Source organism: Syzygium oleosum, unplaced genomic scaffold, assembly GCF_021117445.2.
Source record: "Syzygium oleosum isolate NSW1041296 unplaced genomic scaffold, Sole_v2.1 Sole_v2.03, whole genome shotgun sequence".
Taxonomy (NCBI): domain Eukaryota; kingdom Viridiplantae; phylum Streptophyta; class Magnoliopsida; order Myrtales; family Myrtaceae; genus Syzygium; species Syzygium oleosum.
In genome coordinates this window covers 20,714,041-20,851,154 of record NW_026607487.1, presented here as the reverse complement: position 1 = coordinate 20,851,154, position 137,114 = coordinate 20,714,041, and the positions used below count along the sequence as shown (strand labels likewise).

The 137,114-nt window shown below is 41.6% G+C and overlaps 14 protein-coding genes across 28 annotated transcripts; 10 read left to right on the top strand and 4 right to left on the bottom strand.

Annotated features, from left to right (window-relative positions):
- Window positions 1–8,924: 8,924 nt before the first annotated feature.
- On the top strand, window positions 8,925–26,830 carry LOC115683807 (ABC transporter B family member 25, mitochondrial). 3 transcript variants are annotated; one of them, XM_030608421.2, is made up of 21 exons: window positions 8,925–9,062; window positions 9,316–9,573; window positions 9,673–9,891; window positions 9,976–10,162; window positions 10,281–10,342; window positions 10,544–10,587; window positions 12,059–12,161; window positions 12,369–12,476; window positions 12,768–12,851; window positions 12,951–13,011; window positions 14,230–14,375; window positions 14,478–14,594; window positions 15,408–15,493; window positions 16,181–16,269; window positions 21,883–21,938; window positions 22,531–22,611; window positions 22,730–22,795; window positions 22,902–22,994; window positions 25,190–25,254; window positions 25,928–26,063; window positions 26,187–26,830. In XM_030608421.2, exons 1-21 carry the CDS (start codon window positions 9,042–9,044, stop codon window positions 26,328–26,330), a joined length of 2,226 nt encoding a protein of 741 aa, XP_030464281.1. In that variant the 5' UTR covers window positions 8,925–9,041; the 3' UTR covers window positions 26,331–26,830. The 3 variants fall into 3 exon arrangements, with proteins under 3 accessions (XP_030464281.1, XP_056165422.1, XP_056165423.1); XM_056309447.1 differs by having other exon boundaries at window positions 9,027–9,071; XM_056309448.1 differs by lacking the exon at window positions 8,925–9,062 and having other exon boundaries at window positions 9,433–9,573; window positions 9,680–9,891.
- A 1,243-nt stretch (window positions 26,831–28,073) lies between these two features.
- LOC115683898 (uncharacterized) lies at window positions 28,074–32,483 on the top strand. The gene is made up of 6 exons (XM_056310092.1): window positions 28,074–28,454; window positions 28,549–28,716; window positions 28,819–28,935; window positions 30,384–30,572; window positions 31,159–31,323; window positions 32,011–32,483. Exons 1-6 carry the CDS (start codon window positions 28,269–28,271, stop codon window positions 32,365–32,367), a joined length of 1,182 nt encoding a protein of 393 aa, XP_056166067.1. The 5' UTR covers window positions 28,074–28,268; the 3' UTR covers window positions 32,368–32,483.
- A 2,576-nt stretch (window positions 32,484–35,059) lies between these two features.
- LOC115683856 (protein NETWORKED 4A-like) lies at window positions 35,060–39,091 on the bottom strand. Of its 2 annotated transcripts, none has more exons than XM_056309157.1 (3): window positions 38,508–39,091; window positions 37,975–38,088; window positions 35,060–37,299 (listed from the first exon to the last, which is right to left on the bottom strand). In XM_056309157.1, exons 2-3 carry the CDS (start codon window positions 38,069–38,071, stop codon window positions 35,582–35,584), a joined length of 1,815 nt encoding a protein of 604 aa, XP_056165132.1. In that variant the 5' UTR covers window positions 38,072–38,088; window positions 38,508–39,091; the 3' UTR covers window positions 35,060–35,581. The 2 variants fall into 2 exon arrangements, with proteins under 2 accessions (XP_056165132.1, XP_030464351.1); XM_030608491.2 differs by having other exon boundaries at window positions 38,700–39,091.
- Window positions 39,092–40,202: 1,111 nt separating this feature from the next.
- On the bottom strand, window positions 40,203–45,024 carry LOC115683857 (26S proteasome regulatory subunit 6B homolog). The gene is made up of 6 exons (XM_056309158.1): window positions 44,442–45,024; window positions 42,454–42,684; window positions 42,093–42,251; window positions 41,840–41,992; window positions 41,492–41,575; window positions 40,203–40,454 (listed from the first exon to the last, which is right to left on the bottom strand). The coding sequence occupies exons 1-6, from the start codon at window positions 44,916–44,918 to the stop codon at window positions 40,320–40,322; spliced, it is 1,239 nt and encodes a 412-aa protein (XP_056165133.1). The 5' UTR covers window positions 44,919–45,024; the 3' UTR covers window positions 40,203–40,319.
- A 3,685-nt stretch (window positions 45,025–48,709) lies between these two features.
- LOC115683891 (uncharacterized) lies at window positions 48,710–57,228 on the top strand. Of its 4 annotated transcripts, XM_056310233.1 has the most exons (15): window positions 48,710–49,065; window positions 49,163–49,248; window positions 49,838–49,860; window positions 49,998–50,179; window positions 50,857–50,973; window positions 51,089–51,146; window positions 51,516–51,574; window positions 51,720–51,815; window positions 52,154–52,208; window positions 54,322–54,433; window positions 55,131–55,308; window positions 55,954–56,119; window positions 56,196–56,233; window positions 56,895–56,988; window positions 57,071–57,228. In XM_056310233.1, the coding sequence occupies exons 2-15, from the start codon at window positions 49,207–49,209 to the stop codon at window positions 57,120–57,122; spliced, it is 1,272 nt and encodes a 423-aa protein (XP_056166208.1). In that variant the 5' UTR covers window positions 48,710–49,065; window positions 49,163–49,206; the 3' UTR covers window positions 57,123–57,228. The 4 variants fall into 4 exon arrangements, 3 of the variants coding, with proteins under 3 accessions (XP_056166208.1, XP_056166206.1, XP_056166207.1); XM_056310231.1 differs by having other exon boundaries at window positions 49,163–49,258; window positions 49,838–50,179; XR_008816287.1 differs by having other exon boundaries at window positions 48,710–49,258; window positions 49,838–50,179; window positions 56,770–56,988.
- A 3,143-nt stretch (window positions 57,229–60,371) lies between these two features.
- Window positions 60,372–67,568, top strand: LOC115683907 (B3 domain-containing transcription repressor VAL1-like). 3 transcript variants are annotated; one of them, XM_030608556.2, is made up of 12 exons: window positions 60,372–60,865; window positions 61,576–61,657; window positions 61,764–61,862; window positions 62,711–63,282; window positions 63,409–63,505; window positions 63,597–63,771; window positions 64,408–64,484; window positions 64,588–65,013; window positions 65,115–65,164; window positions 65,351–65,464; window positions 65,571–65,638; window positions 66,590–67,568. In XM_030608556.2, the coding sequence occupies exons 1-12, from the start codon at window positions 60,756–60,758 to the stop codon at window positions 67,297–67,299; spliced, it is 2,580 nt and encodes an 859-aa protein (XP_030464416.1). In that variant the 5' UTR covers window positions 60,372–60,755; the 3' UTR covers window positions 67,300–67,568. The 3 variants fall into 3 exon arrangements, with proteins under 3 accessions (XP_030464416.1, XP_056165895.1, XP_056165894.1); XM_056309920.1 differs by having other exon boundaries at window positions 61,764–61,885; XM_056309919.1 differs by lacking the exon at window positions 60,372–60,865 and adding an exon at window positions 61,167–61,348 and having other exon boundaries at window positions 61,764–61,885.
- A 133-nt stretch (window positions 67,569–67,701) lies between these two features.
- On the top strand, window positions 67,702–69,979 carry LOC115683926 (uncharacterized). Its single transcript, XM_030608588.2, has 3 exons — window positions 67,702–69,090; window positions 69,206–69,309; window positions 69,509–69,979. The coding sequence occupies exons 1-3, from the start codon at window positions 68,455–68,457 to the stop codon at window positions 69,789–69,791; spliced, it is 1,023 nt and encodes a 340-aa protein (XP_030464448.2). The 5' UTR covers window positions 67,702–68,454; the 3' UTR covers window positions 69,792–69,979.
- Window positions 69,980–74,996: 5,017 nt separating this feature from the next.
- On the top strand, window positions 74,997–89,226 carry LOC115683795 (nardilysin-like). Of its 3 annotated transcripts, none has more exons than XM_056309728.1 (19): window positions 74,997–75,440; window positions 75,590–75,665; window positions 75,890–75,936; window positions 76,529–76,641; window positions 76,887–76,960; window positions 77,097–77,192; window positions 77,272–77,391; window positions 80,477–80,710; window positions 81,317–81,465; window positions 81,615–81,771; window positions 82,272–82,424; window positions 82,573–82,952; window positions 83,510–83,659; window positions 84,614–84,796; window positions 85,692–85,895; window positions 86,094–86,200; window positions 86,768–86,921; window positions 87,610–87,731; window positions 88,509–89,226. In XM_056309728.1, exons 1-19 carry the CDS (start codon window positions 75,114–75,116, stop codon window positions 88,639–88,641), a joined length of 2,979 nt encoding a protein of 992 aa, XP_056165703.1. In that variant the 5' UTR covers window positions 74,997–75,113; the 3' UTR covers window positions 88,642–89,226. The 3 variants fall into 3 exon arrangements, with proteins under 3 accessions (XP_056165703.1, XP_030464261.1, XP_030464262.1); XM_030608401.2 differs by having other exon boundaries at window positions 75,000–75,440; window positions 88,398–89,226; XM_030608402.2 differs by lacking the exon at window positions 74,997–75,440 and having other exon boundaries at window positions 76,537–76,641; window positions 88,398–89,226.
- A 1,378-nt stretch (window positions 89,227–90,604) lies between these two features.
- On the top strand, window positions 90,605–94,246 carry LOC115683888 (UDP-xylose transporter 3). Of its 3 annotated transcripts, none has more exons than XM_030608530.2 (9): window positions 90,605–90,815; window positions 91,007–91,060; window positions 91,157–91,319; window positions 91,978–92,162; window positions 92,516–92,583; window positions 92,848–92,980; window positions 93,128–93,289; window positions 93,375–93,647; window positions 93,849–94,246. In XM_030608530.2, exons 3-9 carry the CDS (start codon window positions 91,199–91,201, stop codon window positions 93,963–93,965), a joined length of 1,059 nt encoding a protein of 352 aa, XP_030464390.1. In that variant the 5' UTR covers window positions 90,605–90,815; window positions 91,007–91,060; window positions 91,157–91,198; the 3' UTR covers window positions 93,966–94,246. The 3 variants fall into 3 exon arrangements, with proteins under 3 accessions (XP_030464390.1, XP_056165706.1, XP_056165707.1); XM_056309731.1 differs by having other exon boundaries at window positions 90,605–90,855; XM_056309732.1 differs by lacking the exons at window positions 90,605–90,815; window positions 91,007–91,060; window positions 91,157–91,319 and adding an exon at window positions 91,370–91,592.
- Window positions 94,247–95,575: 1,329 nt separating this feature from the next.
- On the bottom strand, window positions 95,576–96,499 carry LOC115683753 (transcription repressor OFP1-like). Its single transcript, XM_030608356.2, has one exon. It carries the CDS (start codon window positions 96,497–96,499, stop codon window positions 95,576–95,578), a length of 924 nt encoding a protein of 307 aa, XP_030464216.1.
- Window positions 96,500–102,455: 5,956 nt separating this feature from the next.
- Window positions 102,456–104,469, top strand: LOC115683917 (protein EPIDERMAL PATTERNING FACTOR 1-like). 2 transcript variants are annotated; one of them, XR_008816111.1, is made up of 4 exons: window positions 102,456–103,532; window positions 103,626–103,675; window positions 103,769–104,054; window positions 104,170–104,469. XR_008816111.1 is itself a non-coding variant. In XM_030608568.2 (3 exons), the coding sequence occupies exons 1-3, from the start codon at window positions 103,394–103,396 to the stop codon at window positions 103,979–103,981; spliced, it is 402 nt and encodes a 133-aa protein (XP_030464428.1). In that variant the 5' UTR covers window positions 102,459–103,393; the 3' UTR covers window positions 103,982–104,161. The 2 variants fall into 2 exon arrangements, 1 of the variants encoding a protein (XP_030464428.1); XM_030608568.2 differs by lacking the exon at window positions 104,170–104,469 and having other exon boundaries at window positions 102,459–103,532; window positions 103,769–104,161.
- A 1,767-nt stretch (window positions 104,470–106,236) lies between these two features.
- Window positions 106,237–108,084, top strand: LOC115683830 (CBL-interacting serine/threonine-protein kinase 11). The gene has a single exon (XM_030608461.2). The coding sequence runs from the start codon at window positions 106,610–106,612 to the stop codon at window positions 107,900–107,902; it is 1,293 nt and encodes a 430-aa protein (XP_030464321.1). The 5' UTR covers window positions 106,237–106,609; the 3' UTR covers window positions 107,903–108,084.
- Window positions 108,085–121,093: 13,009 nt separating this feature from the next.
- On the top strand, window positions 121,094–122,780 carry LOC115683760 (LOB domain-containing protein 15-like). 2 transcript variants are annotated; one of them, XM_030608368.2, is made up of 3 exons: window positions 121,094–121,262; window positions 121,696–121,960; window positions 122,088–122,780. In XM_030608368.2, exons 1-3 carry the CDS (start codon window positions 121,210–121,212, stop codon window positions 122,568–122,570), a joined length of 801 nt encoding a protein of 266 aa, XP_030464228.2. In that variant the 5' UTR covers window positions 121,094–121,209; the 3' UTR covers window positions 122,571–122,780. The 2 variants fall into 2 exon arrangements, with proteins under 2 accessions (XP_030464228.2, XP_030464229.1); XM_030608369.2 differs by lacking the exon at window positions 121,094–121,262 and adding an exon at window positions 121,291–121,572.
- Window positions 122,781–124,626: 1,846 nt separating this feature from the next.
- Window positions 124,627–126,520, bottom strand: LOC115683866 (peroxidase 4-like). The gene is made up of 4 exons (XM_030608501.2): window positions 126,258–126,520; window positions 125,586–125,777; window positions 125,325–125,493; window positions 124,627–125,242 (listed from the first exon to the last, which is right to left on the bottom strand). The coding sequence occupies exons 1-4, from the start codon at window positions 126,471–126,473 to the stop codon at window positions 124,851–124,853; spliced, it is 969 nt and encodes a 322-aa protein (XP_030464361.1). The 5' UTR covers window positions 126,474–126,520; the 3' UTR covers window positions 124,627–124,850.
- Window positions 126,521–137,114: the final 10,594 nt, after the last annotated feature.

Below are 137,114 nucleotides of genomic sequence, written 5' to 3'. Positions count from 1 at the left end.
GAAAAACACTAGATCTAGGGAATACGGCTACCGCCGCCCCCAACAATGGCAGTAATAAAAGCTGGTGACCACCAACGTCGCCATGCATAGATCCGTAGATCTGAAACCTCGACAAAGAGAGGAGGCGAGGGAACATCAAGCAACCACCAGCGTCGTCTCTGTGCCACTCAAAGTGATCGAGATTTGAGTTGTCGACGATGCCAAATATCTCCAACCTCTCCATCAATCTTCACCTCGCCTCTCGAGAGGTCTGTCCTCCACCTAGATTCTCACGTCACATCTCGTCGTCGCTGTGAACTAACATGTCCTCGCATCACTCCATCGATGATTGCTTTTGCTCGTTAGGCCTAGTCATGGCCACGGTTCGGAACCGGCAGTTTCGGTTCGTGGCCATGTGTGAACCGGAACCGGAACCGCCCCTAGCAGTTCCGGTTCCGAACCGGCCGGTTCCGGTTCGTAATTTAAAAATTAAAAAAATAAATTATAAAATAAAAAAATAATGAATTATAAAAATATGAAATAATGAATTATAAAAATATGAAATAATGAATTATTCAATATAAATTATAAAAAAAAAATTGGAACCGGAACCGGGCCCGTAGGCCACGGGCCGGTTCCGGTTCCGAACCGTAGGGCCCTGTCAACGGGCTGGTCCGGGCCCGAGTTTGACCGGGCCGGTTCCAAGCCAAAACCGGCCCGTGGCCATGACTAGTTAGGCCTTTGGCGACCCGTCCTTGAGTATTCTTGATGTCTGATCATTTAGAAAGTTCCCAAGAAATTTGTTGCTCCCAAATCACACATCGCTCCATTGGAAGATAACATGGTTGGCTTCTACGCGTCTGTAAGCTTTGGCTAAAATGGTTGAGCAACCAACAGCTTGTTCTTCTTGTTTTGTTTATTTATTGTTTTAATTTGTTTTATCTAATCTGGGTTTATCCCATCCCTTTTTCAGATTTCTTATCTGACATTTAATCCAAACATATTCGCGTTAAACAGGTCTGGAGGAGGTCCCCAAAGAATGAGTAGAATAGTTTGTCATCCTAACTTCCGCAGCCTAAGGATTTTGAGAGAGAGGAGGCCAAACGTCACTGAGGGGGTCGACGGCGAAGTAGTGACATAAATGTGGCTAGGTTGGAACTTCGTCATGATGTTGGCTGCCTGTACACACAGACACATAGAGATAGAAAAATCCCTAATAATCTTTAATAGTGGCGGTGATTGAAATAGAGCCATAGGTATGGAAACAGCGGTGCCAACATTTACGAAAGTAATGACGATTGGTGGCGGTGACGGTGGTAGGAAGAGGAAGATAAAGTGAAAAAAAAAAAACATTGAAGACATAAAGATAGGATTATCAAGTTTATAGCTAGGATTGAGATGTTATAGTTATGTCTCCCTAAGTTAAGTTAAAGTAAGTGACGAAACCAGGGTGAACCAGGCCTGCGTCTTCATCGCGTACGACGTTTGCGAGCAGACTGGAGTCGTGAAGAAGAGAAAGGGGGTTGAGGCGTTTTCTGAATATGACACTGAGTGGACTTGTATAAAAATGACATGGCACCGCTTGTGTACACAGGAGTCACCTTTCCAAAATACTCCCTATACTAAAAACCTGTCTCCAGTAACTTCATACACTTGATAAATGGCCTCCCAAGTTGGTTGCCGATAGGAAAGCAGCCGGCCGTGAGCATGTGCCTCTCACGTGCATAACTTTGCACTCATCACGGGGACATTTTTGTACTAAAGCAAAAGATCAATACATGAAAGTAATTAACAATTAAAAAAAGAGAAAATTAAAAACGAAAACCACAAAGCCTGGATATAGAGAGTGGAAGAGAGAGGAAGCGGAGAGGGTGCTGCCGCCAGGCACCAGCGACGGTCCGGCATCCCCAACGGGTTTGTGCAAACGAAATGTGGCTGCCGTGGTTCCAACTTGCAATTTGATTTGCACGTGTCATGACCAAAAATCTGGCCAAATGGCTATGGGAGTGCTCAAATACAGACCTCCTCCATTGCAATGGGGAATGCTCTCATCCGTTCACTTCAATCCCAAGTTTATCCCCTTCACTTCTCAATCTTAAAGCCCTCACCAAAAACCTCCTCCTCTCAACTTCATTGTCCTCCATTCAAAAGCCCAACTCCGTCTTTCCCCCGACCAATGTGGAGTTGCGGAAGCCCTCGCAGGATCTCTTCAAGCAACTAGTACGTACTGCTAGTTTGTGCTTTCTGTTTCATCAGCTCATCATCATTGTTATTTGGCTAACATTTTGCCTCGGAGTTGAATTCTTAGAGATGGATTTGTTGGGCGCATAACGATTCCCACGGGCTTGATTTGCGTTGGGGGCAACTGCCGCCCATTTACTCTAAAGCCCGGCAAGGGACGCCAATCCCTCCCCGATGCACGGTGGTGCCACCACCACCACTCGGTCCGCTCTCACTGTCTCTAGGGTTTATCCTTTCCCATTTCAATTTTCTCTCTTTTTGACAAATTAAATTTCACATATGAATCAATGATTTTAGGTCAAAAGTAAGCCTGATATGGATGCAAAATTATGCACGTGAGAGGCACATGCTCCGCACCGGCCGTTTTTCCACTGGCGCTGAGTCTAGGGGCCAATTGATACACTATTATTGAGTACAAGGGGTTGTATGAGACTAGTTTCAAGGTGGAGGGGGTATTTTGTGAAAATTAGCCCATTTCAAGAATTAACCGGAATTTTCCCTAAATCTGAGGGTATCGTTTCCTAACCTTTTATTGGTGGATTTCAGGTAAACGATCTATTATCTACGTGAACTGAAATCATAAACAACGCCATCTAGCTTCCAAACGAGGAGCTCCAAAGTCAAGACCCAAAAAAAAAAAAAATCATAAACTAACATGCGCCTAATGGAGCTAGAGCCATTGGCAGCCCTAGCCATTTTCTCTGAAAGAGACAAAAGACATAAAAATTGCAAAATTTTACATTTCCAACAAATATTTTCTAATAAGTCATTTTTCAGGATAATTACACTATTTTCTAGTGTTTCGCCGAAATCTAAAAAGGAACTGGAAATTATTTTTTGTCATTTGGAAAGAAAAACTTGATTTCATTTTCTAAAATAATATGACAATTCGTGTAGTATAAGGGATACCCAACTGCTAGGTTTTCGGTTGTAAGAGCCGAGGTTTCTCTGGCCGAGCAACTATGAACCCGAGCACAAGCACTAGGGACCCGAGCCCAACCTTGATGGACTCAGGCCCAATGCTGGTGACTTGGGTGCAGGAGTTGGATACTCAGGAACAGCCGCTGAGGACTCGAGCTCGAGTACTGGGGTATTGTGCCTAGCCTCGAGGAACCTGAGCCCGACCTTTGTGGACCTGGGCTTGGCCGCTGAGGAACCAAACTTGAGAATTGGTGACTTGGGATCGAGAATCAGGTATCCTAGCATGGCAGCCAGGAACTAGAGCACAGGCACAGGGGTCCTGAGCATGGCCGCTGAGGACTTTGACACAAGCATTGGGGCCTTGGGCTCGACCACTTTGTACCAAGCCTTGGGTAATTGTGACTTGGGCATGGGAGGTCGATATTTGAGCACAGTTGTCGAGGGACTCTAGCACGGACACCAAGGCCTTGGGCATCACAAAGGAACCAAACCCAGCCTCGCCTCAGTGGACCTAGGCCCGAGCACCAAGAACTTGGGCATGGGAGTTGGTACCTGAGTTGGAGACCCAAGCATGGGGACCGTGATCTCATGCCCAGCCTCTATTGACTCAGGCCTAAGTGCCGGACCGAAGTCTTGAACCCCGTCTTTGTGGACCCGACCCCAAGCTCCAATGACTTGGGTGTGAGAGTATGGTACTCGGGCATCGCCATCGGAAAGCCAGTCATGGGCACTAAGGTCTCGGGTGTATGTTACTTGGGTGCAAAGTCGGACACCCGAACATGGCCATCGGGGACTCGGGCATGGGCAGCAATGTCCCGAGCGCGACCTCTATGGACTTGGGACTGCCCTCGATGGTATCGAGCCCGAGCATCAAACTGGAGTCTCAAGCCTAAATGCTAGAGACTTGGGTGTGGGATTGGTTACCAAAGCATGGCCTCCAAAAACCCAGGCACAGGGATCGAAGCATGACTATCAAGGCTGACCTCAGTGGACCTAGCCCAGGCGCTTATGAATTGGGTGCGGGAATTGAGTACTTGGGCATGGCTATCGAGGACTGGAGTATGAACACTGGGGTTCCTAGCCCGACCTCTGTGGACTTGGGCCAAGCATGATAGATCGAAGGCCCGGGCACCAGTTGTCACGTCCCAGCCAAGACCGTGACCCGCAGCTTACTTTGCGACGTCCCGTTCATTATTATCTTTCTTTACGAGTAAGTGGAAACATGAATTAGGGACAATCACAACCAGAACAAACAACGGGGTTAAGACAAGCATCATAAGCAAACCTTAAATTATATATTTTACAAGCCAAACCTTTTTACATGCCCCTTCATTTTACGGGCCGATTCATACACTTATATCCGCTATAACAAACACAATTGGGTTATGCCCAGCCCTGCTACCGTGATTTTCTCTAAAAAGGGTCATCTAAAAAGTTCCTTCCCAAAACACGCTTGGTCATTCCCAAGTCATGTTCGTCGCCTAGGCTCCGTTCGCGGCGTTCTTAGGTGCCGGTCCATTAGCACCACCAAAGGGGTCATGAAACCCGTGAAGGGATCCGAGCAGTCCGCCATCCTTCGTCCATTCATACCAAGCTTCGTACTGGTGCGGATCTCAAGGCCTTCATCGACCATGACTTGAGAGATGACCTTACGATAGGCTCTCCCCTCGGCTGCGTCTATTACGTCGATTACGTCTACTATCATTTCCATGGGAGTTCCGAAGCAGATGAGAGGAGCCGCCATCCTACAAGTTTGAGGAAAAATAACGGGGAATGAGTCATAGACTCAATAAGTAAATCCTCTAATTTCAAGTTACGAGGAAACGATCGTTGTCGGACACAAGTCCAACCTTACCGCTCCGATGTCGATGGCAAATCAATAGCAAAGATGCATTTACCTTGCCTATGTGCTATACATGGCACACGCATCAAACAAGAGAACATCAAGCATGGTATACAAGCGATACATGTAAGAACAAACACACATGATTCATTTATTCTTAATCAAAATCCATTGGTTCTTTCGAAATTCATCGGGCATCAGGAATTCACCAGGCATCCGAAATCCATCGGGCAACGTCTCGAAATCCATCGTAGATGGCTTTAGTCTCTCGTGTATCCATGCGTCACAAGCACCAAGCAACCGATTTCTTATCTTTCTTTAGTAGCCATGCAAACAATAATGCCCGAAGGCGTGTGTGCAAGTGTGATCCATGGACAATAAACCGTAATCAACTAATATGTCGACCATGGTCTAGGGCCCCTGACTTGATCCGACACGCCAAGCGTTGAATAAAATCGTACTTAGTTCGGATCTGATACGCCTCAATATCGAACCTTTGCCAAGCAAGTCTTGGTCCATACACTATAACGTGCGTACAAGACATACATTCCCTCTTTTCGCGATCAATTCGTGCTTGACTCTTGACTATGTCTTGCAAAACAACAAAGCACACAAGCCACACAAGCAAGTCCCTATCAAGGCTCGGGAAGACTATGTGGGGACAAGGGCTATTTATAGGATGGTCCACTAATACCCTTTATGAAGAAAGAGCCAAAATTCTAAGTTAATAATGAGGATGGTCTTGAAAGTCTTTGGCCATCATTAGTCTTCTTCTTAAAGCTTTCAATGAGGACCTTATGTTGCTAACTTGATTTCCAAGTTGCTAATCTAGGGTCATGATACCCTATTAGGTCATTCAAGACTAAGAAAACAATGATAGCACTTCATTGCCCTTGGCTTCTTCCTCTTAGGCGTAAATCACTCTCTCCTCTTGGCTTGGGCGTGTGTCCTTGGTCTTGGTCTTCAAGACACAAAATTATTAGTGTTTTTCTCAATACACCTCAATTATTGGCCCTAGCCTCTATTATTGATACTTTCCTTGACAAGTTCAATTATTGACAACTTACAAAGGAAGTTATCAAATTATCTTCTAGTCCATAATTCCCTTTTTGGGCGTGAATCACTCTCTAGACCCGTACAATTATTAATTCTTATAAGACAACTCCATTATTGGTTCATGGCTCTATTATTAGTGGCTTGAGGGCTAGGTTTCATTATTGGCCAACTTATCCAAGAAGTTGTCAATAATGCAACTACTAAGTCAAGTCAACTTGTCTTCTTGTTTCAAGAAGCTCTTAGGCGTGAACCATTTGTCCTATTTCAAGAACACTCAATTATTGGGGTCATTGCTTAATTCTAATGGCACATCTTCCTTTGAATACCTAATTTTTACTAAAACTAGACTTAAGAATGAACTAAGGTAATTAGGAGTTTTCAAGTGACATAAACGATCGACCATCTCATTTGGAACCAAGGTTCGGTGTAAAAATATGTCCAAGTATGATTTGACATAACCAAGCCAAAGACTGGACTGAACGGCGCAAGGCCGAATTAGCCGGATTGTCCTAATGCATAGCCTGTTCGATCGGGCCTGACCGGGCGCATGGCCTAGCACACGGCCTGGCCGCACGGGCACAGGGCCAGACACACTATCGGGCCACACGAGCATCGGGCCAACTGCACGGGCACAAGGCCGAATGTGCGGGCACGGTGCCAGGCCGCACAGACAGAGTGCCAGGCGCACGGCTGGGCGGCACAAGTGAGGAGCCGAGTCATGAGCCAAATATAGGCATTGGCTCACGGCCAAGCACAATGCACGACCCGTAGCCAAGTCTAATCGGCACAGGACTAGAGCTGGGCGGGAGCTGATGGGCGCAAGGGTCAGGCACAATGATTGATACACGGCCGGGCGCAAGGCAAGCTCGTGGCCTAACCGACGGGCACAAGACTGGTCCATGGCCGGGCACAAAGCCTGGCTTGCATGGCCAGCACAAAGCCTGGTCCATGATCAAGCCACAAGGCTCTTAGCCTGGCACACGACTCGTCCGTGGCCTACCCAACTCAACGCAACGATCCATGGCAGATTCGCTACCGGTCCATGTTTGAGCATCAACGGTCCATGGTCAACCCTTGGTTGTCATGTAGCCGCGTGAAATCGAGTATCACGAAATTGGTCTATGGACGCCTGTGACCAGTGTGTGGCCGAACGGAATCACCCACAACCGACCCATGCCCACACGGCATCGATCCATGGCCATCCGGGATCGTTCCACTACTGACCCTTATAGTCGAATGATCGATCTATGATCGAATCACTCTAATCGACTTGCGTGACTGGGAAGTCATTTCATTACCGATCCCTTGGCCGATCCATGGACGATCCTTCGATCGAACCATGACCAATCCTTTAAATATCCGTTCCGACCACACCAGCCGATCTATGACCAACCCTCAAATCGATCCGCTCGCTAATTCCATGGCCATTTTCCCTTGGTCGACTCTGTCCAAATTGGGAATGTTACACCTGTGATTTGGGCGTAGGAGCTGAGAACCCTGACATGGCCATCAGGAATCAGGGCACGATGAAAATAATTTTCTTTCATTTAATTTTTGTAAGCGATACAAGCGATCATTTTTAGGAATATATTTTCCAAATAATTCATTTTCTGTGAGACAAACGAAACCTAAAAGACAAAACATGTGAAATGCTTAATTGTGGCAACTAGATCTTAAATCGAATTAGAAAAATAGAAAAAGGAAATAATTTTAAAAAATGTTTGTGAAATCTCATTTTTTTTGGATTGACAAAAATAAATATCATCCATAAAGTGTTTACGAAAAAATATCATGATGCCTTATGGTGCATAATAATTTTAGTGTATTCCTAGATATTTTTATAATGTCTTAAATGCTTTGTGTAAAAGTATCTTGCCAATAGTAAGGAAAAATGATGGATTCTTTAATTTTATTAATAAGGAGACTTGACATAGACTAATGAAATTAGAAAATAATTCACTAAGAAAGTGAGCTTTTGAGATAAGAGGGAGCAAGATTGTATAGATTGTTATAAGAACAATGATGAAGAAGTTTTTTTCTGAAATACTTTTATATGGAGTATGTAAAAAGTTATAGGATTATCTAAGAGTACATTAAAAGAATTCGTTAATATAGCAAAAGACAAAACATGTGAAACGCTTAACTATGACAACTAAATCCTAAATAGAAATAGAAAAAAGAAGGAATGGGTCATCACTTTAAATTACACTTGAGTGATTAAGGGTAATTCTATTTTTTCAATATAAATGGGTGGATTTATTTATATAGGGATGGAAATAGCGCCGCTCTAGGATGCCGGCAAAAGGGTTGTGACTCAAATTTAATGATTACTTCTTAATAACATCGACACCCAACATTAAAAGGAGTAAAAAAAAAAGGTATATTATAATAGGGTTAATACCACAAAAAATTTCAAACTAGTATATCTACAACAAATTTACCCCAAATTAATTCTTTGACCATAAAAAATCCCGAATTGGTACATTTGTGACAAATTTACCTCCAACTAATTTTTTTACTACCAAAAACCTCAAACTGGTACATTTATGACAATTTTACCCCCATTAGTTTCCGTTAAATTGGATTAATACAAAAAAATACAAACCGGTATACCTGTGACAAACGAAGGGTAAAACATAAAATCGGTACACCCGTAAACTGCCACGTATCATTTAACAAAACAATTTGATAGTAAAATTTAACGGAAATAAACTGAAGGTAAATTTGTCACATGTGCACAAGTTTGGGGTTTTTTATGGTTAAAAAATTTGTTTGGAGTAAATTTGTTATAAATGTATCAGTTTGGGATTTTTTGTGATTCCTATAATATGGTATATAAATCTTGTAGATACGGTCCATTTAATTTGTTCTCCATATTGATCTGGCGAAGAACCCATATAATTAATAATTAGCTCATAAGATTTTTATATCATGCAATGACCGGACTATAATTCTACTCCCCTGAAAGGCCCTGCCGTTTTGTCCGCCATCATTAGGTTTTATGGTTTTCGGTTTTGGACGGGTCAGTCAGGTCGCTCCAGTTTCTTCTTCATCGTATTTGCAATTTTGCATCTTTCATTCTTGCACTATCTTCCCGGTCCGGTCACTTTTGTGCTCCCGTTTTCGCGCATATCTTCCATTGAATTTTCTTTCGATTATCCCGTATGTTATGACGCTGCTCTGCTCCATGCGAGATTTGGGTGATTGCTCCACCCGATCATCGTCTCTCGGCGGCATTTTGTCGACTATGTCGTGTTCGGTTTTTGTGTTTTAAGGCTTTGGGCGATCCAAGAAGAATGCTGGGCGTGCGGTGTCTGAAAGCTGGAGAAGCGATGCTTCTCCGCCGCAGCCGGGGATTTCAGTCCCGCCCTTCCCTTCTCTTCCTCCATGGCAATTCGGTCACCGCTGCTGATCGCTTGCTCGCGAGGAGAAGGCGAGACGCCCCCAGTTCCCGGAGCGCCAGAGGAAGTGGCCTCCACATTCACGCCTTCCTTTCTGATCCTCCCCTCCCCAGACCTTCTCCCGATTCACTCGTCAGTCTCCCTTTCTTCTTCATTTGGCCACGAGAGATGAAACGGTTGGTTTGCTCCCATCATATTTGTTTGTTGTTTTGAACCCCCTCTCTGTTACAGTTTCCAGTGCTAAGTGGCCGCGCATTATACTCGACGTCGACTTCCGAGCCCAGGAAAGTGTCGTCGACCCAGAACCAGCCAACGCCGGCCGGTAAAACTGATGACCAAGTCGCTGATATGAAAATTCTTCGCACTCTCGCCAGTTACCTGTGGATGAAAGACAACCTCGAGTTCCGTCTGAGGGTTGTAGCTGCCTTGGGTTTCTTAGTCGGCGCCAAGGTAGCTGTTGCTGTTGCCGCCTCCCTTTGCATTTCAATGTGCTTTGACTTTTCCTGCACTCACCTGCTCTGCTATGGTTTCCAGGTCCTCAACGTGCAGGTGCCCTTTCTCTTTAAGCTGGCTGTTGATTGGTTGACCACCTCCTCCGGAAATGCTGCTGCTTTTGCTTCCTTTGCCGCCAATAACTCCACTGCATTAGCTCTCTTTGCCACCCCTGCTTCCGTTTTAGTGGGTTATGGTATCGCGCGCTCTGGGGCGTCTGCTTTCAACGGTACTACCCCTTTGTTAATTCTTTGGTCCTACTACCGCGCATTTTCACTCCCATTGATGTTCTCATCTCTATGTCGTGGCGCATCTCACTATAATTGAATGTAGTCTTGTTTCTGCAGAGTTAAGAACTGCTGTCTTTTCTAAAGTCGCATTGAGGACAATCCGATCAGTTTCCAGGAAGGTATGAAGCTTCTTATATGGTCAATCTGTTTGGAATGGCTCTTGTATCTGATATTTTTTGCCCCTGCTTTTTCCCTGGTGCTTCTGGTTGATTCATCATGCTACTCCAGTTGTATTCATTTTCAATGCTCACCTGGCTTCACATTGCCTTTTTTTTAAAATTCACTTTTTTGCTTATTGAATGATATATCAATCTTTACAGGTGTTTTCGCATCTTCATGACCTTGACCTCCGATACCACCTCAGGTGTGTGTTCCTGATCTTTAGAAAGTTCGTTTTTCGTTTTTCTTTTGCAAGTTTCGCTGTCTCATAAAAATTGCATATATGCCAAAAAAACGATTTATTGCTTGTTGGATTCACTTTGTTGTTTCTCTGTAAGGTAAGTAAGACCCGGTCATGTAGATTGTGTAGAGCAGCAATTGTGAGAGAAACTATGTTGGTTCTCATATAATAGTTTCAGGCTGAAGAATGGTTTCTATGCCTCAACCTCTGAGAAAGAATATATATATATATATATATATGTGTGTGTGTGTGTGTGTGTGTGTGTGTGTGTGTGTGTGTGTGTGTGTGTGTGTGTGTACGACTGTAACTATATCTTAAGAATGGTTTCTATGCCTCAACTATCATGCATGAACAATGTTGGTTCATTTTGTTTCAGACTAAAAATAGCTTCTGTGCTTCATTACTGTGAGGAAGAATGTAAAGTATGTTAGTGTTACTAGATCTGAAGGTGCTCTTCTTGATTACGTATCCACCTTCATATCTCTCTCAATTTCTGTTCTGAAGTTCGTATCTCACTTCTATTTGTTATGGGCTACCAATTTCCTTCTGAGATTGTGAGACTTCAAGTAAGTGCTCATGATGACTCCAATAAATTTATCACCACGACTATATAGCTCATTTCAATGTCTATCAATGTTTTAAAAACCATACTGGACAATACTAATTGGTCACTAGCACGCAGTTTTACCGGTTCAACTGGTTGAACCGGTTAAACTGGCTGGCTTTGTTTTATTTAAATAAATCAAATAATTTGTTCCGACAATATAAAAAAAAGAACCAGATGATGCATCTCGTGCTCAGCAAATATGCAAGGGCATGCCTATTGTGTAAACGAGATTTCATATTCGAGCCTTGTCTCTTGGATTCTCACCTTTTTTTTTTTTTTCAAAACAGAAAGAAAGATGAGTATAAATAAAGTACATGGCCTAGTTGTCAAGGAGTGTCATCACTTAGCTTGGATAATAGTTCAACAGGGCAAGGGTTCGAATCCCATGGCTCTGGTTGGTGAAATCTATTTTTGTTCAAGATGAGATCAGTTCAAACCAAAACCTTTTCACCAGTTGAACTGGTTTTGACCTTCAGCTATATAGATATGGACTGGACCAGTGGCCTGAACACTATCTTGTTGAACACGGCAAACCACCCAGTCCAGTCCAGTATTTAAAAAAACTGATGTTCATGGCTGTTGCTGATCATTGTTACAATGAAGCATGCACCACATAAGAGCTGCATGGAGGGTTGATCATAGAATTTCAGTTGCTGATCGAATGCATTACTTCTGTTTTATGGTGCTAAAGGGATAAATAAACTTGAAGTAGGGTGGATCATATACTTTGCATTTTGTTGATCATAAGAGGGGTGCCTGTTTATGTCATCTTATGGAATCAAGTAATATAATTTTCCATCTGTTTTAATGCGGTCATTGTGTTTCTAGTCGAGAAACAGGTGCATTGAACAGAATTATTGATCGCGGAAGCCGAGCTATAAACTTTATTCTCTCCTCTATGGTGTTCAATGTAGTGCCCACTATTTTGGAGGTATGACTTAATTCTTGGCTACTTTTGACAAAGCTGAGTTCATAGAGATATTTGATGCAGTGTTTTTGTGCTACCGCTTTTGCAGCACATCATGCACATATATAATGATCCTTCTGTCTTCATTCCATGCTTTTGAAGTTCCATATCTTTTACAGGAATTTCAGTATCATTGAGCAACTTAGTTCTGTTTAACATATACTCGTTCAGATATCTATGGTAGCAGGCATTCTGGCATACAAATTTGGGGCACCATTTGCTTGGATCACGTCACTTTCTGTCGTTGGTTATATTGTCTTCACATTAACTGTGACACAGGTACGAGATTCTTGTAATCTTCAAAACCCCTCCCTCTCTCCCTCCCTCACCACTCACTCTCTTGCGCGCTTGTGCTCTTGCAATCGCACACTGCCTTTTCCTCCTTCAGGGGAGCCATTCTCTTTCTTTTCTCCTTGAAAGTCATTATTAGAGATAAAATTCAAATGATGGTTGTGGAGCTATATTTTCATTATTCTTTTCCTGGTTCTCTATATCTTTTCTACTGAGCTTGGGAATGTGCTGGTTTTACAATGTCTTGAAGTTTTATCCTTACACATTTGTCTTTCTCAGTGGAGGACAAAATTTCGGAAAGCCATGAATAAGGCTGACAACAATGCCAGTACCAGAGCAATTGATTCACTCATTAATTATGAGGTAGATTTTGATTGTAGCCTGCACCTGTATTTCATGATGTCAACACCCCTTTGATATGGCCTCAATTGACAGCATTTACTTTTGTTTTCTTTTCTACAGACTGTCAAATATTTCAATAATGAAGCCTATGAAGTTGAGAAGTATGATGAGTTCTTAAAAAGTAAGTCATTTAATTTTTTTTGTGAATTTTTGTTTGCAATCTGTTCATACCAATGCAGCAGGAGCCATGGATATCCTGCTTGAATGAAAACAGACTTAGCAGTGACCCTTTTTTGGGTTGTCACCCCCCTGAGAGCCTCATAGTGGATTTCTCTGTAATTTTCCACAAGAAGAAAATGTAAAGAAAGATGTCAAATGCCAACTCTTTATTTTTTCCATAAAAAAAATGTTGAAAAATGGTCTGATTGATATGATAATGTCATGATATTCTTATCATAATAAGTGATGTATCGAATCCTAGGGTCTTAAACGTTTTTTAGAAGCAGAGAAATGCATGAATTGTGGCAGATTATGTTGTGCCTTGAGCACAGACAAGGCCATAAGAAGAGCAAGAGGGAGTGTATCTTGGAGTTTTACTTGACTCAGATACTTTCTTCTGATATTTCCCTTTGGCGTGGGTTTTCTTTGGTGGTTGGGAGGAGAGAAAGAGGACCGGCCGGGGACGGGTGGGGGAGGGATCAGAAAGGGGATGGGACAGCTACCATTGAAGTTTTAGTTCACAACGAGGTGTTCTTAAAGTTGTGTTTTGAGTAGATAAATAAAGGTTAAGAAAGGATATTGATAGAATCATCGTGCATCAATATATATTTGCAGTTAGGGGTTTTCTTCTACATTTGTGTAAAGTAGTTTAAGAATACTTGGTTAATTCAACTGAGCCAATCTAAGAATATTTAAGTCTTTAAATCGAACCCTACAACATGGAGATCATTGAATGCCATTGGAGACATCTAAACTTGTATTAATTTGCACTGCCCCATTGATATTGTTGCATATTTAAATTTTCCCAATTCAAATAGATGTGATCTCTAATCTTTTGTGGCTTATGGATGCCTGCCTTTCTTCATTCATTCTTTGATGTCTTGAGGAAAAGCAATTAGCCTGCACTCAGTTTATCATATTATTTTTGTGTCCATGCTCTTTCCACTCATTAATATTTTCTTCATGTTTATTCTCATTCTTGTTATTTAAAGGAAAAAAAAACTCTTCGTCCTAAATGAGCGTGTGTTTTGTGTAGTGCCTCTTCAGTAGCTCTTCCTCTCATGTGGATTAATAGCAGTTACCATCTTAGATGGCAAATTTCTTTCTGTTTAGATGGAAATAGAGTTGCTTTTAGAAAAAATCTTCTGGGATACTTCTCATATGGTGATGCTACTTTTAGGATATGAAGCTGCTGCACTGAAAACACAGCGAAGCCTTGCAGTTTTAAACTTTGGGCAAAATGTAATCTTCAGCACAGCTTTGTCAGCTGCAATGGTTTTGTGTTCGCATGGGATAATGGATGGCAAGATGACAGTTGGTGATCTGGTAGAACATTCTCATTAGATACATTTTGATTATTATATAAATTTTTGTGAAAGGAACAATTACATTATGATGCTCACAAAAACTCATGTTTTGATGATGCAGGTTATGGTTAATGGGCTTCTCTTCCAACTTTCTCTCCCTCTCAATTTTCTGGGTAGTGTGTATCGTGAAACTGTACAGAGTCTTGTTGATATGAAGTCCATGTTTCAGTTGTTGGAGGTAATTTATAATTTTGTCAAGTGAAGTATATCCATTTAGTTTATGATGGTGGGTTTTCTTGGATGGCATCTATTTAGTGTTCTCTTTTATGCATTAGGGGGACTAGAAGTACAGATGTCAGGTGCACGCATGTCTCCCTAGTTTTTACTTTTGTACTCTTTTTAATATGAGACACTTGACTTTGCCAATAAGAATCCAAGATTTGGGCAACCAAACCTGACATGTCAATATGAGAGATGTTTTTTGTGCTTTTATGAACATGAAGTACATGCATTTGGTTGATTATGTGGAGCTTGCTAGACGGTATCAATGTAGACTTCCTTTCAGGGTTAATCTGACTTTATCTGGTGCCTGAAGGGATACTTCCAGTCTTTTGTCTTCGTAGTGGGGTTATGCGGTTTCTATGTCGGGGAAGAGCTGGAGAGGTCAATAAAATATTCACCGATCGCCTTGTTTAACTTTGAGATAGCTATCCTTACTCCTTTCATTCCTTCACTTTTCTTGTTGTAAATGCAAAAGCTCTGATATTTTTCCAAAAAGAGACTTAAGTTGTTAAGGTTAGATTTATATGGAGTGACTCTAATGTTGAAGTGGCATCTATCTTATCAACCAATCTGATATTTTTCCAAAAAAGTGACTTAAGTTGTTCAGGTTAGATTTATATGGAGTGACTCTAATGTTGAAGTGGCATCTATCTTATCAACCAAAGTGCACATGTATATTTTTTTGTTTAGTCAGAAACAAAAGATTGACTGTTCACTGACTTCAACCTTTGTGCTGGATTGCTGATGATGAAGTTTCCTTTGACTACAGGAGAGGGCTGACATTAGAGATAAGGAGGATGCAAAGCCCTTGAAATTAAAGGGAGGTAGCATTAAGTTTGATAACGTTCATTTCGGGTAGGTATAAATTTTGTGCGTCCTCGTAAAGGAATCACAGCATTTAGTTGTGATGGTGATGTTTGTGCACTTTATGCTTTATAATCTAGATGAAATGCCTTGAATGCTCGGATGTTTGCTTAGTATTGAACCAAGCATACAAGCACGCTGGTGGCGGGTGGATGCAAAGAAGCTGTTTGCAGTGAAATTAGAGCTACCAAGTGTTTGTTCTTTTTGGCCAGAGTCCACCCAAATGTTAATGAGGTGGAAGATTTTACATGGAAAAAGTTTAGTTCAGCTGTAACCGAAATATTTGTTTAATGAAGTTAAATCATTTTATTCCTCTGATAGTGTGTTGTATCATTTTTGTTATGAGTACGACCTTTTTTTCCGGAAAAAGAAGGTAAAACACGGCGTATAAGAAGAAGAAAATAGAGGGAATATGGTAAAGTAATGCTTAAAGTAAGATGGACACAGAAGCTGAATAAGGACCATATCGGGATTGTTATGATTGGTCCATTAATGATATTCTTCAGCTAGGAATTAACATCTCTACTTTATTGTGTGTATTTTCTATTTCGAGCCATACATTCGCACTAAAGCATCCAGGTTGAGACTTTGTGTGGACTTGCTTTGTTGTTGGGTCTATTGCTATCACCTTTTATAGTTGCTCATTGAGGCATTTTTCTATGGTTTCACTTGCTGTAGTTACCTGGCAGAGCGAAAGATACTTCAAGGTGTATCATTTGAAGTTCCTGCTGGAAAGAGCATTGCTGTTGTTGGGACAAGTGGTAGTGGTAAGCCTTTGTTTAATCCTTTTGGCCAAGCTAACCTTGCTTGTGTGTAAACTTATTGTCGCAACTTTTTTATGTCGTGTTGTTAAGTGTTCAACAATCTTTCAAGTGAGTCACTCTGACTCTCTTCGCTGAAATTGGAGAGATCGCGTGTGTTTAAGAAAATTACTCGGACACCCTATGCTAGAATCTGTTTGATTCAAGAAATTCTTAAAATATAATGAAATGGTTTTAATGTGCATTTTTTTAACCCACTTAGTTAAGAAAACTGAATTGGAAGGCATCACTCTGTGGTATAGCTTGGTGGGCTATAATTTGAAGAATTTAGAGGAAAGAATTGTGATAATTCTATATCTCTTTTGTACAATGATTACAAGCTATTTATAGGACTATTTTAAGTACAAACTAGGAAAAAACAGATCTGAAAAATACAGCTATAATCCCACAAATTAAGGGATACTAAGAAATCATTTCCTAACTAATTATTTATAGCTATTCCTTAATAATCAGGACCAAAAAATCAGGATCGAATATTCCTAACAATCAGGTCCTAGAAATCAGGATAATTCAACACTCCCCCTCAAGCTGAGGAATAGATGTCTTCCATTCCCAGCTTGGAAATTATTTCATGAAAGATCCCACCATTGATTCCTTTGGTTAGCACATCTGCCAGTTGATTTCCAAAAGGTATGTAGGACATGCAGATCAACCCCTCTTCTAGCTTTTCTTTGATCAAATGTCTATCAATTTCAATATGCTTTGTCCTATCATGCTGTACGGGGTTATGAGTAATGTTAATTGCTGATTTATTGTCACAATACAGCTTCATAGGAACCTCCCACTCGATTTTCAAATCTTCTAGGATGATTTCAAGCCATAATAGCTCACATATTCTTTGGGCCATTGCTCGAAATTCTGATTCAGCACTTGATCTTGCAACTACATTCTGTTTTTTACTCCTCCAAGTCACTAAATTTCCACCAAGAAATGTGCAATAACCGGATGTTGACCTTCTGTCCACCGCGGATCTTGCATAGTCAGCATCGGTATAAGCTTGTAGCACCAGTTTTTGATTTCTTCTGGATAGGACTCCTTTTCCGGGACTTCCTTTTAAGTAATGTAGCACTCGATTGATGGTTTGTAAGTGTGATTCTCTTGGGTCATGCATAAATTGACTAATCACACTCACTGAATAGGCAATATCGGGCCTAGTATGAGCTAGATAGATGAGTTTCCCAACCAATTTTTTATACATTTCTTGATCTACAGCAGGTTCTTCCTTTGCCTCCCCAAGTTTTATATTAGGCTCAATAGGTGTAGCTACTGGCTTACAACCAAGTTTTCTGGTTTCCTTCAAGAGATCGGTCACATACTTCTGTTGTGAGACAAAAATTCCTTGTCTAGAGTAAGAAACTTCAATGCCAAGGAAGTTTTTGAGTCTTCCCAGCTCCTTTATTTCAAACTCTTTAATCAAACACCGTTTTAGCTCCTGTTTTTCCTTATCATCGTCACCCGTGACAATAATATCATCAACGTACACTAGAAGTGCCGTCACTCTCCCTGTTGCCGAATGCTTAATGAAGAGGGTATGATCGCCTTGGCTTTGTTTGTAGCCTGAAGCTTTCATAACTCTGGAAAATCTCCCAAACCAGGCTCTAGGCGATTTCTTGAGCCCATATAGTGCTTTCCGTAATCTACATGCTTTGTTTGTTGTCCTTTCTCCCTCAAAGCCCGGTGGAATACTCATGTAGATCTCCTCTTCTAGGTCTCCATGTAAGAATGCATTCTTCACATCATACTATTGAAGTTGCCAATTAAAATGAGCCGCCAGAGAAAGTAAAATTCTCACAGTGTTCATCTTTGCCATTGGAGAAAATGTCTCCTAATAATCTACCCCATAAGTCTGAGTATAACCCCTTGCCACCAATCTTGCTTTGTATCTCTCAAGAGAACCATCAGCTTTGTATTTCAAGGAAAAAACCCATTTGTAGCCCACAAGATTCTTTCCCTTCGGTTTTTCAACAATCTCCCAAGTCTGGTTTTTTTCTAGTGCATCCATTTCTTCTCTCATTGCATTCCTCCATTCTTCTTTAGACAATGACTCACAATGAAATTTCTATGAGGTGGTGATAGGCGTTCAAGTGACACATAGTGAGATAGTGGATATAAGGGTCGCTTTGTGAACTCTCTAGTACCTTTTCTAACAGCAATGGGAAGGTGCGAGTCATTTTCTGGCATATAAATCGACTGATTATGCAAAGGAGAGTCGGAACTTACCAGCAATTCATTTGCAAAACTCGGATGGGAATCTTGAACCTGTGTTTGGTCTGGAACAGCTACCTTTCTTGAGTACACCTGAGGAAATCTCATAGAGTCATAAATACGGGTAGATACAGGGGTGGACACTTGTTCTGGAATAGACTCGGACGTAGGGAGTGAGTCCGGGATTGAAGTAGCATGAACTGATTCATCATAAACTGATTGGTCAGGAGCTGATTGATCAGGGACTGATTGATCAGAGGTGGGAGCTCGGATTGGAAGATTATTAGGAGGTAAGTCAAGATTAAGATCGTCAAAGTCTTTATCTTTCACTAATGATTTCGCCCCCTGAAGATAAGATTGTGGAAAGTAAGGTTTGTTTTCTACAAATGTAACATCGGCTGATATGTAGGTCTTTCTAGAAGGAGGATGATAACATTTATACCCCTTTTGTGTAGAGGAAAAACCAAGAAAGACACACTTGATTGCACTAGGATCTAGTTTTCCCCTTTGTTGATTATGAACATGTACAAATGAGGTGCAACCGAAGACTCTAGGTGTGAGATTATTTGTTGTCCTGAAATGGGGATAAAAGCTGGAAAGAACTGTAATAGGAGTTTTGAAATCTAATACTCTTGATGGTAGTCTATTAATCATGTATGTAGATGTCAGGACGGCTTCCCCCCAATATGACGTAGGGACATTTCCATGAAACAACAATGCTCGAGTAGTGTTAAGCAAATGACCATTTTTCCTTTTAGCAACCCCATTTTGTTGTGGTGTGTTTACACAAGATGACTCATGAATGATCCCTTCCTTTTGGAAATAGGTTGACAAGATCTGATTAAAGTAGTCTCTGGCATTATCCGACCTAAAGCTCTTAATTTTAACTCCAAATTGATTTTGAACCGTGGAATGGAAATTAGGAACAATAATGCTTTCATCAGATTTGTGTTTGAGTAAGAATATCCATGTGACCCTAGTGCAATCATAGATTAGAGAAACAAACCATCGAGCCCCTGAGATATTTGGAATTGTGGAAGGTCCCCAAATGTCACTGTGAATCAAATCAAAAGGATGAGAAATTCTTTTGTTGTCAATAGGAAAAGATACACGGGTGTGCTTGGCAAATTCACAAGTATCACACTGAAATTCACTCATATCTAATCCTTTAAACAAAGAAGGAAACATGATATTTAAGACACGAAAAGATGGATGACCAAAACAAAAATGATAAAGCCAAATGACATCCTTATTTGAAGTACTAAGAAATGACAAGGATGAATTATTCATGACTTTCTTCGAAATCCTCAGCGTCTCAAGATAGTACAACCCATTCCTTTCCTTAGCAAGTCCAATTTTCCTCTCCAAATCTCATTCCTGAAAAACACAGTAGGAAGGGTAAAAAATTGCATAACATTTGAGGTCTTTGGTGAGCTCTTGTATGGAGACAAGATTGGCGGATAGTTTCGGCACATGGAGGACACCTTTGAGAGTGAGAATGGGCGTAATATGGATATCACCAATTCCTGCAACAGTGACCAGGAAACCGTTTGCCACCACTATTTTTCTATTGCTTGGACATGGGGTATAGGTACTAAAAAAATGTGAAGTGTGAGTCGTGATCAGTAGCACCTGAGTCTATTATCCAAGCTTCATTCGACAGTGTTTCTGAGGCATTTAGACTGAAAGAGAATGGAGGCTTACCTGAGAGTGCCAAGGAACATGCACCAGAGGGTTTTTCAAGACACCCTAAAAGGTCTTTAATTCTTTCTATTTCCTCACTGTTGAAAGATTCTTTCTCCTGTCCTTCACTATAACTGCTGGTCTGCTCAATTAGATGAGCCTGGGGCCTTGGTTGTCCTCTTCTGTTTCCCCACTCTCGGCTTAAGGTTGTTGGTTTGCCATTCAGCTTCCAGCAATGCTCCTTTATATGCCTTGGCTTCTTACAGTAGGTACACCACATACCGTCTCGGTTATCCCTCCATGCAAGCTTTGAAGCATCCATCCTTCCTCTTTCTTGTGTTGACGCATTGTGAGTTATTAATGCTGAGCCTTCCACAACTTGAGGCTCTAGCATTATTCCCCTTCGACTTTCTTTTGCCCGATTTAGAAAGATTGTCTCTTCTAAAGAAGGGATTTCTTCCCTTCCAAGTATTTGAATCCCGACTTGATCAAACTCAGAATTAAGACCTACGAGGAAATCGTATACTCGATCCTTTTCAATGAAGGTTTTTAGAGTTGCAGCATCATCCACACACTTCATCTCAAATACTCGATAATGATCGAGTTCTTGCCATAGATTTTGAAGAGAATTGGCATTTTTTTGTCATAGTTTTGCTCCCTTGTCTTGTTGCACTTGTCTTATCTTGATTTCATACACTTGTGCTGCATCTCGAGCCTTTGAATAAGTCCTGTGAATAGAATCCCAAATCTCCTTTGCAGTCTTGAGAAACATACATGTATCACTTATGGCCGGATTCATTGAATCCCATAGCCATTACATGATCATTGAATCTGCTTCATCCCATGCATTGAACGTGGGATCTCCTGGTTTTGGACCTGTTCCGAGAAGGTGACTGAGTCTTCCTTTACGCTTCAGATAGGTCTTGACGAACTGTGACCATTTGAGATAATTCTTTTCATTCAGCCTATAAGCTGCTCTCACATTTTGTAGATCTCCGGTCATATGGTTGGTGTTGACCTCCTCAGTTTGACCCGAAGTATTTGGGTCTTGAATTTTTGTCTGAGATATGGATATTTCCAGGCACGGGGACAGTACTCGGAAAGGAAGAGCAAAACATAAGCGATAAAGGCTAAAGAGATCACAACAATGAAGGTTGCGATCAGATTGTTAAGCACAAAAAACAAATCCAGCAATGAAGGCTGTGAATGAAAGATTAATCCGAGAAAAACGAGCCTAATGCTCTGAAACCATGAAGAATTTAGAGGAAAGAATTGTGATAATTCTATCTCTTTTGTACAACGATTACAAGCTATTTATAGGACTATTTTAAGTACAAACTAGGAAAAAACAGATCTGAAAAATACAGCTATAATCCCACAATACCAAGAAATCATTTCCTAACTAATTATTTACAGCTATTACCTAATAATCAGGACCAAAATATCAGGATCGAATATTCCTAATAATCAGGTCCTAGAAATCTGGATAATTCAACATAATTGATTTTAACTTTGTGTCAGAGTAATCTTTTACAAGAATGTCTCAGTAATTTTGCCAAAACTTGGAGTTGTGGAGAAATTTACCTTAATTCTTTTTAAGTCCATCGTCCCACTTAATTTTATCTTATGGATAAGTTACTAACGCTGCTTGGGTTGGAAAACATTTTGCAGGTAAATCAACCATTCTTAGAATGCTCTTCAGATTTTTTGATGCTCATTCTGGATGTGTAAGAGTCATTTAAATTTTTTTAATTGCATTTTGTGGAATTTTCCTGTGGTGTTTAGCTTTTCATTCTTGCATGTATGGTTCTCGTCTCACTACCACGAAAGCCATTTTCTATAACAAGAGAAAGAAAGTTAAGTCTGTTAACCCTATTTTCTTATGAGGGCATAGTAGCGGGATGGATGCAGGCTTCAGAATGAAGATAAACTTTGTTAATGATGTTGTGAAATCAATAGTAGTATTGACTATTGAGCATTCAATGCTGGCATGTAGAAGTTGATGTGGACAAGTAAATACCATAATGGAATTTTCGTACATATGCACGAGAAATTTTTGTAGTATGGCCTATAGCTGGTACATCACCAACCTTTCGAATGGATTGTTTATTGATGTAAATGTGTATGCAAACTAAGGCCTGTCTTACTTATTTATAAATGTGTTGGTTCACTTGCTGCTTAGCGGAAAAAGGTAGTACAGAATACACATCGGCATATACTCAAAAATCAAATTCTACTGCATGGTAAAGCAATTTTATTTGTCGAGAATGGATTAGTAGTTGCTTGAGTTCATGGAGATAATTGTTTACCCGTTGACAGATAAGGATTGATGGTCAAGACATCCGGGATGTGACCTTAGAAAGTCTACGAAAGTCTCTTGGTGTAGTGCCACAAGATACAGTAAGTTAAAAGAGCAAGAAATTGCATTTTTACAGCTTCTTCACATGTTATCTTGTGTTTTTATTACAGAGCTTGCAAGGTGCCGCTTTTATGAAGTGTGCTGTTGACCATTTTTCAGGTACTGTTCAATGATACGATATATCACAACATCCATTATGGATGCCTTTCAGCAACAGAAGAGGAGGTATATGATAAGCTTTGTGTTTCTGATCTGTTCTGCATACATAAGAATTTATCAAACATTTTACTCATTTCCAAATTCTCATCTTGACTGCTGATTCTCTAATCAGGTTTATGAAGCTGCACGACATGCGGCTATTCATGACACGATTATGCGATTCCCTGAGAAATATTCAACTGTGGTAGGAGAACGAGGTCTCAAGGTGAGAAGTTCATTCTTTTTGTTGGACCAATCGATTTGATCTGGGCATACTATAGAGTGTTCCTCGGCACTGCCTTTCTGAGTAGGCTTGGATTTGGAGTTATTGGAACTAATGGGTCTTCTTGGGCAATCAAGTACTAGTTAGCAAAATGTAAACTGTCATGAGTCATTTGATTTTTCATTCATCCTAGAAAATATGGTGCAAGAAGATCTTAAATTAGAAAGTGGAAGTCTTGGCTTGAAACTCTTAAGGTTTGGTGTCGAACTACCTTTCTGATCGGGCAATAAGTATGGGAATAGTATGATGCATTTAATATAGAGCTAAAATACAGTTTTGACCCCAAGTTATTCAGAAATTCAACTTTTGTTGCTTATGATTTACTATATATATTGCCATGTGAAATTTTAAAGTGCATGCTTTTCCATACTAGTGAGAGTCCATGCTCATCAAGACAAAAGGTAGTGTGTACTTCCTCTCTTCCCTCTCAGCCTACCTTCCTAACTAAATGATTTCCCAAATTTCATTTTACCATCTCTAGTTTTATCTATCCATAAGTACAATTTAAAATTTCAATGATTGCATTCCGCAGGCTTCACTCTTGACTGTTCCATTATTTCCCAAAAATTGCCACAGGACAGTTGCTTGAAGTAACTCAAAATTTTGAGTTTATTTAATTTTTCACAATTTCATTTTGGCAGCTTGTTTCATACTTAATAAGAAGTAGCCAGAACAAAATTATTATATGACCGACTTTAAGTAGTAACCACTAAAAAGTTTGTGCACAAGGAGAATAGCAGCCTTATCATCAGCAAGTTGCAAGTTGCCACTGTGTAATACTAAGATACCATAATAATTTTGTTAATTGCATATTATCACTATAAATATAACCCTAATTCAGCTTATGTTCGAATAGAAATAGTAATATCAATGAAAAGAATGAAAAAGCATTGGTCAATTTTCTTCTCTTGCAATTCTGCCCTTGCATTGCCTCTTATGTTTCATTTAGGTGAATATTCAGCAGGATCCATTTTTTGCATTGTTATAATGAGTGAAGAACTGTTGCAGAATCATTCAATGACAAAGCTTAGTATTATCAATTTAAGTTATGCGTACTTTTAAGGAAAATATTGCAGTCTTATATTCTTCAAGATATTGCAACTAATCTTTTTTAGTGTGTTGCATTTTCAAGTGCCTTAATTAAGATCTTAAAAATAGATTCAGTGTACATGAAGCATTTTTATTGACATGCTCTTTTGTGAGTTAGTCAAGCCTTACCCATGGAACACATTATGTGACCAGAAGCACAATAACAAGATCAAATGGTAGAATAGTAAAAAAAACGGAGTTTAAATAAGCTATTAGGTCCGACCCAAAAAAAAAAAAAGCTATTAGGAAGTTGGGCCTTGATATATATCAACTATCGAGCATATTTGTTAACAGTTGCACTTAATGAAAAAGTATTCTTCGTGGTTTGAGAAAAGCTGTCTTTGTAAAATTAGTTGTTTCAAGGACTAAATGGTAAATATAGTGATTATGAATGTGGTCTTTGGAAATTTAAAGATTTTGAGTAATCTGTGGAGGGCATTATTTTAGCTAGTCTTTTCATATCTTAGATAGCAATTTCCGATATCAGATTGTCAATTACAACTTAAAAATGAAAATCTACGTGATGAAATGTCAAAGGAACCATAGATAGCAATGTATATTAAGCCTAATAGAAGAAAAAAATTCACATTAACGTCAATTAGGTTATGCATTCATTTCCTCACTTCCATTCTTCGTAATTCCTTATTTTTATGTGATGTCTTTCAACCATTTTATTATCTATGCATATTTGGTAGTGTTTTTTTTTGGGGGTCAAACATATATGGTAGTGTTCACATGTAAGGTTTTGGAACCATTCTACTGTCCTCTCGTGTTTGTCAAGTATGTATCATTAGTGTTTTTAAAGATCTGTATGGGCAGTGGAGTACTCAGATGGAACTTTAAGTTGTCTTGTTCTCCACTCATATCAATTTTAGGTGGGTAGACAATGTTTTCAGGTAAACTAAATTCATCCATGATGGCAACAAAATACCTCAGAATTTAAGTTTTTATCGCTTGTTGCCCTTTTGGGGTGATTTTGAATGAATAAATTATTGACGTTCTGTTGCTCTTCAGTGGATTAAGACCTAAAGGTTGACTTGTCCGTGCAGCTGAGTGGTGGTGAAAAGCAGCGGGTCGCACTTGCTCGTGCTTTCCTGAAGGCCCCGACAATTTTGTGAGAAATCTTCTTTCCGTGTAGTTAATTTTAAGTTTTCTGTCAGTATGGATGATCCTTTTTCTCCCCCTGTTTTAACATTAAGAAGAGGGAGTTGGTTGTTACGTTCCATTTTTGAGGCAGGCAGTTAGGCTTCAGACTATATATGTTTAATCTGACCAGTTAACAGATGTTTTTCAATTCCTTCATCGTCACTGGACATATTATTGCCACCTAAATTCTATATAGTTCCTTGATCCAGCAAACTGTTGGATGGTATGTACAGTTGCTTTTAAGTAATTAAATAATGGCATCCCTAGGTAGTCGTCGTATTGAGTATGTTACAAAATTGGTCCCCATCTTGATTTCCTCCGATATGTTATTCAACGACTCACAAGCTATTTTCAGAATATCTTCCCTACCAAATTTCCCATGAAGCTTCATTTCTATAAAGCGGCAATTAATACTTAATGGCAGCTCTTTATTTGTGGCCAACCATGTTCATTCATTGAGTAAGTACAATCCAAACTTACAGCTTATGAGTAAATAATGGAGCCAGCCTAAAATTCACTCTACCTCTTACCCAAAAACTTAGTATGCTGGTAGAACTTTCCAGTTCTTTTTCTTGTGATGGAAATTCTTGTCTTCCTTGTTGGAGACAATTGATAATTCTTCATCCTGCTTTGTTTTTCAGGCTTTGTGACGAGGCAACTAGTGCACTTGACAGCACGACAGAAGCAGAGATATTAAATGCATTAAAGTCGCTTGCTAACAATAGAACTGCAATATTCATCGCTCACCGGCTTACGACAGCAATGCAATGTGATGAGGTAGCTATTGTCTGTTGTGTGCATAGAGACTTCAGTCTGATAACCCCTTACCGTCTTCTGCTAATTACTTTCATGTCCATGCTAGCTTATAAGTAGAGCTTCACTCTCAATGTTCGTTTCCAGATTGTAGTTCTAGAAAATGGGAAGGTTGTCGAACAGGGAAGACATGAAGATCTTTTGTTGAAGGCTGGAAGATATGCTCAACTATGGGGGCAGCAAAACAACACAACGGATGCAATTGATGCAGCTATCAAATTGAAGGAGTAAGGTACTTTTCAGGAGCCATGCATTTGTCTATCTTATGCTGGAAGTCCCAGGGGGTTGGCAATCGCATCCATTAAACCGAGTTTTCATCAGCAGTGCCTATTAGATTAAATTGGAGTTATATAAATGTTGAGCTGGTGGGTCTTGGTTCGGCCATGGGCATCTAGCTTGTCTGTAATAGCATTACTGCAGTTATATGGGTTTGTTCAATGGCCTCAAATGTGAAAATATTGGGAAACTATAATCATGACAAGTTCTCTCAAGTTTTTAGCAGATGTTTGGCAAAGGATGAAGGGCACCTAATATTTGTCTTTCGATTATACTATAGTTTCGGTGAGATTGCACAGTCCATGCAAGTAGATACTCTTGTTTAGATTTATGGCCGACGTGCGATTTTGCGTCGGTTTGTACTTTCTCGTTCATCAAGATTTTATCCTGTGTGGACGAGATTGTGGTCTTGAAGTTGATGCTTCCTTTACTAGCTGAAGCTTTTTCTAGTTGTACATTGGATCAATCGTGACATGCTACACTTATGCTCTTTCTGAAGGCATTGTTGATTCATAGAAACTTAGATTTGCCTATACAATAAGAAAGTTTGGAAGAATAGCCTTTCATAGTTACATCACGTGTCGAAATCTTGTGATTTTTCATATTTTATATGAGCAAACATGATTGATTCATGTAGCCATACATAGTTATTTAATTATATATTTCATGTCACTCACTCTATAGTGAATGTGCTATAAGTGTATCAAAAAAAAAAATTTCACGAACAATCCTCTGACATTGTGTTATGTAATTTGCTAACTTTTTATGTAACTTGTAATCAATTCATCATACTATAAATATTCTTATTTTTATAATCTACAAAACAACCTTCAGATTCGGGTATGAGCACACTTTTGACAGTATTGAAACATCAATATTAGATCATCGACAATATTAAAAACATTGATTACTTCTTAAACGTTTCTAATCACGGAGAAAACGTGATATTGGACTCAGTTTTGAATATGAGTTCGGGTTTCATGTGGAACTTGTCTCTTTTGAAAACATTATGATTCTTTATGCGTAAATAGAAAGAGTGAAAAAAAAATTAGAATTATATAGCATAAAATAACACAAAGATGTTGATCCATTTTTTCTATATATTATCAGTTGTCGCAAAATGAAAGATTGAGAGAATTATGAATATATACAATTATTATAAAATTCAAGTTTAGAAGACAAGATACACATACAAGAGTTCACCAGAAAACAATTGTATATCTTAGTACTATTTGAAGAAATGATATACAAAAGCGCTGCTCCTTTAGCTATGCTAATGACATTCACCATGTAATGCAAGTTAATGCTAAATTCTGAACTTTCTTTCTATCCTATACTTGTACTTAGGTAGTTGCATAATCACAAAAACAACTTTCATTTCAACCTGCATTATCGTAAAGTGAAAAGCAGAAGACAAGCTTCTGAGAAGTAGCTTCTGTTTTAGTTTTCTTATCTTATGGAATGTGTATACAAAAAGGAATATAATGGGGTTTTAAATGAAGATTTCTATACCGTATTAAGAGCAAGATTCGAACGTGGAACGGGCTCATAGCAATGCAAGGGTGATGTCCATGGCATCGTTTCGGCCAAACCCAAAATGAAGAAAACGAGAGACATCATGGGCTTTGGTTGTTCCCTCCCATCCCATGGCAGAAGAAAGCCCGTCTCATCAAAAGATCCGAAACTCTACTGTCTTGTCTCTCTCTCTCTCTCTCTGGGTTTTTTTGGTAGTCTTGCGTTGCTTGTCTTGTCGGTGCCGTTGAAGACTGAGAGTTTACGACTGGGAGGAGGGAGTGAACCGAATCCTGGACCGGAATATGAGCTGACCCTCACTGACTGTCTTCGTCTTCTACATCCATTCCACGCCCAGATCAATGAAATTCATTCAAAAAGATGGCTTACAGGAGGCAGCGGCAGCAGCAGCAGCAGCAGCAACAATCGGAGAAGCCATTTGCTGAGTTCAATTCCTCATCATCCTCCTCATCATCTTCGCTGGCCGCAAAAGCCATTATAGCATCCTCCGCCCACGCCCAGTCTTCTCTCTCCTCTGCTTACACTTACGCTCCCCCTTCCTACAAGGTCGTCCCCCCCTCCCCTCCTGGTGTTTCCCCTATTCGCCAATTTCTTCTCCTTTGTTTGTTCGCCTTAATTCCTTGACTTGTGGGTGCTGCAGGATGACGACGATGATGATGGTGATGATGCTGATGCTCCGCCTATCCACTCCGCCAAAGCTCCCGATGAGCCCAAGCAGGGATTTTGGGGTGCTCTTGCTAGGAAAGCCAAATCCATTCTTGACGATTCGGCAGATCCACCTTCCCCGCGTCAGCCTATAGCGGACCAGGTTTTTCCCATTCCACAGAGATATCTACTTTTTGCTCAGTTCCAAATCCAATCGTATGCTTAGCTTCTTCCCCTTTTACGCTTTGCTGTTGGGTATCTGCAGCTCCCCACTCCATCTCCTCCGCCCAAGAGCCGACCGAAACAAGAAAGCCCTCCTGCGTTTCAGAAAGGAATCGGTGCCATTGCTTCCTCTCTTAATTATATTGGTAACGCGGTGGAGGTAATCTTCTCCCTCCACTCTTGAGGTTTCTTATGACTCCTACACGAAATTCATGCTTCCAAGTGTATACTGCCCCTATTGGAAACACCAGAGTATCACCTGTACTGGTGAAATCGATTAACCTATGTCCTAGTCAGTTAATGCCAAAGCTCAAGATCCAAAACCATGTCTTTCTTCTTCCGATAATGGATGGACAAGTCTCTAGCTTTTGACTTTCTCTTCCTGCCACACTATTATTCACATGATGTTGGAAATCTCTTCTTCTTCATATTCTTGCTCTTTAGAGGCGAAATGCATACCTGGTTGCAATTTCATTGCATACTGAACTTCTGTAACTTTTTAGTGAGGTAAAGCAGAAAAAGCATTAAGGTTTTGAACTGGTAAATATTCCCCAATTTGCGTATGGCATAAGCGAGATGTGTCGTGATCATATCTCTCTAGGTCGCTCTCTTCCTCTCCATTCAGATTATTATTCAATTCCCATGCTTTAATCTTAGTACGAGTTTCAGCTTATGCGTGACCACACATTCATTTACCAGTTTAAACATGTAGATGAGGTAGTAGCTGTTACCAATTTTCACATATTATATTGTTGAGCATTACAATATCCCATTTCAATCAACTTAAAATGCTGAACTATGCAAAAGGACAATTAAACCTCACCCGGTTAGCGAATTTCTCAAAGCAAAATCTAGATTCTAGCTCTTAGTATGCTCAGTTACACATTGCATGAGCAACTGAGTTTTGCTCCTTCAAAATTCATGAAAATGCCAGGAAGTATGTCTTTCCGACATATGTTTATAGTTTGTTTGCCGGATATCAGGCTTAGACAAGTCCACAACTGAGTTGGTAACGACTAAATCCACCAGTCAATGTAATGTTGGTGTTGCTGTATGGGATGCCATTGAACAGTTTTCTGCAAAGCTTTTGTGCAAAATTAAGTAGTATGTAGTTGCTAATTCTTCTGAGAAATCCGCTGGAAGAGAAGGCTTCAAATGTTCAAAGCTGAATTTGGTTTAGGCTTCCAAATCAAGTAACTATTAATACTTGATTCCGGGGATTCTGTTCCTGTATCTTCGGAGGAGAAAGTTGGTAGCAGTGGTTGAGTAAAAAATTCTTTCTATTAAGATGTTGTACAATAGCAAGAGCCATAACCAGTTCCTCTAACACAAGATTGAGAGAGGATAAGAGTCATTCTCATTGCCTCGAGCACATGTATGGCTGTTGAAATTTAGTTTAAACCTCCAACCAAAGAGTTACTCTTTCCTCCAGCTCTTTTACTCACTTTATTATCGGGGTTCGAAGGACGCTATATATCGAGTGGCTCATAATGTATTGATAAGGTTTTGCTGAATGGCATGAATAAGCAGTTATTTCAACCCCAGTATATGTTTACATTCTAATGTTTTTACTTTTATTTCTACTGAGGCTGCGTTTTCTCTTTTCAGGAAGGTATTAATATCGTGGAAAATCGTGCAGCCAACATCATTCAAGAAACGCGCAAGCATGTAAAGAAAAAACCTAGCAGGTTTGAGGAACGGAACAAGAGACTGAACCAGCATAATCCATTGCAACAACCCCAAACCCTATCACAGATGCAATCAGAGCAGGAAATTCAATTGAAGGCTTCTCGCGACGTAAGGTGGCAACTGTATATCACTGGTTCATATGATGGCTTGTCTTTGTTTCCTGAGTTTTGTGTAGCCTTTAACATTGTAGTCACTGCATGAAGTTCTCTTGAAGGGATATGGATCATCTATACTTACAAGATGGAAGATGCTTCATACATTTGAAGTCTTCTTATCCTAATTTGCATCCTCAGCCAATATGAAATGAACAAGCAAACAATAATCAAGAGCAGCATTTGTAATGTGACGGAGAACGTGAATGCGAAAATCAAGATTGTAGGTTCAGTTTACCTTATCCGCTTGAGCCAGAAGATGTACATAGTCTATCCTAAAGCATCTCAGGATCTTATTGTGCTATGGTGAGAACTAGCAGGAAGTGGTAGAAGTAAATAGAAGAGCCCGAACAATTTCTACCATATAGTTGGACTATATGCTGATCTGATACATATCGAGTGTGATGGCATAAAAGGATTCGTAGGCCACCGCACTTGCGGGAAGAAGCTTAGATTGTTGTTGCTGTTTTTTTATTTTGATATATCATAGTCTGTCATCAATTTTGTGAGATAGAACAATGTCTTTTGTGGACAAATGACAGGTTGCAATGGCCATGGCTGCCAAAGCAAAGCTTCTTCTTCGGGAGCTGAAAACTGTCAAAGCAGATTTTGCTTTTGCAAAGGAGCGATGTGCTCAGCTAGAAGAAGAAAATAAAATGCTTCGGGAAACTCGTGGAAGAGGTGAAAGCCCAGAAGATGATGATTTGGTAAGATTATGGTGATAATCTCTCTTTGAATGTCATTATGTTGATTATTTTTGGGTCAACGACGAGATTTTTCCTACCTTAGTGGGCTCGTACTCTCGATGTCCTTTTTGCCTTCAATTTCTAACACTTGGTGGTGGAAAAATATGTTTCTCCGGATGCCTTTCTATTTTTTACCAATTTACGCAGGGGCAGTTTGTTATATGTTCTCTTGTCACACTTCATTAGCTCATTCGGACGACTCTTCTCTGAGATGGGAACATAAGTATTAAAAAGAGATTGTTGGACCAATTTTTTCTGGAAAAAGTAAATACCAATTGTCATCACATGTCTTTTTTTTTTCTGGCATGAAATATTGAAATGGCCTGTCCGTATCTCATCAAAAGGTGATTAAGATGATGAGCATGATCTTCATCCGACCACCTTTCCATCACCAACCCCGGCCATATTTACCGTGTTTATGGTTGTTTAGTCTGCATATATCTCTTAACTAAAGAGGGTGTGGAGGAACTGTAAAGGATCCATTTATCTAAGAGTAATCAGGGGAAGAAGGCTTTGTCTATTTGTTGTTTACCGATGTCTGGTCCAATTTCACATGTTTGTATTTTTTTTATTCACGGTTTGACCTGGGAGATGTTTATTGCAAGCCCCCCTTATCTGAATTAAAGGTCCATTGTATGTCCATTTCAGGTGCGACTTCAACTTGAGACACTTCTAGCAGAGAAAGCTCGGTTGGCACATGAGAACTCAGTATATGCACGTGAGAATCGTTTCCTGAGGGAAATTGTGGAGTACCACCAGCTCACCATGCAGGATGTGATATACTTGGATGAGAATGCAGAAGAAGTCAATGAAGTTTACCCTTTGAAAGTGCCCCTGGTCTCTAATTTACCCGCCGGTGCTGCTTCTGTGCCTCTTAACTCACTGTCTTCTGCCTCTCCCAAGGGTGCTCATGGCACAAGCCAGGAAGCGACATGGACTTCTCATCCCTCACTATTGCCAGAACCTGTGGAGCCTGTTGGACGTGCCAGACCAGCTGGCTCTTGAGTCAGCTTTCATGGTGATGAAAGATGGAGGTAGATCACAGAACTGCTTTTGAAAGAGCAAATTGTATGGAACGATGGATAATTTTAACAAAGATGTCCCGACTCCTCTTCTCCTCCTCCCTAGTTGAGCTTCTTTGCTTTTGCTCTTAAATCATCTACAGGGACTATATGTTTAATGACAGATACGAATTTTAAGGAAAGAATGTTTAGTTACTCTTAGAAAAAGTTTAAGTGTATCTACTTATCATCACATGTTCAATTACCCTGATGCCTCTTGCATATTTTGTTTAGATTTATGATGGGCAAAATGCTCTGTACGTAGGCCCGATATACATGGTACTTAGGGGTGAGCAAAATGGACCGTTCAAACTGAGACCGGACTGGACCTGACCAGACCGGACCGACCGGTTTGGTTCGGTTCTTGGGAATATCGGTCCGGTTCCCGGTTCCTAAAAGTGGAACCGGTTTCCGTGCGGTCCGGTTCCCGGTTCTAGGGTGGGAACCGGACCGGACCGGACCGACCGGACCGATAAATATATATATTTTTCTAATTTTTTCATATATATACTTATTTACTTTTTAAATATATATATTTAAATAACAAAAGAAGCATTTGATAGTTCATTTTTATTCGGTTCCAATGTGACCAACCCGAAAATGCTTTTATATATTGGTCTCAAAAATGCTTCCCGGTTCCTTCTTGCCTTTACCAATTGGTCTCATTGGAACCGAACCGGACCAGACCGGACCAACGGTCCGGTCTTGTTCACGGTCCCAAGATTAAACGGTCCGGTCCCCGGTCCTAGAAACTGGGAACCGGTCCTCCTGGTCCGGTTCCTGGTTCTTGGGTTGGACCGGACCGGACCGGGAACCGCTCACTCCTAGTGGTACTAGCTAGACATTTCTACGTTTTCCAACTTTTATAAGCAATTAAGCATGTTTTTTACCCCAGATTTAGTGCTATCTCTTTACAATAGATATTGTACATCCTCACTAAAAGGATGAGTCTAATATGAGATTTTGTCATAATAGGCATTCTTACATTATCTCCAAACTATAGTCAAAATACACGCGACCATGAATCATTAAATTTTCCACGCTCTTAAAATGGATGATTTGATAATTAGAAAATAGATATATAAAAATATTGGGGATAGGTAATTATACCAGATGAAGAACTTCATATTTCGGAACTAGATAGTAATCGGATATTTGACCATTTATCTAACTAGGGAAAAGTGCCAAAAAGTCCTAAACCTTTTGTATTAGTGCCAATTCAGTCATAAACATTTTGCATTGGTACCAATTAAGTCCTAAACCTTTTGTTTTTATGCCAATTCAGATCTTCTAACCAATTTTGGCCGGATTTTGCTGACGTGGACGCCGGCCAACTGACGGCCGGTCACCGGCACTGACGTGGATAACTTTAATAATATTTTAATATTTTTATTAAATTTTTATTTCTTTTTTATTTTTTTCCCCTCCCCTCCCTCCTTCCTCCAGCCGGTCGCCGGACCGGCGACGGCGAAGCTCGCCAAAGGCCGACGCCGACGAGGTCGACCTCGCCAGCCACTGGCGAGGGTGGCCTCGCGCTGGATGAGGCCCGACCTCGCCGGATTGGCAACCGGCCAGAGGCCAGAGGCTGGCGCCAGCAAGGCTCGCCCTCGCCGGCCACTGGAGAGGTCGACCTCGCCGGCCACTGGCGAGGGCGGCCTCGCGCTGGGCGAGGCCCGACCTCACCGGCGTTGGCCAGAGGAAGGAGGGAGGGGAGGGGGAAAAAAAAAGAAAAGAAATAAATAAATAAATAAATAAAAATTCAATAAAATATTATTAACAGTTATCCACGTTAACGCCGGTGATCGGCCACCGGCCGATTGACGCCCACGTCAGCAAAATTTGGCTAAAATTGGCCGGAAGGACTGAATTGGAGCAAAAACAAAAGGTTTAGGACTGAATTGATACCAATACAAAAGGTTTAGGACTGAATTGGCACCATAAAAAGGTTTAGGACTGAATTGGCACAAATGCAAAAGGTTTAAGACTAAATTGGTACCAATGCAAAAGGTTTAGGACTTTTTTAGCACTTTTCCCTATTGAATTATATATAGATTCAAGATAGATTTTCTATGAACATAAGCAAAATTGTTCTTTTAACATTTATTACCAAAACATGCATAATTCCATTAGAGATTTATTACTAGAATATGCAACATACGCCTAAAAATTAGATATTTGTTAGGATTATGTGATAAAAGTGCTCTTCGAAAACTGAAAAGCCTAATAAAACTCGCGCATGAACGTGCCACATAACTAAATGTTGCCCGATTGCAACAAAAAAAAATGTTTGCTCGACATTTGCCCATGTTTGAACCGTGGAACTTAAGTCATACTAACTATTGAAATATATCCAAAATAATCCATGAAAATCTATCTCGGTGTCTTTTATTCACATGAAGTCTTTTGGACGTGTTTTTGGATAGACAAAGAAAGTTAGCTTTCAGCTGTTTGACACCGTCTTCAGACTAGGCTGAGTTCAATGAAAGCGTTTGTCTGACGAGCAAATATCATCCAAGAATTGCATTGAGAGAGAAATCGATGTTAAGCCAAGTCAAGAGACATGTGTGCCTGGTTCTTTCATGAGGTGTTCATTCAGACGTAGTCTCGTCTTTGAAGTGTCACATATGAACGCCAAATAGAGAATAGTAAATCCAATAAGCACCCAAATCAGTTTTTGGTTTCTTTATGTCTTGCACAAAGGTACAGGATCCGGTCTCCCTAAAACAACTCATGCCACGGAATAGTGTGGTCCATGTAGGGGTTGCCATACTTAGCTGATAGCAAATTTTGTAAAAGAAAATCAGAACCTCGCCAAGTTCAGGTTGGAATTACCAATACCAAGCTGAAAGTGGCAGAACAAACGGTTGGCACAGGGAAGATTGACGGGACTCTGCTTTTATTCTGTCTCTATGTCCAGTAAGGCCGCGTTCAAATCACAAGCAGTTATGATGTGTTCTTCAGGTGTTCCAGCAAATCCAATATGAAAAAGAAGCACTCCAAACAAATACTCGGGAAGACAGTCGAAAATCAGAATCACCAAGGAGACCGCAGGTCAGCCCCATTGCTCTCTCCTTGAGTCCACTGTGTCCCCTAGCTTCCTAAGATTAATGTACAATCTGCAGACGCAGAAGATTCACATGTAACATCCAGTAAGTATGCTATGCTATGCGTGTAAATTTCTTGTGCTTTACGAAGGCATGTCTAAGCTTATGATAATTGTTTCTATAATGCTCCAACGAGAAGCACAGCTGTCTTATAGCCTCCCGCTTCTGCTCCGCACTTTCCAAGATCATACCATCTCGCCTCTGGATCTCTTCCTCCATCTCCTTGGCTCTTCTTCTCCATTCTTCCACGACCTTCTGAAACCCTTCAGAAGCAGCAATCAGCTCAACGTGCTCCATATTTAACTTCTCCAACTGCCTATTCTTTTGATCCATCTTATCCTCCTTGGACCTAATCTCTTCTTTGAGCCTAAGGACTTCAGCATCTAGCTCGTTTCTCTCTGATAGGAGCATGTCGTAGCTTCTCTTTAAATTTTCCAAGCAATCAGCTCCCACGGCCATCTCTGCTTTCATATGCTCGATGACTTTGTTAAGGCGTTCTTCTGTTCCTATGCTCTCAGCCTTCACCATTCTGATTTCATCTTCCAGACAGCGTCCCCGCGACTCCTCTTCTCTGAGCTGCTGCTCCAGGTGGCTCCGTTCTTCTAGCAGTTTAGATATTTCAGCCTTGATCTGAGACTTTTCTGGAAAAATCTTCTCCTCAGCATCAGAAACCGCAGTTTTCAGTTCCCTAATTTCATGATCCCGGTCTGATAAACTTGTTTTCAGTCTTAACATTCTTTCCTGAAGTTTTGTCACCTCTCTTTTCTCTGCATTATGCTTGGTTTTCCAAGTAGCAGCATCTTTTTTAGCCAATTCGAGCTGATCCTGCAAATATCGATTCTTCTCTGAGGATCTACTGTCCTCAAGCTCTTTTCTCAAGCTAGCTATTTCGGTCATTCCATCCAGAAGCTTTTCTTTTAGGATTTTTATCTCTTCCACCAAAACTTGATTCTTACTGTCCGGAAGCTGTGACTCCAGAGTCTCATGTATGTCCAGCTCAACCTCCTGCATTTTGATATCTTCCTTTGTCAGTTTAAGTGCATCCAACTCCGAAATGTCACTAGCAAATTCCTTAGAACCACATTTCTGGAGCTGAACCTTTAGCTTAGTGATCTCCTCCTTTGAAAGGCGGACCATCTCGTTTGCAGTTTTGAGCTCCTTCTCATACTTCGAGATTATAGATGCAACATCATCAGAAGCATCAAATTTTACTTCTCTCCATAAACCATCTCCATTTTCTTCCTGCTGCATCCGGACCCGCTCTCTCATGTCCCGGAGTTCATTCTCCAGTTCCATCACTTTCAACTGCAGCCCTTGATCAATGCCACCGCCTGAATAAACTGAGTAATTATTAACTGAAGAAGCATCACAATCAGGCTCAGAATCTGTCAGTGAAGACGATTCATCTCCCTCTCTATGAAAACTATCAGAGTTGTTTCCACCAGAACCGAGGAAGAAGTCAAAGCCAGCAGCGTGAAGCCCAGATCTGCGGCGACCTAGCTTTAAATCAGGTGAAGGCAACGAAGAAGGCGGTTCAGAACCGATGTCTGAGATGCCAGAGCCCTGAGATTGGAGATCTGAAGGAATGTTTTTGCGCAATTCTCCAGTCAGGTGATCATAACGCTCTGCCAGAGACCTGTACATGCGATAGAACTCCTCCACATGGGAGACCAAATCTGGCCTCCTTTTATAGTACATTTCCGCCTTTTTTGCAAAAGAATCTCCATCTTCTTCAATAAGTTTCAACATCCTTTTCACGCCCTGGTCCATCTCTGACGTCCAGGACCGTTTGGTCAATATCTTTATTCATAATTTAGATGAGCAAACAAATGAAACGTAGATTCGACATTTAACATTTAGGAAAACGAAAATTACTTCTTTTTCTTTAGAAAGACAACAAACAGGAACACAATGCAGATGGAGAAATCAGCCACACTAGAACCAAAAAGGCCAGCAAACATACTAAAGAGTCATCAATATCATGAGCTATGCACTCAACATACTCCAAAAGTGCAGGAAAATTTGGGTCCTTGCAAAAAGTGGATGTCAAATCTCAATATGCATTGCCAATCCAGAAGCAAATGCCGTTCTCCGTATAAAACCCAGGGTGATAAGAGTATGCTTTCGAGGCTTGTGAAGCTAATGTAGCAAAGCAAAAGCTGAGAGCACGTTAAGAAGAACGAGAGGATACCAAAATTTAACCGAACTGATATGTTATATTTAGAATGCTATATGCTAGAAAGAAGGAGCCTACGGCCCCATCAAATTGTCAGCAAACACCTCAAACTTGTTCTGCCATCTAGCAAAGTGTCAAAGGCACGGTAGCATAATTGGATACGCCTAGAGCAGCAACCATCAACATCACGACCGGGGCTCTCCATTGTAAGACATACATATGCAGTGAAGCACGGTAGACATACAGATAAGTGGGAAAGAGGTGGCATTACCCTCGAGATTGTCGGCAAGCCATTTGGAGTTCTTGGTACCAATATGGCTATCCCACCACCAAGAGTGCGACTTTCTGGGTTCCATTCTCTTCATCATATTCTTGCGGAGAGCACCTGAAGGGTGATTAAAACTCCCTTCAAAAATGAGAAGGCGCTAAAAAAGATGCAAACTTTGAAATAGAAACTGCATTCCCAAGTCCTAACGTTAATGAAGCCCTAGACCCGATCGAGCGTGGGCCACTTTGCATAAAATGAAGCCCACGAAGAAACAATATCATAAAACAGTTGCCGCCGCGGGAGGAAACTCCTGGAAGTAAAAGGCTAGTGCATTTTGACCACTGAACAGACAAACTCCAGCTGCACCAACGTGCCTGTCTCTCTGACTCTCTCCCCTATCCCGTCGGTTTCATTTTCTTTTTTTAAAATATTAAGAAAAGAGGTAATATTGTTATTCATTGACAAGAAGAAAGACGAAATTCGCAGGCGTGTGTCGTGGAACACGACCGCAGATGCAAAAAAAAAAAAAATTGCACCCGGATGGGGATGCGGATCACTGGGATTGGAAGCCAAATCCAATCTTGAAGGGAGAGGTAGGAGATTGATTTACATGAAATGAAACACCATTCATTGCCCCCAAGAGATAGGAAGACAGAGATGGAATGGAAATTCTGGATACATCAAATACACGAAAAGATAAATCGATGGATGCGTTGAGATCTACCAACCTGCCCTGCCTGCCGGCTGCGGCAATTCCCAGCCAAAGAGAGATCGATGGGTTGAATTGGGAGAGAGGGGAGAGGAGAGCTTGCAGAGGTAAAGAGAGGGGAGCAGAGCCAGAGAGAGAGAGAGAGGGAGGATGGATCTGAATCTGATAAGGGGTCTGGACAAAAACCAGTCTTGTGGGGGAAATTATGGCCTTCTCCTTCTCCTGCTCCTCTTCTCTTTCAGTTTCTCCCACTCCCTCTCCCTCTCCCTCTCCCTCCCTCAGGAAAAGAGAGCAAGTTATGGTTTGAACGCGGAACCGACTCTTTCTTGGACCTTCACTGCCTTCCCTTTGCCCCCACCCCCTCCCCCACAATTTGGGGTTCAATCTCAAAAGCGAAGAAAAGGGGACTCGCTACACGCGCTCTCCCTCTCCCTCTCCAGTCTCTACGGGTCAAACCCATTAACCACTATTAATTAACCAATTCAAAAAAAGGAAAAGAAAAAGAGAGAGTGAGGAGCCGGGAGCCGCCCAATGATCGCGACAATTCCAATCCTTTGGGATGTCATCATCCTTCATGGAGGTGTTACGAGTAATTTCCCGCACTCCGACGAATGCCATTTTACCATATATCGTGCAAATACGTGCATCTCCCTCCCCCGCCACGTGCGTGCGGCCAGCATGGTCATTGGATGCGTCACATGGCACCAGGCCATGGATGGATGCTACCATTATATCCACATCGTTGCCATTTGGAAACACTTTGCTCCTCTCTCTCTCACTCTGTAGCTACTCTAAACTTCGCACTCAGATTTGTATCTTGCGGAACCAGCGGCGAGCGAGGTGAACAAGCGACAATTGGTTGCGTTATAGATTGAGAAACAAAGCGACATACGAGTCGTGGTGGGGAGCCATCAATGACCGCAACCTGCTATAAAGCCCATTGCCAAGGCAAGCAAAAGGGACGCCAGAACTGCCCCCAAAAAGGTAAAACGGCCATGGACGAGCTGTGTCTTTCATGATCCGATGTTTTTCTCTTGAAAGACAAATAATTGTAAACGAATCCGACCGACCTACTTTATGAACCATCCACGAGCTCCACTATACATACGAAACCCATCTCATCCAATATGCTCTCTCTGTCTCACTCTCTCGTTTCACTCCCCTATTTTTCGCTTTCCTTGGCAACAATCTTTCAGTTTTCTTCTTTCCTTTCCAACATTTCTTAGGGGGGATATCTCTTTAAAGAATCATCGTAGTAATAGGTAAAAATGACAACTCATGGCCGGGACATGCTCGGGACACCGGAAAACGCTGAGTGGGCCTAAGACATTACATCCTTTTACCCATCCAGATACTTACTCATCTTGTCACGGTCTACTCCACGAAGTTTGTGCCTCAATTCAATCCCCCATTACTTCTTTGAATCTCACGGCTCCCCTATCATTATCGTCTATATAAGTGGCCAGAGTGATAAGTGAAATTGAAATCCAATCATTTTCTTTCAGCAGATTCTGAGATCAAGACATCATATTCGAGATTTCTAAAGGTAAAAAGAACAAATACCCAAAGTACAAATATCCTTAGGAACATAATCATGCACAGAGTTGCTGTTGTCTTCAAGTACTCCGATTCCTCATGATCACTTGTAGAATTCAAAATCAGTGTCGGGCTTCTTCACGTTGGCACGGTAACCTTTCTCGAAGTCCTTAGCTAGTATAACATAGCGGTTCTTCCTAACAGCATGCATCCCAGCTTCTTGACAAATAGCAGCAATCTGTAAAACCAAGAGTTAAACATACATCCAAATCAATAACATACAATTACAGGGTTGAACATACATCCATATCAATAACGCACAATTACAGGGGAAATAAAAATGCTGTTGGTTTGACAACAAAAATCACTGTAGCCACCACACCAAAAGGAAAATCATCCCTCCACAATGCCAAGAGTACCAATTACTACGGCTGCCTAGAGATGAGTATGGCCCACCCAAGTCAAGTCCCCCTCCCTCCTCTTTTTCTTTTATTTTCCTCTTCTTTTTCATCTGTCTGTGTGTGTGCGGTGTGCGTTGTATGCATCAGCGGGGGAGGAGAGTTGTCCAATCATAAAAGGGCAAAAAACACTGGATGTGGTGGATCTAGTAATCAGATAGAGGCGTTAGAGTTATAAGTCATGGCCCACAATCTACTACTTTAGCCTGGTCAGACCACGCCTATACTTTCCACACACTGTTAACTGGACCCAATGAAAGCTAAAACTTTACATGTGAGAACATCTGTTATGCTATAAAGCAGAAACTATCAGGTTTTCTAACCACAAGGCAACAAATTTTAAGATTATGCTGTAAAACATTCCCTAAAATCACAGCAAACATGCAAGCAACACAACATACAATTAGCATGTCCAAGAAGTTCTACAGTGGAGTTGAAACTGCCGAAAGAACACAACAATCAGACACAAATGACAATTTCAAAAAGCTCTACCCACTTTGACAGACCCCTACTCTTGGAAATTCAAGAACAAGTATGACTTGGTGGAAGGATAGAGTTCGGCGAAGAAATAAAAGACATATCAGAAGACAGATAACAAATTTATGAGCTAGCCCCATTTCTTAAAACCCACACCCTGTTCTGCTGGTTCTGACAAGCTTGTAGGTTGCTGGAAAACTAACGAATTGAAATTTTGCTTTCATGGCCAGAAGATAAAGCAGAGGATGATATATCAAACGATACTTACTTTATACAAAACCAAATAAGTAGTGAAAAGAATAGCAATTGAGTCAAGAGCCTGCAAAATGAATAAACTAACCTCAGCAGCACTAATTTTATCTGGTCGAGAAACATAGTCTTCAAGGTCCACCTCATCACTTAGATTCATCTTAGCAGTGCAAACCTGGAGAGAGAGAGAGAGAGAGATTGAGAACATTTGAACATCTTGCAAGACACTGGACATCTATCAGGGTCAAAGAAAAATGAGAAACCAAATCAAGACGCAGTTCAGATGATAAGTTCTTCAGACGCCATGTATTGGATACTGCCTCACCTAAGGGCACCAGGTATAGACATATATACAATAAATATAACTCCTTTTTTTGAAAACGACACACACTAACACCCTTAATCAATGGAGTTATAACAAAAGGTGAATGAGTATAACCTGGAAGACAAGCCTCTTCTGTCGTCTATCGGGTAAAGGGAATTCAATTTTACGGTCAAGCCTTCCTGGTCGGAGAAGTGCAGGGTCCAAAGTGTCCGCACGATTAGTCGCCATTATTACCTTAACGTTAACAGTCTGGTCAAATCCATCCATCTAAAGAATCCAACAAGCAAGAGTTAGAAGGGTTGACTTGACAAGACAAAACAAAGATGCTACCGATTCCCATGTTCTGGGTTCTGTTAGGCATGCTTACCTGGTTCAAAAGCTCCATCAAAATACGTTGGACTTCTCTGTCAGCTCCAGTCTGAGCATCAAATCTTGCTGTAGCAATAGCATCAACCTCATCGATAAAGATAATAGCAGGAGCGTTCTCCTTCGCAAGACGAAAAACATCACGCACCATTCTCGGACCCTGAAAAGTAAAAAAGGCAACCAGTGAACATTGCACTCAACCTGCATGAAACATTGTTCAGACTTTTGTCGTTCTCATTCTCTTCTTATCTTAGGTTGAAAGTACAAGAATGTACAAGCTTCCTATGACACAGAATAAGAAAACACAGAGATAACATTTATCAGAAGTAGAACTTGAATTAAGAAGAGTCCAATAGTCGTACCTCACCCAAATACTTCTGAACAAATTCTGAACCAACAACTCTAATGAAGGCAGCAGTTGTATGATTAGCAACAGCCTTGGCTAGCATAGTTTTGCCTGTCCCTGGTGGACCATAGAGCAAAACACCTCGCGGCGGATCAATACCGATTTGTTTGTATAGTTCATGATGAGTAAGTGGCAACTCCACTGCTTCACGAATCTCTTGCTTCTGAATGTCACATCCTCCAATATCCTGCAAACAAGTTTCTTGTGAGGGGCGAAAAAGCACTCGGTGGTGTATGTATCAATCCACTAGAGATTTGGCAAAATGCGTCTACAGTGCTGCTAAACTCACAGCAAAACCAATAGTGTTATAGCTACTATAATAATGTGATTTGCAACAATTTGGCAAGTAACATACTGGTTTGTCATACCTAAAATTTAGTAACATGATTAATTAAACTTAAAATACACTTACTAGTGAGATAAGACTTAATTCAGAGTTGTCGCACACTAAAATGACTTAATCAAGAGAAAATATATTGGTATCTTGATTTAGTTGGGAAAATAAGACCCTCTAAATTGCCAAGTAAAAAAGTAGCCACTGGTTGCAACTCTGGCAACATGGCAAATTAACTAGAGTTTCAACTAGTGTGGTAAAAAATCCAAAATTCATGTGATCCTATAGTAGCTACTCAAATTCTTAGAACCGTTGAAATTTTATATTAATACTGATTGTACTAATTGCATGCAGGAAGTTGGTCTTCAGTGCAAAGAGAGAATAGCCCAAAGGAAAAGAATCCTACGGCTACATCAGTTAGACAAAACATGTCCACTCGTACTTAGAAAACAATCACCTAAATGTCGGAGCGGATCAACGAGTGGACCAATGAGGACCTTGGCACAATCAAACTTCTTAATATTACTATAGGCCTTGATATCGAGAAAAGTTTGCTATAAGACTCATGTTTGACATTTCTTGTAGATATCAAAGTTTAATAGACTACATCAAGCAATTTAGAATAGAAATGCTTCCAATCAAGAGCTAAATCTGAAAAATGATGGTGGGACCTAGTTGGAAATAGCAGAAAGTGAGTGAATTCTCAATGTTCGTCATTACATAATACAAAACATATCTAATAACGTTATCAGATCCATAGGTTCTTCGACAAGATTGAATAGCACTACCGGCGTGTTTCCTGGCCTACATGAGTAAGATAGGACATTTTACATCATATTCATCACAAGCCAACACTCTCTGGTCCAGACTGATAAACCTGGATAACTTTGGACAAATTATGGACACAGAATCCTGGCTCGAGGGGTGGGATAATTTTTATCCAAACAGATAGAATCTTATTGAAATCAGAAAAATAAGGGCATAGGTGAACCCTGTCATGGCGGTCACAAGACCACGAAAATGGTGGCCAGATCTCTCTCTCTCTCTCTCTCTCTCTCTCTCTCTCTCTCTCTCTCTCTCTCTCTCTCTCTCTCTCTCATCTTTTGCAAAGTTTTACAACCAGGGTCATATAGGGTAAGGGAGGAAACATCCCACTGCCTTGTATAGTCCCTTAACCCCCTCACTCATTAACCAATAATGCAATATATGCAATGCACATGAGAGTCATGGGAACTACCAATATTCAATAGCGCGTCTCAAGATATTTTAGAAGGGCATGCACTAAAGGGGGCAAAAACAGGAGAACCCCATAGACGTCTTGCCAAGAGTTCACTATGCGTCTCATGATATCCTCGCATATTTGGAACAATTGGTAAACAGCACAAAACACCTAACCCTCTCACTCCCAAATTCAATGAGAGCGAATAATACCAAGTCTCTCAGCCTCCTACGGGTATCTCTTAAGATCAGTCACACTGCAACTGTCCAAGAGGCCATGGAAGTGGAAAACCCTAACTTAAGAGAGGTGAAGTAGGCATCGAATTCCAGCAATCCAATGTACGGGGAAATTGAAGAAGGCCACAATAGATAGATATGGAAGGGGAGCGTACGCTGTAGGTGACATCGGGCTTCTCAGACTGGCTGAGGAGGGAGATGCTGGAGTCGGCCTCCGGGGGGAGGACATCGACGAGGGCGTTGGAGTGGCGGTGAAGGGCGACGGAGGCGGAGGGCTTGAGGAGCTCGCGGTTGATGGTGCTGAGGATGCGAACGTAGTAGTTGGACCCGGTGGTGGAGCCGACGATGCCGTTGTTCTGGTCGACCATCTCCATGAACTGGCCGATGACGAGGGGGACGGACTGGATGCGCTTGACCTCCTCCTGGGCGCGGAGGAGCTCGCGCTTGAGGTTCTTCTGCTCGTCCTTGACGTACTCCTCCTGGATGTCGATGAACTCCAGCTGCCTCTCCAGCGACTTGAGGCGGCTGTACAGATCCTCCTCCTCCGCGGCGACCACGGGCGACTCCATCGTCATCCTCGATATCGACGGCGGCGGATCGGATGGAAGCAGAGCTGCTGCAGAACCTGCCATTCCTTCAAAAAGATCAACAATCTGCTTCCGATGGAAGGATGGGATGGGATGGGATCTGTCTCGTCCTCCTCCTCCTCCTCCTCCTCTTCCTCTTTCCCCTCTTCCAAGTTTTCCCCTTCTCTCTTCTGTTCCGACGCTACGAATGCATAAGAAGAGAGATAAAAGTTAAAAAAAGAATGAAAGAGGAAAAACCAGGCCTTTATGACAATTCAGCCCTTCGGCCCACCAAAAAGACATCAGCCCAATCCGCCGGCATAAAATCTAGACCAGACCTATAGAAATCGTCCCCAAGCAAGAGCTATAAAAAACGTATCAATTCGAGTTTCGTATTGACCAAATATCAAAGTGTACCGACCTAAATTTGTGTTGAAAGTCTAACGGTATGCCTAGAATTTAATTTTCTACTTTGAACAATAGAAATGAATCTTTTTTAGCATTCCGTTGTTGTTCAACTAGATAAATGAGAATGCGATTTATTGATAACTAAAATTCTATCCCATGACGAAATGCGGAAATATGCGTTGGCATATGTAAAGTTGAAGTATTATCATCACAAATACAAATATTGACCTGTGGATACACGTGTTCTGCATGCAGTCGCTATATATTTTAGACTGGATTACATCACGAGCTCGATGGGTCCTTGAGCTCATCCATTTACCCGCCTATAATTCTAACATGGACTCGCAAATTTAATCGTGTAAGTGCACTAGATCTTTTGATCTCGTATAGAACATATTCCTATCATGTTCGTACGTCGATCTTCGTTCATCCAAAATTTATAGATCCATGCTTCATGAATCTTTACTGTACTTGCATACTGAGTTTCTAATTTTCATTTTTACTTTTGATTAACGAAAATGATTTGCTATTTGAACCCATCGTATGGCACGGTTATTCATTTCCCGAAACTAACAAAAATTATCCTCCAAATAGTATGGACATATTTCTCAATCCATCCAATCCTCTCTTCTTCTTTTTCTAAATTTGCTCGTATAAAAAATGTCAATTGTATAATATATATATATATAGGGGTGATGCATCCCTATAATTGTCGAATTCTCCCATATTCTCTTTTTATAAAAGAGCATTTTAAAATCATTATTTTCCATTAATATACTCTCTCGCTCTTTTTTATAGGAATCTCACACGAAACTGAGAGATTGTAAATAGCTATGAAGTATAAATAAATGAGTGAGTATCACTATTATATTGACTCCTATGAATTATCCAATATATTATTGGCACATATTATGGGGGCACGTAGTACTTTCTTTTGTCTTGTTAAAATCCGGCATTTGTATCACGTCAAGAATTTGGGAAAAGAACACTAGAAGTGAAAAACTTGTTTACGACGCTTATTTTAGCGTCAAAAGTTTTCGCCAGCTCACTAAAGTACCAAATCGAAGGAAAAACGATTACTTAAGTGCCAAAAGTGAGAAATTCTGGCTAAATTAATACGTAGCTTTTATAATTAAAATTTTAATATGAGTTGGATTTTTTTAAAAAAAAATCAGTCTACGTGGCATTTCCACATGTATATTTCGATTTTTAAAATATTTTTTCTGATTTTTTTTCTTTTTTTCCTTCTTTTCTTTTTTTCTTCTCTTTCTTCTTCTTCTATCTTTGGCCGGTGACCGGACACCGGCTACCGGCCGCTTGGCCTCGTCCGGACAAGGCCGCCGTCGCCCGCCACAAGCGAGACCCGACCGACCCTTGCCTCACCAAGGCCTCGACAAGACCTTGCCTCGCCAGTTTCCATTTACCATCCTTTTTTGGGGGTTCCAAACCTTGACTTCTTTAGGGGCTTGGAGTAGATGAAGCCTTCCTTCTTCTCGGTCCGCTTTGGCTCCTGATCTTGAGCTCACAGGTCTTGAGTCTTTAGGTCTTTCGTTTTGTTTCTCGTGAGGATAGCGATGAGTCTTGAGTAGCCTGAACAGCTTGAGTATCGAGTTCAGTTCGTAGTTGCTCTCGGGCAAGAACAAGTCCAGTCTGGTCATTCATTGAGGGAAGCAAGCCGGTAATCCTCTTTCGGAATTTGCGGAAGATAGTATAGATGCTCCTGTTCTTTCTACAGCAGTTGTGGGTGCGCTTTACTTCTTTATGAGTATCCTGATGTTGATGTCTTGTTCAAGCTATGGATCAACTATAGAGAAGGAGTGTGAAAGCTAGATACTTTTTTTTAATACTCCTTGCCTGCTAGAAGCTATGGTATCCCACCGCTCCTATCCAAAAGGGTGAGTTGATACTAGGGTGGCGCCTTACCCTAATTGCTCAGTTGTTAACCAACTCGCCTTGCCGGGGCTCGCCCTTGCCCAGGCGAGGCGAGGCCGACCCTAGCCAAATCCGGCGAGGCCGGCCCTCGCCTAGGCCACGGCGGCCTCGCCTTCCCCCGGGCACGATTATTCATTTCCCAAAACTAACAAAAATTATCCTCCAAATAGTATGGACATATTTCTCAATCCATCCAATCCTCTCTTCTTCTTTTTCTAAATTTGCTCGTATAAAAAATGTCAATTGTGTATATATATATCGGGGTGATATGTCCTTATAATGTCGAATTCTCCTATATTCTCTTTTTATAAAAGAGCATTTTAAAATCATTATTTTCCATTAATATACTCTCTCGCTCTTTTCTATAGGAATCTCACGCGAAACTGCGAGATTGTAAATAGCTATGAAGTATAAATAAATGAGTGAGTATCACTATTATATTGACTCCTATGAATTATCCAATATATTATTGGCACATATTATGGGGGCACGTGGTACTTTCGTTTGTCCTGTTAAAATTCGGCATTTGTATCACATCAAGAATTCGGGAGAAGAATACTATAAGCACCAAAACTTTTGTACGGCGCTCACTTTAGTGCCAAAAATTTTCGCTAGCTCACTTAAGTGCTAAATCGGAGGAAAAACGATCACTTAAGTGCTAACGGCGTAAAATTCTGGTCAAACTAATATATGACTTTTATAATTAAAATTTTAATCTGAGTTAGATTTTTTTTATAAAAAAAATCAGTCTACGTGGCATTTCCATGTGTATATTTCGATTTTTAAAAAAAAATTCAGATGTTTTTCTTTTTTTTCTTTCTTTTTTCTTTTTCTACCTTTAGCCGGTGACCGGACATCGGCTACCGGCCACCTGGCCTTGCCTAGACAAGGCCGCCATCGCCCGCCACAGACGAGGCTGCCGTGGCTTGGGCAAGGGTCGGCCTCGCCGGATCTAGCAAGGGGAGCCCTCGTCGGGCGTCGCCCGCCCTTGCCTAGGCGAGGAGAGGCCGACCCTTGCCAGATCCAAGGAGGCCGGCCGTCGCCCAAGCCACGGCGGCCTCGCCGGGCGTCATTCGCCCTTGCCCAGGCGAGGAGAGGCCGATCCAAGCCGGGGCTCGCCTGCCCTCGCTAACCCAGGTCTCGCCTGTGGCGGGCGACGGTAGCCTCGTTCGAGCGAGGCCAAGCGGTCGGCCATGGCCGGTGGCTGGTGTCTGGTCACCGGCCAAAGGTAGAAGAAGAAGAAAGAAAAGAAAAGAGGAAAAAAGACAAAAAAAAATCAGAAAAAATATTTAAAAAATTAAAAAATATTAAAATATTATTAATATATTATTCCCATCAGCGCCGATGTGTCACGTAGGACCGAGAAATTCAAATCGGAGTTGATATTTAAGTGATCATTTTTTTTTAAAGTGATATTTAAGTGATTCGAAAAAAAGTTTTGACACTAAAGTGAGCGCCGTACACAAGTTTTGGCCTATTGTGTTCTTTCCCCCCTCAAGAATTATCACGCGCTGCAGCTAGTTTTTTTTAAATTTTTTCGATTATAACCTTAAGACGAGACTCGAGAGAGAGAAAGGAGAAGATGGCGGAATTTCACGCAAAGATGTGGATGCATTCGGGGAGTGTTGCAGAATTAGCTGAATGATTTGAAGATTTCCTCCGTTGGAGGTAGGTTCGCAATCTCCTCCTTGAAGTTGAAGGATTCTGGATTCTTCTCCGGTCAGAGACGAGAGCTCGCTCTCCCTCTCTCCCTCTCTCTCTCTCTCCGTAGATTACCGGATCATCCGCGTTGTTCGTCCGGATTCCGTCGGGATTTCCCACGTCGAACGTGTTACGTGCGCTGTGATCGTCGGAGGAACTGCAGCATGGTCACGTAACACATGCCGATCACGTCTCTGTTCATGGACACGATTTAAGCCGATTTCGGCACGTATAACTAGCTCTGTGTTGCAATTCCTGCGTATTTGCAGGACATTGCTTTAGGATTGCTTGGCTTTTCATCTGCACGCCAAAGATGTTGCAGTGGATGGGAGGATCGAGACGGAAGATAACGACTGTAAGTGTCGGTATGTGCTTTGACCTTTGAGAATTTGCAGAATCTGTCAGCTCGGTGCGATTCTGTCATGATCTTTCTTAGGTTGCAAGTTGAAATGATCATTCATTGCCTTCCACTACTTCCTGTAACCTGAAAGGATCAGTAGAGCTACCATTACTCAGTTTAGATCGAATGATTATTTTCTTATCGGGATCACTCTCCTCGAACACGACTTCTTGTTCCCCACCTTGGTGGGAGCGCCCCATCCCGTTGTTTCCTTTGGACAACTGGACTGCCGGCATGTCAGTTGTCAGGTAGTGGTATGCCGTCAATTTGTTTAATAACGAAAATTGCAGGTAGAAAGTAGTAAGGTCTGGTTCTTGTGGCTCAAAATTTTAGCTCATTGGTTCAGGAGAAAGAATCTGTGATGCTAAACTTAGTGTTTGTGCGTCAACAGTGTGAAAAGACAAGATACACTGTCTCTTTTGTGGAATTTCTTCTCAAATTATCACGAGCCGAACAGGACAACGTCATTATTCTGCTTCTGATACACAACCACTTATTTGTGCCTTGGTGCATCTTAATTATGCTGACATGTGGATTATTACAGTCCAGGAAGTCAACTCAGAAGAGGTAAAGAACATCTATCTACTTGCGCTCTTTTTCCCTCGAACTGATGCAGCCAGAACTTTGCTACCAAAAGCATCTGGCAAGCATTTATCACGCAAGAGCAACGACCCATTCTTTCTAAAATCTTTCTATTCATGGAGGCAAAAGCAATATTTTGAGCAAAAGAAGAGGCAACAGCAGCAAAAAAATTTTGGTTCGGACAGCTATGCTGAGGAAACAAATGTGGACTGCCAGCAGCAGAAAGAAAATCGATCATTAGATATTCTCAGTTTGTTGAATCTTTCGACTGCCCCACAAGTGTACAAAAGTAGCTGCCCTGATGGTGAGCATCTCAAAATTTTGTCCATTGAGGGTTGTGAGGACTTGTCAATGTACATTCCAGTTTGGATATATAGTTAACTCTAACACTTTTCTGTGTGCCTGCACCTCCTAGAGGAACTTGAGCTCATTAACTTTGGCTAAAACTCTACTACCAAAAGAATTCTTTTTTTTTCCCACTTGAAATGTTGCACAATAATAATTGATGACATGCCTATTCAAGTTCCTAACTTGTGGGATGGGCTGTGTGTCCTCCTGTTATTGTGCTTAGATGCCATGACAGGCTAACTTTCCTGTATGTCGATGCATATCTTAATTGGGTCATTAAGGAGCTATGTAGTCAACCTCACTCTGTTGGAAAAGCTTTCATCATGGGGTCATCATTCTAGTGCTATATTATTCAATTTTATCGAGAACTCTGTAGAAAGCTACTAGCTTGTTAAGCATCTAGGTGTATCCTTACCTTACTATATAGATCCCATGGTACAAAGGCTCTTAGATATTTTCTTTGCTCAAAATATGCACAAATGGAGTTTTAACTTTAATGATAGCATTTGTTTTATCGAGTGTTCTTTCTGTCCTACTTCCTTTCAGGTAGGACTCTTTTGGTCTTACTTCTTAGATACAAGAACCAGAGAGCTATACATTTTCTTCACCTTATCCGTTTACTGCTGTCTACAGGAAGCAGTATTCCGTGTATTAATGATCCGAAGGTAAAACACCAATTCAGAAATTTTCCACCCACTGCAATTGCCAATGGAGTAACTCATGTCATGCCTACTGAAGTGCACGAAGCAGGTGTGGTTGCGAATCAATTTTGTGGAATTATTACCTTATTTTTCATAGAGTTGATTTTGTTTCATTCATCGTTGTAGTGAGGTTTTCAATAGAATTGTATTGAACATGGAAACAGGTTCTCAATTTGGCAATCAAGTGACGGCTCTTCTTCCGATGAATGAAGTCGATAATCAGTGAGTTAATAGTCGTGCAACAGCATCCTCATTGCCCCCCACCCACCCCCAAAATGGGAAAAGAGGCAGTTATCCTGTCAAGGCAGACATACAAGGATCAGAGAAAAAAATAAGGGTCTACATCTCTCATGGTTGTGGGAATGATCCGGACGATCTATGGTCCATACCCATCATATTCAATGACGGAGAAATATCTCGGCTGGCCGAGAGACTTGACTGCAACATACATGATACCTATCCATGCAACTAACAGCCCCTGATGCTTGTTTTTAATAATTCATAGTGATTATCGTGCCTTATGCACAATGCATGATCATCAAGTATTTTGTTGCTTGTTGTGCTCAAGTTTTTCTCTCAATATTCATGCAGTGTCTCAAATAATCAAAAGAACGAGCTTGGTCATAAGATGGGAGTAATGTATGAGCCACGTAAGTGGCCATATCAATAGCATATGTTTAAATATTCTGGCTTACACTGTGCCTTGTTACTCATGCTTTCCAATAAACCTTAGTTTGCAGCTTAGTTGCTGCAATGGCATAATCAAAGTGACAAGTTGTTTCCATATCTCTTCAGGTACATCTGTCCTTGATTTGATTGGTGATGATCCTTCTGACAGAAATTTGGAAATCAGTCCAGCAAATGAAGATCACGTCGCCTTTTCCGTAAATGGTATTATCTAGTTCATGTCATTAGCTTGCCATGGAAATTTCTTAGTTATTATAACTGGTGTCGTGCATCATTTCAATTTGGAAGAAAGTAATTCTACACATTAGGCAGGAGTTGAGACACCACTCTAGTCGAGTGTTATTATCACTTCTCTGCATTTATTGTGCCACTCGCTTGGTAGTTACAGTTGATAAATTTTCTTTCTTGACTTGCCAAGAAAATTGCTTGATTCATTCAGAAGGGGATAACCGCAGATCCTGAAGACACAATTGGTTTCTCTTTTCTGTGGTGAAAAACAAGCAATTGTTCCATGGTTTCTCTTAATAACTTGTGTCCATCAGGCTTAGGTAGAGTGGGAACAGAAACACCAGTTCATTCACCACAGCAAGTTGACAGGTAACATAGATAAAGTTGAAATTGCAATTATCCATGCTTTAGGAATTAGAATGCTGATTTAGATATATACAGTAATATATAACTACTTATACATTTTGAGGTTAACTACTGTATGTGGTTTTTCTTTTCCATTTCCACCTCGCAACTACTCATTTATCTGACTTACAGGAATATGCACTATTTACTACTTGTAGGTCTCCGATTGGAATGATAATTAGAACCGTTTGACTATTTTGGCCATTTAGGTCTGGCTTTGTTGGTTATCCAGGGATTATGTAATGGAAATCGACTTGCAAAAGGAGGATTAAGTTAATGAAGAGAAACCTTAAATGAACATGAAGACTTGATGCATTTCTTTAACAAAAAAATTGTGACTTAATTTGGGAATTTAGTATGATCAGTTGAGTTGTAAACTTGTATTGCATGATATTTTGGAAAAACTGCTAAGATAAAGTCAGAGTTTCTAATTCATTAGAGGAAAACATATTCTGGAACACTATGCTGTTTCTCTTCACAGAATTGTCATCCATAACAAAACGTGTACTTTCTCAATAGGGAAGCTATAGGTTGCTTGAAAGAACTTGTGGATTTGCCTACTATTTTTTGTAGTTCCTCACTATTGCAGTGTCAAAGCTACTCAGCAAGATTAAACACTTGCAGTTACAAACTCCTTTAAAACCCTTTTCTAGAGGAGCTTGCAGCATTGTCTCCTGAGAGAAATGTCTTAACTTACAGAGACCAGGAAAAGACTATTAGACAATCACACTGATACCCAGCCAAATTGTGGAAAAGGTTAACCAATAATAAGTAAAGATCTCTGAATTTTTTTTTTCACTGCTAATGGAAGGAAAACACATCGTGTTAGTCTGTTGGACTTCTGAAGGGAAGAGGATTTTGAAGAAATATGCAAGATAAGCACTGTGTGAACCTGACTTATGGCGAGTCTTTCAGTCTAAACAATTGGTTTAACATTTTGAAATTATAAGCTTTGTATTAGAATTATTGGCGATAAATCATAGTCAATCAAATGAATTTTAGATCCCGAACACCAAAAGCTACAACAATATTAAAAATGTACAGCTACCCCAAGTGATCTTGGCAAAGAGCTTTAATTTGAACTGATTTATGTAGTTCACAGGCTTCCCGCACTATCATGCCTCTAAGAGTATGTACATGTTAAATCACACATTCATCTTATAAATTAAGTTTCTAGAATTGTTGTTTGTGGTTCCACAAACCTTCACATGGTATTAGACTAGGAAATCCTAAGTTATAATTTTTTTGGACTCTTATTTGCCTCCCCAATTATATGTTTCCACACTTCAGCCTTAAGGCAAAGTCCAGGTTTATGTGTGAGGGGGAATGTGAGGGTTTTAATATCAAATCACGTCATCATGTAATTGATTAAACTTGTAGAGCAGTTGGTTATGGTTCCACAAACTTTCAAGATACCCAATAACTATGTGCTTAGTGTTGGCAATGCCAAGCTATTGCCCCCTGATTTATCGAGAGAAAACCCATATTCATATCTTATAATCTAAGCTAAGAGGATGTCTCCGCCAATGCTTTACATTAGCGACTTAATTAGGATACAAGAACCATTTGAACACCCATTAAATGCTCTAACCTCGATTAAAACAAGTTTACTTATTCTATAGGAGCTTTAAAATAGACTGGAATTCTCAACTGAACCAAAAAATTATTATGCTTAACCATTGGTACCAAAAAGTTAGTATGCTTAACCATTGGTGATCAGGCATATCATTTTAAAGATATGTAGAAAAATCAAAGGCAGCCTCTTGTCTGGTCCTGAGGAAGATTATTCTTACTGGCATCATTTGATGTGAGAGTACCTTCTGTTCACTTTTCAGCACTATATTCATCTTTGGAATTAAGGAATGAGTAAGAGGAGATCACATTCCTTCGGAAGCATTGTGCAGTTTAATGATAATTGAGTGTGAACAGCTTTAATATTAAGTGATGAACTGGTGGTTGTTTTATGGTTGATGCAACTAGTGTAGTGTCGCTTGGGACAGCATCGATGTGTATTACTTTACTTGGATTGCAAGTTAATACGGCTATATGCAGATTCAAATGTTTTCTTGAATCGCAGAACATTTTCCTATGGTTGCACATCACCCTTAAAACATTCAGGCTGGTCAGACATGTTGGAGAACCGAGATCATGCATTGGATGACCTTGATTTTGAAGCAGTGAGATTCTTGGTGCATTGCCCTCTGCTCATGTTGTTTGATGCCTTTAGCTATTCTTAGCAGTATCATGTGTAGTTAGAGATTAATCTTAGTCTTCTTAGCACCATGGAAAATCAAATCTTGAATGCAGATATATATGCAATCCTTCAGTGACTTCTTCCTCAGAAATGTTGGCTGTGACATGTGTGCATGCTCCTCCTCCGTCATCGCTACCTTATTTTGCGATCCTTCCTACAGTTTATTGGGTGATTGAAGAAATTAATCAAGTGCTGTGGCTGTGATATTTAATTCTTGTACTAGCGAACACCTGGGTTAAGATATGTTTCTTTGGATAGAAAAATGAGAGTCCCTCGTTGACGCATATGGTAGGAGAAATGGTATGTATATGGAGTATATTAGTACCCGATAGAATTGTATAATGAACACATGGACTACCAAATTAGACAGTCTAAACTTCTTGGGTACAGAAGTAATTCTTGCTATGGGAGTGCACTGCAACATAGTACCACAAAATGCAGACTAGTAGCCATTAATAGTTCTTAACCTTGATCATCTCTTCTGGAAAGAAAGACATTGCTCATGGAACTTGACTATTACATTCTTCATGTATAAAGGCAAAGGCTATCAATATCTTGCATTTTCATTGAAATCCAATTCCCTGAGTATAAAAGAATGCAGTCAGATCTCACGTCGATCTTTTTTGATGCAGAAGTCCATGATGAAATCTTTTAATGTGCCTGATCGTCGGCATTCATTGAGGAACTCAATGGGTATAGAGGATTGGTATGGCAATCTGGAGGCAAACACCTGCGCCTGGGATAACTCGAATCATCACTGGAGGGATAGTAGCATAATGAAATCATCTGGTCACAAAGATGTATGGGAAGGTGATTTTTTAAGTTACCCTTATTTAACCAAAAAAACAAGACACCCTCATTTGAGCATATATTTGGTTAACTTGATGAGCATCGCGACCTATGTTTGAGCGAATTTTCTCATTGTGGATACTCAAGTCTAGGACAATCTTGCCATCTTTAGGGGATCTCTATTTGCATTTCATCCAAGCTTACTATAATGTAATTAAATCTTTGAAATTCTGCAATCATGAAATATACAATCTCCCCAGTTTCTGCTATGATCTACTGTATATCAATCATATCTTGGATAAGATTTTGCACAAAATGCATTTTGTATTGCCTCCTTGAGATCATATGGACTTCTCTAGCACCATATCATTTTTTTAGATACCTGTTTCTGTCTCTTTTTACAAATAGAAATCATGGCATTTCTCTGGTCTATCATTCTATGGTTTCTTTCCCCCTTCTTTACAAAAACAATTCCAGATGATGAGAAAGAATTGACCATCTGCAACTTCTCCTTATGTATCTGATTGCTGTTCTAGGATAGTGTTCGTTGTTCTAGGTTAAGCTTTGATATTCAAGGTCAAGTAATATTTTTATTCCTATGCTTTTCGTTTTTTGAGCCAAACATAACTCGCTACTCTCTGCTGTTTTGTTTTATTGCTCCTCCAGCGAGCTCTAGTTCTCTTAATAACAACTATTTTCTCGGGGGAGATTACGGCATCTCTTGGGATAAACGTCCTTTTGAAGTGGATGACCTATGTGATGATTTCACCACATATGAGAATCATGAATTGTCAGAGCATAATTTGGATCAAGTCCGTTTGCTTAAGAAAAGGTGACTCAGTGAAAGTTAACCAGTCTTCCTGTTTGTGGATGTTGATGAACTGCTTTATGAAGCTATAATCATGCAGGGTCATTGCTGAAGCTGGAGTCAGAAGCGAAACTTTAGGTTCTCTCTGTCTCAATAGCATAAGAGAGCTATTTGTGTCGTGCCTGCTTGATTTTAGTTTGAAACAGGGACATGACATTTGAGTTTGCATGTTTCTGATTCTTTGGAAGCAGAGTTGGAAATTTTTTTCTTGTTCATATGAACACGTCTTCTTTTTTGTCTTGTATGTCCACTCATGGAATTTTAAGCCCAAAAAAAAAAAAAACCCTTTCCAAGGGTAAGACTTTTTTATGTCATGGATGTCTTAAACTCGTCCCTAGATTATTTCTTACATTTGTTGCAGAAATGCAACGAAAAATATGATCTTTAGAAGTGGTGCATTCATGAATAATCGTGTTGCCTGCTCACTCTTTATTTTTTGGTACTGGTCCCATAGGACCCATACCAGTGATGGAGCATTTAGTTTTGATTTCTGCAGAACAAGCTTTTGTAGCAGGAGGTAGTTTGGGCCATAACATCTAGAGAAGATGGGAAAAATTACGTTCACGACCTTGCTTACATGTTGAAAGCTTATGCCTTCATTTCTGTCCCTTTAGGTTAGGATGCAGATATTGCTCTGACATGAAACTTCTGAGAGAAGGCCAAGATAGACAAGATTACATGCAACAAGTATCTCTTTCTTTTGGTATCCTGATGTCTATTGTTTTCATGCGAGGATCAGTGTCTCCCCTGTTATTTGAACAGCGCGGTTCAGAAGAAGCATATTGGTGTAGCACCGTCTTGGATGATCCAAGAGAGAGTTCAAGCTTTCAAAGGTAAAATTTAGCAGATTTCCTTATCTCAAAATAGTTCAACTTGTTTTTGAAGTTGACTGCTGTTTTGCCTGGCACTTTGTAGTTCCGGCAGCGAAGAGTCATGCTCCTCCACTACAGGTTATCGTTTCTTGTGATCGCAATTCTTTCTCCAGCCAATTTCAGTTGTGAAACTTTTGTATTGGTAAACAAAGCCAGCTTTGAAGATGCCTGCTTTAGTACTTCAGATTAAAATTTTCGGTAGGATTATCAGTTTTGCCCTCCTACTGGAAACATATTGTCAAGTTGAATTCATTTTTGTCCTGCTTTTGCATGATTTCGATGAGGGCGTGCCTAGATGGGCTCCTTTTGTTTGCAAATTGCGTAATCCGAATTTTGCCACGGACGCATATTGACTTTTTTTTTTTATTTCATAACGCCTCAAACTTTCACAATATAAAATTTTGACGCATAAATTCACATATAATATTTTCGCAATAATTTGAAATTTTGGCGGGAAAACATAAAGTTACATGTCATTTTTTGCTGAAATATAAACAAACATACTCGTTTCGTTTATTTCGCGAAAATAAACGATTTGGAAAATATTTTCTTAAAAGTAATCATTTGTATCGCTTATAAAAATAAAAAGAAAAGTATTTTCGTCCTCCACGAAAATGTCTAGATATAAATTTTTGTTAGTAATGAAAATATTTTTCATTGATTAATCATTTCAAGTTATATAAACGATCATTTTCAAGAATATATTTTTAAAATTATTTATATTTCGCGAAACAAACGTAGGTTAAGTATTCTGGCTAAATCTTTAGAGCACCTATTTTGATGGATAAATTGTATGGGAAGACAAAATAGTGGATTACCTTAATGGAAGATGGGGAAAGTGAACTTTGTCCGTGAGGGATCGACTTAGCGGTTGGATAGCGAATTTGTGCGCGTGGGTTAGACACAGGCGTAGAAATTAGAACTGGTTCCTCCAATTCATGTTTCCAAACGATTGCCTAAAAGCTCTATGGATACAGATCCAACCGTCCACACTTTTTTTTTTTTTGGTCGAAACCGTGCACACTTTTAACACGCGTCCTTTTTTTCTATATGTAGTCCTCACCACATCGAATCAAGTCTCACTAAAACGGTAAACAGTAAACACTGATTCTCTCTCCCTTCCTCTTCCCCCCTTTGCGCCACTACCGTCAACCCTCACACAACATCCCTGTCACCTTCCGCCGCCGCCATCAGTCAAGCCGCCGTTGACACTTGACACCACGCGTCGTAAGTGTAACCCCCCATCCCCATCCCCATCCCCATCACCACTCTCTCTCTCTCTCTCTCCAAGCTCGCGCGTCCATTGAGCTGTCGAGGTGAGCTCAGCCATAGAGGAGCTCCAGATGTGGCCATGGAGCTCCTCCGCGGCCGAGTCGAGTAGATCTCCGCAATGGAAGAGGCGCCAGATCTGTCTGTGAAGCTCCACCTCGTCGTAATCTGTTAGTGAACTAACTCTAGATCTCGGCAGGATCGCCGTCGCGCGGACCAGATTTGGTCTGAGATCTCGACGTCCTCTCCTCCGAAGCTCATCACCCACGAGACAGATCTCGTCGGTGGCAATGAGACGGAGCTCGGGCTCGGCGTCGAGCTCGACACCGAGGCGACCTCCCATCGCCACCGCGCGCGTCTCGCGGAGACGGAGCAAGAGCCTGTTGAGGACACGCGGGCGGGAACATTGTTGTTGGTCCGCCGTCTTGACCGCCCAAACAAACATCGTCATTTGTCCACGTGGCAAGACAGAGAGACATCTTCTCCTTATCGAAACAAATTTTTTTTTTTTTGTTGCTATTTAGATGCCACCGAAGTAATTGGAGAAATCTTTCTTAGGTATTTATAGCCAAAGGTGATGTCATTCTTATCATTTCTTCTTTCCATAATAAGTAACGAAATATTAATGGACTTTCTAAATGTTATTGAGTGTGCTTCCTAAGAAAGTAAATGCAATCGATGTGCTGTGTTATGAGCGTGGTTGTATTTTCCACTTTATTTTTAAGTTCTTTTCTTATTTACCGTAAAATCATAGCTCGTTTTCTGCTTTTTCATTATTTCAATTACGACAAAAGGCATTCACAAATTTACACCGGCTTTGTTTTGAGTATTCCTTGCACGATTATGTTCAGTAAGTACATCTGAAACATCTAGCTTTGATTTGATATAATATAGAAATATAACGTTCTCAAATATTTTTTGAATCGTCTTACTTATAGCCATCTCATGCAATACGTAGATTGTTATCTAGTCAAATAGAAAGGTAATATCCATAATGAAGCAGTTGCAGAGGGCCCGAGTTGTAATTTATGATCCGGCAGGCAAGAAAGATGTATAAGATTGGATAAAAAAAGGGGTTATAGTTAGACGTGGTTTTCGATAGAGTGAAAATTGAGACATACTTAGGTTATTTGCTCAATAATAAAAATATACAAATTCAAGCATAATATTTAATTAGTATGAGAGTACTTTTTATATACTTACCCTCAATATTAGAGGAATTTCACAACCGTGAAATACCTCTCCTAGAAGTATACTACAGCTACTAATTGTTGATATTGCCGCCGCTACCGTTGCTGCAAATCCAAAACCTCTTATTGTTCTGGCTGTTGCATTTTTCTTTCGGCATGCACCAATACATAGTAAATCAACATAAGATTTTCTTTTTTGTATAATTACTCGACAACAATAATAGAGAACAAAAAAAGATACTGTGTCAAACAGGCAGTGTGTCGGCTGGCATGTGTTTAAGGAGGCTTAAGTCAAGAGAAGGGAAGAGAATCTGGTCAGCAAATTTTGCTTTCCTTGCACGGGCGCGTCCTGCTCAAAAGAAAAAAAAGGAAAAGGAAAAAAGAATCAGGATGACTTCCTTGTTTAAGCCAGCGATGTTATTATTTCAGGAATGATCCGAAGAGACTCAGGTTTTTAAAAACCAGTTGAGTTTGTCGCGCTGTAGGAGCCCATATAAACAGAAGGCCCCCCAGAAAAAGGAAAAGGAAAGGAAAAGAAAAGGAAAGGAAACGAAAAGAAAAGGAAAAGAAAAGAAAGGAATTAAGCGTGCGAGTGCGTGTGTGTGTGCGTGCGTGAGAGAAAGAGAAAGCGAAAGAGACGACGACGACTCGTTAGGCGGTGTGGGTGTGTGTGTTGTGAGAGAGAGAGAGAGAGAGAGAGAGAGTGAGCGTCGCGTCTCGTCTTGAAGTGTCGTGCATGCATTTTATGCAGCTGTTCCCCCTTTGCATGCACTCTCTCTCTTCTCTCCCCTCACCTCTCCTCTCCTCTCCTCTCCTCTCTCGATCCAACAACAACGACATCAAACAACACACTTTCCGCGCCCGCCTCCCGTCGCTGCTTGGGTCGTCGCGCCGCCTTCAGCTCCGAGTTGTGATTCGCTCCCCTTCCCTTCCCTTCCCTTCCCTTGAGTGTTTGTGTTTCTGCGGGAGACGACTCTGCACTGTTAGATCATGCTGCCCTCCCTACTTATTGTCTCGATTCCTCTGCTGATCTGCATGCTGATTAACTCCTCCTCCTCCTCCTGACTCTGCTTCCCCTGCTTCCCACCCCGAGGTTCTTGCCTTCGCCCTTCTTGTGCCTCCCCGCATCATCGTCGGTTGTATCGCACGCCGTGCATGCATGTCTTGTGCTTGTTCCTTGGCCCCTGAATTCGCGATCGATCGAGAAGAAGGGGTTTTTCGTGGGTTTTGGGGCTCGATTGGTCGTGATCTCGATCGATTTGGGTTCGGATGGGGTCCATGATTTGCATGAACGAATCCTGCGGGTCTCCTTGTCCCGAGTGGACCAAGGGTTGGCCTCTCCGATCTGGTGGCCTCGCTCGTCTCTGCCTCCAGTGCGGGTATGTGTGCTCTTCCTTCTCTTCCTCCCTGTCCTTCTCAGTGCCTGCGGTTCTTCTATCTATCTCTCCGTCTGTGTTTTTTTCTTTTCTTTTCTTTTTCTTTTTAAATTCTCATCACGGGATGCATTTTCCCCTCCGAAATTCGACTAGCATTATTCTTCATGCTTCCGATTAAGCCGCTAGAATCGTTGATTTCATCGCCAGATTTACGAGAGCAGCTGTTTTACTGCCGAGAATGGAATTGGAGTAGTCCGGATGACACCGACATTTACCGGTCCCTCCCCCCGTAGCTCGTGTGCTCTATTTTTGAGGGGGAGGACACTAGATTTGGATAAAGATGTGGAATTTGTAACTGTGGATTACTGACTCGGAGTTCTCGACTGCTGCTTACAGCTTATAATCATCATCAACAATGCTTAGATAGACGGTCCGCCGGTTTTGTAGCATCAAAAAGGGATGAAATAAAACTCGTCTATGGAACCGGTGGGAGTTCAAAAATATGACCACAACGATCTTTTCTTTTTCTAGATTGCCTTCGGGGAGTCTCTGTTCATGGACTAGTCATATCCATCTGTTGTTCTCATGGCCAATTTGCAAGATCAATAGAAGCCATCATCATATTGTCTTTCTCTCGTTTGATTAAAACCGCTGCCTTTACATTTCGGTTATTGCTTTGGGACTTACTGTTCTTTAATCCCTATATTCCTCAGGTCTGCCTACGAGAATTCCTTGTACTGCAATCTTTTTCACCAGGAGGAATCTGGCTGGAGGGAATGCAGATTTTGTGGCATGGTAATCTCTCTCTCTCTCTCTCTCTCTCTCTCTCCCCGTTTTGTGCTTTTTTCCCCCCTTTCTCTATTTCTTTACTTTTTCACTAAATTGTATTCTGCTGTGGCAGCGCCTCCACTGTGGATGCATTGCCTCAAGTTCTTTGGTCGAGTTCATGGACTCTGGAGGTGTCATGTGCATTTGTTGTTCAAAGAAGCAAACTCATCCAGTAAGATTTGCTCTCAACATTCAGTAAGCAGTAATTATCTTTTTTGATTATTTGTAGTAGGGCTAGTTTAATGCTGAAGCAGTGTGGCATGAACATGGTTCTTGCTATTGGAAAGTGTCATATATAGCATTCGTAAATAATACAGTTGAACTGCATTGTGAATCTGTAATTGAGTTTCTTCAGACTTTTATTTTTTAGAAACATTAGCTTTAATTGAAGATTATTCGACTTAAGTATATGGTTTTGGCATTTTAAAGTTAGAGATGGAAAGATCTTTGGGCTTTCTGTTGAAATCATCTTGGTGGGGATTCTGTGTCTGCTTGTTGACTTTTTTCTCGCACATGTTCTTGGGCTTGAAGCAACAATCCTAAAGCACTGCTGAATGGGTACTGAGTGGTCCTATGCCTTATGGCGTAGAATCTCGGGGGCCCTTCAATTTAAGGTTTTTCCATATCCTTTCATGTTATATATGCTCTTCTCTATTTCTTGATTGACTGGAATCACATATAGAAAGTCGACTTGGTGGGAAGCTCGACTTTCCTTTTTTCTTTAGTTAAGAAGCTCAGGACAATCTGGTAGAGTATTCCTGTCGTCGGAAAATAGTTTTATCAGAGCTGTATATCAATTGTTTTCCATCAGACGTGTTCTGTGACTTAATTTGTTATTGTGGCATAATGAAAACCTGGGATTTCATGACCTGAAGGCCTTCATTTTGATCTGTTTTTATGCATAGTATAACTATTTCTTCATATCCTTTGATTCAGAATCCATGTCAGTTGATTTAGGTTTAAAGTAAGTGAATTAGTTGTGTATTGAGCTTGCTGATGATTATAAATGATGATCTGCAGTCCACTTCAACTGAAGATAGAGGAAGAGATGAGGAGAAGCTGATGCAGTTATACAAGTTCGTGTCCAATGAACCAAAAATTTTGCTTCAAGCTCCTAGAGATGATATTCGTGCTTCTTATGGGGAAGTACAACAAGAGACAAGACCCTTCAGTGGGGAAGCTGCTATTGATTTTTCACATGGGACCGACCCCACAGGAGGATCACGTAAATTGACAAAATTGGAGGACAGCAGATTCTTGCTTAAATTGAAGGATACACACAGATCTCTTCCACATCCATCTCTGAACATCAGTTTGGGATCCCTAGGTGTAAGTTCACATATCGCACTGCCTTTCTCTGGAGGGGTTGGGGAAGGAAGTCAAACCGAGGGGCCTTCTTCCCTCCAGCAAGGACCGAGGTCTTGTCCAATCTTGCCTAAATTTTCTAAAAGTGGCGTAGCAGGCCCAGAGACAATTAAAATTCCTCCAGTGCGTGTTGCAAGGCCACCCGCTGAGGGGCGGGGAAAGAATCAATTACTTCCTCGATACTGGCCGAGAATCACTGACCAGGAACTGCAGCAATTGTCTGGAGAGTATCCTTGATTAAAGTGTGCTACTTGCTTAGGGTCTTAAAAATCTTCCTGGACGGGGATTTTCTGGTTTAGATGATTATTTGTAAATGTTATTTGAAGAGAGATTTGAACTTAACCACTTTTAAGTTTGAACTCTACTATCGTGCCCCTTTTTGAGAAGGTTCTCAGCGCAAGTGATGCTGGTCGAATTGGTCGTCTGGTCTTGCCGAAAGCTTGTGCTGAAGTAAGTGTTCAAGATTTCAAGACATACTAAAAACTCTGTTTCAGCTTTCTCTGTAAGTCTGAGTAACTTTATAAGCTGGAAATTTGTGCAGGCATACTTCCCTCCTATATCTCAATCAGAAGGTATTCCAGTGCGAATTCAAGATGTAAAGGGGAATGAATGGACTTTTCAGTTTAGATTTTGGCCCAATAATAATAGCAGAATGTATGTTTTGGAGGGCGTTACGCCTTGCATACAGTCTATGCAGCTCAGAGCTGGCGATACAGGTATTCTATTTGCTATTCTCAGCAAGATGTTCTAGCGTGTAAGTTCCTAGACTGCGAGTAAAAAGTAGAACATATTTTGTGTGCATTTGCCATGGCAGCTAGCACACAGGGAACTAGATCACTAAGGTTGTCATAATTGAGCATGTATATTTGAAGGCAGTTTATGTGATAAAATTGTGTTCGACTCTTATATGGTTAATGCACTATGAAAGTCATTTGTGCACTAATCAAAACATGGTGATTCGTTTTTAATATAAAAAGGTTTAATAAGAGTTCATCTCATATTAAAGATAAATGAAACATCTTACTTTTGCTGTTCGGTTATTATTGTACAATCTTAGGAATTGTGGACTTGAGGTTAACCTTTTATCATTCCCCAAATCTTCGGATGCCATTCTGGTTTTCTTTCGCTAGGTGGGTTCTATCTTTCTCATCATTCATATATGCAGAGTCTCACCCTCTTTGCTTTATGACAAGCGCTCTGCTTTTAATTGAGAGTGCCTGTTTTGATTTTTTTATCATGTGCATCGACATGTAGTTTTTTAGCCCGCTTCCTTTTCCTTTTAATTTTTCTTCAGTACGTCATTTGAGTGAGAGTGCGCAGTTAAATGCTTATTGGGCTCTTTTTAATTGCAGTAATATTTAGTAGGATCGATCCCGGAGGCAAACTTGTTATGGGTTTTCGCAAGGCATCAAACTCTAGTGATCCGCAGGTCAAACTCTATAGGCCTTCTATTTTCTCTGTTTATATCTTTGGCGTTCCCTCATGTGAAGGTACTTTGTTATCTTATAATGGTGTACTGATGAAACAAGCAGGACAACCAAGTATCCATAGTCCCTAATGGGGATTTATCCAGGGAAGGTTCCTTCCAGCCCTTCATGGGGAGTCTACCCATAGTTGATGATTACTCTAATCTTTTCCGGACTGCAAGTGGAATCAAGGATCCTCGCTTGAATCCTTCGTCTGAGCTTCTCAGAAATAACGATGGTGACACCTTTTGCGACAAGACTGAGGACGATGTGGGCAGGACGTGTGAAGATCCGGCCCAACAAGCATCGCCGATTAGCGAAAAGAAAAGGACTCGTAACATAGGGTCTAAAAGCAGGAGAATGCTAATACATAATGAAGATGCTCTGGAGCTTAGACTTACATGGGAAGAGGCTCAAGATTTGCTACGACCCCCACCATGTGTAAAACCAAGCATTGTCACTGTTGAGGGGCACGTTTTCGAAGAATATGATGTAACTCATACTGTTTGTTTTTCCCTTTACGTGTGCAAAATCATACTTTCTGCCCTCATGTGCTTCTGCTTATTAACGTGATCAATCTTCAACTAATGTAGGAACCCCCAGTATTTGGGAAGAGGACTATATTCGTAAGCCAGCTATCTGGGTGAGGCTATGTTTTGCTGTTTTTGAGTGGGCACGGCACCGTTCATTCTAATGACAGTTATTACAAACTGCTAATACAAGATGTCGACAAATTGATGATTATGAACAGTGTTATGAATAGTTGTGAACAATAGTGAAATTTTTTTAATTATATCACATTGAAAGGAGTGAACTTTGTTTCTGACAGGGGACCCGAACAATGGGCTCAGTGTGATGACTGCTCCAAATGGCGAAAGTTGCCTATGGATGTTCATCTTCCTCCAAGATGGACATGTTCAGACAATGTCTGGGACTCTGGAAGGTGCGAATTGCATTGGTGCTTGTGGTGGTTATATCGTTAGCATAATCATAGGAATTAGGATGGAATATTGTTTCCATCTCCCTGAAGAGTTTTATTTGTGTTGCAGGAGAATCTGTTCCGCACCGGATGAGATGAGCCCAGAGGAGCTGGAGAGTCTTCTTAGAGTGAGCAAAGGTATCAGTAGAGAACTTTTGCTTTTGCTTTGGGTCAACTATACTAGATTGACAATTTGTTGCACTGTCGTCAGTTGAATTGTGTTTTTGGTTTTAGTTCTGCGTAGGATGTTGAATTGTGCATTGGGGACTTATTTTTCTATCTGATCTTTTCTTTTGGGCAGAGTTTTGTGGGTTTATTCGATCTGAGAGGATCATATAGTTGCTCTGTCCCTTATATAATCTGTGGTACCTCTTTTGGTTCACTTATATAAGGATATCCTTGCCCTGCTGCTTATGTTTTGTTTTCCTAACTGTTCCCATCACAGAAGTGCTGCTAAGTTTTGGTTCTTGATAAATTAGAAAAGCAGTTTTGTCACTTCCTTCTCAATGGGATTATGTTTTTCCACTCCTCCTCTCACTCTAACAAAAGATCTGTCTGATCCTTGTTAAGAGGAAGTACATACAATCACTGGCAATTCTACCTGGCTGTTGGGGGGGTTTTCTACTACGATCTTATGAATAGTCTTTTGTGATCATTATATTGGGTGGGAAGAAATATGACGCCCTCACAATCTAGTCTTCAAGGAGGTTAGGTGCTCCAACTTATCTTGAAATTGTTATACCAATGGATAACAAATTATGCGGACAGCTCCAGGCTCTTTTCTAAGTTACTTCTTTGGATATTTACTGATATTGGTACATAAAAATCCTTGATCAATTTCTCATTGGCATGCTTGGTGACTGGAGTATCCAAAAGATGGAAGTGGGGGGTGATTAGAACAAGGGTGAATAAGAGCACTTGGTTGTCCATTTCTACGGACACTTGACAGGAGACCTATACAATACTACGTGGACTCACTAAAAATCTTCTGATGATATCTTTTCCTATGATTCTTCACTTTTGTTATTCTCTCTCAGTCAACTTGTGCCTGTTCTGATATCTTCAGAGTTTTCATAAATGAATGTGCAGATGTTAAAAGACAAAGGGTTGATGAGGACCATAGGAAAGATACAGATGGTGAAACTTCAGGCTTGGATGCTTTAGCTAGTGCTGCTGTTCTTGGGGAGAGCATAGAGGACCCAGGTAAGCCATCGTGTGGGGTCACCACAAAACACCCTCGTCACCGTCCAGGTTGCACATGCATCGTGTGCATCCAACCCCCCAGTGGGAAGGGTAAGCACAAGCCCACATGTACCTGCAATGTGTGCATGACAGTGAAGCGCCGCTTCAAAACTCTGATGTTGCGGAAAAAGAAACGCCAATCAGATCGGGAGGCTGAAACTATACACAAGGACCTGATTCATTATGGTCATGAGTTAGGAATTGACGGAGCTTCATTCGAGATAAATCACGGAGAGAGTGTAACCAGCCAGAATAAAAAAACAGAGGTGGCAGATAGCAGCAATGGCCACATTGACCTGAACTGCCACCCCGACCATGAGAACGTGCAGCTCGAGGGAGAAATATGCAGCATCATGGGGTTTACTCAAGAAACTAAGTATCCTTCAGGGAATGATTCAACCCACGATGTGATTCCCACCTTGCAATGTGAGCATCTAGCCAGCACAAGCTCCGGTTTGTTTGGACAAACCGTTGAAGAGAAGGGGAAACGGCTGACTAATGGAGAGTGCCTTCCATCCATTTTACATGAAACCAACGATGCGGGCGATGAAGGGTAGGCCGAGGCACTTAAAGTCTCTGCTGAAACATCTTTTGGTTGAGGTTGGACTTTTCGAGTTTACATTTGTCTCCTCTTTTTTTAAATTTGAGAAATTGCAAAATGTTCCTTAAGGGGTTGGTGAGTGTTGATCCGGAACGAGTTCGCTCCACAATTTTGGGACTTTTGCCATGTCATTCCGTGTTTGGTATAGATTTTAGGCTTGAGAAGGGATAATAAGTTTTCTGTGTTTGAGATGCGATATAGAGTGCCCATCAGATTATTTGAGAAGCCTTTCTCCTTCTGTTGGTTATCTTGATCTTGCTCTTCAGATGTCACAATGTCCGAGGATATACTTGTATTTGCTTAAAACTCCAAAGTCTACCAAACCTCGTAGAAGAAAGTAACTGCGGGGAGAGTCTCCTCGGGAGTGCTCTCGACCTCAAGTATCCCACAGTCCAATGGGCTTGTGTGAATGACTTAATGCAAGTTGCTGCCCTCGCCAAGCATAATAAAGGCACAAATGACCCGGCCAGATTTTACTAAATCTCTTATTGATGGTCAGTCGGTCTATGTTCGAAGTGATCTTTTCTTTTTTTCTACTTAATAATTTGCTAGCGTTCGGGGCTTGAAATTTACTTAACGCGCAACACCAAAGTACCTTGAATCTTGTAAAAACCAACAGAATTGAGAAGAAGATACATATATGAAACATAATGAAAAGTGAGCTCGGGGTTGGTCTTCCTAGGCGGTTTGGAAGCGAGGTTGGTACACTAAAATAGAAGTAAAATCTCGTGATAGACAGAAGCATTTTGACCAGGTAATACTAAAGAAAGAAGAGAGAGCTTATAGTTGAAATCCGGCAGGCCGGTAACTTTGTCTCTCCCACAACACGAACCTTAAGAAGACGCGTTTCTAGGTCTCCTTAGTTGCCCCGCTGTCCGAGAGAGAGTCTCTAAATTATCTGACATTCTCCTCTCTTTTATTTTTTTTTCTTTTCGACCGGCCCGATCACTTTGGCATTTTAGTACCGTTCCCCCTGTCCTCAGCAATCTGCCAAACCGAAAATAACAATTCACCCGCTCTTTGGTCTTTCCACCCCTCCTAAGAAAATCCATACATCTCCTCTCTTCCTCTTTGTCTTCCTGTCAATCTGTCTAGTACAGCAGCACCGAGAATGGGGGAGAAGGCAACCATGGCGAAGGCGAGGATGGAGCTCGAAGAATTGTACCTGGGCATCCCCGATGAGTCGGTCAACTTGACATTCCAGGACCTTGCTGACGTGAAGAAGCATGCCCATCGTCATCCTCTTCATGCTCTCTCCTCCTCCTCCTCCTCCTCCTCCGCCACCGCAACTGCCGCTGCCTTGGACCCCATCTCTGAAAACAAACCTACAAAATCAGATGCGGCAGCAGCAGCAGCATCTCCTGTCTTCAGGAAACTGCCCAGTCTCGATTTCAGTAGAGGCTTGCAAGCATCAAACCATCACCATCCCCTTAATCAGTCTAACCAACTCTCCAGGGACACCCGGGATTCTCCATTAGGCCATCGATCCTATGTCGGCGAGGACCATAATGACGAGTACCGATATGGACATAGCCGTGCAAGCTCCGGCAGAAACACTCACTTGGACATGAGGCGTACAGGTATGGCGGAGAACATCAGCATGGCTCATGATGACATGACTAGCATGAGCATGAGCATGAGCGTCAGCATGGCCGCTCATGGCCAAAGACGGCGACCCGGCGTCCCCCACTCCAATATCTGCACCATCTGCTCGACTTACATCTACATCTTCCGACATCGCTGCCTCGTACGTATTCATTAGACTTGTAATATACTTATTGGCAGCTGCGTTACAGCGATGTGATGGATATAGTAACACAGAAACAAGTAACCATTAACGACGATGAGGTTACTGTGTGCAGGTGTGCGGAAGGGTATACTGCAGGCAGTGCGTGAGCATAGGCATGGGAGAGATGACCGAAGGTAGAAAATGCATCGAGTGTCTTGGCCGGAGATTTAGCCAAAGGTACGCCATCATCATCGACCCCCATCCCACCGGCTTCCTTGATCGATATACTAAAGAAAATACTTGGATTATCCTCATCCATCTGTTGATCTGGCTCTCTGTCACCACTCATCCAACAGCATCCACATGCATCCAACAGCATCTAGCTCAATACGTATTAATGTGTATGGTAACATGTGTTGTGTTCGGATACATACAGGTACATCCAGAGAGCAGGCCAAATTGGGTGCTGCTCTAGGTATCCAAGCATAGTGAAGCAAGCAGAGCTGAAATGGGCCGAGAAAGGACCGAGGAGGAACGCCGAGAGAGCGTATGGCCACGGCGGTGGCCGCAGCCATATGGTCTCGGGGTCCAGAAGCCCAGTCACCCCGAGGACCCCGACCAGGGCCCATCCCAGCAGCACCGGCATCAACACAAGCAATCCTCCTTCCTTTGTCTACTCCCCTTACTCTCCTCACAGCCACCACCACCTTCCTTTCTAAATTTCACGAAGACTTGTCGATTTGCTCTTTGATCCTTTTGCATATCTTTCTGGTCATTTATAGTATCATTTATATTATTTTGGGGTCAATCCTACTAATGGGGAAGAGGATCGTCTCCTACCTCAGTTGGGTTTATCTATTGCTTGCTCGCTTTATGACATCTCTATAAAATTGAAGAGCTTATTCCATGCGTCTCATTCTTTGTACATCTAAGGGAAGCTACTTTGCTCGTTCGAAACTGAGTTGAAACGGTTGAATGGTATTATACTAAATTACTACAGCTCGATTAACTTAGATATGGACTAGTTAGAAGAACCAAACTTGACAATTACTTTTAGACCGAGTGATTCATGTGAAGTCCAAATTCGACAATCGAATTGTTCTAATCGGGGTGTGACAGATAGTGATTCGCGTTACCATTTGCGATAATTCTCAAAATTCTTTTTGGTAAATGATTGAGGAGAATTAACACCCTTCCAAATTTGAGCCTTGGCAATTCGAGGCTCCACTACTAAATTAAATGTTTAGGATCCCCATCCAACTTTCGAAACAATCGCAGGGACTAAGACAGATATCAAATTTCATGTGTTTTTTTTCCTATTTGTAATTTGAAAACCAAAGGCTTCACAATTTCAAGCCAGTCTTTGATATCCAGATCGGACCGGCCTAGTCTGTTTAATTTTCTGTTGCAAATACAAGGGCACCATTTGCAAAGGTGTGCTCCGACAATAATATTTAGTAGTAACCTGATTCAACAAAATGTATTTCGAAGTTCCAATGTATCTCGCCACTGCTTCATACTTGGTCCATTCAAATTAAACACCATGTACCCCATTTTTGTGAATTTTTCTTTTTTGCTTTGAAAGACGATAAAATAGTTTATCGCACTTGAAATAACATGATTGATGTAGTAAATAAGATAAAAGTGATATTATGTGCGAGTGTCGGGTCCAAGGTTTCATCTCCTTCGATTCAACATAACTTTGACATGTGACTTGATGTGGAATTAAGTGGTATATCACGAGTGCCATGAATTAAACTTTGGCAAAACCTTTCTTTCCCAAAGTGCTTGGCAATTTAATCTTTTATTTTTGTCGAAGCATAGATTCACTCCTTTCTATTTCTTATTTGTGCAAGATTGTAATATTTAGATTTGTTACTTAGGCTTGTTTAGTTGGCCTCCACTCATTCCAAGTAATCACATTTTGAATTTTTCGTCAGATTAGAAATAATATTTATGTTTAGAAAACTTAAACAATATTTAGAGTGAATTTAAATGCTAATACTTTTCTTGTACTTGACAAAGAAAAATGGAATTACTTGAATAGTAGGAATAAATCATAAAAACTTTCAATTCACAATATAGATCATTTGATCATGTTAATAATGTCTATTCACGAAACAAATGGGTTATGTTCAACTTAGTATGTATACAAAACCTTCATGAATTTTCATTTTAATTAAAGTCGTTAGCTTGCAAACTATTTTTCAGTTTGCACGTGCCTAACATGTGATTTTTCAATTGCAATAGTGTAACTCCTCTCGATTTTTTTTAGTCAAATCACTCTTTTTCTATGAATAGTCTTAAATAAATTAAACTCTATACAAGAATTAGAGAAAAATAATAAAAAAAAGTATTGATCAATAACGAAATGTGAGGACATGATAATATTAATGACAAAAACAATAAATTGGTTGACTTCATAACAAAAGTTTTTCGATTTTATCTCGAACATTTAATATTATATTTGGAATGTATAAATACTTTATTATCCTTATATCCTTCACTAGTTAGCAGCTTAAAAGGACCATGGCCATTGATATGATTACAGTTTTGCACGCTTGTAAATTTCTGCACAATACAACACGACGCACGCAAACGAAATGTTGACACCTATTTTTTTATTGCCCAATTAAATTACGTAAAATTTAGGGGTTAATGTCATTGATTCCTAAACAAAAAAAAAATATAATTTCAATTGCATTGCATATAGACATTAAGTGCATTTTGCAAGATTATAATATATTTTTCTTCTTTTATTAAAACAATTTAAATTTTTTAAAAAAATTAATTTTTAAAAAAATAATAATAATAATTAAAAAAACAAAAACAAAAACAAAACAAAAAAATCTTGATCGGGCCGGTCCTGACCCGGCCCTTCCTTCTCTTTTCTTCCCCCACGCGGGTCCAGCCCACTCCTTCTTCCTCCTCCTTCCTCGCACGAACCGACCCCTTCCTCTCTCTTCCCCTTGCGCGGCTGACGGCCACAGCCACTTCCTTTGCCCACACAAAGCCCGACCATCTCCTTCACCGCTCAGCCCCGCCCCTCTTCCTCTCTCCTCTTCCCCTCCCCTTTGCCTTGGATACCGAGAAGTAGAGGAACAGGCCACTCCCCTGCACCGGCCTAGAACAACCATACAAGTCAAGTGCCTAGAGTAGGCCGATGTAGGCCATCACAGGGTGAGTTAATGGAGCAGAGACAAGTTGTCTCTGACCATAAAAGACTAGAGAAGAAGAGAGGACAAGGGGCCAGAATAAGGAAAAAAACAGGGGAAGGGGAGTTCATTGAGAAACCGTGAGCGAGAGACCCAGAGAGATTCAGAGCGACAACCAGAGAGGGAAAGGGTCTTCGCCGGCGACCACCGTGCCTCGACCTCAACCACCAATCCTCGCCGCCGAGCCGGGGACAGACCCAACTAGAGAAAGAGAGAAAACAGAGCAGAGAGGGAAAGGGAGAAAGAGAGAGATTGAGCGGGAAAGATCGGGTCTTTCGTTGGCAGGTAAAAGGACTAAGCCCCAGGAGCCTCCCCATCGAGCCAGAGTTGGCGACAATCCTTCGAACTGACACTTCCGACCGGTGAGTTCATTCAGTTCTATTTTGCCCTGTATTTTGTGCGTCAGTTGGTCGAGACTCGCGCCGGTCATTTCGAGCAAATCCTGGCCCATACCAATCCTTCCCCCGATCTATACTCGCCGTCCGAAGCGAGTCGTGGCCGTTGGAGCAGGCCGAAGCCCCGAAACAGGTCAGAGTTTCCTGTTTTCGACCGTGAAGACCAATTGTTTGATGAAATGCCTCAATGAGGCAGTGTTGGTTTTGGTCACTTGCTAGCGCGCAGGTGGTCGAACGGTGAATTAGGTGGCCTGAGAAGGCCTTGTGGTGGTCTATATAGGCAGGAACCAGGCCGGAGTTGGCCTGGGTCGGCCGGTGAGATGCCGGATCTCGCCTGGCCAACGTCCCGTGTGCTTGTGCACGCGGGGGCCAACCCAAGCCCGGCCTGCATACTGGTCAAACTAGTCTGCAGGCCATTTAGGGCGGGTTCGAATGAGTCGAGCCCGCCCTATTTTGTCCTTTTCCACCCGGGGGGGTGGTGGGGGGAATATTATATTAATATTTATTATTTTTATTCTTAATTAATTTTTTTAAAACAAAATTATTTTTATTTTCTTTTAAAATTAGGAAATAGTTTAGAAATTAGTATTTTTGAATATTTTTCTAAATTATGTAAATTATTTTATTAATAATCATGTTTAAATCGGATAATCCTATAGGACTATACAGAAGTATTTTGCAGGCTATTTGTACTACTGTTATATTATGCCTGTTATATTATGCGTGTTGTTTTTTATTAGAATATAATTGCATCAATTGTCATGTTTTGTATGTTGTCACTTTAGTTGGGATTAGAGCCCTAGACTGTATATCTATCTTGATTGCTAATTATTAATAATTGTGTACTCGTTTGATCACCTTACATGTTAAGAGATAGGTCATAAAATCAATCCAAATTGTCTGACAAATATTTTCTCAAATGAACAGGATGAAAGGAACCGAAAGGGCACTAGTCACTCAACTAGTGTAACCAAGTCCCTGAATTTATTTAATCTCTAGTTTATAGGAATAGGGTGATTCTCCCGTCACCTTACTTGGGCTTTTAATCGACCTATCCCAGACTAATTAGTGACAACTTCTGGATAAAAATCACTTAAAAACTTAAACTCTAAGTCGCGATATTATATGGATTTAGGAAAGCCCGAGTTAAGTCCTAGACCTAGACTTAGCGCGGACCAGGCGAGACACCCCGTTTTTTGAAAATAAAACAGGAGGTCAGTCGCAACATGAAAAAAACTATTAAACAAGACTAAATAAAAAGAGATTTGCTTAGAAAAATAAAAGAAATGAAATCGAATCGTCTTTCAATTAGGGAGAAACAATTTACAATTAGATGAGCAGAACCACTTCAGCAATTATGGCCAGAAACGCCAACATAAGTGGTGCCCGTGGTTTCTTAATTAAAAAGTACGAAGCAAGATAAATTATTTTAAAATTGAAAAAGTTAATTAAAATCAAATAAAAAAGAGAAAGACATCATTTACTTGTTTTCGTGCCAGTATTTTACAAGAGATAATGACGTAAACAATTCATGAATTTTGGTCCAATATGTAATAGGATTCCTAAACTTTTAATTTTTTCAATGTGGTCTCTGAACTTTAATCCAATGTGCAATGTAGTCCCTGAACTTTTAATTTATTCAATATTATCTTTAAACTTTTAGTACATGTTCAGTTTAGTTCCTGAACTATGTGAAAATGTTCGATGTAGTCCTTCCATTAATTCAAGTTCAAGGTCTACGTTGAATAATTTCATATAATTCAGAAACTGTGTTGAATATGTACAAAAAATTCTAAGAACCACATTAAACATATTAAAAGTCTAGGGACTATATTGAACATGTTAAAATTTCAGGGACTATATTGAACATTGAATCAAAGTTCAGGAACTTTTTATGTCATTGTCCCATTTTATAAAGACCATTGCATCATTTTTTTTTGCATTCATTTTTTAAGTTTTAACACATCCGAGGGTAAAGGAGTGATCCCACTAAAAAACATAAAAATGAAGAGACTTGCAATTTAACCTTACATAGACTAGGCAAGGCAAGGCAAGGCAAGGCAAGGCAAGGCAAGTACCAAACGGAGAAATAGATGGAGGTTGGACGGCGATAACAAAATGAAAAGTTAAGGGCAGTTTTGTACGATTGTTAAAAGTTTGGGGGCAAATGCGCATCATCTCGAAAATTCGGGGCATCTCGTGTAATTTCCGGGAATTAAGTTTATCAGGAGAATCGATGGTTTCGTCGCTTCGGGGGTGGGGGGGTGGGGGGGGGGGGAGGGGACGGGGCAAATGGGAATCGGATCAAAGTATAAAAGGAGAAGCGAGTTTCTCTTTTGCCTTTCTTCTCCCCTTCCTCTCTCCCCACGCAAAGCAGGAGAGAAGAGAAGAGAAGAGAAGAGAGGAGACCAGGCCTTGACGCTGCTGAACAATGGGGTCCCCTCCTGCGTTCTCGTCGGACGACCTCGTCGTCAAGTCGCCTAACGACCGCCGTCTCTACAGGTTCATCCGCCTCCACAACGGGCTCTGCGCCTTGCTCGTTCACGATCCCGAGATTTACCCCGACGGCACTGCCCCCGCTCGCTCCGGATCCCCCCGCGGCAGCGACGGCGATGAGGATTTCGACGAGGACGAAGAGGAAGAGGAAGAGGACGACGACGACGACGACGAAGAAGGAGGAGAAGAAGGAGAAGAGGACGAAGGAGACGAGGAGGACGAGGAGGAGGAAGAGGCACCCCGGCACGGCCAAACGAAGAAGGTCGCCCTTCTTCTCCTTCTCCTTCTTCCTTTTTGCCCTCCTCTCTGTGTTAGTTTGCCTTCGTTTTTTAACTAGTCGGAACAAAGCTAGTGCGGTGTGGAGGAGAGACCGTGCTTGTAATCAGCTCATCGCCTGCTGTTTTGATTCAGGCAGCGGCGGCAATGTGCGTGGGCATTGGCAGCTTCTCCGATCCTTACGAGGCGCAGGGTCTCGCTCATTTTCTAGGTTCACTTCTTTCTACCCACTTTTCGCATCTCTCCTTCGCTCTTCCCCTTATCAAAATCCTGAGGGATTTGGGTTTTGCTTTTCTGCAAGGGTGCGTTATTCAATGATTTCAATTCAATCCCTATTTGTCCCGCACTTTGGCTGTTCGAGACTTGCGGATTACATTCTCTTTTTATCAAGTGTAATTGCGGCCTTTGATTCCGAATTTACATATACCTTTGCAGAACACATGCTCTTCATGGGGAGTGCAGATTATCCGGATGAAAATGAGGTTGGTTAGTGTTGCCTCTTAGTTTAACATCTGTTGGAGTGCATAGAAGACTTGACGTGCTCATTTCCTTGCTTAGATCAAGTTTGGGTTTGTTTACCAAATGTATGGGTTGAAGTCAATCATGAAATATGCCTACGTGCTCTACTAGTACTATTTGCATGGTTTTGCTTGCATCGTGTGCTTGGAATCTATACTATGGCGAGCAAGCGGGAAAGCATGAGCAACTATTGATTGAAGTTATGTTTTTCTTTTCTTTTTTGGGTGAGTAGATTGGCAAGTTATTGAATCATGGAGACTCTCATATTATATTTACTATTTCTGATCTATAGAGTGCGGGGCTATTACATCTCGAGCCTCGCAGGTGTATCCTCTTGCAAATCACTGATGAAAACTACATAGGATCTTACTTAGATATTTGGGGTTGAGATGAAGCTCGATCCCCTCGCTTCATGATGGCAGATATTTTTAATTTGCTTACTTGGGCACATGCTTCTGCTTGATTCAAGAACTCTTTTAATTTGTATGTCTAAGAGATCAATGATGAGTCAGGGAAGGGTTGTTTCGCCTATGTGTTGACTTTCTTCTTTGCTAGTACGATAGTTATTTGTCCAAGCATGGAGGTTCCTCAAATGCATACACGGAAGTAGAGCACACCTGCTACCATTTTGAAGTCAAACGGGAGTTTCTGAAGGGCGCATTGAAAAGGTGAAGATCTAAATGTGCACTTTTATAAAGAGTCTCTTCCGCTGACAATGACGAAAAGGAAATGAGTATTTTCTGCCTATATGTTCATTTGCTTCTTATGTGTTCCGTAATTTGGAATGTGATTATAACTATGGCATTTAAGAAATGATGTTCATGCAGCATCAAATTTTTTTCTACAAAGCAACTCGTAATCGGTCGTATGAAATACATAAATATATTCTTGTCTGCTCCTGTTGCTTTATCAGATTCTCTCAGTTCTTTATTTCACCTCTAGTGAAAATGGATGCTATGGAGCGGGAGGTGCTTGCTGTAGATTCAGGTATTGTTATTTTTGTGGAGTTTATTCTCCAGAAGAGTTGCTGCTTAGATTTTCTCATTGAGTTAAGCTATGCGTATATTATATGGACGTGCTGCTAATAAATTCTGGAATTTTTCATGTGAGTCACTGCAAGCAGAGTTTAACCAGGTTATGCAAAGTGATGCTTGTCGTCTTCAACAACTCCAGTGTCATACTTCTACACCGGGTCACCCATTGAACAAATTCTTTTGGGGTGCGCTTCAATATCTGATATGTTCTCTCTTCATTCTTTGCGTGGAATGTGTTCTCATGTATATGTTGTCTGATGGAAGGGAATAAGAAAAGTTTGGTTGATGCAATGGAAAAGGGGATCAATTTGCGGGAATGTATTCTGAAGTTGTTCAGCGATTATTACCATGGGGCTCTGATGAAGCTAGTTGTTATTGGAGGGGGTAAGTGCACTTTGAATGTCACTTTTGGTGCTGCCACCTCTTTTACTTTCTTTTTTCCCCCTAATATACGGTGCATGGTATCTCACCTCTATGTACACTTGAATGGCATGAAATCAGGTTAAAACTAGGAATACATTTATATATCATGTTTAATTTGAATTGCATTTAACCATTGAGCAATGAAGGGAAATTTTGTTGGTTTTATGAAACTTAGGAAGGTTGTTTACTGTCATTTGGCATTCTGGGAGGGAAGTACAAATGTCAAAGTGATAAGTCATATGTTAAAGTTTTGCAATTGCAATTTTTTAAATCAATGGTCTCAGATTGACACATGGAGTTACAATGTCATCTTTTCTGCGAGGCTTTGTTCAAGTTTTGCAGCACGTAAGTCCAGTTTTTGCCCCCATTAAAGTGACTTTACGACATTGTTTTGAGAATTGGAAGGATGAGAGAACCAATTAGGTGTTCGGCTGGCGGCTATGTAGCACTAACACGTTCCAGAGGCCACCGTGTCGGTGTCCGACACCAACACGGTGGCCGACACGCTCGAACATGCTCGGACATGCGGTCAACAGGTGTCGGAAATCCGACACGCGGTCAACGCACCGAACACACCGGCAACACGCGAGTCCAGAATCCGACACGCAATTCCGACACGCACGGTAAAAAAAAAAAAGAAAAAAAAAGCAATAGGGAGAAAGAAGAAAGAAAAGCTTCCTCAGGTTAGATCCCTCGCTCACCAAAGCCATGAACAAGGACACATACGCCGCATTGTCCTTGATGCTCCCCTATGGTGAACGTGTCGGATGCCTTCTACTTGCCAATCCCGATCCCTTTCGACAGCGAGTACCTGTTGATCCTGAAGCGGTGAGAGCCATTGATGGTGTCGGTAATTGACGTCGACGAGGAGGAGGGAGAAGACAAAGAAGCCTCGACGAATTCTCTCGGAGAAATGGGGAACGGGGAGGTGGGGGATCTGGGAATCGGTCGGGATCAGGGGAGAGAATTTGTCGGGGGAGGGAGGATCTGGAAATCTAGGGTTTGGGATTGAGGAGGGAATTTGCGATTTTGGGGGAGGGGATGGGTAGGGTTTCGTCTAACTGAGAGAGAGAGAGAGAGAGAGAGAGAGAGAGAGAGAGAGAGAGAGAGAGAGAGAGAGGGGGGGGGGTGGGAAGGAAAGGTAATGAAACGACTGCGTTAGATTGACAAGGTTAAGGCTTATATTTGTAATGTTTTGTGGGAAAAAAACGAAAATGGTCAAGAGAAAAATATATATGGCCAAAGGAACTTTACTATATCACATGGCATAATAAAATATGTCATGAATAATTTATCAAATTAATTTGATTATTTTATTTATTTGTAGATTTGAATCAAATTAATTTGATTGAAATAATCGTAAAAATGATAATTTGTCATGTATATAAAAATATACATTTAATATACGTGTCGGAATTCTCTACTTTTTGAGAAATGACGTGTCGGCGTGTCGTGTCGTGTCGTGTCGTGTCGTGTTGTGCGTTGGTGTTGGTGTCAGTGCTACATAGGCTGGCGGTTCAACTAGTTGGAACGCTGGTCGATAGATGTTGATGTCGTATTCTTGCAGATTTTGTGCAAGTACACGTTTATGTTAAAATGTGGGATAGGGTTTGAGAAGGCCCAAAAGGATGTCAGAAGATGCTTTCAAGAAAAATCGGAGCATTTGATGACCTAGTATAGAGAACAACATAAGATTTATGTAACCAACCCTATTTAGAGGTAAAAGGCGGTTGTTATTATTGTTTTGAATCTTCATTGAAGTTGATGTCACCTTGATAGTCTATTGCGTATGGCACTTGGACACTCATGCTCGCATCACTTGATTGAAATACTCAACAATGTCACACCATGTCACTTTTGTTTCAAATAGGTGATGCTGGCAATCTGCCAGCTCAGCCTCATGACCATGCTTAGTCCTAGATCGGCCACATAGCCTAAAATGAAGTCCCATAACCAAGCTCAAAATTAGTGCAATTCCAACATGCAGAGATCCCACCCAAAGAAAGGTCACCTCAAGACCAGCTTGAGTCCAGGATTAGTGGATTTTATGACCGGGATTATCTGGTTTCCCCAAAGGTTTTGATCATGTGATTGAGACTCTTCTATGCCCTTTCATCGAGCAGATGTCTCCACAATTTTCCATCTTGGTCTTAATCGATTTAAAACATGATCATGGTCCTGGAGCCATTCGAGAACTGAGAGAGGAGACTGTCCAGCGAGATACAATTCCATGTCAAACTGGATAGTCAAAACCTTAGCTGATTTGGATGAGCAATCGTAGAAGAACAGGGGTTTCATCTAGTTTTTGACCATCTGTGGCTAAATAAAGCAAGCAGGATGTAAGGCCACTACTCGGTCTAACTGGTTGATTACTTTTAATTTCCAAGATTCTTGCTAGTTTCTAAGTTTGAATCTTATTGCCAATACGTTCCAAACACTTGTTGCCGGATAACGCCTACCAGACAAGGCAAGATGGACTGGCTTAATGTGTGCCCCTCCCAGGAAAGAATGATGAGCTAGGCCAAAGGCATGAGATAGATGAGCAAAGGTCAGAACTTCTGGTAATCGTTCTGGTTCATTTGAAGCAATGGTTAAACTGGGCTAATTCGGGTTTTGACGAAATTCAGGATGTAATGGATTAGTGAGTTCCCAATGTTGACTGGCGTGGTTCAATCAGTCCAATCAGCCATCCAATTTTCGTGACAATAAGAATTTGTTGATAAAACGAGAAACCTTGATGTTGGGGAATTTGATAAGACTTCTTATGGACTTCTTGTAGATTAATGGGATTTGACTCAACTGCATTGTGCACAATATCAAGCTAAAGAAGTCGAGTACCTCTTATGTGGAAGTAGATACATTTTCCCTATGTAAGAAGTAGCTAATAGGATTTTATCAGTGTTTTCTACTGCTGTAAGTTTCAGATTAACTTCTGTGGTATGAATATTGTGGTTAGATGTAGAATAAGATGGTATAATTTGGTGAGTTTCATAGTGTAATTTGTTGGCTTTTGTTGTGCAAACGTGAATCCTCTCATGTGCTGCAGAGCCTCTGGATGTACTCGAGAGTTGGGTGGTGGAATTATTTGGTAAAATCAAGAAAGGTCCTCCAGTTCAGTTTGAGTATGGAAAGGAAAGAGCTATCTGGAAAGCTGGTAAAATTTATTGGTTGGAAGCTGTCAAAGATGTTCATGTCCTCGACTTAACATGGACGTTGCCATGTCTGCGTCAACACTATTCAAAGAAATCGGAAGATTATCTAGCACATCTTCTCGGTCATGGTACTTTATTTTATTTGTATTATGCTATTCTTTGTACTCTTGCTATTCTCGTCGTAATGTTTTTTTTTTCGCCCTACTGTTTCTGGCTTATTCCTATCTTCCCATAAATCTTGATGGAGGAGACTGCATCTTGGTTTTGCCTTCATCTAGAGCTTCTATGGCTAGTAATTTTTGTGAGTGAATAAATAAGTATATGAATATGTGTGATTGTTTTGTATGTATGTATCTCTATCTATGTTTATACAGACAGACACCCGGAGGGCAATTTTGTGGTAGGAAGGTTTGGCTTCACTCATCTTATATGCACAGTGCCCGCATTCTGATGCTTGAGTCTGATATACTTGTAAAAGAATTTGAATTACAGAATCCACAGGAGAAGGTTATGATAACTTGGACAAAAGATAGTTCTGTCGTGCATATGCTTGTAATTCCGCTGAATGCATATAAATTATATAAATGTACATACAGAAGAATATCTCCATGAGCTGTTTTTTTTTTTTTTTTTTGGTAAGGATATCTCCATGAGCTGTTCATCCTCATATATTCCTAGATTATCTGTTTTTTGCACAATTTACTTTTAGATGATAAAATATAGTAAATTTTCAGAGGGAAGAGGAAGTCTGCATTCATTTTTTAAAGCTAGGGGTTGGGCTACTTCTCTATCTGCTGGCGTAGGGGATGAAGGACTACATCGATCTTCAATAGCGTATGTGTTTGGGATGTCTATTCGCCTAACAGACTCAGGCTTGGAAAAGGTAGCATGGATTTTTTTTTTTTTTCCATTTAGAAGTCTTGTAAGCTGATATCTCACATAGTGGCTCATTTATTTAAACAAACTCCTCTCCATTTAAATCTGTGTTTATTTGTCTCATGTATTTATCTTTTTTGTGTGCTTATTCCACAGATCTTTGAGATGATCGGCTATGTTTATCAGTATCTCAAATTATTGCGTCAAGTTTCTCCCTCAGAATGGATATTTAAGGAATTGCAGGATATTGGTAACATGGAATTTAGATTTGCCGAGGAGCAACCTCAGGATGATTATGCTGCTGAACTTGCTGGTATGTACTGTTAGATTTTTGAAGCTGACTACTATGATTGCAGGCTATGTTAAGAGTCATTGGCTCATTTCCAAATTTGGAACCCCAAAGGACAAATTTCTTCCCGTCAAACACTTAAATCCAGTATTTAGCGGGCGTGTCAATCATATTTTAGCTATTGCTGTTGGATGGGTTCACACTATTTTAGACTGAAAGGCTATTTATTGCCTCGATTGATCATCTATTTATTGGAAGAATTGACATCACAATTCAGCAAAAATAAAGCAAATCCTTTTCTCACTTGTCCTATGGTGATGGCACAAGTTGCTATGTCTTTTCTCTTCTTCTTCTGGCATATTTCTTTCCCAAATTGATGAATATTGAGCTAACTCTAGGATCAGATACTTTTGCAAGACTGAATAGAGCTTGTTTTGTTGTTTGGGCTTCTTCCTTCATTCTTCAACTATGGTTGCCATTACCCATTTAATGGACTTAAGCTATGTTGATTAATCTTATTGCAGAAAACTTGCTTGTTTATCCAGCTGAGGATGTTATTTATGGAGACTATGCTTACAAGGAATGGGATGAGGGGATGATTAGGGACCTTTTGGGTTTCTTCTCACCTGACAATATGAGGATTGATGTTTTGTCAAAATCCATCAACAAGTCAAAAGGTAGCGTCACATTTGACTTTGCGGGCTTGCGGTTATTGCTGGCTTCAGTTCTTGTTGGAAGAAACCTTACAACGTTTACATTTGGCATTGTGAAATGAGATGAAATTACTTCTCAATTTCCTCTCTTGTTCCCTTCGTCCTATTTCAGATTTCCAGCTTGAGCCTTGGTTCGAGTCCTGCTATATTGCGGAAGATGTTTCTCCAACTCTACTAGGCCTTTGGGCAGATCCTCCAGAAATAGACTCCTCGTTGCATCCACCTTCGAGGAATGAATTCATTCCACGTGACTTTTCCATCCGTGTGGATGAAGTGCATAATCACGTTTCTTATGTGTCATCTCCAAGATGTATACTGGATGAGCCATTGATAAAGTTATGGTACAAGCTAGATGATACTTTTAAATTTCCTCGTGCAAATGCATACTTTCGTGTAAACTTGAAGGGGGGATATGATGATGCAAGGAGCTGCCTTATGACCGAATTGTTTATTCTCCTTCTCAAGGATGAGCTCAATGAGATCATCTATCAGGTAACTATTACTCTGTCTATTTAAATTTTAAATTATATTGGCCTTATCAACTTTCAAGTTTGTTGCTGCAGAGTGGTAGAGGAAATGGTTATAAAGTATGGGTTATTGAATCATTGGTGTAGTAACTTTAATTGGAATGGTTTAAGTGATTGGTTTGTGGTCGTACTTAATCGACATACATAAACTTTTTAAGTTGGTTGCTGCAGAGTGGTCAGAATAAATGGTTATAAAGTATGGGTTATTGAATCATTGGTGTAGTAATTTTAATCGGAATGGTTTAAGTGATTGGGTTTGTGGTCATACTTAATGGACCTGCATAACCAGTTTTTTGGAGATGGACTTTAAGCTTACTCCTTGTGTAGCATGCCATTTTCTACGCATGTGGTCTTTATGATATGGAGACCATGACTTGTTTGAATGAAAATCTTATTATTGTTGGTTAGTTGATGAAGTTCACTGATAGTGACTTTTGAGTATTGAAAATAACCTTGCCAAAAGTGAATGTTGATATGTATGTTCCAGCTTGGATGTTTGACACGACAGGCTCTTTACTGCAGGCAAGTATTGCCAAGTTGGAAACGTCATTGTCATTCTTTAGTGACAAGTTGGAGCTAAAGCTCTATGGGTTCAATGAGAAGCTTCCGATTCTTTTGTCCAAGATTTTGGCCATTGCCAAATCCTTTTTGCCGACTGATGATCGTTTCAAGGTATAAGGCATTTTCCATGAAGGTCAATTCAGTTTATTAAGACCTGCTTCATTAGCATTATAAGGAAGACGCCCTCTAAATAGAAAAGCCAATATTTTTAAACTTGGAACAGTCAAAGAACTGAGGGGCTCCCAATTTGCGGTTCAATCATTTCTATTGGTTGGACCGCCTGGTCAGCATCGGGTGACATCATTTATATGAATTAGTAGATAATGTGAAAGCTCATTTGTTGACACGAGGTGTTGCCCAGCTAAGATGTATAAGGCGCATTCCAATTTTCTCCGATACATAAGTTCGAGTGTTGCTATATTGCCATGTGGAGCTATATCTCATGTGTAAGAAGCTTATTTTATATGAATTTTGGTAAAAGTTCAGCTGGGGCATTCTTGAGCCGTCAAATGAGGAGATAGTGTTATTTTTTAGACACTGCCTGTCCTCATAATATGGATAATCAGTGCTTTGGAAATTGAATATTTCTTCATTAAGCATATTTAACAATTTCCCCGGGGGTATCTATAAAAAAAACCAAGTGCCCAAGATACTTGCTAACAAGACCCCTTTTATATTGATTTACTAATTGGTAGAAAATGACTAAAGTTGGAGCATGGCTGAGTGTCATTGGATGTTTCTATGACTCAGAGAGGGCAGGGTTTGATACCCAGTACCTCCACCGGTATTATATTTTTATAGTCGAGATTTGGTTAAACTGGGTTGATTGGTTTGCCAAGTCAACCGGTTGAACCGGTTCAACTCAGGGATGACAGTCATATCATCCAACTACAAAGCAGTATATCATGAAAAGAAAAACTACAACACAATTTAAATAAATGATTGATGATTGCTTTTTCTTAAAATCTGAAGTAGCAATTATGCCTAAGTTTTGAGAGAAAGGGAAACAAAAATATACATCTTATTGTGCAGTTTTATCCTTACCTTGGCCATCTTATTTAACAGGTTATAAAAGAAGAGTTGGAGAGAACTCTGAGAAACACCAACATAAAACCTTTAAATCATTCGACATATTTGAGACTACAATTATTGTGCAAGACTTTCTATGACGTTGATGAGAAGCTGTGCTGTTTGGGCGATGTGACTATTGATGATCTGAAGGCATTCATCCCTATACTTCGTTCCCAGGTAAAGTAGATTATGATCAGCTTGGCTTCTTGTACTCTACCCTTAGTTTCAACAAGCGCTTTACCCATAATGTGCTTTTAGGTTCCTTCTGATGTTGATTCCATGAAAAGCGTTCATGTGGGGAGACTAATATAGGGCAGAGATCCATTCTTTTACATGTCCCAATAAACAAGATAATGGCTCCCTCTTTTGCCTAGATGTGCCTGGAACATGGTTTGAGAGCAGTCTGTTGGGGATTCAGTATAGATGTATATAATCGTACTACACCAGTGCACAGATGATATCTGCAAAGTGTGAGCGAAGTTTATCACTCCCTCAAACTTTAATTAAGTGAGGAGGGTAGAGCCCTGATCTTGGACAGAGGTTGGAGTATACAGTTTATACTTTATGGGCTCCTAAGGGGGTGTTTAGGTGTGGTTCCAAAAAAGCAAAAGTAGGTGAAATAAATATTATTCTGGTAGAAGTTTTCAATAGATATGAAGATCCAAGAAAATTCATGCTTCAGTCTTTCTTAATACTAGTTTGTTTGTTTGTTATAGCTTCTCATCTTAAGTACCATGACTATCCCAGACAAGCTCTTGTGAAAAAAAAAAAAGTGTCTTCTGTTGAACGTAGTCTACAACAAAGGAGTAAAAGCAATGCTGTTTTCAGTTATCCAATGAAGATAAAGAAGGGAATGTTCTCCAGGAATTGAATGTCATGCTTAATTCCTAGTTTAAAAATCTGTTTACTTTTGGAGCCGAAGAAAATTTTGATTGGATACTTGGGGTCTCAATGACCAGGGCAATCTAGTAACAAAGAAATATTTCTGGTTTCGTTACTGATCAATATTTGCAGATTGCGTGGGAGGTTTTATAAACGATCTTTATTGTCAACTTAGTTTTCATTTTGACAGCTTTATATTGAAGGCCTTTGTCATGGAAATTTGCTTGAAGACGAAGCTATTGTTTTATCAGAGGCATTTAGAGTCAACTTACATGTCCAAGCACTTCCAGTTGAGATGAGGCATGGGGAACATATTGTATCTCTTCCTTCTGGTGCAAACCTTGTAAGAGATATCAGGGTGAAGAATACATCGGAGACAAACTCTGTTGTTGAGGTAAGTAGAATAAGCAATTGTGTGTTTTCTTACTTCCTTCTGTCCCCTTTCTTTTATGTGCTAAATTTACTGAAGATCACCAAGGCGGTGCTCCTATTAAAATCTAGAAGTTAAAATTAAGTTGTATGCTATCTGATTTTCTTCTACTTGTATCTTCTCAGTGCTGTCCATTTTTATCTTAAATTCAATTCTATGCAGCTTTACTTCCAAATCGAACCAGAAGTGGGAAAAGAATCAATCAAATTGAAGGCTCTGATGGATCTTTTTGATGAGATAGTGGAAGAACCTCTGTTCAATCAGCTAAGGTTGTCATTGTTGCTGAAAGCTCCTCATACATTCAGATATTATGTGCCACTTGAGCTTCTTAGCTCATGACCGAGCAATTCGTTTCCATGATAGTAGTAAGAGGTGGAAGGCGAACCTGTCTTATTAATCACGTTGGGCCTCACTGCATAGAGTTGGTTCTGCTAAGTTGTGTGATTCTTTACTAGTTGACAAATAGAACAGTGATGGTGTCATTTTCGTCCGTTTACGTGCATAGGAGTGCAATTTTCAAGCTAGGGCTTGATGTAATGTATTTCTCTTTCTGGTTGCTGTTTTTGCTACATTTTTTGTTCTTTTTACTTATAAGCTGCAACAATTTTCTAGAAAGTTTAGTTCCAATTCTCTGTGAGTTAAGAGTAATATTTTGATCTTAAAAGGTTTCTCAACAACAACACTATTGTTATCAGGAATAATGAACTCGTCCGAGGAGAATCTATAGTTTTTTTATGTGACTTAATTGATCCCTTCTTTCTGGATAGTCGTATTCTCTTTTTTCCGGCCAAATCATCTGTTAGTTTCTTAATTATTTTTTTTACTCTGCTGTGCAGGACGCAAGAGCAGCTCGGCTATGTTGTTGAAGGTAGTCCCAGGGTGACATACCGCATTTATGGGTTCTGTTTCTGTGTTCAATCTTCCAAATATGACCCTGTCTACTTGCTTGGGAGGATCGACAAGTTCATAGACAGTCTGGAAGAATTACTGGTCAGCATCTTGTGCCTCTTTAATCCACATAGATATTTTTACTGTTCAAAAGCTCTTCTCGTCCTTATTGGATGTGCTTGCTTTTATTAAGGGTAGTGTGCTTTTTTCATCGCTTAGTGAGAACTGCTGTGGTGTGTCGTGGCCCTTCTGGTTGGTGGTAGATTTATAACTTGATGGAAATTAAATCAGTAATTGTTTTAAACTTGGTGTGAGGGAGGTCTCTAGAATAGCTGGAAAAAATCACCATAAAGTGTGGATGTTGGCTATGTATTTCTGGTTAGTTTACGTATTCTTGTGGAAATGCTGCATTTCTCTTAGTTGATGATAACAACCAACCGTAACCAACTTTACTCCACTAAGCGTGGTGGGCTAAATGAATTTTTTTCTACCATTGCTCTTCATATGTATCAAGTCTTGTTTAATTTATGATGCTTTCGAGCAAGGTGGCTCTTCCAGTGTAGCTTATGGTTGCCATATACTAATTGAGTTCATGTGAATATAGAATATGGTTTACCATGAATGCATAAAAGACTTGTCGTCTACATGAATGGTTATTCAGTCTTGTAAAGCACCTTATTTCATAGTTTGTTGAGGCCTTAATTGGTCTTAGGGATTTAATATCGTCAGATTCTGCTTCTTGGAGAAGAATTCCATCTGCTCGTCATGTTTGGAGATTTATTTGTTGCAGGGTGGCCTTGATGATTGTACTTTTGATAATTACAAAAATGGGTTAATATCGAAGCTGCTGGAGAAAGATCCATCCTTGACGTATGAAACGAATCGATTCTGGAGTCAGATAATTGATAAAAGGTATTGTTTTTTATACAAACTAATTATGACTTATTAACAAATATGATAATTTCTTTAAGTTGTTTTGTTTCTATCCTGCTTGGACTTTCTCAAATATTTAAAGTCTTCATTATTAGCTGCTAAAAAATGTGAACTTTAATGTTATCTATGAATTTAATCTATTTTTGGGTGCTTGGAGAATGGACCCTCATATGTGTGAGCATGGATGAACTATTTGACTTGCGTGTGCAATGTGTTAGGTGCCCGAGGTCTAGGTACAATACTTTTGATTCTAATGCCTGAAAATTTTCGAGGTAGTGCAAAAACTTGCTGCTCCAAGCACATTATCATTCACATTTGCTTTTGCCGTGGAATGATTAGACAGCCATGCAAATGATTTTTCTGCTGTATTGAGAGGCGCTGATGGATTTTTTCTCTTTGCTTTTTATCCCTCGAAATACTATACATACTAGGTGAGGTTTTCTCTTTTGATCACCTCTTTGTTCCCCATTCTGGTACAAGTGTAACTACTCTCTTATGTAATGGTGTACCTCCAGTGAATCTTCTTGATTTTAAGGTGCACAGTCTGGAAGCTGACTTTAGATCCATAATTGTCAGAGTGCTTCATGTCCTTAAAATTTTTTATTCTTGCTGAATCTCAAGCAACACGAATGTGTTTACTCTCAGGTACATGTTTGACTTCTCAGAGAGAGAAGCCGAAGTTCTCAGAAACACTAAGAAGGATGAAGTCATTAACTGGTATAAAACATACTTGCGCCAACCATCTCCCTGTTGCAGGAGACTTGCTGTGCGGGTATGGGGTTGCAACACTGACTTGAAAGATGCTCATGCACAGAGAGATCCTATGCAAATCATTGATGACCTTGCCTCGTTCAAGTTGTCATCAAAATACTACCCAAGTCTTTGTTGAGCAGATGCTACCTGGAGAAATAGTATTTGTTTAAACTATAGATGATCTCAAGGAAAGCTAGCCGGTGGGGTCAAGTTTGACTAATTTCTTCTTGAGATGAATTTATGAGACAATGGGAACTGATGATACATCGTGATGACATGTCTAGTTTCCCAATGATTGTCGTACTCTTAAGTGCTGGTGCTGGGATTCAGGACCTGCCTTTGACCATCATCAATGAAGAGCTAAAAATTTTTTTCACTGAAGGCTGGGATGAGCCATCTCAGACTGAATGTGAAGGAAATAACAGATCCGAGTACCTAGTAAAGGATTGGCCAAAAAAGGAAGAGTATTTAATATAGGAAGTCATTGTTCTCTATTTTTACATATCCAGAGCCGTAGAGACCGCATTCTAGCTTATTTATCATATTCTTTGTTGCTGTGTTGATGTTGGGTTTTTGCTGGTCGGAAGTGTGGATGATTTTTAGCCAGCTTCAGTTTGTTGCTTCTTCCTATTGTAAGACATTTTGCAAAAACAGGTCTAAAAAGCTGTACGATGTTGGTCAGGACACGGTAATGAGGATCGACCATTGTTGCTTTCTTTTATTTTGCCAGTCTATAATTTTCTAGCTTTCATGTTAATGCAGGCGTTGGCCTAACATCTACGGAAAATTTGCTATCCTCACTTCTATGGCTCATCAAGATGTAGCACACAAGTCATATTTTCTCCTGGGTTGAATCTAATTTCCTCTTGACGCATCGCAATGTTGGACATTACTTTACTCAACATTTAAAGTAGGGGTTCTTGATTACTTTGATAATACCAGACAAAAGTATTTAGAATAGATGCTTTACGCAAGAACTCAATGTTGATAAATTTTGATGTGCGAAGGCCTGTACCTGATCACTTCGAGCCTCCCGTTTTATTTCCTGTAAAAGTAATCGTTGAGGAAACATTCTTGCTCGTTCTCCAATGTGTGGGAGCTACTTAAGAATGATTATCTAACGGATAAATGTTTTTTTGTCTGTGGAAATCCATATTTGAACTGGAATATAGACGTGCCTACTACATAACAACTCGAAATCATTTTCCTTGTTTTTGCAATATGTGATTAAGTACGGCAAGGGCATAGATTTTGGATATCATGGTCGAAGTCCGTCAATGATAAGTACCACAATTTTAGTTGAGATGAAGTCAATTTTCAAATGCTTTGATCTAACAAATTGCGTTTCGCACCTCTATCGTCAGCATCCTTGGATCACATGGTCAACAACCCCTTGACAAGCTCTTGCCATCCCCATCGGTATTAGTTGTGCTTTGATACCATCAATTATCGCTGCCACCAAATAAGCTAATAGTTTTATCATCATGATTGATTGTCCGTTATCACACCACGATCAATAACTTCACCTCCATTCATATTCACTTGCCGCTATCGCCATCAGTAACCGTGCCACCGTAAGTGGCCGGTCTCGACTTCACTAATCGCATCATTACAGAGGAAGTTTTTCTCAATCATCTCGTCGCTTACCGGCCGTATGTATGACTGTCATTTCTGTAATTTGTCATAAAAGGGAATACATGGGTAGATCCATTATTCTAAACGGGAAAGGGGGAGTAACAAATGTAAATGCAATATTTTGACCTCGTGGGAATCGCAAAATTGGTTAAAGAGAGAAAGGGCACGGCAGGCAGCAGGCAGAGGCAGGGCAGGCACAGCGCATGCGAAAGGGACGAGAGGTGTTTTGGGTGGGGGCCTCGCGGGGATCAATCCGAGACACGGGGAAGAGACGGGGAGGGGACTCGTCACGCTAACAACGATCGTCGATGCTTCCGTCAAATTGAATCGAGAAATCTGCTGCCACTTTACTTACGAATCGTTTTATTATTGTAATTTGGTAAAGACAATCGCTCTAATCACCAACTTTTATAAAAAAATCCAAGTCAGTCGTGCTCGTCGATTCTCTTTTCCTTCCTGTTCGCTCCCTTCCCTTCTTCCCTTCCCTTCCTTCCTTCTTTTCATTCCCTTCCATTCCATTCCGGGTGCTGCCGCCATCCCCATCCATTTTCCTCCTCCGGGGTTTGCCGATTCATTTCGATGGTCAAAACCAGCGCCCCATATGATCTCTCTTGATCTCCCCTTCCTTCGCCCACCCCCCCTTCTTCCTCCTCCATCAATGCGATCCTCCCTTCGGTGACCCCCTCTCTCTCTCTCTCTCTCTCTTCTTGACTCGGTGTGTTTTTCATTGTCGTTATTGTGGGGGGGTCTTGAGGCTGCAGATCTAGGGTTCTTGAATGCTGAATTGTGTTCCCCATCGCCTCCCCTCGTTGACCGTGTGGTGTCGGCGGATTAACCCCTGTCCGAACGTTGTTTATGGTTGACAGCTGAGCTGCCCTTCTTCCTCCGGAATTCGGGTCATCCTGCCGTCGAGAAAACAGGTTAGGCAAATTGCATTCTTTCGCCCCGGCATCAATGCCGGCCTTCGACGTGTCTCTGTGGGCTTATGGTAATTAGTGATGATGATGATGGTGTAGATCGATCTAGATCGCGGAGGGGCTGGGTAGACTCTACTGAAGATGACCGAGAACAAGGGATTCCAGCTGGGCACCATTGGAGCCTTGAGTTTATCTGTGGTGTCTTCGGTATCCATCGTGATTTGCAACAAGGCCCTTATTAGCACGCTTGGTTTCACGTTTGGTGAGTTTGGATCTTGAATCATTGCAGCCTTATCAAGAGAAGGCTAGAACTAGGCTGCTTGACTTGTTTTGCTTTTCTCATCTATCCAGAGAATCGCGATACATATACTCACGGTATTGGATCCTCTGGTGCAGTTGTCATGCTCGAGCTACGTGTTGAACCGGCTGTAAATATTGCTTTTTTATGGTACTTGGATGGTTTTAAAAATTTCGGCTAATCTATCGTTTGATTCCAACGAGTAGAATTCGCTTGGAGAACAACATGACATTGGATGTGAGCACTTGGCTTTCTGATTTATCTGTTGAAACTAATTAGGATATCGTATCTTCATCATTTCTTTGTTCACTGTACATAAATTACTAGCGTTTGTCAATTGCAGCATGCTTTTCGTTTATCTTTGTGCTAGAGGATGCTACTGTCTCATTTTTTTAAATTTGGGTTCTTTCAACTTCAGACATGGTCTCGATTCTTGGATAAATAACTGCTTCTTTGGTGATATTTGCAGTACGTCCGTGACCATTTTTAGAGATGTATTAGTAATTTAAATCGATATCCCTTTTGCTTGAATTTACTTCCCATATTGTGGGGGTACGAAGAATGTAGTTTTTGAGGTTTTCCGGAGCTTCTCGATTCACTATGCTAATCATGCCTTATGCAGCCACAACTTTGACAAGCTGGCATCTGTTGGTCACATTCTGCTCACTTCATGTGGCATTATGGATGAAATTGTTTGAACACAAGCCTTTTGATGCGAGAGCTGTCATGGGATTTGGAATACTGAATGGGATATCGATCGGGCTATTAAATCTCAGCTTGGGTTTTAATTCTGTCGGTTTCTACCAGGTAATCCTTTAACCCCATTGCTACTTGAAAAGTTCAGAAGACGGTCCATGTTATCCATCTTTCTAGGAACCGAGTTTTTTCTCTCTGAACATCGTGCCATTTGCCGAATAATATGCAGATGAAGATTGAGTAAATATCTCACATTTTTATATATTTTCAGAGTACACTTTACATCAATTGTTTGTTTTCCGAGTTACTAGGGCTTACCAAATGCATGTTTATGAGGATGATTCCTTACTTGAAGTGGTCTCTCTGAAGATTTACCTCTGTTTAATTGTAGTGATTTTGTCCTTTAGCCTTAAGCCTTCATTCTACTAAGATGGCGAGAATCTCTTTTGACTTTTGACTCTCAGATGACAAAGCTGGCAATCATCCCCTGCACTGTTCTCTTGGAGACTCTTTTCTTCAGAAAGCTATTTAGGTGGGCCCTCGGCAATGTCCCTCTGCGGCGTGTATCTCTTGTTATATGAATATTCCTTGTGAGAGTGACTGAGTGTGCTAGGTACTTGTAACTTGCTAGAACCCCCCCTCCCAAACAACAAAAAAGGGGAAGAAAAAAATGCTTTATGAAACCTGCCTGTTGTTTGTCTTACCTTCAGTTTGTGTATATCATGTAATTTATCTCTGGCTTCTTCTGCTGCATCTAACATGATAGTTCACTCATGCTTGTTAATTGTTGTTGCAGCCGGAGCATCCAATTTTCGCTTGTAATTCTTCTTATTGGTGTTGGAATTGCAACAGTAACGGATTTACAGCTCAATGCCTTGGGCTCTGTCTTGTCACTGCTGGCAGTGCTTACGACCTGTGTTGCGCAAATTGTATCCTCAGTGTTCTCATCACAAGTATATTGTCTTTCATTGCATTCATCATTTTGCTTAGTTGACTCTATGAACTTTCAGAATCCTTTTATTCACCTGGTTGCACCACTATTCTACTTTGTTTGAGACCTTAATCATGATTCTTAGATGACTAATACGATCCAGAAGAAGTTCAAAGTTTCTTCAACCCAACTTCTCTATCAGTCTTGCCCTTATCAGGCAATTACGTTGTTTGTCACGGGTCCTTTTTTAGATGGCATGCTGACGAATAAAAATGTTTTTGCTTTCAAGTATACCCCTCAAGTGCTGGTGAGCGTCGACTGCCTTCCCCTTCTTCTTTGCTGAGGTTTATTTTCATAATTGTAACTGACTAAATATACTGTCTTCATTGCAGTTCTTCATTGTTCTCTCCTGCTTGATATCTGTTTCTGTAAATTTTAGCACGTTTTTGGTAATCGGAAAAACATCTCCTGTAACGTATCAAGTCCTTGGACATCTGAAGACTTGTCTGGTTTTGGCTTTTGGCTATGTTCTGCTTCACGACCCTTTTAGTTGGCGCAACATTTTGGGTATTTTGATTGCCATAGTAGGGATGGTACTTTATTCTTACTACTGCACAGCTGAGAGCCAGCAAAAGGCTAATGAGGCATCCGCCCAGCTGACCCAGGTACATTCATTTATTGGCACTTTATCATTTTGGATGATGTCGTTCTCTTATTAGTTTCTGAAGTAATCCTTTGAATTCTACAGTGCTGGAAAGCTACTGTTTTCTTTTCCTGTCATTAATAGTATTTTGCTTTCGTCTTCTATATTGCATTGTTTCATAGACTTCTAATGGGAGCCTATGCTCTTTTCTCCATGATGGCAGCCAAAGGAAAGTGAAACTGATCCGCTAATTGGTGTGGAGAATGGAAGTGCAATCTTAAATGACGGCATGGTTACAAAAGGCCCTGTGTGGAACTCAAACAAGGATCTACATGCATGAAGTCATCTACCTCCAATTAGGCATTTTAGGAAGCAGCAGCTTAGGTGAATTGGTAGTGTCTCAAAGGTACTGCTTTACCAAAAAGTCTTGCTGGATTCCTGAGATCAAGATTAAGATGCTCTATGTGAAGTTAGATTTTGAAGTTAAGAGAGGTGTAGCTTATACAGCAAACTTGTTCATTCTTTTTCTTTGTTGATGTTTGGAGAAATGTTGACCTTAAACACCAAAAAGAATATTGAATCTTTCTTTAATGCATTTAGCTTTCTGCGTGCTAAAGCAAACATAGCCTGTTTGAGGCCTTTCTTTCCCCCGAGTTATTGTTCTCATTTTCCTTTTCAGTTGGTGAATGTGCATCTAGTGAGTGTTAAAAGCAATGCATAAATTGAATAAAAACCAAATAGCTTCAGAAATCTGAAACTTAAGTTGGGTTGCAATGGAAAATTTTGATAGTTGCAGAGGATTTCATCACTTTGGTTCTAGGAGAATGCTGAGAACCGTTCAGTTAAGAGGACAGCCTCTTGTGTTCTTGTTTGATCTTTCAATCTGCATAATAAAGCCGTGAAATGTTTCAAGTCCTCGTGGACAGGCATTTCTTGATGTAGAAACGCTTTTGTTAGGCGCTGGAAACTAGTGCTGGTGGAATTTAATTTCCTTGCTACATATGACTATGAGCTAACCAGGAATCTACAGCGTGAGACTCAACTTACTTCTCGTTCTCCCCCAGAGTGAGTGTTCTGCCATGCGTTGTTCCAAGTCATGGTTCAAACAGGGCAAACTGTGCTCTCTTTCGTCGGACAGGCAAAATGTGGATAAGCTGAAGATTTGGGTTCCTTCTTAAAAACATCACAGACAGAAGAATTTCTTATTGACAAATACATCGATTTTATATGGCTACCTGTTTGAGTGCACATGGGTCATCAATCAAACCGTTGTGGGACTTTTGTTTTCCATGCCCCGATCGTGATTGATCACGATAAAACCATCTTTTGTGATTGTGACATTCAACCTGAGAGAATCAAAGTACATAGTCGGAGTGGGCATGCTTCATCCCTCGATGTGGAATGCCCCCACATATCCTATCATACTTTGATATCATGAGCCCCTCTGGTTGCCCTTAATTTCAGGCATTCATCAGGGGAGGGACCTTATCAGATTGAGGTACTTCTAGCAACACTACATGAGAAAAGTGGAGAAGTGCAGTCCTTCATCGAACCTGGTTATTCGTCCACTTGGTCGGATAGTCTCAGCGAAGTACAAAAATCTTCGAGGTCTGAACTCTGGAAGAGGGAAATAGTCAGGCATAGGTGACCGTTGATCATCCAACATCGGCACCCTCTAGTGGATCCTCATATATCAGGAATAAAATGGAAGATAGTACTGAATCTGAACATAAGCAAAGAGAGCTTAATCCTAGTGATCAATTCTGGGAATCAGTCCCCTTATGCCATTGATTGCTTCCTCCAACTAATTTGATCGATCATACTAGAGACATTCGTTCTAGACCCAAAGGCAAAGAGAAGAGCAAGATCGACCAGGATATACTTATTTCTGAGGAGGACAGGAAGTGAAAGCTAACAAGATTTATTATCACTATAATTTACATGAATAAGCTACAAGCTTAGGCTAGACATATGAAACCAGATTCGTTCGAAAGCCTTGACAATGTAAGGGTGATAGTAGGGAGGATTGAGGGACAGATAACAGGCAAGCAGGTCTTCCAAATCCTTGGAAGCACTGATGTCATTTTCCATAATCATCTCCACCATCGATTCCCAGAAGTCTCTCTGTGGATCCACGGATGACTTCACTACCGCAAAGCTGTCCGCCAGATTCTTATTACTGAATTTTACAGAGGATACGCTCTTTCTCGCCTGGGCCTGACCAACTTGAATCCTCGGAGAGTTACCTCGAACCTTAATACCTGGCTTCCTCATTCTGGCGGGACTGGTCTTTTGTGTCTGTTCCTGGGAACTCGAAGTTGAGGAAGCTCTTGATCTTGGTCTTGGTCTTGGTCTTGGTCTTGTAAAAGATGCTTTTGTGAGGATGGGAGGAACCGGAAGGATAGGCCGTGGAGTGGAATTAGTAGATGTGCTTTGATCTTGGTTAATGTCGATTATAATGTCCGTGGTGGAAGAAGTGAGTTTACAATCGAAAGAGGCTAAGGCATCGCCATCGCTATCAGATTCAGATGACGAGTGAGATGGGCAGTGATGATGCTGAAGACGCTGGTAGATGTAGTCAGGTTCAGGGGAAGCGTCGATATCGTTATCGACATACGGAGAATGGGTGGGAATGTGAGTGGGTAGTGTCCACGCAGGAGTGGGAGAAGAAGGCCTGTAGATGGTTTTTCTGCGGGACTTATGAGTGGAAGACGAAGAAGTGCGAGGTGAATAAGAGGAAGAGGGTGCAGCCACATTCTGGTGGTGCTTCTTCAGGGAGGAATGATTTCTTCTGCCGCGGCTGCTCATATCCTTAAGCTTGTAGAACCAAGCATTCGGCATCATATCTGACAATCTGAACCTGTAGTTACCCATCTCGAAACAGAAGTGCCGGAGGTCTGACTGCTGAGATGAGGATTAAGAGAAATAAGCGTTACAAGCTGAGGTCTATAGTTAAGCTGGCTAGTAAAAGGGTAAAAGCAGAGATAAAGCGAGGGTTCTGTTTCAGTTTCGGTGTCATCCTGTTCTACAACAAAAGCTCAAAGATTTCTTCCAGGGGATGACTTTCTGGCATCACCTCACTCCAGCCTTTAAAGCACATCACGAAAAGCAAAAAAGCATAGACAACAAAGAGAATGAAGGAATGTGACAACTCTCCTCCATTCAATTATGACATACAGCAGAATGATTCCTTGTATGGTGCATGGCATACCAAAAATTTGAGCTTCATGATGAAGCACTAAGTTTAGTAAATAATTTTTGGGGAAAGCAAAAGGAGGGCCCTCTATCTCACCAAAAATTCTTAGGTGATCTGGATGTATGTGAATCCAATGTATCTGAACCTTTGATAATGCTAAGTCTCACGTGAAATTCACATGATTTAATAATCGGATGCATGGAGCTCACATGGAGCCAATGCATCCATAAGTATCTTGTCTCGAGGCAAAGAGTGCACCTCTTTATCATAATTTCATGCTCCTATGGGAATGATGATATTCTTTCTACAGTACTAACTAATCAACCTCAAGAGGCCCACTTTGCCTCCTGCCTCTCTATCTTCACTCTCACATTATATAAACATTTTTTTTTTTCACTTTTTCTATTCCCGACCTGCGGACTGTGAATTTTATTGAAGAATTGATCCTAGTCCCAGACTCCCAGAGGCTCACACATCCAATGAGGAAGCAACAAGCTGGCCTCTCTTTATTTTGTTGTACAGTCGTAACTTTTAGTGTGAGAATTCGAGCCTATCCAAAAAAGAAGAAGAAGAAGAAAAAGCATAGCTAGTATTATGTTCAAGGCACATCACATTCACCTCTATATATATATATATATATACATATGGAATCCTAACGAGTTTTGCTTTTGTGGTAGAATCAAAGTTTATTGAGGAGGTAAGGGAACGATTTAGAGACAGTAGCAGCACATACTAGATGCTGGGATTCCTTCGACATAGAAGCTACAACTCTTAATTAGCATTTTGTATATATGGAATAAAGGAAAAAAAGTAATCCGTTAAGGTTAGTGCAATTGATTGAGGGTATTTGAGGATTTTCAATTTATAAACTAAAATCACCTATTTCAACCTCATTAATTACGTGTAAATTGCTCTAGAAGAGGGCCGCTTTAATAGGCTAAAAGTGGGTACTTAATGGTTCATGAGCTTGTAAGATGTTCTATAGGCTAGGAAGTTGGTCTCCACGCCCGAGACAACAATGACGAAAGTAACAAAGCATATATGATGATGCAGGCCAGATTGATAATGCTGCCCGCATCGAAGACGAGCTCACTCGACCAAGGAGATCAGCCCGCATCCGAGCTCGACAAGTCACTCGACCAGTCTTGAAGATATTGAAGGGACGCAATTCGAAGACCAAGAGTCTCATCCGCGAGTCCATGCCACAATAAAGTCCTTGTCTTTCCCTATACATCGGAAGTCTAAAATATACTTTGGGATGATCAAGAAGACGTTGGACATTTATCTAGTTTATAGTTTCTACGTTCTTTAATGTTTTATGCTTTCTAGGGTCTTTAATGCTCTTTAGTCTCTTCATTTGCTTGAGTCTTTTCATTTGTTTTTCTTTGGCTATAAAAGACCATCTACTTTATGTATTCGACAGACGAATTTGATTAATGAAAATTTTGCATCAAGCAATTATCTTGAACCTTGAAGAGTTCATACCCCTGAAAACCTAGAAGAGTTTTCACTCCGTCCTTGAAGAGTCGGAGGTTTTCAAATCTGCATCCTTGAAGAGTTGCAGTCATCGATCTAGAAGAATCGGTGCCCTATCCACTTCCTTGGAGGCCTGGAAGAGCAACCAACGAAGTTCTATCTTTTCCTCTGTTCTGTCCATTTACATCCGTCCACTTCTACCCCGATTTCGTCCTTCCTATAGTGCTTATTTGAGAAAACTCAAAACAGAGAAATTGTCAATCTAGAAGTCTTTGTTCATTTGGCTTTGGAATCAGGTCATTCCGATCTGTATCGACGAAGTTACATCCATTTTCCCGAGCTTGCGCAGGACTGTAATTACTGTTCGTCCTGTTCCACGTGTGCAAGTCACTCTCCCGATCCTAACGTTCGAGTAGCCTACACCAGGCTGCATCATTTGGTATCAGAGCTTTGGAGGAGAGAACCATGCTGCCAAGACAAGCTAGACGTCGTGGAGGCAGAACCATCCCACTGAATGAAGTGCATACGCTCGCTGACAATTTGCAGCAACATATGCAACAACAAATTGATGAGTTGACGCGGGAAGTTGAGCGTCTAAGGGCGGAAAGAAACAATTCACCACCTCGTTCCAGGACCGAAGATTCCAATGGTGACTCTTCATCTTCGGAGAATGTTCGACCATTTCGCAATCGGAGGAATGTTCGACATCACGAGCAAAACATTCGTGAACCGAAGTGGGAAAAAGAAGTTAAAAAGGATATCCCGGAATTCTCAGGTAATGATTCTCCTGAAGAAATTGTTGACTGGCTAACACTTGTTAATGAAGTGTTTGAGCATCGAAATGTTTCGGAGGATCGTCGAGTCGGGATCATCGCTATGCGATTCAGAGGTAAAGCCATCGCTTGGTGGAGGCGTGAGAAGCAAACTCGCCAATCCGTTGGCAAAGCGCCAATTACCTCGTGGAGGAAGATGGAAGACAAGATCCGAAAGTATTTCCTACCTAAGGGATACAAGAGAGAGCTCTATCAACGGTACCAAAATCTGAGACAAGGTACGCGAACGGTGGACCAATACACCAACGAATTCAATGAGTTGGTGATTCGCAACAACATTCAAGATCCGGAGGAGATGCTTGTGAGCAAGTACTTGAATGGCCTTCAACTTCATATTCAAGATGCCCTGGAAGTCCTTGACATTTGGGACTTAGGAGATGCACACCAACGAGCACTCAAGGTGGAGCGTTCTCGCTCAAGGAGGCAACAATCCTCTATCATGACCAATCAACCCGCTAGGAGTACCCCCGGCACCACCAAAGTTGCTGAGGCTACGACGCAAACCGCTAGTAAGTTTCCTAATCAGTCCAACATTTTGAAGCAACCAACTACGTCCGATATTCGTTGCTATACTTGTGGTGAGTTGGGTCATCGTGCTAGCAATTGCCAAAAGAACAAGAATCGACAAGCCGGCAAAGCCTTCTTAGTGGATAACGATTCTGATGAGCATGTGGAGGATCCGCTCGAAGAAGAGGTGAATGATGTCGAAGAGTCCGCAGGTGACGAGCAAATAGTGCATGCTGATTCTGGTGAATTTCTGATGGTGAGAAAAATCTTTCTAGCTCCTCGTGATGAGACCGGAGATGGGTGGCTGCGCACCAACATTTTTCATTCTGCTTGCACGATTAAGGGGAAGGTATGTCAATTGATTATTGACTCTGGATGTTGTGAGAATATAATTTCTGAAAGTGCAGCGAACAAACTAAAGTTGGAGTTAAAGGCGCACCCCACACCTTACAAGATGTCGTGGCTATCGAAAGGCACCGAGATAACCGTTTCCAAACGCTGCCTTGTTAATCTATCCATTGGTTCTGTTTATTTCGACAAGATATGGTGCGATGTTCTACCAATGGATGCTAGTCATGTTATTCTTGGGCGACCATGGCAATTCGATAGGCGGACTACTCATGATGGTTATCGAAATACGTATTCTTTTGAATTTGGAGGGAAGAAGATTATATTAGCACCTAGTAAGGAGCCTTTAAAAACTTTTGTTGTCGAAAAGTCTTCATTGCTTTCGATGAATGATATAAAAGGTGCTTTAAAAGGGGTTCGTATTGTATATGTTTTACTTCACAAAGCAGGTGAAGTTGCTTCTTCTAATCGGGACACAAAGTTTCTCAGTCATTTTTTGCGACAATTGTGGAAAAATGTCGGTACTAAACTGCAATATAGTACTGTGTTTCATCCCCAAACTTATGGGCAAACTGAAGTCATCAATCGAACCTTGGGAATTCTATTGAGGACAATGATTGATCCTCGCTCTTGGGAGACACGATTGTCACATGGCGAATTTGCATATAATTGTGCTGTAAACCGTACGACTGGGTATAGTCCTTTCATGATCATGTATGGACAACAGCCGAACACTGCTCTTGATCTTGCACCCATTCCTTTTGCTAAAAAGTTGAGTGGCAATGTTGAAGATATTGTTTCTCAGATGAGAGCAATTCATGAAGATGTGCGCCAAAGGTTAGAAAGCAAGACAGAGTCCTATAAAAAGGACGTCGATAAGCGGCGGCGTGAAGTTATCTTCGAACCAGGAGATTTTGTTTGGGCTTACTTGCCACCAGAGCGTCATCCTGTTGGAAGCTATAACAAGCTTAGTGATCGAAAGCTTGGTCCTCTTGAAGTTCTTGAGCGCATCAATCCCAATGCATATCGCTTAAGGCTTCCTTCTCATATGAAAACACATGATGTTTTCAACGTTCGGCATTTAACACCTTATGCTGGTGATTCCTCTGATGATGACATGAATTCGGGGACGAATTCTTTTAAAGAAGGGGAGTATGATGCAGGCCAGATTGATAATGCTGCCCGCATCGAAGACGAGCTCACTCGACCAAGGAGATCAGCCCGCATCCGAGCTCGACAAGTCACTCGACCAGTCTTGAAGATATTGAAGGGACGCAATTCGAAGACCAAGAGTCTCATCCGCGAGTCCATGCCACAATAAAGTCCTTGTCTTTCCCTATACATCGGAAGTCTAAAATATACTTTGGGATGATCAAGAAGACGTTGGACATTTATCTAGTTTATAGTTTCTAAGTTCTTTAATGTTTTATGCTTTCTAGGGTCTTTAATGCTCTTTAGTCTCTTCATTTGCTTGAGTCTTTTCATTTGTTTTTCTTTGGCTATAAAAGACCATCTACTTTATGTATTCGACAGACGAATTTGATTAATGAAAATTTTGCATCAAGCAATTATCTTGAACCTTGAAGAGTTCATACCCCTGAAAACCTAGAAGAGTTTTCACTCCGTCCTTGAAGAGTCGGAGGTTTTCAAATCTGCATCCTTGAAGAGTTGCAGTCATCGATCTAGAAGAATCGGTGCCCTATCCACTTCCTTGGAGGCCTGGAAGAGCAACCAACGAAGTTCTATCTTTTCCTCTGTTCTGTCCATTTACATCCGTCCACTTCTACCCCGATTTCGTCCTTCCTATAGTGCTTATTTGAGAAAACTCAAAACAGAGAAATTGTCAATCTAGAAGTCTTTGTTCATTTGGCTTTGGAATCAGGTCATTCCGATCTGTACTGACGAAGTTACATCCATTTTCCCGAGCTTGCGCAGAACTGTAATCAAGTGTTTTTGGTTTGGTGAAGATGAATAGCAAAGAAAGTGGTGAGTCTACTCTAACCCTTTTTGTTCCTTGTTTTGGACAACAGCCCAATTGGTATAGAACTTCACGGGCCCTGCCCATTCTTTTTCACGTTGTGCAAGCCCTCCGCAGCAATTTCACAATGGCAATTCTTTTGCTTATGCGGAGTCATACTACCATTTTTCATAGTATATATATTTATATATATGATATTATAGAGAGAGATCGAGTAATTAAAGGTTTAATTAGAATCTCGTGGATCTCATTCTCAACTCACAATCTTTCTTTTTCAGAATAATTATGGATCTCACGTCTGCAATCGGATACTTCGAATTGTTTAGTAATGAAGGAGAGAGATGTTGGAGTATAGGGTTTAGAAGGAGCACTAGGCAAAGGAATCAAAGGTGAGAACAAATGCATACCAACAAATGCACCCCCCATTCCCATATTTGTGTTCACTTTGTACTTTCTCTCCACGTCCGTCCACATCCACGTCCACATCCACAGACGTTCTTCAAACCATCTCCCTCACTCCATTACCGATCCAATCTCAAAAGCTTTACTTCTATTTTCATTTCCAGGCATTTAACCTCCTTAGGTCAGGCCTTGAGTTGTCCAAAAGCCAAGTGATGCATTTTTACTCTGAAATAATTTCACGAAAAGCTGGGGGCAAGCAAGTTCGAATTTACAAAGGTCACGCAGTTTATCTCTAAGTTGATTATGAATAAATGGGAGCAAGTGGTGCGACTGCGACCCCCCCGCAAACATGCTCTCGAAAGGGCCAGACTCCAGACAGTCTACTGTTGGGTTAGTTCGGATATTTTGTCTGGACCGCATCGCTCTTGGAATCTAACGACATACTAATGCATAGTTGAGTGTCAGACACACCTTATGTTGGTTTGGTGCATCGATCATGTGGCATCGCAGCTCTGAGATGCTTTCCTCCTCTCATGTTAACTGACTGCTGTATTCAATTAGTTGATTGGTGTACTCTCGGAGGTTTACTCCTTGTTGCTTCACCTCCATATAATGTCTGAACATGCATAAACATTTTCCAACTTTATTGTCTTGCCAACAGGAGAAATTGTTAAACCTGAGTCAAGTATACGTGCTAAATCGAAAGACATGCATGGAGGAGGGAAATGAATACATGTGCATCAGATTAGGAAGCCCTTTTCGGAAGTGAGAAGTTAGGAATCGATTGATTAATTAAAAGAACCCCATTTTGGGATTGGGTCACCTTTTTCCAATTTTGATTCCACCCAACACCAACTGCCCCCGCTGCATTAATTCAGGTGTTGCATGGTCATGTGGATTTTATCGAACTGTGGAAGATTCTTCTATCCTCAATCAAGTGCTGCCAAGAGACAAACATCCGAAAACATTTTTAGCAGTATCCAACTTATTAAGCTCCTTCAATTTTCTTGCTCGGGGTTATAATAAAGATGGAGTTGGAGTTGGGGTTGAAGCGAATCAGAGGGTGTGCTGGTGCCTTGTTTATGTGCTCCGTCTCCCTCCTCTCAATTTGGGCACTCTCTCTGTCTCATCCCACTCCTACTCCTCCTCCATGTGTTGGGTTCGATGGTAAGTGGTTCTTGTTCCTCGAGGGTTATGAACAGGGACCATTGTGCGTTCAGCTAGGTCCGACATCATCTCGTGTATATTCCTGCCTTGCAGGTATTCTCAGTCCTTCACTGCCTGGTAAACCTCATCCTAATCATCTTCAGGTACCTACTTTATTCACATTCATATCCGCTAGCTATATCTCACCGTGTTCTGGTAATCCCTTGACGGGCATATGCCATTTGCAAAAATTGCAGGAACAGGTGTCTGAGATCATGGTGGTGGGAGGAAGGAGGGAACTGAGAACAAGAGGTCCCGGATCTTCACCACCGCGATGCAACTCAAAATGCGGCAAATGCACGCCTTGTAAGCCTGTTCACGCGCCAGTGCCCCCAGGAACACTCGTCACTGCCGAGTACTACCCTGAAGCTTGGAGGTGTAAATGCGGCAACAAGTTGTTCATGCCTTGATCATATCGCTTTCTCCATCTCCCCCGTCTTCTTTTGGCTGGAGTTATTTACAGCTTTACCCTTACATTCCATCGTATGTATTTCCGTGCTTCAAGTTCAGATGTATATTGTGAAGCATAAATCATCAGCACATTACTTAGGCGAAGTCGTCGATGAATTTAGTTTTGAGATTTCAGAACATTGTGCAGACATTTTTCAAATGGATTTCTATCACGCGTGACTCTTAACAAGCGAACAAGCTGGAACATCATCTTCGCAATTCGAGGTCAGGTCCATGAATTCAATACTGCAGCTGCATTTCATAATTCGCTTGATCATTGCTGGAGCAGGCATTAGTGTACTCAGCAACTCAACGTCTACTGACTGCTCACAGGTCTCCTTTCCCTTGCGCGCTCTATTAGGAAAGAAGAGAAATGTGCGGAGACTGATTTACAAATTGCTACACTAAATAATGTAGCGAAATGTTACTGGTGTTAAGTATTACCCCCTCGTTTAGTTGTACACCTGTAAGTCTAGGACATCACTAAACTCACGAAGCAACCTTCTACGCCATGGATTGGCGCTTGTGACTATGCACTTTTGGCAAAGTCATTATGCCGAGGACACATAAAGTTACCTGTAGAGAAACATTTTCTGTACCGGCAATTTGCTCAAAGTAATTATCTCTCTCTTCTTCGCTTTTTGTGCCCTCTTTTCTTGTTTCGTACAAATTATGCTAATGTAGGTAAGTTTCGCACGAGACCCACGTGATGTGTTGATAGACAAGAACTAGCATGAAGTTCATTGCATGGTGCACGGATCATGTAGGCCAATTTTTTTTTTTTTTGGTCAAAATTATGTAGGCCAAGTAACAGGGAGGAAAAGGACAAGAGGCTGAAGTGGTGGACCAACACGGGAAGGGGTCATGTGATCGACTGAGCTTGGGTTTTGGAAATGGGCTACTTGGTGTCCGCTTAACCTAGCCTCCTTCGGATTCCAGCCATAAGATCATGTGACCCAACTTCAACTGTTTCGCAGAGTCCCACATCCATTTCTTCAGTCGGGAATCAATCAATCACCATCATCATCTTGATTTTTTCTCTCTTCAATAGCGATTAAAAACATTTGAAGAGAACTCTAGACGCCCACCGTTTAGATTCGTACCTTCCAACTACTCCTTCATATAATCTTGCCTAGAACCCAATTGGTTCCTTATATAATAAATATCCCATGTAGATCGTTGGTTACGCTGCCCAAGTGAATGTGCTTGCAGATGCGCCTAAATTTCACGGGGCAAAACCTGACGAGTGAGACGGTGGTGGACGTACGACCTCTATGCGAGAGAACACATGGAGATCTCTGTTGAGGACGAACCCTACAAAAAAACCGAAGCTGGAAATTGGATGAAAGGAGGGTGAGAAGTAGCACCATCCTTATCCGGCTTTCCACGCTATATAATCAACTGAAAGAAAAAAAAAATTCAGTTCGGAATTAAAGAGCCGGAATTTGCGGGAAGTTTCGGGGAGCGCAATGTCCACCACACACGACGCGTGGAATTTGGAAAAAGGCTACAATGCGAGACAAAGATCGGAGATCGTACGTATCACCTACGTGTCCCTTTGCACCTCCGTTGCTGCTTCCTCGTTGCCTTGGTTTTGTCAAAGTCCTGTCGTTCCCTCTCGTTTTCACACTTGTTTCCCGCCCCCCCTGGCGCTTCCCTCACAAATCCATTCGAATTCCAAGAAAATGGACGTCACCAAAACTTCCTCCCTCCCCTCCATCTCCATGGGCATGTCCGCTCATAACTAAAATTCAACCGGACAAAAATATCATGTGCCCAAGCAAGCGGCCCTTCTCTAGATCGATCGCTAGCGTTTGCTGGTGGTGTCGAGCATTTGTACGTCAAACCTAATAGTCAAACTCCAATGTATCTCACCCGACCTACAGGTAAATGCAAATTACTTTGAAAGGGAGTTCGATTCATTTTAGGATTATTATATCCTGCACCGATTATCTACCAGATTTACATATATATTCTTAATGTACATGCGATTTTATTCTCTGCCTGTACGCTTAAAAGTTGACTAGTGATATCACCCGCCCATAAAATTTGATATCACCAGCCCCATAAAACTATACGGGGTTTCCTTAGCCAGGTCCGTCGGCTTTGAATTGTCGCTTCGTTTTGCGTGTGATGGACATGGTTGGGTTTCTTTTCTTAATGATTGAAGGGGCGGGGGGAAGAGCGTGTTTTACTTTAAATATTAATTTAGTGCCGTCGGACAATTGCTGTCCAAACAAACAAACAAAAAAACCCTTGCTGTCCTTCCTGCGTGCCGCTCCTGCCACTCAAAGAAGACAGGTGGACGGCTGCTGTTGAATTTTTCACGTGGGTGATTCAGCAGAGCCGGCATATACCATTTCTATACCCGCGTCCTCCCTGTCCAGCTCCTCAAAACTCCCGTCCGTTCTCTCAAACATCTTGTCTCGTCATCAGAAGCAGCACACGCCCGCCCAAATTTCGCATACCGCCTGCGTTTGTGCGAGTAAATCGAATCTGTTCTTGTTCAAGGGCCCTGCCCTTTTCGTCTGTGAATTCATTTGTATCGAGCCCCCCGGAGGAGGTTCGATCTCTGGCAGCAAAATCTGATGCCAGAGATCGAACAACAACAACATCATCAACGACATCTTCATCATGAGGACGCCCTCTTTGGCAAGTACGAGGTCGGGAGGCTTCTGGGTTGCGGCGCTTTCGCCAAGGTGTACCACGCGCGGAACCTGCAGACCGGGCAGAGCGTGGCGCTCAAGGTCATCCACAAGAAGAAGCTCTCCGCCTCCAACTCCGCCACCCTAATGTCCAACATCAAGCGCGAGATCTCCATCCTCCGCCGCCTCCGCCACCCGTACATCGTCTCCTGCTTCGAGGTCCTCGCCACCCGCACCAAGATCTACGTCGTCCTGGAGTTCGCCAAGGGGGGCGAGCTCTTCTCCAAGGTCTCCAAGGGCCGCCTCTCCGAGGACCTCGCCCGCCGCTACTTCCAGCAGCTGATCTCCGCCGTCGGCTACTGCCACGCCCGCGGCGTCTTCCACCGCGACCTCAAGCCCGAGAACCTCCTCCTCGACGACAACGGCGACCTCAAGGTGTCCGACTTCGGCCTCAGCGCCGTCACCGACCAGATCCGGTCCGACGGCCTCCTCCACACGCTCTGCGGCACCCCCGCCTACGTGGCTCCGGAGATCCTGGGGAAGAAGGGCTACGACGGCGCCAAGGTGGACGTGTGGTCGTGCGGGGTCATCCTGTTCGTGATGACCGCCGGGTACCTGCCGTTCAACGACCCGAACCTGATGGCCATGTACAGGAAGATCTACAAGGGCGAGTTCCGATGCCCCAAGTGGATGACGGCCGACCTGAAGCGCTTCCTCCGCCGCCTCCTGGACACCAACCCGGACACCAGGATCACCGTCCACGAGATCCTCAAGGACCCCTGGTTCAGGAAAGGCTACAAGGAGATCGACCTGTTCGCGGAGGCCTCCGGCAGCAAACCGGACGGTAATAAGGGGATGGAGGTGCAAGGGGACAGCAAGAGCGAGCTGAACGCGTTCGACATAATATCCTTCTCGTCCGGGCTAAACTTGTCGGGATTGTTCGACGACGCGTATGACGCGTTGGAAGACAGGGAGAGGTTCGTGTCGGAGGAGTCGCCGGAGGAGCTGATGGAGAGAGTGGAGGGATTCGCAAAGGAAGAGAATCTGAGGGCGAGGAGGAAGAAGGAATGGGGGCTGGAAGTGGAGGGGAGAGAGGGCAATCTGGTGATGGAGGCGGAGGTGAACAGGTTGACGGAGAAGTTGGTGGTGATGGATGTGAGACGAGGAGGGGGAGATGCTGGTGTTTACAGGGAGATGTGGAAGACCAAGCTCAGGCCTCGCCTCATTCACAGCTGAAATCGATGCCGCGTTCCGTCCGACATTAAGACTTGAATTTCCGGGCCGGCCAAGGTGAGCAGGCTCGGGATGTGGTGCTTGGGGTTTTGCAGTTTGCAGAAATGAATTTGCCATTGTCAATTTGTTGTGGACCTCTACTAGTTCGCATACACATTAATGAAAATAAAAAGCTTTTCGGCGCATGTATGTATGAATGCTCTATATTCCCGAGTTTCCAAGAGTTGTTCACTGCAGAGATTTTCTAACATAGTAGCCATGTATTGGCATTGTAATGCACTCTGTAAATACAAATCTGTACACAAAACATCAGAGAGAGAGAGAGAGAGAGAGAGAGAGCAACAAGGATATAGGGGCAAATTGGTTTTGAAGAAATGTTCCGACCAAGTCAACTTGCTGTTAATGTCATACTCCCAGAACGAGTGAGTGAGTGAGTGTTGCAGGTCGCATTGCCTGCTTCCGAATGTGTGGGTGGAGGCGGTCCGGTTAAAGGAGGAAGGAGGACGGAGGCGTTGTAGGAAAGGAAAATTTTTCTCGTAATCATTTTCGTTTCTCGAGTAGAGAGAGGGCCCGGTAATTTGGCTGGACCAGCTGTTTGATGACGGGGATGGACCCACACGGGGTATACCATCATCGGATCCGACGGCGCGGAAGGAAGCGGCAGCGCCACGGCTCAAAGAGTTGCACTCCATGCCTCCTTGAATCATTCATTAGTTTGTTGAACAATGAAATAAAAAGAAGGTTGGAATTTATTAATACGCCGAGAGCCTGCGAATCTTTCGCAACCAGCCCAACAACCACCTGACCTCCGCGCAATTCTCCCCTGTTATCTCCTCTCCAAAACAGAGTGGTTAACTTAGACCGTTTCAATTCTCCCCTGTTTTTTCCTCTCCAAAACAGAGTGGTTTTTTCTTTGGTAAAAAAAAAAAAAAAGAGTGTTTAACTTAGACCGTTTATCCATCGCTTCCTTCTTCTATCTTTCCCTTTTACCATAAACTCTGAACTCGAAAGCTTTCCATTGGATAAGATAGAGCTAATTCTGTATTTTCCTCGAAATTATATATGTGTGTGTGCATACTGAATCGAATTTGCATCGCATCTTGGATGGGATGAGTTCCACCAGCATAACCGGCATGCCTTAAAGGCTTAAACAGCAGTTTTGATGCATCCACTTCACTTTTTTTTTTTTTTTTATGAATGAGTGGTCCTCCCGTCCTTTTTTCTCTTTGATAATAATTTAGTGGAACGATTCAAAGTCTAAGCAACTGCTCTGCTTTGTCTACAAGTTCACTATTCCTATTTATGGTGTCGGTCACATTGGGTAGGACTATCTTTCCAAGTCAGCCATATGTTACTCCATTCAACGCACACGTGTCTCACCTTCTAGAAATTTAAAACTCCCTCTCTTTTCTCTCAGTTACTTCTCCTTTCACCTCAATTAACTGTTCATATTATTGAAGAAGTGTGTTGTCTCTGCTCGCTCTCTTATCCAAAGAAAATGAAAAGATGGAGCTTTTGATTGTGAAGAGGGAGGAAGAGAGAGAGAGCAAAGACTGCACACTTCGTTTGTACGTGGACATTTAACGGAGGTGAAAGGAGAAGTAACGGAGAGAGAGAAGTGAGGGAGTTTCAAAATTTTTTGAGAGGTGAGACTTGTGTGGATGCATGTTACACGTTGAATGGAATGACATATTATTGACTTGGCAAGACTGACTCACCTAATATTTTCTTGTGCCTCAAGCATTGTACCACCAGTCCTTCCACATTGCTAAACAGTATCTTTGCGTTTTGGTACATTAATGCAGAATATGACGAATATTTACCGCAATTTGGAAAATTGGTAAAGTAATGTGTTGTCTATATATTGCCTACATCTGTTTTAATGATACCAAGTCGTGTAGGACTTAGAACCACGTATAAAAAACCACTTAATTCCTTTAAACAACACCACTTTTAGGCCGGATCCAAATTCTGATCCATACTTTGTTTATATCTCATAAAAAGCAGCAACTTATATAATGTGCCCTAGTTCTGGCCCAATATTTTTTTGTCATATGAAAAAACCACTAACTTTAGATTGGGTCCCAATTGTGGGCCGAACTTCTTTTTATCTAATAAAAAAGTAATTGTTTTCAATCGGTACCCAAATTTGACTCACGTCATATTTCTGTCCAATGATACCGTTAAAAATCCTTTATGTCATTTCAAATATACCTCTCTCTCTCTCTCTCTCTCTCTCTCTCTCTCTCTCTCTCTCTCTCTCTCTCTCTCGACTTAACACAAACCAAATTTGGGTGCCGATCGAAAGTTTGCGCGATTTTTCATGAGATTAAAATTTCAAGTCACAATAGGGATCCAAAAAAAAGTTTGGATCAAAATTGGAATTCGGCTTAAAATTGTTCCTTTTTTTGAAATGAAAAAAGTTCAAACCAAAGTTGAAACCCGACCTAAAATTGATGCTTTCAATGGAATTTAGGCTATAAAATAGAATACTATAGACTTCACATATTACTTGCACTTGATTAATTCATAGATTCTGGGGTTTAGGCTGCTCAAGCTCTTGAAATGGCCCATCAGGTTAATGAAACACTTCATGGGCCCGAGTTTTGCCATCTATACAATACAGTTAGTTTGGGACGAGCATGTAGAAGGGTGAGTTGGTGAGGTGAGATCCACCAAAGGAAAGGCCTCGGGATTTCTCCTACTTGGGCATTGCAATCTCTAGATTTGGTAAATAGCCCAAGCCCACGATTCCTATGTATTCCAAAGGAAGGATCCATGTTAAGCATCACATCCATACGCCACACACTATCTATAATTTATGAAAATCGGACCCTTCAACGTCCGGAGGGTGATCCAGGAATTGGACAATGCATCCAAGACAATTAACTATTCATGCATTTCTCTTCTGAGTATAAATATTCTTCACACAACACGTAAAGAAGAGTTGTTGGTCGACTGGGTCATGAATTCATCGTATTCCTCGCTTGGTAATGACAATTATCCGAAAAGTTCAAACTCTATCTGAAAACGACGTACAAATGCAATAAAAGAAAACGACGTATCAAAATTTTCAACTCACTGGATACACAACCCATCTTTGATTCAAGTGGCAGTTAGAAATACAAATGGATATTACATAAGAAGTGAACATAGATATCTTTACATCATAAAGAAAATAAGAAAAAAATACCAATCCGACAATTGGTTCAGTGGTATGGAAACGGCCATATGGAGAAGAATCGGTAAACGTGGGTTACATAAGGCATGAAAAGTACCCTTGCTGGCTTAGGTAATTGATTATGTGGAGAGAGGAAAGCGTGCATATATTAAAGGGACCGACCCTTCCTCTAATGTAATAAGCTGAAAGCTTAACCACTCTAAATCCACAGCATCATCACTGGCACTTGACAACCCTCTCTCTATTACCCCCGTATCTCTCTCTATATATAAAAAGGAAGGGACGCATTGTTGTGAGTTGGGACGCCTTGATGTTTATTTTGGAGGGGTCTGTTGAGAGAGTTTAGAGGAGGAAGCTGTGGCATTTTTGAGAATGGAGGCCAACATAATGAAGAGCAGGTCCGATCTAAGTCGGAAAACGCAGTGGATGAAGCATCCTCCTCCTCCTCATTACCTCGATGCCAAAACATTCTCTCCTAGGCGACTCAGCACCAGCAGCGTTAGCCTTAGCAAGTACCTCAATCCCGGTGATCTCCACGATGACGATGGTGACGACGATGACGCCAATGGTCAGCAACTTTACAGCCGTGGAGGAACGACTGTGTCGATTCCCTTCACCTGGGAATCGCAGCCTGGCACTCCCAAAGTCCGATTCTGCGACGATGCTGTGCCTCCGCTCATGCCTCCGCCTTCTTACTTCTACACCCCCGCCAGGGATACTAATGATAGTAAGCAACGACCTAAGACGAAATTCCTCAGCACCATCCTCCCCAAATTTAGGTCATCGTCTCTGGCATCACCCACCTCCTCTTCCTCCTCCTCCTCCTCCTCCTCCTCCTCCTCCTTGTGGTCGTCGGTGCCGCCTTCTCCAGCCGTGGGTGGACGCGCTCGGACGTCCACTTCCAGACTGTCATTGCCTACCAGAGTGGGAAAATGGGAAGAGGAGTTTGAGGATCATGGTCCAACTCCGTGCTTCGGCTTTGGTCGTCGGGGGACTAATGCCAGGCCTCGGGGTTGTTACTTGGCCATGATTAGGGTGCTGCGTGGCAATTTCTCTTGATTTTCGCCGCTTTCTTATAGCTAGATGGATTCACGTGTGCTAAATTTACCAATCTGATCAGTTGTTCGTGAATGGTTCCTATGTGTATTTACTTCGAAGATTGTAGCTATCAATCCATCCATCCTCTATCGTTGAATTTGCAGTTCTTCCATTTCATGCACGATTACACGAACGATGAATGCCCACACTCCTTACACTCGAGCAAAATAGATAAAAAGAGTTCAAAGCTAAACAAGAGTACCAATTAAGCGTGCCTAAAAAGGAAAACTTCGACACTAACTACACGCATCACCAAAAAAGTCAAGTGTTTACAAATTGAAAAACTTCTTTATTTGAATATATTGCTTAGCACTTTTCCCTAAACACGAATGTCTAACTAGTTTTCTTGGTCCTAAAAACTGTCTTTCGGTCACAATGGTATCAACTATCAAGATCTCTACATCTTCTATATCCAAAACCATCTTTGATGCCTAAAAAACCATGTTATGATACTTAGTGAGATAAGACAAAGATCATTTCATTAGAAAGCTTCAAGAATCAAAAGAGACCCAGAAATGGTGTTGGTGTTGGTGTTGGAAGCCAACTGCCCTTTATAGAAAAGCTTGAACCGGTTTTGTATATGACAGCGTTCGCTCTCCGAAGTAAACAGGTGAACCGCGACTAGCATCTTGTGGTGTCCACAACTTGTAAATTATAGTGACGGTGACAATAATCAACGGAGCGACGGAAGTAAGATTATTATTATGAATTCTTTTTCCTTGAAACATACTTTGACATGGAAATGTGATGGACTCCTTCAAAGATTAAAAAAAAAAAAAAAGGGAAATTCATCTCGACGTCAACTACTTCTCTATGAACCAAAAGCACAGTAATTTCAGCTTTCCCCTCGCTTCCACATTTCTAAGTCTGTATCTACCTATAAGACAATTTGTAAAAACATAAGAGGATAAGGTTTCATTCTTTTCTCTCTCTGTTGGCAAACCCCCTCATCTCCCAAAAACTCTTCCCTTTTGTAAAGTTCTCTTGTAGGCTCTTAGCTTCAATTTCTGAAGGTGAGAGCCTACTTAGTTTTTGATTGTCTTTCTTTTTCTCTCCCGATTTGTTTTGAAAGTTTGTGTGAATAAATTTCTACAACTGGTCTTGGGTGAATGTAGAGATGAGTTCGGCCATTCATCTAGTCAATCACCATAGCGGAGGATGTACGTGACGTGGCTCCATAACCTCTTCAAGATTAGGCCACTCTCCTCTCCCAATTTAGATTTAGGTCTAAATTTGGGGGTTTTACTCTCACGAACTAGATCTAGATATAGATATAGGAGTTCCTCATAGGTATTTGATCTGTGTTCTTTCAACATATTGATCTTAGTGTCTCTGTAAGGCGATGATGATGAGGACATTGAATCTAGACGTACACCGGAAGTCGATGCAAATAGAGTGGGAGATCTCGGCGTGTGTTCATCACCGAATCTGGTGATTGGCTGCCGAATGTTTACTGTGGTAAATCTGTTTTTTAGGGATGAGAATGTACTTTTAACTATAGACTGCGATTTGTTATTTGCATTATGGCATTTGCTTTCTTTCGCAGTTATATGGGATTTGCTAAGCTTGAAACCTCATTTATACCTCTCGAATATTATTCTAATAAATGAATGGACTCTTTCTTTGGACCCAAAAAAAATAAAAGAAGATAAGAGGAACGCTTCAAAAGTCACAATGTGTGATAGTAATGATATCACCTTAACAAAATAAAATAACAAGAGTCACGATTGGCGGAGCAGATGAAACATTAAGAAAACAAAGTCAACTTAGGGGCTTAAGTAGGATTCAGTAAATTAATGAGAAGTGGGGGGGTTTTCTAGACGAGGTCAACAAGATGGGCGATGCAGTCTCTGCTTAGCAGCTAATGAAATATGGGAGCTGCATAATTACATGATCAAGTGGGTGCAGAGAGAGGTGATTCTGTAGGAACGAAGGAGGGGAGCGAAGTGGATATGGGTCGTGTTCAAACAGTGGTCGCCATTAATCAAGTTTGAGGCAGACGGGTGCAAAGCGAATCTGAGGGCGCTGCACCTTGTCTTCACTCACGTGAACTCGTCGCAAAACCAGACAAAAAAGACTTGAGTATGGAGTGGAAGCTTCGCATTTGATGCATCAACCAACATTTAAACACCTAGCGGCACGCAATTGCCTTCATTAAAGCGTCTGATTGCGAAATTTTTTAACTAGAATAAATGAATCGTGTCCATGTGACCACATGGAGTGCAATTCTTGGAATCAGTAAAGCATGTGGACTTTGGTGGTTAACTATGATTGGTGCCTTCTTTTCCTCAAGTTTGTCGCCCCAGGGTCCACTAAAAAGCGATAAATCTTTGGGAAAATTTCATTTTGGTACCCAAAGTGAGGCCTTTTTCTCAATTTGGTACCCAAAGTGGACATAATCCCAAATTGGTACCCAAAGTGCCCATTCAGTCTCAATTTAGTACCCAAAGTGAACATAGTCCCAAATTGGTACCCAAAGTGCCCATTTAATCTCAATTTGGTACCCAAAGTGCTCATTCAGTCTCAATTTGGTACCTGAGTTCGCCGGCCGGTCAAATGCTCGCCGGCCTGCAAGAAATTTACTGTTTCGGCTACCGGAACAGTATTTTTTTTCCCTTTTTCTGTTTTTTCTTTTCCTTTTCCTTTTCTTTTTTGTTTCCTTCTTCCTCCGGGCCACGACCATGGCCGGCGGGTCGCAGCGTCGGCCCTCGCCGGCGTCAGGCGGCCTCGCCGGCGTCGGGCGGCCCTCGCGCGGCGTCCCGGGCGGGCGGCCCTCGCTGAGGTGGCGGGAGGGTCGCCCTCGCCGGCGTCCGGGCGAGGGCCACCCTCGCTTGGGTCGGCCCTCGCCCGTCGCAGGCGAGGCCGCCCTCGCCGGCAGCCGGCGAGGTGACCCTCGCCCTCGACGGATCCGGCGAGGTCACCCTCCGGCGTCGGGCGAGCGGCCCTCGCCACAGGCGGCGAGGCCGACCCTACCCGGATCCGGCGAGGGCGAGGTTGCCCTCGCCGGATCTGGCGAGTCGCCCTCGCCGGCGTCGGGCGAGGGCGGCCCTCGCACGGGCGAGGAGTCGCCCTCGCTGCGTCGGGCGAGGGCCGACCCAAGCGAGGGTGGCCCTCGCCCGACGCAGGCGAGGGCGACCCTCGCCAGCCCAGGCGAGGGCCGCCCTCGCCCGACCAGGCGAGGGCCGCCCTCGCCCGACGCCGGCGACCTCCGCTGGCCATGGCTGTGGCCGGTGGAGGGAAGAAGGAAACAAAAAAGAAAAGGAAAAGGAAAAGAAAAAAACAGAAAAAGGGAAAAAAATAAAAAAAAAGTAAAAAAATGCTTTGTAGGAACAAGAATTGCTTGCCGGCCGCGAGCATTTGACCGGCCGGCGAACTCAGGTACCAAATTGAGACTGAATGGGCACTTTGGGTACCAAATTGAGACTAAATGGGCACTTTGGGTATCAATTTGGGACTATGTCCATTTTGGGTACCAAATTGAGACTGAATGGGCACTTTGGGTACCAAATTGAGACTGAATGGGCACTTTGGGTACCAATTTGGGACTATGTCCACTTTGGGTACCAAATTGAGAAAAAGGCCCCACTTTAGGTACCTAAATGAAATTTTCCCTAAATCTTTTAACTTTGTAGCCTTAGGGTCGACGATGACAAACACTTACATTTGTCACTTTAGGATCAATCAATGTCACTTTAGGGTGGATCAAACGCGTTTGATCCATCCCAAAGTGACAAATGTAAGTATTTGTCATCGGGTCAATCCTAAGGCTACAAAGTTTCGTTGCCATAAGTATTTGTCATCTTAGATCATACCTAAGGGGAAACCAAAGTTTCATCGCGGTAAGTCAAACTTACGCGACCAAAATTTGTACTTTGTCGCCATTAATTCAATTAAAGATGGGATAATTTTGAACCTATTGCGATAAATATGAAATTTCGTCACCTTACGTTAGACCTAAATTAATAAAACCATGGTGCCTTAAGTCAGTGTTAAAGCAACAAAGTAATGGTTTCATCACTTAGGGTTGGGCCTAGAGAAAAAATTCATACTTTGAGGATGGAAAAATTTTGAACTTATGCCATAGATTTAATTTGGTTGCCTTAGGGTCGACCTAAGGAGACAAAATCATTCTTCCGTCGCCTTTGAGTATGACCTAAGTGTAAGCATTAATGTAATTATTTTATGCGGAAAAATTTTGAAATTCAGAATCGTAGAACTTATGATTTTCATGATAAGAGGGATGAAGACACACCTTTATCCATAGCAATGCCTTTTGAAATGATTTGTTGTAGAATACAGAAGAAACGGAGAAATCTGATTTCTCTCCCTTAACCCACTTTTCTCTTAACATATCTTATCTGATGGAGGACAAAATACAACGTTTGTTCTTCATGGGTGGAGAGAAGACCATACTCTATTTATATGGGTTATCAATAGGTGCTTTCCATCAAAGCATATTTCATTTCGTTAGAGTCGCATAGCAAGAGTCACATCTCTTCGGAGTAACTGTAACTTCTCAATAGAATTGCGCATTTTCATCTTTTCATAAGCAATACGTTTTAGTAATTAACTAGTTATTTAACAATTAATTAATAACATCATGGGGCCACATTATTTTTACACTAACGTGACAAATTTACGGTATGGTTACATTTAGTCAACCCTAAGGCAACAAACCTAGGAATTTGTTGCCTTTGGTTTACCCTAAAGCGATAGAAATCATTTTTTCATCCTTTGGATGGATAAGGCGATACAAGTAAGTTTTGTAGCTATTGATTGCGCATTAAGGGGAGAAACTATTCGATTTGTTGCCTTTGGTCGTACTGGCGATGAAAATTTTCTTTGAACAAGACAAAAAATAGAATTGAAATTTTAAGTTGTACGCAGTGTAAGTAATAATGAATGGTGCTTGCCGTTATAGACAAACGTTTGATGCTAACACATAGATTGCAAACGAAAATTGAATACTTAATGCTACTTATTAACAAATACAAACACGTGGTATCATTATGGAAATGTAAATGTTCGATAGTATGGTTGGATACATTACAAGTGTAATTATTAGATACGGTTGGAATTACTAATAATTTGTACGGTAGAAAATACTAGTAAATTTTTAACTAGGAGAAGTGAGACAAACTAGTTGTACGGTTATTTAGAGATCAATTTAATCAATTAGATAAACCTTTTATTTATTGATTTGATAAAGTTATTTCCCTACATTTGCAAGTCTATTATGAATTTGAAACATTTTTTTACACTATTGAATATGTTTGTGACGCCGGAGAGAGAGTAGAGAAGTAGGAGGTAACACAACTGAAAACTTAACTGGATTGGTTACTCGCCATCCGTAGGAATCCATTGGATAAAAGCAATACTCACCACATGTTGCTAATCAACATAAGGATAAGAGCAAAACAAAGAAAACTTCTTATTCTCAAGCCAAAGGCTCAAATAAATTATGAATCAATCATGTCTTTTCATTCATCGTAACATGCTTATATAATTGAGCACGGAACAACCCTCCAAGCACGAGTAATAACCTAGACTCATTGGAAAGTCATATCATAATAAAATCCTAGGAACTAGAACTTTGACTCTTGGAACATTCATCACAATTGAGACTCGTAAAGATTTAGTAACTAAGAAATGCAATAATGACATTTCAGAGACGTTGAAAATGTGAGAAAGATAGTTGATTGTAAATCTCCATGTCTTGACTATTTCCAAAGTTGTCGAATTGATGGCCTTCAAGGATGCTCAGGCATCAGTTAGTTATCATGTTTCTATTTTCTTATATATGCATCTAAGATTAACTTTGTTATGGTAAGTACATTAATCATGCTTGTCTTTAATTATAGAGAAACATGGCAGCGATCTATAACAAAGGCTGCAACACTAATCGAACATTTATTTCAATTTTAGTTGACTAATACCACACATGTGGTATATATGAATAAATGAAATATAACTATTTCGGCAAAATGACACTATTAGTGCCATAACTTGTGTACGGAGATCACTTTGGTGCCATAACTTTTTTTCCGACCACTTTGGTGCCAACTTTTTTGAAAAACGATCACTTTAGTGTCAATGCTGACATGGCTTGCCGGAAATCCTACGTGGTGCTGACATGGCTCGTCGGAGAGGTCCATGGCTCGCCGGAGAGGTCCAGTCAGCATTAAAAACAAAAAACGACGCTGTTTAGTTCGCTGACGTGTACTTTTTTAGAAAAATAAAATTTATATTATATTTAAAAAAAAATCAAACATTGCAGCAGCGACGAGGGCTCCCTCGTCGCTGCTGTTGCCACCCCACCACCGCCGGGAAGGGCCGGCGGTGGTGGGCGGAGTGGTTGGCGAGGGTTGTTGGCCCCTGGCCGGGGCCCGGCGACCCTCGCCGAGAGGAAGCGATCGCCTTTGCTGGGCGAGGCGAGACCTCACCGTTGCGACCGAGGCGATGGCAAGGTCGGCCTCGCCAGATCTGGCGGAGCTCGCCGGTGGCCAGTGGGGCGAGCTTCGCCAGATCTGGCGAGGCCGACCTCGCCGTCGCCTCGGTCACGACGGCGAGGTCTCGCTTCACCAGCATAGGTGAGGCCGACCTCGCCGTTGCCTGGGTCGAGGAGATGGCGAGGTCGGCTTCGCCTTTGCCGGGCAAGGGGAGACCTCGCCGTCGCGACCCAGGCGACGGCAAGGTCGGCCTCGCCTTTGCTGGGCGAGGCGACCTTGCCCAGCCAGGGGCCGGCGAGGCTTGCCCTTGCCGGTGGCCGGCGGGGCGAGCTTCGCAAGAGGCCGGCGAGGTCGGCCTCGCCGTCCCTCCCCTTTGGCTGGTCGCCGCACCGGCGACCGGGAAAAAGTTAGGAAAAAAAAAGATTAAAAAATTCGAAAAAAAGCCACATAATTTCCACCTGTACAAGTCAGACCATTTTTTTTAAAATATAAATGCCACATCAGCTTTTTGGCCGGAATTTTGGCCGGAGTCACTAAAGTGATCTATTTTCCTCCGATTTGGCACCAAAGTGATCCGAAAAAAAGTTATGGCGCCAAAGTGATCTCCGTACATAACTTATGGCACTTCTGGTGTCCTTTTGCCTAAATATTTCGCAGTATAATCGATGGCAAAATAAACTTCGTAGTCTAATTGGATCTTTTGCATTCTAATTGTCATCGACAAAATTTAATTAATTGTACAGTTAAAAAAAAAAAGACAGATGTCAATCTCGAAAAGATTGAAGCAATGCTAAATATACAAAAAGTCACACCAAACATCCTTAATCCGCTCAAGATGTCGGCCCCGTTCAGATGCACTCTCCTGCATCTCATCCTAGTCGTCAGCTGTGACCTGTGGGGACTATTTCTATGCCCCGCGACGAACATCTGCTCCATTAGTTTGAATGCATATGAACTCGACGCTCCAACTTTCTCGTCTACCTTATTCTAATGATTACTTAAGACTTGATGGACTCCCGGGGCAACACGTCTAGCTAACTCAACTCCAATGTAAGTTTGAATTCGAATCCCAACAGGTTCACGATTTCACACTTGCCTCTCGTGCCCTATACTTTATGCTGCCCTGGAAAAGAAGTGGGTGCATTGCAAAGGGACCGGTGATGCTGCTCAATGTCATTTAGCATCTGTTTCTTCTGTCCCAATTTGAATAAGAAAGGTCGGCTGCGGAGATGCAATCTGAGATATGTTGAAGTGTGGATTTGCCTACAAATGGCGAATCCCATGATTTTGGGTGCGAAGGCAGGCCCAAGTATTTAAATTGACTGTTAGATCATTTTGAGAATCCACCTTCGGGTAGGTACAGTGTACATACACACTGGCCTGTGTAGAATATAAGTATGTTTACAAGTTAGGGTTTCGCAAATGGCCGTCATGGCCCTTGACATCAAGGATGTACATGGGGGAGCTGAAGTCGGAGCGTTTTACAAGCCACCGAATCCGGGTCAAACAAGGAAGGAGTGATGGCTCCATTTGTCTTAATATTTAAGTCAATAAAAAAATTCCTTATTACATTGAGAGCTAAAGAGAGGAGATGCTTTCAAATGCACCTTTATTTAGGTTTATATCGTTTTTCTTTACCTACTTTTGATGCTTGCACTCCATGAAAGTGGACCGTCTACACTACTATTACTTGTAAAATTTCTGCTTCAAGGAATCCTTGTAATGTCTGCAAAGCACTGTTTAGTTGATGCATCCGAACTCTCTTGTTGGATAGTTGAGAGGAAAGCTCATATAGAGTTAGTCAGATGATAAAACTTGCGATGCTATAGATTTGTAATGCTTTACTATTTCAAAAGATGCAATGGTTCAATTGCCCATTTGAAACTTTGAAACTTGTATTTTGAATATAATCATATCAATGATTTGCATGTGTTGCTGGCTAACTTCACGGCTTTCAATGGAGATGTTGATTTTAACGTCCTTCTCTCTCTCCGCCAAAAAACTTTCTAGCATCACTTCTTTAACCTTCAGCTTTTCTATTTTCTTTTGTCATAAACTTTTTCAGATGGAAGAAATCCTATTCGAACATATAAAGGGATCGCTCGATTTTTGTTTCCTTTATCTAGAATTCTGTCGATGGTGACAATCAAATATTGGTATTCGACACATGTCATACGGGATGGACGAAGCTTTTAAGGGGTACTAATGTTTAAGAATAGTTACTCTCTCTGGTGACTAACTTAAGAAAAAAAAGAAAAAATGGGAAAAAATCGAATTTATATATATACACACACCAATCAATCATATCGAATCCTCATATAAATTCACTATTGATAGTTAGGCTAGTTGAGAGAGAGAGAGAGAGAGAGAGAGAGAGAGAGAGAGAGAGAGAGAGAGAGAGAGAGAGAGACCTAATATAAGTACGGTAGAGAAGCCCCTCATAAGTAGCATATACTTGATTGCAAGCAACATACGAAAATGGAGAGGAGTCGAGGCTATTGCATTCCAAAGTCAATTGGCCTCGAAGGTAGACGAGAGCAAGGCACCCCGTTTTGCCCCTTAAAATAAGCCAAGACCCATAAATGGGAAATGCAAAAATTGGGAGAGACTATCGCATCCATATGCACACGTACTGGTATTTACCTAATTGATTGATGATGATGCTGCCTACATGCCACGATTGTCCCCAGTTGTTCCCTAACCTAATGTTCAGCACATGAACACCGATACCACTGCAATGTGATCACGTAATTACATTCTCTCTTTTCCAAGTATTCTCTCATAAAAATAGCCATCCGTTGACCTCGCTCCCTTTTGCCTCTAAAGCACTCCTTCCCCTCGTCCCTTTCTTCTTTTTCCCTTTCCTCCTTTTGATCTTCTCTCCATAGCCTTGTCTGCAAAAAGGAACCCCATTGAAGAATGCGTGCTTGAATGTCCATAGACGGGTACTGTCCAAGCGATATCGATCTGAATATATCGGCTTATTCTGTCTTTTTTTCCTGTCGTTTCTTTCTGTTACCCCCCTTCATAGGACTGACTTGTGTGATGATGGGGTTGGGTGGTGCTAGGGAAAGATCGGACGAGATAGCAAAGAAGATCAAGAGAGAGAAGGATGCAGCTTATGGTGATGAAATGGGAAGACGGCACATGATGTTGAGCCCGAGCTGCACCGGGACGCTCAACAACATAACGCCGTGCGCGGCGTGTAAGCTTTTGCGGAGGCGATGTGCCGAAGAGTGCCCTTTCTCCCCTTATTTCTCCCCACACGAGCCTCAGAAATTCGCCGCTGTTCACAAAGTCTTCGGTGCAAGTAACGTCTCCAAGATGCTCACGGTGGGCCACAGCTTCCTCTGTCTATACTAATGCTAATAGTCCATTGCTACCTATCAATTCCTTTTTCTCAATCTTTCTATTCTGATCACTGAACATACACGCACACATGATCTGGGATTTTCTATAGGAGGTAGCAGAGAGCCAAAGGGCCGATACCGCAAACAGTTTGGTGTACGAAGCGAATCTGAGGCTAAGAGACCCAGTGTACGGATGCATGGGTGCAATCTCGGCTTTGCAACAGCAGATCCAAACTCTGCAGGCTGAACTCAACGCTGTAAGAAATGAGATACTGAGATTCAAATACAGAGAAGCCGCCACTAACAATCATATTCAATCCAATGTTGTTGTTCCTCGTTCTAGTACTGCTCTTAATCCTACAGCTGCTTTGGTGGTTTCTGTTGTTCCTCCTCCAACCTTTTCTTCGTCTTCTTCTACTGCCGCACCTCCCGACCCCTCTCCTCCTCCTCCGCCACCCCCATCTTTAGTCATTCCCTCATCTTCTTCCTCCTCCTCCTCTTCCACTTCTTCTTTATTCACCACCTCAACCAGCACCACCACCTATAGCTCCATCTCTAGCGACACTAATGTTCATTACTTTGAGCAAATCTGATCTCAGAACCTTTTGATCACTGTTAGTATCCATATGGAAGCTATTGTACTAGATTATTTGACTTGCGCCTGTTCTAATTATACACAAGGTTGAGAAGAACCACTTCATCTTAGAGATTTCTTTGCAGCTCCTGTATTGTGATCTGATCTAGATTCCCGAGTAACTGTAATCTCTTTTTCTATGATTTGATCACGTCAAGCATTATTTCCACATGATGGATCCTGCAGTGATAATCATATTCTTATGCTGACTTATGTCCCACGTCATATTAAGTTTACCGACGGTAAATTCATGACCATAATAGAGACGTTCTGAGTCATATGTACTGATTACAATTTGCACATAGTCTCACGTATGTTTCAAGACCTTTACAAATCATGTGGGTTGCGGAAAAGTCAGCTGCAAGTTGTTCTTTAAGCTCAAGGGGCCGTTGAAGAACTGTTCATACTTCAAGACTGTCCTTTCGAGTGAGCATCCTATGTCGGTGATTCACTTTTCTTTGAGGTTGCAGCTCAGCCCTATCGCAAGTCTTCCGCCGGTTAAGATCATTTCGTGTGTGGCATGTACTTGCTTCATTAAAATTGAAAATGGGGGCGACATGGGTAATGAAAGCTTCTTTTGGGGCTTAATTCTGGATTTCTTTCAAATACCTTGCTGTACTGTTCATCTAGTCAAGCAATCGTGGAGTATCAAGTACATCATCTAGCTCATTATTTGTTTCCCGAAAAATTTCTTGATAACCTATTAAGCTTCGTGATGGTTGGGAACATGACTGACCTGGTGGCTCATCAGGCACCATTGGAGCCTACCCAAATGTCAAAAAGTCTAGGATGGTCGGGCTTACAGATGAAAGTCTGAGGACCCAACACTATACATGAGCAAACCTGCCCAAACTTAAGGTTTGGTAGGTACTTATATTGTCAGGGTTTTCATGTAAACGGCGGGCCTGATGTGTGGGCTTAGCAAGGTCGGGCCTGGTGATTGTACGGCGGTCTTCTTAAGGAAGTTTCAGTTTTTTTCCTATGTAGCACTGATACCGACATACGACACGCGATATGACATGATACGCAACACGTCATTTCTCAAAAAATAGAGAATTCCGACACATTGGAACACTTATATTAAATATATATTTTTATATATACATGATAAATTATCATTTTTAATTCAAATCTACAAATAAATATACACGACTTCTTCCTTCTTCCCCCCAACCCACCCACCACGACTTCTTCCCTCATCGAGCTACCATTACACCATCAAATCCGACACCAAGACAAACAATAGAAAAACCAAAGCCCGTGACTAGGGCACTCGGCAGAAACAGAGAGAGGTGTACCTTCTACCTGGCTGCAATGGCGAGCGGTGACCAGCGCGGAGAGAGCCTCGCGGTGGACCGGTGGTCGATGGAAAGAAGAAAGAAGAGAATTTGAGATGGGTAGGTCGTCGGTTGAGTGAAGAAGACAGAGAAAATAAAGACCTAGCGTGTTTTAGCTCTATTTCTTCCACCTTTATTTTTTTTTTAAATTTACATTTTGACCCATAATTTTTTGAAAATTTATAAAATTAACCCCGTACATGTCAGAATCGCCTGTCGGGATTCCACACTTGCGTGTCAGGGGCGTGTCCGGCACATTGACCGCATGTCGGAAATCCGACACCTGTTTGACGGCGTGTCGGTGTCCCACACAGACACGTTGGCCATTCCAACGTGTCGGTGCTACATAGGTTTTTTTCTAATTCAATGAAAGAAGAGTTTTCTTAATGATGCGCAGTGGTAACATAGAGTATGTTATGACTCGATTTGAGATCTGGCTTTATTTAATACTGAACATCTCGTAACTTCTTTAAAATGTCATGGACTTTTCAGGCCATTTAAATTGAACGGCAGTTTTTCTTATTATTGTAAAGTTGAGACAACATTTTTCAAATTTTAGCGAGAACGTGGATAAGTAACTCTTAAAGTCAAACAGGCATTTGTATGGCGACATTATTGTTGGTGCTCATATAAATCAAACTAGTCAATCGTATAAAAGTGGCATTTGCTATGGGTGTATAAGTCCAACGTTGAATTGTTCAAGGTTTTATTCCCACTGAGAAATCTCAAGTGCAGACTGGCTACAGAAATCAAAGTTACACTTTCTCGACAACAAAACACTTCCCCGTCGGTTTGGTTGGGGGCATTCGCATTGCATACTCATCCTGGTTTTTTGCTGAACATTAGAGAGAATAACCTCATCTTTTCCACAATCACGAATGGTGAGACAAGGCGTAGAGACTCTAATTGACCTTGCTACAGATCTTGCGAATTTCGCCTTTGGAACCCGTGAGGGGGTTGATGTCACCCATCTTGATCATGGCGGAAGCAAAGTCAGAGTTGAAGGTCTTGGGGTTGTTGGAGTACGTCTTGACGAGAGAGTCGGTGGATCCGCCATTGAAGAGCTCCTGGTCCGAGTGAAGAAGGCCCTTGTTGCTGATCAAGTTCTTAAAGTAGGCGTTGTCGAAGGCAGTGGGCGATTGGAGGTCGAGAGGAGCCAGATTGCTGTCCCCAGACCCAACGGTGCGGGGGCACTTGCCCTGCCTAGTCTTGGCAAAGGAGCTGTCGATGTTGCTGTCGGTGTATATGCGAGGTCTGAAGCTCGTGCACCTTGACTGCCCTATGGTGTGAGACCCTGCAATACACGCCCGTATGCATGACCCATGAGCGACCTAGCAATTGAGCGAGGCCAGAGACCGCAAATATTAAACACGTACCAGACAAGGCAACCATGTCCCTGGTGGAGAGGCCCTGAGCTTTGAAAGTAGAGATGAGGTTGGCGAGCGTTGAAGATGGAGGGGGAATGGCTCCGCTGTTGGCGACCGAGAAGCTTGCGGTCCTTGCGTCTCTTCTTCCCAGTTTCACTTCCCAACTTGGCCCGCCCAGCTTCAAATATCACATCGCCATCAATTGATATTAACAGTGTATTAGGAGCTCAGAATAAATGAACAATTAGCTATATCAATTTCAACACATACTAGGACCACCGAGTCGCGAGCGGCAATGGCTACAATGTCTGCACAAGAGACCACGCCTGGACAGGCGGACTCCACCTTGGACTTGATCTGGTCGATGACGTTGTATCCTCTTACCGAATTATTATTTGGACGGGCAGTCTTCTCCCCTTGGAACGAGGATGTGTCGTCCAGGAGTATCGAGCCATCGCACCCCTAATTTTTATCAATGCAAAACTAACCATGTCAAACCATGCATGTCTTTGAACAGGACTGACTCATCAACGATCCACTAAAAAGTAAGTGATTCCTCTTCGAAAGGTTCACACATTAAATATTGAAGAGCCGATGACGCTTTTTGCATAGCGATGGAGTTGGTGTCACTATTAATTTTCAAGTCAACTTAAAAAAAAACCTTTGTATGCATAGACTAGTTTGCATGAATGTTATCACGTTATCTTTCGATGGTAGATGGTATAGAAATCCAAATCGGCTTTTTTCATTCGAAAAGAAAAAAAGCGAGTGTATTCATAGAACTGATCATAGATAGCCTTTATACTGGAATTATGCAAACTCTTTCGCATCTTGTACAATAGAAGACTTGAGTTTTAATGGTAAAAATGGTTGTGGCAGGAGTGTATATGTGGGGAACAAGTAGAAATTTGAAAAAAAAAAAAAGGAGGAAGGAAAGATTACGTTGACGAAGCAATCATGAAAGAAGAGGCGAAGGAGAGAAGCACCCATGCGGCGCTCTATCGACACCGCAGACTGGACAACAGGTTTCACCGTGCTCAAAACATTGGGGCAACTTTTGGAGTAGAAGTTTGTAGAGAGTTGCGCAGAGGCACTTCCCCACGTGAGTGTGGTTAGAAAAGCTGTGGCGACAATTACCAAAATGGGATGACTAGCCATTATGTGGCGAAGGTGATCAATCGGACAAGAATGTGAACTTGTGTATGCGGGCTTTAAAGAGAGATCTCCTCAAGCAAGTTTGGTAGGAGGCGGTTCACCTAATCTCTCGGACCAGCCAATGCATGGCTTGAAAATTCCACGTTAGAGAAAAATACAAAGTGTTGAAAAGGAGGGGAATCTAGATTTTTTATTGAATTTTTTTACTGATGATGGATACGACAAATGAAGTAAAGATGAGGTTCTTAATTTTTCCAATTCCAGCGGCCGAAGGGCTTCAAAATGTCAAAAAGGTGTAGGGCCATCCCACGTCCATCAACCCTCTGCAAAATGCATGCATGCACTCCATTCCAGTTTCTTCCACTGTACTGTTTGCAGTTTGGTGGCGATCGACGTCGTGCTCGCCACCATACGTGACCATCTACACTTCTCTTGCTGGGAAGCGTGGCGTTCTCTCGGGGGTTAAGTGAAAGCATCGATAGTTTGTCCTCTTTTGAAAGAATTCCTGCTGAACTTTGATACCAAAAGTAATTACTGTTGTTACCCTTTTTCCATGAAAAAAATTCACTATGAGCATGTTTTGTTAACGTAATTTCGCTGTCATTTGAAAGACATGTTGTTCAAATACGTGTGTTTGTATGTGCAAAATAAAGTAAAGTTGTTTGACAAACCTGAAATGAGTGATCCGAATTTGACGATTGATCCGAGCCCAACGAATTCACGTTGTGTACTTAAGACAACTTGTCCCCTCTACCGGTACCCAAAGGTTGTTGAACAATTGCCTCCCAGAATAGAACGGATTGCCTTTCCTATGAAGCGGTACTCCTTCAAAGGAAACCTTCAAACGCAACTTCGCAAAACAATCGCACAAAAAATGACAATGATGAGTGTGCAGCAGAATGCCGTGAAAAAATGAATATGCGGAGAGATTACACCGAAAATGTTCAATTCGGTTCAGTCTTAATATTCATGAAGAGTCACAAGACTTCGTTTGGTCATGTGCGAAAATGAATAGTCACCAAGGACGAAAATAAAGAGTCACGAGCGGTTCCCGTTCGGTTAATGAACAGTAGCGAAGGCTCTCTTGAACCGGTTTTTGTTCGGGCAAACTGAACCTCACGAACAGACATGTCTGTCTGTTTGAAAAAAAAAAAATCGATAGAGAATGGACCTGAAACCGAGCCGTCCGGACAGACGGCGGCGGCGGCGCGCGCGGGGGAACCGACCTAGCTTGACGTAGGTCCTCTCTCTTCCACAAAAGTGGGGTACCCCTTGGGGCCAAAACCCATTTGAGAGGCTCCTCAAAATAAACCATCTCCCATCACCTCTTCTATCCTATGTGGGACACTTTCATCCACACACTTCTCATTCAATTCTATGGGATTTGGGTGCCAAAATCCCAACAATCCCCCACATGAATGAGAAGTTCAGATATCATGACTCTTCGTGTATGCATGAGATGCAATGTGCGATTATTCCATGAGAAAACGTTGCATCAGGATAAGTAGTCTGAGACTTTGAACTTTCCTTAGTGAAACCTATCGGACTTACTCGGTCAATCAGTAGACTTGATGTCTTTGAACTGTCGACCTTTGGTGTAAGCCTAAACAATAGAAATCACACAACTGTTTCTCGAACAAAGTTGGTTCTCACTGTTGTGTTCGTTTTGGCCATGAACACCGCCTGGTCTCATGAGTGTTTTAGAGAATTCGGCCTTTTTCAATTCTCACAGAAGCGGCCCTCACTTCACACTCACATAGGTGATTTCTGAACATATAGTATATCACATACTCAATTCAGAATCATTAAAAGCTTTTGCTTAACCTTCACATATTAGTCTTGTCTTCATCCGGGAATGAGTAAAAATTTGACAGTACTCTACACTGTCTTCATAACTTAGTTGTCCCTTTGAACCTAGATCTTGGGATCTCCAGTCAATTAGGTAGGGTTTCCGCTATGATGACTTGTTTATAGGCCTTAAACCCATTCCCCTTGATGTTTTCGCAACCATCTCTCTAGTTAGGCCTTTTGTCAATGGATTCGCAACATTATCTTTTAACTTCACATAGTCAATGGTGATAATTCCACTAGAAAGAAGTTGTCTTACTGTGTCATGTCTTCGACGTATGTGTCGAGACTTACCGTTATACATGACATTCCTTGCCCTTCCTATTGCCGCTTGACTGTCACAATGTATGCAAACAACGGGCACTGGTTTAGGCCAATTAGGAATATCTTCCAAGAAATTTCGAAGCCACTTTGCTTCTTCACCGGCTTTATCCAAAGCAATAAATTCTGATTCCATAGTGGATCTAGCAATACAAGTTTGTTTGGATGATTTCCAAGACACTGCCGCTCCCCCAAGTGTGAATACATATCCACTTGTCGATTTCGTGTCTTTAGTGCCGGTTATCCAATTTGCATCACAGTATCCTTCAAGTACCGCTGGATATTCTGTGTAATGCAAAGCATAATCTTGAGTATGCTTTAAGTAGCCCAATAAACATTTCATAGCTTTCCAATGATTTTCATTTGGACTAATCTGTAAATCGACTTAGCTTGCTCACAGCACAAGCTATGTCCGGCCTAGTACAGTTCATGACATACATTAGACTGCCTAGTATACTAGCATACTCATTTTGAGCCTTACTTTCACTAGTATTTTTTGAAAGATGTAAATTAACATCTATCGGAGTCTTTACTGGTACAATATCTAGATTCTTGCATTTTCCAAGAATCGTCTCAATATAATAGGACTGTGATAGAGCTAATCCTCCAGATGTCTTATGGATTTTAACTCCTAAAATAACACCTGCAACCCCCATATCTTTCATATCAAATTTACTTGTGAGCATGCGTTTGGTCGCCTTAACAACCTCACTATCGCTGCCCATTATAAGCATGTCGTCTACATATAAGCACAAAATGGCAAAACCATTATGAGTGTTCTTAACATATACACATTTATCACACTCATTAATCTTAAAACCATTCGACAACATGACTTGGTCTAATTTAGCATGCCATTGTTTCGGTGCTTGTTTCAATCCATAGAGTGACTTGATAAGCCGACATACTTTCTTCTCTTGCCCTGAAACAATGAACCCTTCGGGTTGTTCCAAATATATTTTTTCTTCCAAATCCCCGTTTAAGAAGGCCGTTTTAACATCCATTTGATGGATTTCAAGCCTATACACCGCTGCTATGGCAATTAGCATCTTTATAGATGTAATTCTAGTAACAGGTGAATAAGTATCAAAGTAATCAAGACCTTCTCGTTGCTTGTATCCTTTTACTATAAGCCTAGCCTTATATTTATCAATAGCACCATCCACTTTCATTTTCCTCTTGAACATCCACTTACATTGTGGTGGTTTATTACCAGGAGGAAGGTCAACCAATTCCCATGTATGGTTTGACAAGATGGATTCAACTTCACTATTGATAGCTTCTTTCCAGAACGGGGCTTCTGGCGAAGTCACAGCTTCTTTGAATGTCCGAGGCTCATTCTCTAACAGATACGTTAAGAAATCAGGTCCAAAAGACGTGGAAGTCCTTTGTCTTTTACTACGTCTAGGTTCATCCTCCATTGGATCACTTCTAGATATAGTATCTCGAGGCCTCTTATGTAACAGCCCGAATTTCGATGTAATTCTGGGATCAATAAAACTGATATTATTTCGCATTTCATTTTAGTAAGTCTCGCCCAGAGCTGATCACTCTCGGGAATACTAACCAATGGGATATGGTTAACTAGAAAACGATACGTGGACAGGGGACCCTATCGTGAAACGGACACCGATCATGAGAGACGCTGAGGGAATATTTTGGGCCCACGTGTGCCGATCGTAGGAAAGGGTACTGGATTGGGTTTGGCCAAGGCCTACGATGTACAATAGGGACGCAGGTGATTCTGCAAGACCGAAAGTACATGTGGCCAACCAGTCCTGAACTCGAACCGAACGATCGTGACCTCTGGAACTAGTGATAATTTCTCATTCTCTCAATGATCGAGACCATTACGATACTGATAGCCTTAGGTCGATACGCGTAACCTCTAAATAGCCGCCCGTTAGTGAGAGACCCTGAAATTGAAAGTTTAGCGAGTTTTGTTCACGGAATTGGGCCCGGATTTCGGTGTCAATTTTCGAAGGCTTAAGAGACTATTTTTGGGAATTTGACGTCATATTACGCTGGCCACACACGTTTGGAGTTAGTACGAGTAAAAATTGGAATTTCGGTCCGGGGGTGAAAAATTACGATTTTGCCCCTCGGGACGCCAGCGTTGCTTTTCGAGGCCAAATGAGGTTATTTTTCGAGGCCGACGCCATTTTTGGGTGGCCACGCATACCAGGAGTCGTTATGGCCAAAAATTGGAATTTCGACAAAAATTTGTAAAATAATATTATTTTATTCCCGAAACTTTGCAGTCGATTTTCGCGGGCTTAAAAAGTGAATTTCGCGATTCCGACACCATATTATGTTGGCCACGCACATATGAAACACATGTGCGAAAATTGGAATTTCGCCCCGGGACCGGAAAAATGACGGTTTTGCCCAAGGGCTAATTTTTGGTCCGAATTTTTGGGATAATTTTGGGATAATTACCAGAGGTTATCAGCTGCATTATTGGCCTTATTGACCCTTTTGCTCCTTACTTTTTGGATAAGATTAAATTAGAACCGTTAGATTAGGGGCGTTTTGGTCAAAACCGCCGGATTTGCGACAAGTGTCGCCCCTAGGCTGCCATGTTTGACCAAGATAATACCCTCTCTCTCTCCTCTCACCTTCACTCTCAGCCAAGATTACCAGAACAGCCCTCTCTCTCTCTCTCTCTATTTCTCTCATTTTCTCTCCCGGCCAAGCTTCACCAGAGCACACCGCGGGCCACTGGAGCGCCGCCGCAGGCCGCCGTGCCCCGCTATCGACCACCACAGCCCCCAGCCTCGGCCTTGTCCCTGTCCGACCCATTTCTCTCTCTCTTTCCCTCTCTTTTTCTCTCTTTTTCTCTCCCGGGTTAGCACCGCCGCCACGTCGGAGCCTCGCCGAAGCTCCGATCGCTGTTCCGTCGCCACCCAGCCGTCCAGCCACGCTGTACGACGCCGACCATACCCGTCCGTACAGTGTCCCCAGTACGGACGGATCGGTCAGAAGGCCAGACGGTCGCCGTCCGTCGACAAATCGCGCCGCGGCCACCGGCACCTCGCCGCCACCGTTCCCAGCATATCCCCCGTACAGTGTCCCGTACAAGGAGTACTGTTCACTGCGTCCGTACGGTCACTGTTCACCCCGTCCGTACGCCGTCCGCCGGAAATTCCGCCGCCGGTTTCACTGTTCACCAGTGATCGGCCGCCGTTCCCCGTCGTCGTAACCTTGGATTATGTGAGTAAAATTCCTAAACCCGGATTAGGATTGATAGTGCGATTTTCTGGACTGGCTTAGGTATTATCGGTGTATTTTGGACAGGTTTGGGTAGTATCAGTGTGTAATTCGGATTGGATTGAGGATGGTTTGGTGGAAATAACATCCGAGGAAATTAGTGGGATTATTACGATAATTGTTGGGCCCGGATTGAGGAAATAGCGGCTGTCCATATTTTTTTAGGAATGTACCGGATTATAATGAACAGCAAGAATTTTTAGCTGAATGGCCGGGATTACCCGGAATGATTGGCTGTTGATTGATTGGTGATCAATTGTGTTTAATTGTGAAATGCCATATTGCGTGCTTGTGTGGCTGAATCGTGCGGAGTGTGATTGGCCAATTGATGGCTTGAATTGTGTATTTGGAATTGGGCCGCACGGTATTAATAGGTCAAGTAAGCACGTGGCTTGTGAATTAGGCACTGTGGAATGACTCTGATTGAACTGTGTGCATGTGCCTATGTTATGTGGATGCTCATGTTGCATTTCATGGCACGCATTATGAATGCCGAGAACGAGGCTTGTGATGAAATTGTGTGAGACTGCGTGCCTGTCATGAGCATGTGATCACCTAAAATACCATGATGCGTGTTACGCGGGGTTCAGATAATAATGGGTTGTGTGATCACCTAAGGGCCTTCGGGTCGTGACCTTCGGGTCGATACCGTCCTCATGCACTTTGAAGCAGGACGATGCCCGGTACGTCCGGAAGACGACCATCCCCATACACTTTGAAGTAGGCTCTGGTTCGTAAGGAGATCAGTGTTGCGCCTCATGCACTTTGAAGCAGGCTAGAGACACTGGGCCAGATCGGTTGCTGCGCCTCATGCACTTTGAAGCAGGCTAGACGCACCGGGCCGTGAATGTTATTGACTCGAGTCGTCGTAATAAATAATAAATTGGGCGATTGCCAGTGTGGGCCGGGAAATGCACGTGACCTGTCGACGACATTTGCATGCATAAACATGCATGGACTGGCATGCAAGTGTGTGAGACTCGGTGCATGAGCATGTGATTGGCGTACGTGTGATAATGTGTGCCACGTACGTGCCATGATTATTATTTATTGAACTGCCTAACCTGCAGGGTCAGAGAATTATTTGATTTTTGTTGCATTATGGTTTCAAATATTTATTTCCGGTCAGAAGATTGCATGCTAGCCTAGCCTAGGTTTAGGGGTTGAACTCACTGAGATTCGTCTCACGGTTGTGTAAACCGAAACTTTTCAGACCCCCGACCATAAGGATGGAGAGACCACCGCCTCTTTTTGGGATCCCTCTGCAGATCCGGCAGTATACGACTACCTACCCCTCAGGAAATGGGGAGGCTTTTGTGAGATATCGATCTGAAGTAGTTGTGAATATAAGCGAGTACTTTTACCAGAAATAAGAGTACGTGGCATGGTGCCACCGGGATGCCAACGGAAATGAAGGAGAGCCCCTTAGGACCTTTGATATCCCGATCGATGATACTGGGTTGATGCAGCCAATTATAGCTGCTGGTGAGGTGATAGACCCTGAGGCCACGCCCGAGTGGATGAGGCAGGAGGAAGAGATGGATGAGGAGCCTGAAGTATTAGCGGAGGACCCCGAGCCTAGGGATGAGGAGGAGGATGACGAACCCGAGGCCATGGAGCAGGACATAGAGGAGGACGGAGAGGTTGCAGAGCTGGGATCAGACGAGGAGAGGTTCGAGATGTACCTGGACCCGGATTTGGAGCTGGACTCCGAGGACGAGTGAGCTCAAGCCATGGATTCGGAGGAGTCGGGGACTAACGAGGATGCCTCCGAGGAGCTGTCAGATGATTCTACTGAGTCGTCTGATCCTGACTGGGAGCCATAAAGTCGCCCCGTGTCCTTAACTAGTAATGAGGGCCGATACTTTTTGGATTGTAGCCCTCTTCCCAAGTTTGAGCATAACCTCCCTAGCCGCTTACCACTTTTTGACCAAGTGGCTACTGATCATATGTGCCTTTTTGGTTTGTACTTGTAAATATTGTACAAAGGGTTTTTAATAGTAATATAAATGTGTAATTATTTTCTTCGATGGTTTTTTTTTTATGTATGGCTATCCTTGGCTCATATTGTAGTTGTCTGGATTTGTTTATTTTATGCTTCCGCTTGTGTTTGATCTCTGTATGGGTGTGGGTCGGCGACGCTTCCTGGGACGTCGCAGTCAAACGACCGAAGGTGGGATGCTCGCGTTTCGTGGGGTACGGGGCGTGACATTTTATTATTATCAATTGGCTCATATACTATGTTATAACGAAATATATTTTCAAAGAACGAAGCGTCCCTTGATTCAATGATCGTATTAACATGTATATCTGGGATCTCTGACTTGTGAACAAGAAAATGATATGCATTGCTATTCTGAGCATATCCGATAAAAACACAGTCAACAGTCTTTGATCCTATCTTAACTTTTTTAGGTTTAGGAACCGCAATCTTAGCCAAACACCCCCACAGTTTGAGATAATTCAAGTTAGGCATTCTGCCTTTCTATTTCTCATAGGGAGTTTGTTGTGTCTTTCTGTGGGGTACTCTATTTAAAATAAAATTCGCCGTCAAAACAGCTTCCCCCCACAAATTCTGTGGTAAACCGGAACTATTCAACAATGCATTCATTGTTTCCTTTAAAGACCGATTTTTCCTTTCCGCCACTCCATTAAATTGCGGCGTATAAGGAGGAGTAATTTGGTGAATAATACCAAACTCAGAACAAATTTCTTCAAAAGGAAATTCATGTTCACCTCCTTTGTCACTCCTTATTATTTTAATTTTCTTATTCAACTGAGTTTCAACTTCGGACTTATAAGTTTTAAAAGCATTCACAGCATCATCTTTACTACTAAGCAAATAAATATAATAATACCTTGAGCAGTCATCTATAAAAGTAATAAAATACTTCTTACCACCCCTTGTCGGTATTGCTTTCAAATCACATAAGTCTGTGTGTATTAAATCTAAAGGTTCTGTGATTCTATTATCTATAGAATGAAACGGAGGCTTAGAAAATTTAAATTCAACACACACTTGACACTTTTCAGTTGAACAATCGAATTTTGGCAATAACCACATGTTCATTAATTTCTTTATTGACTTATAATTAACGTGTCCTAATTTAGCATGCCATAAATTAGGAGACTCAAGCACATAAGCAGAAACAACTTTATTCATAACATCATTGGGTACAACAGTCATTACATTCAACTTGAAAAGACCATCACTAAGGTAACCCTTTCCTACATACATCTCATTCTTAGAGAGTACAAACTTATCAGACACAAACACCAACTTGAAACCATTCTTGCTAAGAAGAGATCCGGACACTAAATTCTTACGTATGTCTGGCACATATAGCACATTGTTTAGTGTCACAACTTTCCCAGAGGTCATCTTTAGAGCAACCCTTCCAACACCTTCAACCTTAGAGGTCGATGAATTACCCATATAGAGTTTTTCATCACCTTCCATAGGCATGTAAGATGAGAACATTAATTTATTGGCGCAAATATGACGAGTTGCTCCAGTATCAATCCACCATTCTTTGGGGTTTCCCACCATGTTGCACTCGGATATCATAGCAGTAAGATTGATATTATCAACACCATTGGAAATCTGTTCCACCACATTCGCCTGGGTCACCTTCCTTTTCTTGGCTCTACAGTCTTTGGCACGATGTCGAGACTTTCCACAATTGTAGCATTTGCCAATGAATTTTTTCACGCCTTGGGTGGATCCCTATCCATAGTTTTTCCTCTTCTTGTTAGGTTTTGATCCTTCTTCAACAACGTTGGCCCTTGAGACCGCCAGATTGCTGCCAACTTTCTTCTCGGAATTCCTATTGTCTTCCTCTATCCTCAATCGAACAATTAAGTCTTCAAGTGATAATTCCTTTCTCTTGTGTTTGAGATAATTCTTGAAATCTTTTCAAGACGGTGGTAACTTTTCAATGAAAGCAGCCACTTGAAATGATTCACTAATCATCATACCTTCAGCATGAATGTCATGCGTGATCACTTGAAGTTCTTGAACTTGACTTAAGACGATTTTAGAATCTACCATCTTGAAGTCCAGAAATTTGCCGACGATGAATTTCTTCAACCCAGCATCTTCCGTTTTGTATTTCTTGTCCAAACTTTCCCACAACTCCTTAGCCGTTTTTAGCGGACTATAAACGTTGTAGAGGGAATTGTCCAGACCATTGAGGATGTAGTTACGACACAGAAAATCAGAATGCTTCCATGCATCTATAGCAGCAACCTTTTCCTTGTTTGTCTCTCCTTCATCCAACTTCGGAGCATCCTCCGTGAGGAACCTTGCCAAGTTCAATGTAGTGAGGTAGAACAACATCTTTTGTTGCCATCTCTTAAAATCAGCCCCATTGAACTTTTCCGGCTTCTCTCCATGAGTTGGAACAGACGCAATAGGCGTCGTCGATGTTGTAGCCATTTCTGACACGAAGACAGAAATGATTGAGAATGTAACTATACAAACACAATAATACAAAATTGTCTTAAGATTGTTGTTCAAATACGTGTGTTTGTATGTGCAAAATAAAGTAAAGTTGTTTGACAAACCTGAAATGAGTGATTCGAATTTGACGATTGATCCGAGCCCAACGAATTCACGTTGTGTCCTTAAGACAATTTGTCCCCTCTACCGGTACCCAAAGGTTGTTGAACAATTGCCTCCCAGGATAGAACGGATCGCCTTTCCTATGAAGCGGTACTTCTTCAAAGGAAACCTTCGAACGCAACTTCGCAGAACAATCGCACAAAAAATGACAATGATGAGTGTGCAGCAGAATGCCGTGAAAAAATGAATATGCGGAGAGACTACACCGAAAATGTTCAATTCGGTTCAGTCTTAATATTCATGAAGAGTCACAAGACTTCGTTTGGTCATGTGCGAAAATGAATAGTCACCAAGGACGAAAATAAAGAGTCACGAGCGGTTCCCGTTCAGTTAATGAACAGTAGCGAAGGCTCTCTTGAACCGGTTTTTGTTCGGGCGAACCAAACCTCACGAACAGACATGTCTGTTTGTCCAAAAAATAAATAATTTATTAATTTCTAACAAAACGTGTCTGTTCGAAAAAAATAAAAAAATAAAATAAAAAACCGATAGAGAATGGACTTGAACCGAGCCGGCCGGCGGCGCGCACGGGGGAACCGACCTAGCTTGACGTAGGTCCTCTCTCTTCCACAAAAGTGGGG

What these genes read in the sequence shown, in the direction of transcription:
- LOC115683917 (XM_030608568.2), top strand. Translation starts at nt 103,394, where the DNA reads ATGGAGTTGGAGTTGGGGTTGAAGCGAATCAGAGGGTGTGCTGGTGCC. An exon ending in TCCATGTGTTGGGTTCGATG is followed by an intron (nt 103,533 to 103,625) that starts GTAAGTGGTTCT and finishes CCTGCCTTGCAG; the next exon opens with GTATTCTCAGTCCTTCACTG. An exon ending in CTCATCCTAATCATCTTCAG is followed by an intron (nt 103,676 to 103,768) that starts GTACCTACTTTA and finishes CAAAAATTGCAG; the next exon opens with GAACAGGTGTCTGAGATCAT.
- LOC115683891 (XM_056310231.1), top strand. Translation starts at nt 49,207, where the DNA reads ATGTTGCAGTGGATGGGAGGATCGAGACGGAAGATAACGACTGTAAGT. An exon ending in CAAAAGTAGCTGCCCTGATG is followed by an intron (nt 50,180 to 50,856) that starts GTGAGCATCTCA and finishes TGCTGTCTACAG; the next exon opens with GAAGCAGTATTCCGTGTATT. An exon ending in GTCCGTTTGCTTAAGAAAAG is followed by an intron (nt 56,120 to 56,195) that starts GTGACTCAGTGA and finishes ATAATCATGCAG; the next exon opens with GGTCATTGCTGAAGCTGGAG.
- LOC115683856 (XM_056309157.1), bottom strand. Translation starts at nt 38,071, where the DNA reads ATGATGAAGAGAATGGAACCCAGAAAGTCGCACTCTTGGTGGTGGGAT. An exon ending in GCTTGCCGACAATCTCGAGG is followed by an intron (nt 37,300 to 37,974) that starts GTAATGCCACCT and finishes CCTGGACGTCAG; the next exon opens with AGATGGACCAGGGCGTGAAA.
- LOC115683926 (XM_030608588.2), top strand. Translation starts at nt 68,455, where the DNA reads ATGGGGGAGAAGGCAACCATGGCGAAGGCGAGGATGGAGCTCGAAGAA. An exon ending in TCTTCCGACATCGCTGCCTC is followed by an intron (nt 69,091 to 69,205) that starts GTACGTATTCAT and finishes TACTGTGTGCAG; the next exon opens with GTGTGCGGAAGGGTATACTG. An exon ending in GGCCGGAGATTTAGCCAAAG is followed by an intron (nt 69,310 to 69,508) that starts GTACGCCATCAT and finishes GGATACATACAG; the next exon opens with GTACATCCAGAGAGCAGGCC.
- LOC115683866 (XM_030608501.2), bottom strand. Translation starts at nt 126,473, where the DNA reads ATGGCTAGTCATCCCATTTTGGTAATTGTCGCCACAGCTTTTCTAACC. An exon ending in TTCATGATTGCTTCGTCAAC is followed by an intron (nt 125,778 to 126,257) that starts GTAATCTTTCCT and finishes GATAAAAATTAG; the next exon opens with GGGTGCGATGGCTCGATACT. An exon ending in CTCGCGACTCGGTGGTCCTA is followed by an intron (nt 125,494 to 125,585) that starts GTATGTGTTGAA and finishes TGATATTTGAAG; the next exon opens with CTGGGCGGGCCAAGTTGGGA.
- LOC115683830 (XM_030608461.2), top strand. Translation starts at nt 106,610, where the DNA reads ATGCCAGAGATCGAACAACAACAACATCATCAACGACATCTTCATCAT.
- LOC115683760 (XM_030608368.2), top strand. Translation starts at nt 121,210, where the DNA reads ATGGGAAATGCAAAAATTGGGAGAGACTATCGCATCCATATGCACACG. An exon ending in ATCCATATGCACACGTACTG is followed by an intron (nt 121,263 to 121,695) that starts GTATTTACCTAA and finishes GGGTGGTGCTAG; the next exon opens with GGAAAGATCGGACGAGATAG. An exon ending in ACGTCTCCAAGATGCTCACG is followed by an intron (nt 121,961 to 122,087) that starts GTGGGCCACAGC and finishes GATTTTCTATAG; the next exon opens with GAGGTAGCAGAGAGCCAAAG.
- LOC115683888 (XM_030608530.2), top strand. Translation starts at nt 91,199, where the DNA reads ATGACCGAGAACAAGGGATTCCAGCTGGGCACCATTGGAGCCTTGAGT. An exon ending in CGACCTGTGTTGCGCAAATT is followed by an intron (nt 92,981 to 93,127) that starts GTATCCTCAGTG and finishes CATGATTCTTAG; the next exon opens with ATGACTAATACGATCCAGAA. An exon ending in AGTATACCCCTCAAGTGCTG is followed by an intron (nt 93,290 to 93,374) that starts GTGAGCGTCGAC and finishes TCTTCATTGCAG; the next exon opens with TTCTTCATTGTTCTCTCCTG.
- LOC115683807 (XM_056309447.1), top strand. Translation starts at nt 9,042, where the DNA reads ATGGTTTTCGGTTTTGGACGGGTCAGTCAG. An exon ending in TCACATTAACTGTGACACAG is followed by an intron (nt 12,477 to 12,767) that starts GTACGAGATTCT and finishes TGTCTTTCTCAG; the next exon opens with TGGAGGACAAAATTTCGGAA. An exon ending in CAGCAATGCAATGTGATGAG is followed by an intron (nt 26,064 to 26,186) that starts GTAGCTATTGTC and finishes GTTCGTTTCCAG; the next exon opens with ATTGTAGTTCTAGAAAATGG.
- LOC115683753 (XM_030608356.2), bottom strand. Translation starts at nt 96,499, where the DNA reads ATGGGTAACTACAGGTTCAGATTGTCAGATATGATGCCGAATGCTTGG.
- LOC115683795 (XM_030608401.2), top strand. Translation starts at nt 75,114, where the DNA reads ATGGGGTCCCCTCCTGCGTTCTCGTCGGACGACCTCGTCGTCAAGTCG. An exon ending in GGGTCTCGCTCATTTTCTAG is followed by an intron (nt 75,666 to 75,889) that starts GTTCACTTCTTT and finishes ATACCTTTGCAG; the next exon opens with AACACATGCTCTTCATGGGG. An exon ending in GGTGCTTGCTGTAGATTCAG is followed by an intron (nt 76,961 to 77,096) that starts GTATTGTTATTT and finishes CACTGCAAGCAG; the next exon opens with AGTTTAACCAGGTTATGCAA.
- LOC115683857 (XM_056309158.1), bottom strand. Translation starts at nt 44,918, where the DNA reads ATGGCAGGTTCTGCAGCAGCTCTGCTTCCATCCGATCCGCCGCCGTCG. An exon ending in TGATGGAGCTTTTGAACCAG is followed by an intron (nt 41,993 to 42,092) that starts GTAAGCATGCCT and finishes TGGATTCTTTAG; the next exon opens with ATGGATGGATTTGACCAGAC. An exon ending in ATAAAATTAGTGCTGCTGAG is followed by an intron (nt 40,455 to 41,491) that starts GTTAGTTTATTC and finishes TTGGTTTTACAG; the next exon opens with ATTGCTGCTATTTGTCAAGA.
- LOC115683898 (XM_056310092.1), top strand. Translation starts at nt 28,269, where the DNA reads ATGGCTTACAGGAGGCAGCGGCAGCAGCAGCAGCAGCAGCAACAATCG. An exon ending in ACGCTCCCCCTTCCTACAAG is followed by an intron (nt 28,455 to 28,548) that starts GTCGTCCCCCCC and finishes TGGGTGCTGCAG; the next exon opens with GATGACGACGATGATGATGG. An exon ending in ATATTGGTAACGCGGTGGAG is followed by an intron (nt 28,936 to 30,383) that starts GTAATCTTCTCC and finishes TTCTCTTTTCAG; the next exon opens with GAAGGTATTAATATCGTGGA.
- LOC115683907 (XM_030608556.2), top strand. Translation starts at nt 60,756, where the DNA reads ATGGGGTCCATGATTTGCATGAACGAATCCTGCGGGTCTCCTTGTCCC. An exon ending in CTGCAGCAATTGTCTGGAGA is followed by an intron (nt 63,283 to 63,408) that starts GTATCCTTGATT and finishes ACCACTTTTAAG; the next exon opens with TTTGAACTCTACTATCGTGC. An exon ending in ACGTTTTCGAAGAATATGAT is followed by an intron (nt 65,014 to 65,114) that starts GTAACTCATACT and finishes CAACTAATGTAG; the next exon opens with GAACCCCCAGTATTTGGGAA.